Source organism: Canis lupus, chromosome 13, assembly GCF_003254725.2.
Source record: "Canis lupus dingo isolate Sandy chromosome 13, ASM325472v2, whole genome shotgun sequence".
Lineage (NCBI taxonomy): Eukaryota > Metazoa > Chordata > Mammalia > Carnivora > Canidae > Canis > Canis lupus.
In genome coordinates, this window is record NC_064255.1 from 55031776 (window position 1) to 55175954 (window position 144179).

At 34.0% G+C, this 144179-nt stretch overlaps 1 long non-coding RNA gene across 1 annotated transcript; it reads right to left on the reverse strand.

The window, feature by feature from the left end:
* Nucleotides 1-6520: 6520 nt before the first annotated feature.
* LOC125752396 (uncharacterized) lies at nt 6521-88236 on the reverse strand. The gene is made up of 3 exons (XR_007401829.1): nt 87983-88236; nt 77504-77577; nt 6521-6759 (listed from the first exon to the last, which is right to left on the reverse strand). It is a non-coding gene; the product is annotated as an uncharacterized LOC125752396 (long non-coding RNA).
* Between the last annotated feature and the right edge of the window lie 55943 nt (nt 88237-144179).

Sequence of the window (144179 nt, forward strand, 5' to 3'; positions counted from 1 at the left end):
GACATTGCCAGATTAGCTGAGAAGCAATATTCTAGCTTTACATGCCTACCAAAATACACCTTAAGTCTGAAAACACAAATAGATTAAAGTAAAAGATTTACCATGCTAAAACTAACAAAGCTGAACTGGCTAGATTAATATCAGATACAGTAGATTTCAGAGAGAAAACAAAATATCACCAGGGATAAAGAAGCTCATTGAATAATGATGAAGTACTCAACTCATTAAAATGTTATAGTAATTTTACATTTATGTCCATACCAACAAAGCTTCAAAACACTGATAAAATTACAAGGAAAAATCAGCAAACCGAAAATTGTAGTTGGAAATTTTGATAACTTTCTCTTAATAATACATAGAACAAACAAGCAAAAAATCCATAAGTTTATGGAAGACGTAACACTTTTAAACAACTTGGCCTAATTGACATTGCAAGAGATACCAAGAAACAAAAGCAAAAAAAAAAAAAAAAAAAAAATTTCCAAGTGCATGTGGAAGATTACCATATTCTGAAACATAAAATAAGCCTCGATTAATTCGAGAGGATTCAAATCATTCAAATCACTTGGTCACAATGTGATTAAATTAAACATAACGTTAGAAATTAGAAAGAAATCACAGAAATATCACTGAAAAGTTGTCAAGTATAGGGAAACAGAAAAAAAATTTCTAAACAAACTAAATAAACACGCTTTCATCCATGAATCAAAAAGGAAACTAAAGAGATATTAGAAAGAATTTTAAATTTAATTAAATTGAACATATAACATATTAAAATCTGTAGTTTATGCAAACTGGTAAAGTGGACTTCATCAAAAGTAAGACTTCTGGTATTCATGAAGCACTATTAAGTGAATGAAAAGGCACATACATCATCAACTGGAAGAAAGACTGTTTTTAAGACTTAATTTTTTTTTTCCTTTCAAGATAAAATTGTTGAGGACATAATGAGAGACCAAAAAAAATTTGGAATTTAAACACAAACATACACGGCCCTAACGTTTCACATAACACTTACAGTAAATGTCTAATAAACTGAAATTACAGTCATTTATGTTTTCCTTTTTTTTTTTTTTAATTTTTATTTATTTAATGATAGTCACACAGAGAGAGAGAGAGAGAGGCAAAGACACAGGCAGAGGGAGAAGCAGGCTCCATGCACCGGGAGCCCGACGTGGGATTCGATCTCGGGTCTCCAGGATCGCGCCCTGGGCCAAAGGCAGGCGCCAAACCGCTGCGCCACCCAGGGATCCCCTATGTTTTCCTTTTTTATTTTCTGCCTGGAAATTTTAGTACAGAATCTTGATGTTCATAATAAAAATGGAAGGAACCATTTTACTTTCAGCAACAAAATCTGAAGTTCAAATTAAAATTTCTGGTCTTACTTATCTCTTGTTCAATAATAGATCTAATTAATTAGGGGATCCCTGGGTGGCGCAGCGGTTTGGCGCCTGCCTTTGGCCCGGGGCGTGATCCTGGAGACCCGGGATCGAGTCCCACGTCGGGCTCCCGGTGCATGGAGCCTGCTTCTCCCTCTGCCTGTGTCTCTGCCTCTCTCTCTCTCTCTCTCTCTGTGTGACTATCATAAATAAATAAAAATTTAAAAAAAAATAAAAATAAAAAAATAATTAATTAATATGATAAGGAAATCCAAATATATGATACTTTAAAATCCTATACATGTATATGTGTGTTCATATTTTATTTTTACATTATATATATATATATATTTTTTTTTTTTTAATGGAGTTTTCTCTTTCACTTTTTCAGAGTTCCTTTTCTCATCAAACCTGTCTTCCTCTTTTTCTTGTCTGGTAACCTTTCCTCTTTTTCTTGTCTGGTAACCTCTCCACTGTTTTAAATACTTTAAAATCCTATACATGTATATGTGTGTTCATATTTTATTTTTACATTATATATATATATATATATATATATATATTTTTTTTTTTAATGGAGTTTTCTCTTTCACTTTTTCAGTTACTTTTCTCATCAAACCTGTCTTCCTCTTTTTCTTGTCTGGTAACCTTTCCTCTTTTTCTTGCCTGGTAACCTCTCCACTGTTTTAGGTGGAGCTTTCAGTATAACTCCCAGCCATCTTCAGACATAGAGCTAATAGTTTTATACCATTATTCATACAAAATTGTTACAAATTTGACATGTTGGGCAGCCTGGGTGGCTCAGCAGTTTAGCGCCACCTTCAGCCCAGGGCGTGATCCTGGAGACCCAGGATCGAGTCCCACATGGGGCTCCCTGCATGGAGCCTGCTTCATGTCTCTGCCCCACCCCTGTGTGTTTCTCATGAATGAAGAAATAAATAACATTTTAAAAATAAAACAAATTTGACATGTTGAATATTCTTTGAGATTCCACATTCATTATGAATGATATGAATGTAGGCATTAGTGAAGCTCCCTATAGAGCCCTTTAAATCCCTCAGTGTTCGCCACTAGTAACTCTGCTTATATAAAATTAGACATGAGGCTGGCCAAGCTGTGAAAAATATTTAGAGGCTTTAAAACTACCAATTTTTAAAAATATAATTCCTGTCATAAAAGTGGTGCTTATATCACACCCCTCTTAATCAATTAAAGGCTTATATGGTAATCACAAAACAACTAGTGACCAAGATACTTTTACTAACACAAATTCATTCCAAAATGGAAATCCTGACTAACTTGTACTCAATAATTTCCTCACATTGAGAAAATAAGGAACAGAATTTAAAATCTCACATTTCATTTCTGAAAATCAGGCACCCTGACGTGTTAAGACGTAATTTCTTAAAAATCTTTTAGTGTGCAAATAATTGGTAGAGTTCATAGCTCATGGAAATTTTCCAGAATTATAAACAAAACCCATTATCATTAACTACCAATGTTCTAATTACATTAATTTTCTCTTTATTAAAAAAAAAAAAAGTTATTTGGCAGCCTGGGTGGCTCAGCAGTTTAGCACCGCCTTCAGCCCAGGGCCTGATCCTGGAGTCCCGGGATGGAGTCCCACGTTGGGCTCACTGCATGGAGCCTGCTTCTCTCTTTGTCTGTGTCTCTACCTCTCTCTCTCTCTCTCTCTCTCTCTCTCTGTCTCTCTGTGTCTCTCCATGAATGAATAAATAAAATATTTAAAAAAGAAAGTTATAGAAGTTAAATTTTACATGCTGTTTTAGATTGGGCAAGGGGCACATATTTTTATCAGAGAAATAAAACTATAGCACACAGTGTTGCTTCTATGCCTGCCTCATGGAAAAATGCCAGTATGCTTTGCAGATGAAGGAGAAGTTTTGCAAATAAGGCTTATAACTTTCTCAGTATCAGGAGTTGTTAGTCTTTTGAAAATGTTCTCCAGCCTACCCTACAATGATAAATGGCAAAGTGATGATGCATACAATGGCAGGATGATCGGTAGCCTGAAGAAGCATAGGAATGTAGTAGGTCATCATTTCCATTTTTATTAGAATTCTTTTGTTCCCTCAGAGCATCATTCCTTTCAGCATTAGCCAAGTTGCTTTTGAGCTCTAAGTCCTTGAGCAGATATAATTTCCATGTCACCCAGTGCTCCTTTTGTGAACTTTTACAAAACTTAATCCAGTAATATTTTAAAGTGTTACCACATATTATTTTTTTACTAAAATGATCGTATACAAAGAGTAGAATTATAAAGATAATTTCTCTTTAAAATGCGTAATTCATTAGGGTCAGATTCAAATTGAGTGAAACAATGGTATACTTTTTTAAAAAGATTTTATTTATTTATTCATGAGAGATACAGAGAGAGAGAGAGGCAGAGACACAGACAGAGGGAAAAGCAGGCTCCATGCAGGGAGCCCAATGTGGAATTCGATCCCAGGACTCCAGGATCACACCGTGAGCCAAAGGCAGACACTCAATCGCTGAGCCACCCAGGGATCCCAACAATGGTCTACTTTTTAAAACATAACAGAGAAGGTCATTTCATGATTCCTATTCTATCCTAGTTATTTATTTTCATCACTTATTTATTACTCATCCATTCACTCATCCATCCTTCCCTTCGTTCACTAGATGGAAGACATTTAGCATGAAGTAATTATTTTGGAAACAAGAATTTAAAATCTGACATGTAATGAATGGCAATAAGGTAAATGGGATTTGTTTTCGGCCAATCCCTCCATCTAGCAACCAGCGTCATGCTGGTCTCAATCTTGTCAGGAGCTGTCTAGCTTGAGTGAACAAAGACCTGATTCCCAGGTTCTGATTTTCAGTTCCTCTGTGTTAGATTAGACTATCACTTCGATGAGATGCTCCTACTATTCTTCCATCAGCCTTAAAACTTGTAAGAATGTATGAACATATTAGGCCAGGGATTATTTTATTAGCATTGACCCACTGCATATACATAATCCTGGAGTGAATGCAGTTCTATCTTGCTTCACTTCCTCAGTGGGACTAGAAACAAATATGGAGTAACAAAGTCATTAGAACTGGGTTTACATAATAACTCCGTGATTGTGTAGATAAATAATAATTGGCAAGTTTTCTAGACTGCATTTTCTCATTTGTAAAATGTACATTATAAAACCTAATGGCATGAATATTGAAAGCATCAAATAAGATCATGTATGTAAAGTGCCTAGCACATTTTGAATTGCCAAGGAACCCATGAGGCGGTTATTTTCACAGTCACCCCAAGTGCCTCATCTATGAAACTACACTAAAATTGCCTCTCAGGGGTGAGACCTGAATGTGATTGGGTATGGATAGATGATATTCAGACAAAAAATTGCTATATGAATGCCAGTAATTGTTATTCCAAGACATAGCAATGGGGCCTGAATGCTAAAACTGTCAACCTCATTTGTACTTTTATTCAGAGAAATTTCTTGCATTTAAAGTAGGACAATTGCCTCTATGTGATAGCTTTCTATGCTAATTAGAACAAAAAATCAATAATACTGTAAAATACGTGACATGAATTTGTTATTCAACCCATTTTATCTAATGTTTAGGTTTATGAGTAATAGACACCAATATTAGGTTCTAATGATTTTCAAATCATATTGGAATCATTTTGGCTTATTACTTACACTATATAAATGAATTGTCCTACTGTTGCTTAAACTTCACATTTTCACTCTCCTTTGCTATTGTAAGTTCTTTTATAAATGTTTTATGTAGCGGAGACCTTTTGATAGATTTCTTTTTTTTTTTTTAAACATATATGCTCTTTTAATACCTTCATCTACTCAAGTATTGTTGATCTCCAGCATGTCTATAATAAAGGAATGGTGGTACCATCTCTTGCTAACAATGTTCTCAGAATGCTTGGTAAAGCACATCTTTATCAGTGAATTCAATGGATAACAAGATTGTTCTGTAATCATGGGCTTATATTTTTCTAAGAGGATCTAGGATGTACTTGGTTTTGATTGTTTTCTACTACATGTTTCTACCAAATCTAATATACGGTTAGGTTCTAATGAAGCTTTCTACTTTACATAATTTATTTGATATTTTAAAAATATGCCCTGATTTGTTCTCACATTAAAATACTATCTTTTTTAAAAAAAAGATTTTTATTTATTTATTCATGAAAGACACACAGAGAGAGAAACAGAGACCTGGGCAGAGGGAGAAGGAGGCTTCATGCAGGAAGCCCAATGTGGGACTCGATCCTGGGACCCTGGGATCATGCCCTGAGCCAAAGGCAGATGCTCAATGCCTGAGCCACCCAGGCATCCCTCACATTAAAATATTTTCAATAAAGGTTTGAATTAATGATTTTCCTCTTTGATTTTCAAATTTACGTGTTAGGTAAATAGAATGCCAGCAAATAGAAAAAGGAAGAGTTTGTTTGTTCATTTATTTGTTTTCTATGTAAGTAAATGAGACAAGGCATCAGACTGGGATGTCATGAATACAAACATGAAATTTTAAACAAAATGTAAGAAAGATATTTTACAAACAAGAATAATTACCCACAAACCAAAGTATATTGCTACCTAAAGATGAATTACTCAGGATCACGCTTGAACTAGTTGTATCACTCTCTGAATAAGACATAGTACTTTCTGATTCAGATACATTGACTCTATCTGACCTGTATCATTTGTTAAACTCAATGCACCACATAGTAAAATAGCTATATCTCCAATGAACAAGACATGTAATCTATTCAATCAACATTACTTTATACTAGCCCTAATACATCATAAAGAAAAACATACTCTTTTGATAACATTCTAGGATAAAACATTCTGGATCTCATAACAACACAATACTTAAAAAAATACTATTTGTCATCTGAAATCTAAACACACAGCACTTAATTTATGGCTATACTTCTGATTAAACATACAGGCCAATTCTCACAATCAGGTACATTAAGACATAGAAAAAAATAAAGTAATGGAATTTTTCCACATTATTGTTACCTAAATATATGTATAAATATATAACAAAAAATAGTATAAATCCAAAATTTTATGTACCATTTTATCAGACAGATTTCTCCAAAAACTAGTAGAATATTTACAGTGAGATTTATTTGAAGCAATGGACTCGCAGATTTAAGGACTAGCAAGTATGAAATCAATAGGACAGGCCAGCAAGCTAGAATCCTTTAGTAGGGGGATGCCTGTGTGGCTAAGTCGGTTGACATTTCCACCCAGGTCATGATCTCAAGGTTGAGATGAGCCCCACGTTGGGCTACCTGCTCAGCGTGGAGTTTGCTTGAGCTTCTTTCCTTCTCTCTCTCTTTCTCTCCCCACTCATTTTCTCTCTAAAATAAACAAACAAATAAAATATTTAATAAAACTCTCTAGTAAGAGCTAATGCTGTAGTTATTTTTTCTTTCCTTTTGTTGTTGTGGCAAAATATACCACATGCATCTTTATACATAACAATTTATCATCCTAACCATACATACAATTTATGATCCTAACCATTTTTTATAAAGATTTTATCTGTTTATTTATTTGAGAGAGAGAGAGAGAGAAAGCACAAGCATGAGGAGGAGCAGAGAGAGGGGGCAAAGAGACTCCCGCCCTGAGCATAAGCCTGACATGGGGCTGGATCTCAAGATCCTGAGATTATGACCTGAGCCGATATCAAGAGTCCAGCACTTAACTAACTGAGCCACCTGGGTGCCCCTCTCCTTAAGCATTTTTAAGTGTATAGTTCAGTGACGTGACATGCATTCATACTGTTGGGCAGACTTTAATTTCTTACATTAGTGCCTCTTAAAATGGAATTTTCAAAGGTATGCAGATTTCAAGAGATTTATTTTTCCTTCAATAAGGGTTTGTACAGGGATCCCTGGGTGGCACAGCGGTTTGGCGCCTGCCTTTGGCCCAGGGAGCGATCCTGGAGACCCCAGATCGAATCCCACGTCAGGCTCCCGGTGCATGGAGCCTGCTTCTCCCTCTGCCTGTGTCTCTGCCTCTCTCTCTCTCTCTCTATGTGACTATCATAAATAAATAAAATTAAAAAAAATAAGGGTTTGTACATTACTCTAGATTAAGAATCACTATTCTAGGTAACAAATTCCTCTTATAATATAGAATTTTTCTTCATTGATTAATGATTATTATTTCTTTAGATAATGAGAATGATATAGATCATTACCATTTTCCCTCTTTTCTCTCTTTTATCTGGAAATGCAGAACAAAATCAATGTCTAATTGTGGTAACTATTTTCCCTATACCTAATATAATTATTTGCCCATATTTCCTTATATTCCTTTGCTTATAAATTGTCCTTTATTTTTATATTTTATATTGTACCTTGCTTCAAACTCTCTTTAGGAAGCCTCTTTTAGAGACTACTTAAGTTTTAAACGCATGCTGAAAATTTTGGCTCAAAGTAGTAAACTTTAGACTATATAAATTACAACTGAATTTATATAGTCTGAAGCCTGAATATGCAAACTCCTTTTTTCAATTATAACAACTTACATTTTTAAAGTATTTATAATGTGCCAGGGCATTGTGCCAATCAACTTACTGTGAATTATCTAGTAATGTAAGTACTACAATCACCTCCAGTTTATAGAAGTTCAAAGAAATGAAGAATTTTCTCCAATTTCATGACACAATCTTATTAGGACTCAAGTTTGAATGAATCCAAGCTCGGGCTCTCAACCACAGTACATTTGGCATCTCAAACTGCACATTCCACTTTGCATTATTGATAGCTATTTTTTTTTAATATTTCTTTTATTTATTCATGAGACAGAGAGACAGAGAGAGAGAGAGAGAGACAGGTAGAGACACAGGAAGAGGGAGAAGCAGGCTCAATACAGGGAGCCTGACGTGGGACTCAGTCCGGGGACCCCAGGATCACACCTTGAGCCGAAGGCAGAGGCTCAACTGCTGAGCCACCCAGGCATGCTGTGTTTCTGAGATCCTTTATGAGAGAATGTTCACTGCCACACCCAAAGAAGTTGAACCCTGTCTTCTAACATAATTTTTGCTCTTCCGCCAAGCCTACTATGTGTGTTCTCTTTTAGTAGAGTACCAGCCCACTCTCTGACCCTGGCTCCCTACAGACCCTTGTTCCCTCAGATCCTGTCAACTAGCAGAGCCCTCAGATCTTCTTTTTCTGGCAAAGCTGCCATTTTTGTATATAGCAATTCCTCTCAGCAAACCTTTGTTAAGATTTCTTCTTAGAGAGGCACCTGGGTGGCTCAGTGGTTGAGCATCTGCATTTAGCTCAGGTTGTGATTCTGGGATCCTGGGATTGAATCCATCATCAGGTTCCCTGCATGGAGCCTGCTTCTTCAACTGCCGGTGTCTCTGCCTCTCTCTCTCTGTCTCTCATGAATAAATAAAAATAAAATCTTAAAAAAAAACCTTCTTCTTGCAAAAGTGCCATCCTAACCATTAATTGAGGGCACCTCTACCTTTCTTTTTCCCAAACTTCTTCCAGAATTGTGCCAGGCCCTTATCCCTCATCTTCTTTTTCTCCTTCCTATTCACTCTTCTCAACTTCATCCACCATCTTCTGACCTACTTTCTGTTCCAGGATTCCCCATCAAAACTTACCCCAAGCCTTCTCTCAGTGGAGTTGCCAAATGCACCATGCTTTACCTGTCACATGCTGCTTTCTTGGATAGAATTTCTTCTTCCTCTGGAAGCCTTAGTTTTGCCCCTACACCTTTCAGTTGATTGCATGAGCCTTACCCACATATCTAAGTAATTCCTTTTACTTAATATCAACTTATTGTAGATATTAACCACATGTATTAAAACATCAACTTTGTGTATTATAAAAAAAAATATTTTCAAAGCGACTCCTAGATCAATGTTTACCTGAACAACCAGGTGACGATAGCCTGAGCCCAGTTGATACATAAAACCCACCATCCCAAATACTGAGTAAAGGAGTTACTGAATACAGTTATTGACTCATTTAATTAAAAATAAAATTAGAATTTGAACAAAATATTTGTAAACTGTTCTAAAATATGAGAATTCACGAGTTTTAGGTGGCTCAGCTAGGCAAGACAAAGTATTAAAAGGCATAACTCTCCTAAGGTAGTATTTGTATTGGACTTAGGAATAATTTACTTTTTCTTAATATCCCAATTGTCAGTCTGTCTTCTTACCTGAGATGTTAATTTAGCCATCCTAAAGAAATGCTTTAAAACCCTTATAAAGAAAACAAATTTAGTCAGTATTAATGACTGAAATTACCTTATTTAGATTTGCTGTTATGAATTATAGTTGGCCTGTGAGAGACTGGTAATTTCTTCCCAAAATATATTTTCACTATGTTCCTGAATAACAGAATCCTGATTCTTAGCTTGGCATTAGGCTTTTCAAGATCGACACTATATTTTCAAGTCTTCCTTGTACTTATAGCTAGATGTGAGATGTAACCAATTTTTGCCAGTAGGATATAAGCAAAAGTGTCCTATGACAATTCCACAGTCATCTATTCCCTGAAAGGACGGCTTCCTTCCTTCCTTCCTTCCTTCCTTCCTTCCTTCCTTCCTTCCTTCCTTCCTTCCTTCCTTCCCTCCCTCCCTCCCTCCCTTCTTCCTTCCTTCCTTCCTTCCTTCCTTCCTTCCTTCCTTCCTTCCTTCCTCCTCCCTCCCTCCCTCCTTCTTCCTTCCTTCCTTCCTTCCTTCCTTCCTTCCTTCCTTCCTTCCTTCCTCCTCCCTCCCTCCCTCCCTCCCTTCTTCCTTCCTTCCTTCCTTCCTTCCTTCCTTCCTTCCTTCCTTCCTTCCCTCCCTCCCTCCCTCCCTCCTTCCTTCCTTCCTTCCTTCCTTCCTTCCTTCCTTCCTTCCTTCCTCCATCCCTCCCTCCCTGTCTTCCTCCTTCCCTCTCTTCTTCTGTCCCTCCCTTACTCCCTTCCTTATTCCTGTTCTCCGTTTCCCTCTCTTCTATCTACTAGCCTAAAAGCTGACATTTCTGGAAGTAGAAAAGCTTTGTACTATGAATAAAATGCTTGAAAGTCGAGCCAAAAGACAGAAAAACTCTGAATCTCTGAATAGGTTATAGATGAGCTCCCTCTAAAGTTTTAAATCAGAGAGAAAATTCTACCTCCTTTAAGTCAATGCTACTTTAAGTCTGTGCTGCTCACAGTCAAAACTAATATATCCTATACATCAGACTCTACAGTTAATTGAAGCAGAGTCTTGAGAAAAATATATCACTTTATAGGACAAATTTTAATCTCTTAAATCTCTTACTACCTGAAAATTAGAGAAAACAATAATGTGACTAAGGAAAAATGCCCTCTTCTTGGCTGTAATACAGTTTTCCTTTCTTTTCACCTATTTATTTTCCCTCCTTTCTCTCTCTCTATTCCCTTTGTGAATATTGACCTAACATTTATTAAGCACCAGGCGATAGTTTTGGCATTGTTGCTTTTGCATTTAGCTACCGGCCCAGCAGAGCCTTGTTATTAACAGTACAGACTTCTGTACCAACCACAGTCCAAATCCCAGCTCTACATTGGAGAGGTATATGGCCCTGAACACTTGCATCAAAGACTTGCATCAATCAGTTCCCTTACACGAAACCCGAAGATTGTAGTAGAGTTTGAAAGAATGTTTAGTGTTTGACTGGACATCACATTTGCTACACAAGTAGTAAAAACATTATGTATACAACATGATGATGATAGGAACACATTAGACTACTGTTTTTTGAGAAATCAAGAATGAAATACATAATTATAGTTTTGGTGGATCCAAGAGAAAAAAGAAAGACTCCTAAATATCCAAAATGGAGAAGAAAAATTAAAAATATATATATATTATGTGCTTAGAATATTTTTGTAAGTGATTTTGTGTCTGGAATACCCAAGACCACAAAAACAAGAATATCGATGCCAGAAGGAGCCAGACTGACCAAAACAAACAACAAACAAAATCCTAACGCTTTCATTTTCATTTCATATTGTTTTATGTGCTCCATAATTTATAATAATTTTCTGCAAAATTATATCACTGTCTACAATTGTTTAACACAAAGACCTTCAAAAGAGCTGTCCTTGGAATCTATTTATATCAATCTAGCTACCATAAATATTCGAGAAATGGTATAATTTTTAAAAGTCCGGTGACTTTTGTATGTATGCAATTCACAGCATTCTATTTTTTTCTGACCTCTAGTTTAAATTCAAGTTTTTCTTTCCAAAATGTCCTGAGCTTTGCCAATACAAACATTTTAAATTTATAGAACTAGTAATATATTCAGCTTTTAACAGGGCAGAATTCACTTATACCCTCATTTTTTAACTTTTTTTTATTCTCTAACTCTTCATAGTTTAAATTCAGTGATATCACAGTGCTTCATATGTGTTACAATAAAGTAAACTTATTAAAATATATGCTTCCTTATTCTTCTCAGGTTTCTTTATTACCATCATACAATTATCCAAAGATTTAGATAGTAAGATAAATATGTTATATTATACTCACACAGTGACCATTCCCATTGTTCTTCTTTCCCTTTTATATAGTCTGGTTTTCACAAAGTAGCCTTTTTCCTTTGATGGGAAGATTTTCTTTAATATTTGCTATAGTGTGAGTCTTTACAGTTAATTCTTTCAACTTTGCATAATTGAAAAAAAATATCCATTTCAGCTTTACTTTTAAAAGATATTTGTGCCAAGTATTGAATTTCAGTTTGGTAGTTTCCACACTTACCCTTGTATTACTTTAAATATGGTGGTACACTACCTTCCAGCTTTTTAATTTTTTTGGCAAGAAATCTGCCATTTTAATTTTTGTTCTTTTGCAGATAAGGAGTCTTTTTTCTCTGGATGCTTTAAGATTTTTCCTTTGTCACTGATCTTAAGTAATTAGATTATAATGTGCCATGGTATAGTTTTCTTCAGGTTTCTTTTGTTTCAGATTTGCTGAGTTTCATTATCTGAAGATTTTTGTTTTCATCAAATTATTCTTTTCAAATATTTATCATGCCCTCTTTTCTTGGCAAATTCCCATTACACACATATATATTAGGCCTTTAGAAATTGTTCCATAGATCTCTGATGATGTCATTTAAAATTTATTTAAAAAATAAGTCTTTACTCTTGCTTCACTTCAAATAATTTTTGTCTTCTAGATTACATATCTATTCTTCTATGATGTCTAATAAACTTTTGATGCTATTGCTGTATTTTTATCACAGCTACTATAGTTTTCATATATAAAATTTCAGTTTGGGTCTCTTTCACTATCCTACATGCACAATCTTTCATTTAGATTCATACATATTAAATGACAGTTATGGTCTACTGATTCTGGTACCTGTAACATTTTGAGGTTGACTCAATTGATAACATTTCCTCCTCAGTATATACCCTGTCTTCATTCTCCTTTGTTTGTTTCATAAATTTTTATTTTGCAAATTTTACTTTGTTGGGCATGGAATTTTTTTTTTTCATTCCTATCAACATTTTTGAGTTTTGATTTAGGACACAGATAATTTACTTGGAAACTTTTGATTGTGTTGAAGTCTTGTGGATAAGCTTTATTAGGCAGGGCCAGAGCAGCATTTAATTTCAGGCTAATTTTATATCAGCACAGATGCAAAAGCATTCTGAACTCTATCCAATACCCCTATGAATTATGAGGTTTTTCAACTTGACTGGTAGAAAAAGAACTATTCTCTTTACTGTATAATTCGGGTGCATTGTTCTTTGCAGTCTTTTTAGATGACTCCTTCCCGTTTCTCATGTTATGTCCTCTCTTCCATATCATAGGCAGCTAAAGAATCACAGGGGTTCATTTTCAGATCTCCAGTGTTTGTGCACTCTCTCATGTTCTTATATTCTCTTTCCTTCTGCCTGTCTATCTCACTCCCTTTCACCTCACTCATGTTTGATATTCTGTCCATGTGAAACATAGCTTCCTCCTGCCTTCAGACTCCCAGTTCTATTTGTTCACTTCAAGGAAAAATCTGAACTCCACCTGTGTTCTTCGTAAGTTACAGCCTAAGAGCTTTCTCCAGGAGGTAAGCTGGGATAATTGTAGGGTTTGGCTCTTCTGTTTCTCATTTCTCAGGGAATCACTGTTCTCATTAACTGATATCCAATATCCTAAAAGTGTCTGACATAAATTTTGTGTTTCTTCTCTTTAGCTCTTTGAGATAAGAAGATAAATCCATTTCCCATCACTCCATTTTAGTCATATGAACTTACTTCTGGTTTGTAAAGTTTAACATAAAAGTAGTCTATGTGGGATCCCTGGGTGGCGCAGCAGTTTGGCGCCTGCCTTTGGCCCAGGGCATGATCCTGGAGACCCCGGATCGAATCCCACGTCGGGCTCCCGGTGCATGGAGCCTGCTTCTCCCTCTGCCTATGTCTCTGCCTCTCTTCTCTCTCTCTCTGTGTGACTATCAAAAAAAAAAAAAAAAGTAGTCTATGTAACCAATTTAGAAGCTTCAGTATTACATTTCTTTCTGGCATCTAAAACTATTATTCTGGAATGTATAAATGTATATGTGTTAAAGATTCACGTTATCTTTATAGTAATCAATGTTATTTTAATGTGGACTAAACAAAGTACTGTTTTTTGTGTTTTTTTGTTTGTTTTTTTGGTTTTTTTTTACAAAAATGATGATTTTCTAGATAGGTGTCCTACTTTTATTTTTTTTAAATTTTAGTTTTTAAGGACTTTTTATTTACTCATGAGAGCCACAGAGAGAGAGAGAGAGAATGAAAGAGAGTGGTAGAGACATAGGCAGAGGAAGAGGCAGGTTCCCCACAGGGAGCCCGATGTGGAGACTTGATCCCAGGATTTCCAGATCATGACCTGAGTTTGCAAAGGGAGATGCTCAACCACTGAACCACCCAGGTACCCCAGGTGTCCTACTTTTAGAATGAGGCCATTCTTAAATGGTTCAGTTATGGTTTTAAGTTTATCATTACAAACATTAAAAAAGTTTAAAATGTTAAATTGATTTTTTTAAAGATTTTATTTATTATTGCAAAAAGAAAAAGAAAGAGAGAGAGAGCATGAGCACAAGTGGTGGGAGGGGCAGAGGGAGAAGCAGACTCCTCACTGAGCAGGGAGCCAGATGTAGGAGATACAGACCTGAGCCAAAGGCAGATGCCTAACCAACTGAGGCACCCAGGTGCCCCTTAAATTGTTTTTAATATTCAATCTAAAATATTTGTATGCTACTCTAATTATTTATATTTACTTTGTGCTGCATTAACAATACTTGGATTTTAACAATACTTGGGTTTTAATAATACTTGGGTTTTTTATCAGTTGGGTAGTAATAGTCTATATAATTTAGATAACATTCTATAAGTTATATAGCCATAATTTGGAGGAAATTCTCATGAATGGTGTTTAATTAAAAGTAGGTAATTTTGTCTTTGCTGGATATTACACCCTTCAGTATTTATAAATCTTATTCTACTACATATTAATTCATAGTCCTAAAATACAGGATATAAATTAATGTTCTTGATGCATAGAGCATGGAAACATCTATTAGTTATTAACATAATATTTGAATCTGACAAAGTTCAGTTCCAGTTTATAAAGTTTATTATAAAAATTGTGTGATCAATGCAGAAGCTTCAGTACTGCATTCTATTACATGTCTAAAATTATCTTTCCAGAATTTATATATTTTTTCTTTTGGATTTTCAAAGTAGTCTTTTGAATAAATTGGACATTAAAAACTAATCAAGTTATTATAACCATAAACCACTTATCTTGAACACCTATTTTATTCTTATTTCACTTCATTATAAAAATATGATTCCACTTCAAGAACAAGTATTAGAACACTTGTTTCCCAATAACATACTTGGTTACTTTATGTGATTTGGGAAAATTGATTACACCTTGCCCTGTCTGAAGTTACCTTCCTGGTGGAAAACTCTGAACTCTTGTTTACAACTGTGTTTGTGTGCGTGCATGTGTGTGTGTATATATGTATATATTTATTTATTTATTTATAATTTTAAGAATTATATTTATAAATTAAAAATTAAAAACATATATTTATATTTATAATTTTATCAATGTTCAAAGGACATCAATATAATATTCCCAATATTCTAATTTTTTGGAATTTAGAAATAAACATCACATAATTTGAATAAATATGTAAATTTATTTACATTTAAAAATGTAAATATAAGTTACTGTATATCTGGATCAGATTTATTCTTAAGAAGTAAAGCACCTGAGAAAAGCTTTTCTTAGAAATTCTTTCTTCCATTAGTAGTACCCCTGTTGTACCATCTATTATAGGTACTGGACAGTTCTATGTAGTTCTGACCACCCTTATCTTTAGTGGGAATAGAGTGAGGGAAAATATTGATCTCAATATCAGTTTCTTAGGAAATCTTACTATCTTCCTGAAAATTAGCAGCAATGGTATATTATATGATGATATTATATGATGTCACAAGGAAAAGTCAAAGATATATGACAATATTATAAACATTTCAGAAATATTTTAACATTTACAATATTTTGAAGACAAAGTTATACCCACATCTATATGTGACCTGTTATTCATCTGAAAAAAATGAATACGTTTATCTATTATATGTCATTTTTAAGAACAAAGACAAGTACATAATTACTTCATTATCTAACAATAAGATTAAGTATATTTGAGGCTGAAATGCATTAAAATTTTTAAAAAGAAAGAAATTTCTCAAGACTTAGATAAGAAAATACCATTTATTTTTTCTAGGCTGAAATTACCAGACATAAAATTATATAACCAGAAGAAACAAAGTTTTTCAGAAAGCCCAAGGCTTATTTTGCAATAGTATTATCGCTTAAATGAGACACTTAGAGAAGGTTACCCCAATTCTATATCAGGATTTCCCATTTTGGGCCCTCTTCACAATGCTCATCATGCTTCTCCTTTCTTTCATTTGCTGTTTTTGAAAAAGTAGTCTACTATCTTTGTCATAAATTAAAACACTATAATCCCTGCTTTTGAGAAGGTGGAGCAATATGCTTTTCTCTGTTTCTCCTACTAAGTGCAACTAAAAATTCTGGATATTATATATAAAACAGACAGAAGAAGACTCTGAGGAGTAAAAGGGCACCTGGGTGCTCAGTCAGTTAAGCCTCTGCCTTTGGTTCGGGTCATGACCCTGGAGTCCTGGGATTCGACCCATGCATTGGCTCCCTGCTCAGTGCGGAGTCTGCTTCTCCCTCTCTCTCTGATCCTCACTCTGATCATTCTCTCTCTCTCTCTGTCAAGTAAATACATACATACATACATACAATCTTTAAAAAAAAAAAAAAAAAAGAGGAAGAGGTTGAAAAAAAGAAAATTTCAAAGAGTAGAGAAAAGGCAGATGATCTCCTAGGGAAATTGAGACTGATGAATCTCATGGTGGTAAGTTCCATGGGCTTTTCTTTTTGTTTCATTTTTCTAAGACTTGTAGTTGAAGCTACTCGCAACCCAGAAAAGCCAATGGACACAGGCAAAAAGTAGCAACATTGAAAGGTTAAATTCATATCATTTGTATTATTAATTCAAATTATATAACACTGCTGAAATGACAAAATTATAGATGTAGAGAAAAGATTAGTGATTACCAGGGGTTAAGAGAGTAGTGCATGTGGGAGACAAGTGGCTGTGGTTACAAGGCATGATAAGGATCTCTAGTTCTACATATAACCATATCACCATCGATATCACAGCTTGTGATAATGCACTATTGTCTGACAAGATGCTACCATTGAGAAAACTGTGTAAAGAATCAGAAAATCTCTCTTTCAATTTCTTGTAAGTGCAGATTAATTTATAATTATCTCAAATAAAAGGTTTATTTTTTTAAAGCACACAGATCATTGGTCATATCTTAACTTGGATACTGCTTTTCATTTACTTGAGAATATGTAGAAAGTATTCATTTCTCCCTCTTTTAATTCTTCAAAAGAAATATCATCCATTTTGAGCTTTTGTAGTGAACATGAAGGAAAATATCTCCTCAGAAGAGTTGCTTATTTAACAGCCACAAAATATAAAATACTTTTTAACCCATGCCCTCAGATTTAGTAAAGATGGATTAGTATTTGTCCCTATTTAACCTCAGAAAGTCTTTCTCTAAGTCTCAAACTCTTTACTATAGTGTTCATTCCTTTACTCAATCATTCACATATGGACAAACATTCAAAATATGTACCTACTATCGAACTGTTTGTTGAGTTTCAGGCACATAGAAAGAGCCGTGTAATGAATATAAACTAGCTACCAACATCTCAGTATGTTAAAACTAGATTTATGGGAATAATAGAGTATGGTCTCTGAAATCAGTTTGGGTTTACATTCTTGCTCCACCACTAGCTATTATATAACTTTATATATGTTGAATGACCTTCTCGTATTTAAATTCCCTTATCTTTTTTTAAGATTTTATTTATTTATTTGACAGAAAGAGAGAGCACAAGTATGCAGAGTGGCAGGCAGAGGGAAAGAGAGGGAGAAGCAGGCCCTCTGCCAAGCAAAGAGCCTGATGCAGGACTCTATCCCAGGACCCTCAGTCATGACCTGAGCTAAAGTCAGATGCTTAACTGACTGAGCCATCCAAGTACCCCTAAATTTCCTTATCTTTGAAAGAATAAGTTTATTGCTCTCATGTTGGACTTTTGTGGGAACTGAATTGATTAATACTGGTAAGTATCAACACAGAGCCTGACACACAATGGTCAATCAATGTGAATTATTATCATTTGGTATCATGATCATTATTATTATTAGAAGGAGTAGAAGAATCAGTTATCATTATTAAACATGTACCCTACCTTTGTACCTGATCTCAGGATTCTAGGTCCCTAAGCACACACATGTGAACCTCACTCTAGTGTACCCACCTACCAGGGAACATCAGGCCCGTAAAGCCTGTGAGGACAGGGCCTGTTCTTGCCAACCAGGTCATCAGCCTGGGGCCAGCAGTTCCACACAGCATCACTGATGAGGTTGCAAATATGGTTATAGTCAGACCTTATATAGCCTACTGTCTTTAAAGAATTTGGGGCCTGTCTGGCAATCATGGTTCCCAGCTGGTTTCATCCATTGTAGACCTTGTCAGACCTGGACTAGATTTGGAGATCCCAAGAGATCTGGCTTCAAGGAAAGAGGGGTCTCTCTTTCAGAATGGGCTGGAACTTGATGAAGTCCTACCTGTGGCTAAGCCTATTCCTAGACAACCCAGACCCCAGGGACCTATTCCAGGAAGCCTGGATACCAAGTGCTCAGGAAGGTGCATATATAGTTCTCTCCAACACATCTTCCCTCCAGCATCCAGGCCTAATAGGCCTGTGTGGCCATGGCTGTGTCCACCAGGCTGACCATCTTCCTGGAGCTCTAGGTTCCCCATACTACATGCCTGATGCAGAGCCTGTAAAAGTGCTTTACAGCCAAAAACCATATAGAGCCTCCTGTCCAACTAAGTCTCAGGACCTCTTTAGTATTCACTCCACCCAGATTATTAAAACAAACAAAAAGGAGTTATTATTTCTGATCTCCGTAGATGAAGCAATGGTCCATCTGGTGGCCAAGTAACTTGAGCATTAATCTTTATTATCCTTCTCCACTGTGATAGCTAATCAATCTGCCAAATATTGTTGATATTTATGTCTTAATTGATCTGTAATATATTGCCTTCTTTTCATCTAAACTGTACAATATTAATAATATTTAGTTGCAAATAGCAGTAACTAATTCCTGTTTATATGGAAAGGAAACTTACTTGAAGGATACTGCATACATCTCAGATTGGCCAGGGAATCTGAAATGAAGCTTGGAAATAGGAAGTAATTAAGGCATCTCCAGGGTTGAAAAATAGAAACTTCTCAACAGTCTCCTGGGATACTGCCTCTAGAATGAATACACTCTTCCATTATGCATTGGTTCTAATGTAGATAAGTTGTCTTTAGGCAGCTGGCTGACTTCCCTGAGATATGCTATTAGGAGCTGAAATGTAATTGTAATACTGGTAAATTAACTACTCAGCAGCCTTGATAAGGGGAAAGTCCATTTTGCTGATGCCATCATAATCTCCGTTTCTGGCTCTGTGGACAGTGTTTATGATCCCATCTTACAGACTCTAGTGTGGCTAGAGAAAGTGTTCAACTGGCATTCCAGTAAGTATATTACTGTCCTGACCTCCAGATTAGGAAGACCTCTCTAATATTTATACTGGGTAGAACTGTCTCTTATTTTCAGCCTATCTGAGAATATTCAGGCTGCTGTGATAGAATACCATAGATTTAGCAGATTTTAAATCGCAGAAATGTATTTTTCATAGTTCTTGAAGCTATGAAGTCCAAGATCAAGGCACTAGTAGATTTGGTGAGGTGAGAACCCACTTCCTGGTTCACAGAGGCCATCTTCTTAGTGTCCTCATGTGGCGGCAGGGTCAAGGGAGTTCTCTAAGGCCTCATTATAAAGACACTAACCTCATTCATGAGGGTTCTGTCCTCATGCTCTAATCACCTCCCAAAAGCCCCACACATCCAAATACCATCGGAGTAGAGACTAAGTTTAAACATATGGATTTTAGGAAAATTCAGATTATAGCAGAGCCCTTCTGTTGATACTATTTTACTTACTACTTCTCAAAAACTCCTTGTCACCCAAATACCGAATATACTTCTTCCCATTTCCTGCCTAGTACCTATAAGTCTGAATAGATATTGAACTGAAACTGTCTTCTTTTGAATTTGCCACTGAGAAGTTTGCACTTTTCCACTGTCCTTTAGGGCCACCATTGTTTAAGACTATAAAGCAAACAGTAGTATCTGATTTTCTTCCCAAAAACACTAGACAGGGAAATTCTTATACAAACATGATAAGGGGAGGCAATGGCTGCCCTTGAAAGGAATTTGCATAGTATATGCAAAATAGTATATACGCATACACACCACACATACAACCTAATTATGCGTTTGGAACCAACTTTGATGTTATTCAGATACACCATTTTATTCTAATTATGAGATGCTGTTTTAAACTCTATATAGCTAGTTGAAAATCCAGTTGATAATGAGAAGCTTATATCAGGGAATGTCTTTATGTCTCATGGTAAGTTTTTCAGTATTGTCAAAGCCTAACAAGTCAGGAAACTTTCCTGGAAAAAGAGAAAAAGGAGGAGAAGGAGAAGAGAAAGCAGAAGAAATTATTTTACAAATGAAGGATAATTTGTTTCAGTAACATTTGTGGGCCTTCTGATTCCCAACACATGAATTGCCATGGTACAGATGAAATATCTTCATTTGTTATAGATATTTCCTACACTGCTGCATCTCACAAAGAGGAAGAGGTGTTTCCTATGTAGTCAGAAAAGTAAGAATAGCCCTCTTCTGTTGGTTCCCATATGACATTCAATCATTTAGGCTATCTAGGAAATAGTTCAAATAACTAACTGTATTACCCTCAAAATCAAAAGTAAGCTACCACAATCACTTTAGCTTTTCCCTCAGCATGATTAAACTTTAGATAGGTTCTTTCCTAACTCTAGGCTCAGCTTAGTTTTCTTAGAAAATTTACTTTAGAAAACTTACAATTATAAATTATTTCTTTGAGATTTAATTCTTTTTGAGATTTAAATAGTTTTAAAAGATCTCACCAACTTTATGACCTAGGAGCCTACCTTTAGTGGGGGCCAATTCACAAACACAGATGGCCTAATTATAGAGACAAACATTTGCAAACTCAGGAATAACTCAATGTACTCAACAGATCCTATTGACCATCCTCCCTGCAATCAATGTCCTCCTCTGTATTTTTCCACTAGCTCATCTCATGTCTAAAAAGTCCTTCCGACTTTTGTTTTAGCAGGGCTATTATCAGACTGAGCTCTAGCCTCTCTCTTCTCGTAATCACCTTGAGTGAGTCAAGTCTTTCTTAACTTTGTCTAGTGCAATTTTTGCTTTGGCATAAGCCACCAATGATGGGAACTTTTTTATACTTAGTGCTCTATCAACTTATATCCCAGTGGATCATCAGAAATTTCAATCAGATACATATTGATGATAATAATCTCCCATTCTTCATTAAGTTTGTTCTATGCAAGGCATCTAAAGTAACTGCAGGTTTTATCAGGCAGCTCTCCTCAATACAGTGAATCAGCACAATGTCCTGTGGGATTGAGAACTTCTCAAAGTTCATGTAATTAAATTGGAGCACTGGGCAAGAGGATTACTGTTGATATGATATTAGTGTTGATATTTTCATATCACTGCAATATTATGTTTTCTACGTAAAATCATCATTTAAAAATATTTTCTCTTCAAGCAGTGGAGCAAAAGCCTCCCTTGATGCAACATCCATACTGATTTATTCCAACAAGAACCACATCTGCAACAACAGCTGCAGTTTGAAATATGACTTGATTAAACTCTTTAAAATTCACTATCATCCCTCAAATTTCATCTCTTTCCTGATGTACATAAGTTTTAAAAAATAAGTGGGAATATTATAAGAATCACAACAAATGCATATATCAAGTATCTGATAGTGGCAGCAACCTGCACTGTGATTCCAAGGGATATATGATACTGATAGAATTTGATACTGATAGAATATTCTCCAAGGGGAAGTAAGGTAATATTGGCACCAGGAAATCCTGTTAATCGTCCTAACTCCAGGAACATAGACCAGATTATAGAAAACTATATCCCTAGAGCTGAACATTTATAGGAAGACGATGTCTTTCACACACATGTTTCATAGTAGGACCCAATACATTCTTGTCAAATAACTACTAAGTATAATATTCATTATAGTCAAATATTCTCTGGCATTACTCTGACTTCATATCAGTCATTATCTTCTGGTAGTGATACTCTGTATCATAGAATATGTTCTGATATTACATATCACTCAAGTAATCTAATAGTAGCAAAAGTCTGCAACTTCATCAGATTCAAAGCATATCATTTGTAGGTAAAAAATGAAACAAGGAAAATTAGCTCAAATATAATATCCAATTCTCTGTATCATGATGCAAAAAAATCAACCAAAATAAAATACATGCATATGACGCTCTATAACATAATTTATCTTAATTATAATCTAGTCAGTATACATTATTATTTCCAAGTCTACAAGTGTGTTGTATGACATACTTATTTTGCTTTCTCACCAAAGAGAAAAAATAAGCCATTGGAAAGTGAGGTCAAGGATTTCATTATAGATGAAAAAATTATTAGACCTAAGAAGATAAGTGTCATGCTGTGTTTATGCTTTGTTTTCACTAATTTGTTTTCTGAAATGGGTCATATATTCCCTTTAGCTATTTGTAAAATAACCACAATTATACTTCCCTTTGTTCTAAAACTACCATCAAATTAGGCAAATTAAAAGATAATCTTCATTATTGCTTATTTTGAGTGACTCCAAACACTCTTTCACTTTAGTACATTTCATTAAGAAAATAACCAATATTTCATAATTTAAGATAATAGGCATATTGGTTTTAATTTGTTTTATTTTTATATCACTCAATGACATCCAAAAACCAAATCTAGATATGATTTGCAAATAGTTGAAAAAAATATACTTTATGCCCATTATTGGATAACAAGAATTTGAGATTATATAATTTAAAAATAATGCAGAATAGAAAAGATACTAGACTAACAGTAAAATCAATAAGCAGATGACTATCTCAGCTCCTGATCAGAATCAGAGAGTTTATGTTATTTTAATTTCAATCATGTGGACTAGTTTGCCTTAACTTTTGCCCACTAATGTCTAGGTTTTCATCCTGATTGCCAGCTATTCTGATCTATAGAGATATTGGTCTCATACTAATTGCAGATGAAACAGCATTAGATTTTTCTATCAGCTCCTAAAATTGCTTTAAGCTCCAATCCTTACAATAAATTGCTTATGTCATATCATACCTATGTCAATAAATCAATTTTTCTATCATTCATGCTTTTCCCATTTATTTGATCAAACACTAACTGATAAGATATATGGCATAAGTCTTCAATCAATACAATTTTATTTCCTTTTGTATAAGATGCAAATACATAGGAGCAACATTACAAAAATTTTAACTCTCGTCTTCTGGTCTTGCCAATGGAATGATATTGGATATAGATGCAATTTATAAAATGCCATCATAATCATAATTTGCATATTTATTTGTCAACAAAAATTCAGATTAGAAGGGTTCCTCCACATTAAACCATAAGAAGAGTCAATATAATTTAATTGTTAATTAAATTTACAGTAGTAAAAGTGTCTATAATTGAGTAATAAATAGTAAAACATATTGTCTTAGCTAGTAAAAACATTGTAATTACAGACTGATTTATGGTTTACAAATGGTGAATCTTCAAAAGATTCTGTTGGTTTACTCTTATTAATCCAGAACTCCCATTCTCATGCAAGAAATACACTTTTACATTGCTTAAAAATATAGAAAATTCTAATAGTGTAAGACAAAAATATTGAACTATGTATTTATTGCAAAAGTCTTAGAAAAAATTTAAAGGACCAATAAAATAGTTAATGGATGTTTTTTTGAAAATATTAAAATCTAAAAATAACCATAAAAATGCCACCATAAACAGTGTTAAAATATTATTGCCAACAAAACAAAGTAGTAAAAATTTAGAATAAAAATTTTCAAAGATGCATTAAGAAGTTTCAAAGAAAGAATATATTATCTTTTTAAAAACAACTATAATAAAAAGACAAAAAATAATGGTGAATCATCTAATTAACTTACTTTCTAAGACTAGTGTAATCTTAATACCAAAACTTGTCAAGATCAGTGAAAATAAAAATTAAATTAAAAAGTTAAAAATTTAAATTTAAAAATATAAATAAAAACCACTGACATTTGTTGGATATTCTTAACTACCTTAGGGGTTTAGAAGTACTCAGGTCATTGTGATAATTTCTGGTTCAAGCCCTCAGGTTGACTGTTACTTTTGCCAAGGCAATAAGTATTGGCTATTGTCTTCCATCTGTCTCTTAAATCTAGGATACATATCTTAGCCTTCAAGGATACATATCTTAGCCTTCATCAAGTCCATCCCCATGTAACATCTATTGTTTTTTAGGTCAAATGTTTTCTGGCAGTATTTTGGATGATAAAGGAAATGCTGGATTTTGTTTTTACCACATGGGATGCAAAGGCTACTTAGAAAAGCTCCACACATCGATAATTTTCCACTTGAATCTTGATTCTCCAAGTTATTGTGGCAGCAGTCTAAATGGTCATTTTCTTTGAGGAGTCTCAAAAAACACAAAAGTAAACCATGGGCCATAACATTTCCATTAATTTTTTGATACATTCCATTTTCTCTAGAATTTTAGGCTATTGGGATGACACATTTTGTTTCCATTATTCTTGTCTCTTTCTTCCTTTCTAAAATTGAATCCTTTCCATGATTAACTCTCCACAAATCTTTACGAACAAAGCAGAAAATGAAGCATGCCCTTGTACTAAGATAGTCAATAAATGAACTGCCTTCTTAAATATTGATACACAGTTCTAAACCTAAGGAAAAAAAACAAAGAATCCTAAGAGAGAATCATAGGTTATAAAATGGGATTTATTATCTACAGCAACAGTCACTATCAGATAGCAATAGAAAACGTTAAAAAGTTCTGAGAGAAAAAAACCTTATAATGTGACATTTTACAAGCCAGTTTGGTCATGATCTAGGGTAGCTGTCACATCTCTTCAAGAATTCCCAAAATTAGGTAATATAGCATCTTTTATAATTATAAAATGTGTAATCATGTAGAGGAAGATCATGAACCAAAAAAAAAAAAAAAAGCATACAGATCAGAATCCATAATACTGGATTTAAAAACAACTATATTTTATAGTTGCATATTTACCAATATGCAATTAAATATGCAATTATGGAAATACAGCAGGTGATATAATTTATAATATATCCTCAAAGCACTTAAAAATGTAAAAATAGTAAATAGTATTATGTTAAATTATCAGTAGAGCTTACAATCAAGTAATAGAAATCTCTAGAGTGTAAAAATATTACAATCTATAAAACTACTAAGTTAGGGGTGCCTCAGTGGCTCATTTGGTTAAGCATCTGACTGTTGGTTTGGGCTCAAGTCATGATCTCATGGGTCATGAGATCAAGCCCAAGTCAGGCCATGCTCAGTGGGAATCAACTTGAAGATTCTCTCCTACTGCCCATCCCCCAACCTGTGCATGCTTTCTCTCTGTCTCAAGTATATAAATTAGTTTAAAAAAATACAACTATGTTATATGGTTGATGGTGCAACCATAGCTTAAAATGGAAAAATGAAGAAAATGAGAATGGAATAAAATTTGACATAAATGTAGCTGCAAGGACCATCTTATTAACTACTCCTCATAGTATCTTCAGTTCAATGTAATTACCTATTTTCTGTGTCAGTTATCAACTTGATTGTCACAATGTTACATATTGTCTCTTCATTTCCTGTCCAGTGATGGACATTTCTGCCTTGCTCTAAGGACTGCATTCCATTTTACTGATTCAAAGTAGGAAGGGGAATCATTTTTGGCTCCTGTGTGCTGCTGTTTTATTTGTTCTCACTCCTGCTGCACAGCTTTCAGTAGCATATGTGTGAAAATATTCCAATGACGCTCTGTACCAGGCTTAATTGTGCAATCATCTGAAATGTATGAATTATACATCTGTTGGATCAAATATAGTGAACTCTTTTATACTCTCTGCCTCATCCTGGCCCAGTGACCACATAGTAACGGTATTCCCAAGGCATCTACCACATGTCCAAGACTTTTCCCTGCCCTATTGTATAGTAGATGCCTAAAGTTCCAAATCCCTCTGAGTACCTGCCCTCTAGACTCAGCCCAACTACAACTTCGGGGTTGTTTCCTCTGGCCACACAGACCTGGTGAGCAGGTGTCCAATGCCCTGGCTCTCTGTGCAATCTGGGTCCAATAGCCTTGGCTTGTGTGTACCCCAGATGACTGCACTTGGCTGACAACTGTGGATCAGCTCCAGCCTTGTAGCCTAGGAAACTTACATGACATCTAAAGGACCTTAATTCCACCTTCTACAATGAATTAGAGCCTTGGAAATGGGTGCCATTTTATGTTCATCATTTCAAAAGTACTCTTTCTTAGCCCTAAGGCATTTTTTTGAATTTCCTTTCCATATTTATCATCATTCTCTTGTTAGGATTAAAAAGTCCTCATAACAAATATCCTCTGTCCAAATTATTATGCATTCTCTGTTTCCTGACTGAACCATAGATGGTATTTGCTTTTAGTCTGCAAACCCAGTAAGCATAGAGACAGGAGGCAGGTCAGCTCTTTATACCTAGCAACAAAATACAGTACCCAGCATGAAACATTCTCTTTATAAATGCTTGATTGAGTTAAATACAAACATAAGGGGATGCCTGGCTCAGTGGTTGAGCATGTGCCTTCAGCTCAAGTCGTGATCTGGAGTGTTGGGATCGAGTCCCACCTCAGGCTCCCTGCATGGAGCTTGCTTCTCCCTCTGCCTGTGACTCTGCCTCTCTCTCTCTCTCTCTGTGTCTCTCATGAATAAATAAATAAAATCTTTAAAAAACAAGTTTGCATTGCTTTATCTCATGATTCCTCACATTTCTCTAAATGACAGCAAATATTCCCTATACTGGTACCAATTGCCATGTAAGATTTCCATCTATGTTTCAACAAAAATAATGTAAAACATGAAATTTTCATTAGTTATTAGGTAAGGCAAGAGATTGTTTCAAGAAATGGTGTGTAGTCAGCTCTGACAAATGCTGCTGAGACTTAGAAGAAGGAAAAAGTGTCACTTTTTCTAATGCAGAAGAGGTTGCTGATTTAGCAGGATCGATTTCAATAGAGGCATAGAGGCAGAAACCACATCAAACTGGTTGGAATATAAAGAGTAGGTGAAGAAATGAAAACAAGTGTGGGGAACCTAAAAAAATAAATATTGTCCTGTGAAATTGAAGTACATAGCACCTCCTCTTTGTTTTCTCTCCTTACTCTTTCTCTTCATCCCACTTTATAGAAAGCGTAAAATTCTATAAAATATTTTTATTCAGTGAGAAAAGAGCTAGTGGAAAAGATGAAATTAATGATATAAAACAGAAAGCATATAACACTAGAGAAAATGTCTTTGAGAGGGTGAGAGATGGTGGAATTGAAAGCAAATATCTAAGAAATGGCCTATTATATACAGGAGCACAGACACTTGGTACTTTAATGAAAAGTGAAGAAATATATATATATATATATATATATATATATATATATGGCTATAAATGCAATGGTAGGGATAGAAGAGATTTCACATCTCATGGCTTCTAATTTCTTAATAGATAAGAGAGATCCAAAGAAAGAGTAGAAGAATAATATTTCTGCCTAGGGGGAAAAATAGGTAAATATAAGAATTTTATGGCAATGATAGTGGCTATTTAATTTAAGATCACAAAATTTAAATGAAGAAAATCTTTTCTGTTATTTTTTTTTTGATAATGTTCAATTGCTGAAGTGCATAAAAAGTAAAGGTAAATAGTTGAATTTATGCAGGTGAATAGGAGAAAAAGTGGATGGAAATGAAAACACAGTTGAAAGTATTTTCAAGAGAGAGATGCTGAATGATGTGACTTAAGAAGGGTAAGAGGTAAATTGTAAAACGCGACTGATGCTAATGATTAGGTAAATTATTAAAGTACTTTATATATAATATGTATATTATATATGCATTCTCTGTGCTGAAACCGTGTTATAGATTACTAATGTAGAAACATAAAACACTATAGGGAATAGTATCATAAAACACAGACCTCTATGTTACATCTTACATTATAATCTAAACCTTATAAGACCAATCATCCTTCCATTGCTTATATATTAACTCACAAACTTCATCACTTTTTCTGAAATATGTGAATGATACACTTTCTGGATCAAGTATAGTGAACACCATTGTGTCTCCTGCCTCAATAAATCTTTATTATCCATGATAATTGCCTAAAAGCCCTCAAACAGTACAAAGTGAGAAGGACTACACAGTATTTAATATCTAATAGGTGAGGCACCCAGGCTCCCCTCTTTCAGGATTGGGGCACTCATTCCCCAACTGCTGTGAGTAGCTGATAGCTCTCAACTGAGTCCCTTGCTGGGGATTTCCTTCAATGAGGCCACCTGTCCTAAGTTCATATCCTCTTCTAGAAATGTCCAGTGATTTGTTGTTGTGAATATAAGTGGCATAGCCCCTCACCCAATTTAGAGACAAAGCTGAAGGGCTATCCCATCTCCAGAGCTCCCTATCATAAGCTAAAATTTTTTTGCAACTGCATTGTAGGTCATTTTACTCTGCCCATTATTGTACTCTCTTAATGTTTTTTTTTTACCTCAAATCTCTCCAGTAAATTTATTGAGTAGAAATCTGCATCTCAAAGCCTGCTTCAAGAGAAACCAGATATGTGACTATTCTATCTGTTCAAAGTAGGGAGAAAGCAGTTAGAAAACAGACCCTAGAATGTGCTTTTGTAGCTGGTTTATACAATGCCTGGCTGGCAGTAAGGTCATCAGTGGTGATATTTAGAACATGACATTGTGGTGTGTTTGTTAAACTTTCAGAGGAAAATACAGGAGGGGAAAGGAATTCCCCTGAGGGTAAAAGATAGCAAGTGTTTGGGAAATACATAAGATATGTTAATTGTATGGCACCAGATACTTAGGAAGTCAATGCTTTGGGGAAAAGACAAAGATGAAGAATTATTAATCTTCCATTAAAAGTTAAGTTTCAAAGCCAGAATGTCTCCTTGGTAAAATATACAGATTTCAACCTCCTGCATCAGAAAGAAGAAAAGGATGAGGAGAAAGTAAAGGATTAAATCATAAGAGAAGAAACCTAAAGGATGCAGGGATGGTGGGACCCTAGTATATCATCTACTTAATACCCCTGTTTAAAACAAAAAACAAAAAACAAAAATCAAAAATAAAAAAACCTGATAGATCCTAAAGGGCACCAGCAAACTACCACAAAGCAATCAAATTATTTTCCATTGCAGCTGCTGTCTAATTGTTCTGCCTTTGCTAACTCACATCACTATAGCCTCAGTTACGTAAGATACATGTATTAATTTGCACCATGTTAACTTGCCACTGGCTTCTGCTGTAGGATAGTTTAAAGGAATTTGGCATCCGGGCCAATCTGTGGCATATCACCTTGTTGCACTCTATCAATGCTGTCATGTTAATCAGATTGTATAATCAAAAAGTGACAATACAATGGAAGCCTTGGCAATGTAAATGCCTCTGAGAAAGAGGAAAAATTATTATAATGTTTCAGGGGCCCACCACATCAGTGATTTTAGGGGTCCAGCGTTCTGGGGGTTACAGAGACATTGTTAAAAATGTAAAAGATCAGCTATTGCATCTGATTCTTTTCACCGCATTGATGTAATTACAATGCCTGTCAGGCTGTTTTCTGCGGGGGCGGTGGGGGGGAGGTCCTGGCATCAGCATGCTCCATGGTTAGGGATATAAATTTGACTCCTACACTAGGTGAAACAAAATGTTGGTGGAACAAATGTAAGCAGTAAGGTGGCCTAGAGCCCTAGCCCATTTCTCCTGCAATTGTATTGGCACCTGTCTCTCAGCCAGCTCAGACCTATGGTAATATAGATGTCCCTATGAGCAGCATATAGAGAAGGAAAAAATGTAAGCTTTCTTAACGGATAGGCTCACTAAGAATGTGAAAGAAGAAAAAGAAAGGAAGAGGAGGGAAGGAAGGAAGGAAGGAAGGAAGGAAGGAAGGAAGGAAGGAAGGAAGGAAGGAAGGAAAGATAGTTTGCAGCTGCATTACGGGTCCACTTGGAGCTGGCCTAGGCAGAGAACTATAAACAAAAGCAGAAATTTGATGCACCCAATCACCTACTTGTGGAAGGAAAAACAGTTTAAAGTAAGAAACATACAAGGAATGTCAGAGCTTTTCTAATCTCAAGGCAATTTTTGGAACTGTGCCTATGTAAAATAAAATGTCTGTAGGTTTTGCGGGGTGGAAATTAGGTTGAAACCAAATCAAGTACCTAGGCCATCAAAATCATGATTTCACATATCAAAGGCTTGTCATCTCCACTTCCATCTTTCATTCCCATCTCTTTAGAAGTCACTCACATGGATGCCTTATCTCAATTTCCAATAAAATAAAATAAAATAAAATAAAATAAAATAAAATAAAATAATAAAATAAAATAAAATAAAATTTCCTCCTCACAAATTTGCATCATTAACCAGATTAATTTTCCACAGAAGTGTTAATATTTTCTAGATCACAAAGGTTAAAACCTTGCACAAAATAGCTTCTTTGTAAATACTCTGAATTTGTATTTATTAAACATGTTCTTTTTTTTTTTCTTGTTTCTATCAATAGACCCTTAAACTCACTGATCATCAGGAAATCACTTACTGAAACTGAAAGGGTTCAGTCTCTCTTTTCCTGCTGTAAGGAGTATTCATCAATATCTTAAGGCCAACAGTGTTGCCATTTTCCCCACTATTAAGGTTTTCGTCCCATAGTGAAAAAAGAGGGACATCCTTTCATTGCAAAAATTCCCATGAAATAGCATGAGTAAAGAATTTCTTGTCCACATTGCTATTACCTGGCCAAGTCTGCACCAAAATGGACCCCACAATTATAGGGCTTCTTTGTGATCTTTTTCTATCTATCTGGTGGATTCATGGCAAAGAGCCAGTAAGGAGGTACAAACTCTCCAATTCTGCACTCCAGGGATTTCACATTATCTCAGTAGCCCTAGTGCAGGCTTTTCCAATTTGTCTGCCTTTCCAGCTGGACTCTTGTTCTAATATCCTGTTGTAGCGATTACCACAGATGGACATGTGTTCCAATCTCCTCTTTTCCTGAAAATACTGTTTCTCCTTAGATTTTTGAGTCAGGGTTTGCCCTCTCTTACTTCAACTCTATGATGAGTTCAAAGGTAAAAAGCCAAAAATTTGAAATGTACTATGGATTTTCTCCTTGAAAGGAGAAAGAGAAAGAAGCTCCTTCCATCTCTTTACATCCCTGTATAAAAAGTGAAAACTGCCTTCATTTTTGAAGGATAGTTTGTTATACTAGTACCCTAGGAGTCACTTTCCTTCTTTTACCACCTTAAAGAAGCTACTCCTTTGTTTAGTGCCTTATATCTTCTAGATACTAGGAACAAAGGTATGCTTCTATCTATTCACAATAAAATTATCACACTGAAAAAATTTAATAATGAAATGTTAGTATCTAATATACAATCTATATTCAAATATCTCCAATTGTCTAAGTAATGCATGTTATAATATCCTTTATACCAAATTTATTTTTAATTGAGGATGCAATCAAGAATTAAATCATTGTTAGTTTATAATTCTGGAGTCATTCTTTTGCGCCTATTTTGACTTTCATGACATTGATGTTTTAGAGAGTCCTCTACAAAGTAAAGAATAGCATGATTGAAGATAACATGCCTGAAATTGAGGTGACCAAAGGGGTACATTTTTTAGGAATTGCAAGGTCTAAAGCTAAGCTATCCACCATGCTAGTTGCTAGCCACATTGGCTAATTAAATTTAAATGCAGATTAAAATAAAATAAAAATTCAATTCCTCAGTTGCACTGGGCACATTTGAAATGCTCAATAGCCATATGAAGCTAGTAGATGCTGTACCGGATAGCATTGATAGTGAACATTTTTTTTTTTTTTTTACAGCAGAAATTTCTGTAGAACAGCTCTGCTATAGAATATAACAGGAGTGGCTGACTTGAAAGTTCATATGGATTTAGTCAAGATATAAGCTATAGTCTGTAATGAGATGACTTAAAAAATGAAGATTTTTCCCCACTTAAAACTCTGATAAAATAATTCTGATACAACCTCTTTATAATGTTAGAAGCTTAGTTTTTTTTTAAATTAATTTATTTATTTTATGTTATTTCTCTGTATTAGAGAATGGCTTCATCATTCATCTAGGTACAAGATGGTTAATGGCTACGCCATTTCTTACCATCATATCTGCACTGAAATCCAGAAAAAAGTTGAAAAATAAAGGTAACACGCAAGACTTCCACTCATGTTAGTGGAAGTTAGATGGCAAACATCTGGTCATATAGTAACAAGTATCTCCAAGATATGCTAAGAAATGTAGTTTTTAGGTAAGCAGCCATGTGCCCTCTAAAAAACTCAAGAGGTTCTAAAACTCAAGGGGAAAAATGGTGGTGGAGGGAAACTAGTGTTGTCTGATAAAGTACTGGATTAGGAATAATAATTAGAAAAAAAGGAATAATAATTAGAAAAATATTAACCACCTTTTTTATATTTACTCCCTATTGTGTTGAGCTTAGTACACTATTAAATCTATATTCTTAGGAAATAATTATATGAATTATGATATTTAACATACTAATACTCTTTTAAAGGATGTCAAAGTAATTGTTTAATGCATTGTACCTTTTAGAACATTTTCCCACATTTATATCGTGTATTCCTTTGTCAAGAAAAATCAAGAGTTTAGTATGTTCTGGAAACAGTTCAAGGTCTTCAGGATATAGCAGTGAACAAAATAACCAGTGGTTCTGTTACTATGAGCATCTAAACATATAAATCACTTGGTAAGACACTTTCAGGTACAGTTAGTTACAGTGATAAAAATAAAATAGAAAAATATGTCTGGGGCCATTTTAGCTAAGGTGATCAGGTTACATTTCTCTAATTCAAGTTGGATACAGACACACATATCTAGTTTGGACATGACACAGGGTTTATTAAAGTTAGCTAATCTATCTTGAAATAATTAAATCATCATACGATACTTGATACCATTCTTATTTACAGATAAAGACAGAATTTTAGTGAGTTTCTTTTTTTTTTTTTTTTTTACAATCCTCAGGGTCATGTAACTATGAAGAGTGAAACTTTTACTCAGAAAGCTGTGTCTGGTTCCAAACTCCTGTTTGACACTGTTCCTCTTCTTCTGAGACCACACTTTATTTCCAGGAAGAGATGAGGAGAATATTCTGACATCATATATCTTGACACCATTCTCCAATATGCATTTTGTATTTGAAATAGATTTGATACTTCTCCATAAGAATGATGGAGAGACTAAAGTATTGTTGGCAATAATTTTCTAATAAATTGATGTTCTTCTGCAACCATTATGTACAAGCAAGTTAATTTATAAACTTTGGAAGGACGGGGGTTTTATCCATAAAGCTCATTTACAAGAGTTAATTCAATGCCCTTGGGAAATTATTAAACTCAGTTTTCTACTATAAGAGAGACTGATCAAATAATGATTTAGAAATAATTTCATGTTCATTTATAAGTACAGAGCATTAATGATATAAATTGTAAAATACATAATTTCCACATATTAGATGAATAAGCACATTTTCATTTCAAGAATAAGAAGTCTTTTCTTTAGTAGAAATTTTAGTTTAATATATTGCTCTATAATGTAGTATTTTTTCTTTTATTTTCTTTATATTTCTTATCTTTCTAAAAGTTATGCTAGAATTTCCCACATATCTTAGTGACTCTCAAAATTCAGTGGTTGTGGAGCTTTAATTTTAAGTTTCTTGTGAATAAAATCTTATCATCTGAGGCAAAACTGAATGGCCCCCAAAATATAAAAATACATTACCTGATATAATAATCTAGAAGCTTCTGTAAAAGTTGGTCATAATTTTATCAATATTTTTAACTCTCTTGAATATTACCTTTTTATCCATTCTTTTATAATTTATTGGTACATGTATTTATCAAAAATTTATTCATTTAATCCTCAAACACAAATGGTGACTATGACCTGTTTTCTGCCTTCATCTCTTTTGAACTGAATCAGGGCAGCATAAAAGAGCATTATTTTGGAGACATGATATCTTGGACTTAGCTCCTGACTCTTCCACTTATTCTGTGAACTTGACCAAATGATGTAGTCTTCTTAAAATTCAATGTATCAATTGGTAAAAAATAGGAATAATTATCTCTGTAGCAGATTAATTGACATATTACAAAGATATATTTTACTTTACAAGTTTCACATATACTATATGATAGGCATTATCTGTTTTAGAATGCATTGATCTACATTTATGTTTTTTTTTAATCTGCACTTACTTTGAAGCAAAAAAAAAACTATAATTAATTTCTTAAAATAACTGTCTAGAGTCTTATTAAATTATGTCTATATATTGATTCCACTGTTTCCTGTACATCTTTTACTTCAGTCAATGAAAGTGAATCATCTAAAGTTGATAATAAAAAAGACTATTGGCTTTTAAGATTATTAGCTAGTTATATTATAAATGTATATGATAATTAACATATGCTTTGAACTTTTATATATTACAATGGCCAACAAAATTTATGCAGCACAATATGTGGTTGTGTCTGTGAACACATCCATGTAAATACCTTTTTTGTTTTTCTTCTTGTTTAGTTTTATTAATTTAAATAAACTGAGAGTATATTCACTGTATGCATCAAGATTATCATTTGCCAGAGAAATGTATGCTATATTCAGAAGTCAAAGTGAAGCTTCAGTCATAAAGCTCTGAAGGTTGGTAGAAAGCACAAGACTCTAACTTCCTTTATTTGCACAGGGAGCAGCTGGGCCTAAGCTCTTCCGGAACCCATTGTATCTGTTCCTTTAGTTTCTCCTTTAGCTTCTCTTTGTTCTGTGCCATATGTGATATATAGTTTCATGAAAAAGGAAGTCAGGGTTTTTGGAGGGTCGCTCATATTGTTGAGGTTAGAGTTATAATTAAGAGGTTAGAGTTATAATTAAGCTTCAGTTTGACCTCATTTGTTCAAGTTTTCCTTGTAGGATCTAGTTGATCCTCATACCTTCCAATGTCATGTTCAGTTTTCCTTTCTGATTACTATTACTTCTGACTTCAGTGACTTAAGGCTTACAACCTGACAGCGGTAAGATCCTTCTGTGGACATCTTCACATGTTCTCTACAAATGCTGAAGATCTAATTCCTATAATATGCCTTTTATTTGATATCAGTCACATCAGTTCTACTTCCTTGATTGAACACTGATAAATAAATCCCAAGTATATCCTGTTTATATAGCAACATATGAAACAAATTATTTATGAAACTGAATGGGCAATGGTAATAGAAAATGGCAAAGATATAGCAGACAAATGTTAACAATTAAAAGATGGAAACTACAATCCTGACATCAATCAAGCTATACTCAGGTCCCAAAGCCCTTGCACACTAGTAACACAGAATATGCCTTCATCTGAAGTCCACATAGCCTTTTCATGAAATTTGATAAAATATAGATCCATAATCAAAAGTTTAACAAATTTCATAAATTAAAAACAAAACAATAAAAATAAAACACAGACCACAAATGAAATAAATATTGAAATTATTACAAAAGTAAAAAGGGCCTTCCACATTGTGTGTTTGTTTTTTAACACATTGTAATATGGCACTCACGCTAAGAGGAAATTAAAAAAAAAGTGATAGTTTTTAAAAAGTAATAATAATGAATATCTTATTTATAAAAATATAAAAAGATATGGATAAAGAGGTGGAATAAAGTGGTATAAAGTGGTATAAAGAAGTGGAAATAATAATAATAATTTAAAAAGCATACGTTAAAGAATTTTAAGATAATAAAATAGAACTGATCAAACTTTTTTAAAAAAATGAGAAAGAAAGCATAAAAACACAAAATAAAAGTCAAGAGAGAAATAACTGTCAAAGCAAATGAAATTTTGAAAACAGAGACTTATTTGCTCAAAATTAGGCAAATAATTGTGGGTTTTTTCTTTTTTTAAGATTTTATGTATTCATAGGAGACATAGAGAGAGGCAGAGACATAGCCAGAGAGAGAAGTAGGCTCCCTGCGGGGAATCTGATGCCTGACTTGATCCCAGGACCCTGGGACCACAACCTGAGCCATGCAGGTGCCCCTACTCAAATAATTGTTAATCTCTATCAGGGTTAGAAAACTTTTTATGGAAAAGTCCAGATACTATTATTTTCAGCTGTGTGAGTCAATGATGTTTCAACTATTAATTCTACCATCTTATGAAAGTAGCCACAGACGAGGCACAAAGAAATGAGTATGGCCAGGTTTTCCTCTTGGGTGTGTGTGTGGGGGGGACTCTGTTCACTGACCTATCCTATACATGGAAAAATTCCAAAGAAAATGTAATTTATCAAAAATAAGTCTTGCAAAGAAAGGAAGTCTAATTAATTTCCATTAAAGTCAGAAAATATTTCATCTAGCCTTACAATAATGGAGCAAACCTCTATGGTTTCACAGATAAAGTCTACCATAGTGTGAAAGGCCAGATTATAAGGTCCCATGTACTTTGTAACATAGAAAAATAAGTTTGATCAAAATATTATTTTAAAGAAGCAAGTTGGACATCGAGTTATTGATTCAAATATTAGCATATTAACACAAATAATCTAAAAATACTTTAAAATTGTATATATTATAATAAAGTAGAGTTTAATCCCCAAATGCAAAAATTGAGGACACTCAGTAAAATGTTTCACCATTAAATATATCTAAAGAGAAAAATTATGTGGTTATCTGGAGTACGCTCAACAGGAATTCAACAAATATTCTTGATTTTGTCACATCCATCTATGTATTTATTTACTCATGAGAGACAGAGAGAGACGCAGAGACATAAGCAGAGGGAGAAGCAGGCTCTCTGCAGGACCCTGATGTGGCACCCCTGGGATCAGGCCCTGAGTCAAAGGCAGACAGACACTCAACCGCTGAGTCACCCAGGCAACCCTGTCATCCAGTATATTGTGGAGCTATCTAGGAAGCCACTGCCTTACTTGATGAGGTAATGTTAATGTCATCCCTGCTAAAGTAAAAAATAAACCAAAAGTGCTCTCCCTATTCAATATCATTTAAAAATATATATACATATCAGTCAATGCAATTAGAAGAGCAAAAGATACAGTCACAAGAAACAGAAAAAAAATAAATATATTTCTATTTAAAAATAATATACCTGAAATACCAAGAAACCTGGTGATAAAACTGTAATAAAGGCAAAAAGGCATTAAATAATCTAGCAGGATATAAAGTTGGCATACAAAAATAGCCTTTCATATCTAATTGAAATAATCATTTAAAAGGCATAATTGAAGAAAAATACATTAGCAACAAAACAAAGTGTTTAGAAATAAACTTGGCAGAAAGTATGAAAATCTATGAAGAAAACATTTCAAAAGGATAGAATTTGTTAGTATAGATTTGCATAAAATCAAAGACATCTCTTCTAGGGTATGGTCATTTAACATAGTGGAGGTAGTTGAACAAGTAAGAATATGATTTTCTCGTTTCAGAAAAAGAAATATGGACTTTACTGGGAAGTGGAACAGCTTTAGGTGATACTGATAAGAGACTGATTTTGTAGGTGGTGACTGAGATGGGGTGAACTTGGTCATGAGAAATTAATTATTTAGTAAGTGTGATAACAGGGCTAAGGAAGAGGCATCTGAAGGGACACTGGAGCCACTCAGAATGATATCAGGAATATGAATGAAGAAAAATACAGTGAATTAGGTTGTTCAACTTATCAGTACATGAAGGGGAATATTGCCGAATAAGGAGATCTCTTGATGAATATTAACTTGAGAGGATGAAAAAAAAAAAACAAAACAAAACAAAAAAAAAAACTTGAGAGGATGACTTGAGAGCATTATAATTTGTGATCAGATTAGCTGCTCTTTCTTCAGTGTTTCCATAGTATGTTATTTGTTGTTTTAGGAAGGCATATATTTTAATTACCATTGTTTGCTTTTATATTCTCCTTGTCGATGGGAGTACATTAAAATTTGTAGGCACTGATCTTTTTTATAGGTTGATATTCTCTAAAGAATAAAATTATATATTGAACCCAGAAGAACAATTTCCATAAGGATAAGAAGTCTTGTATGTAATTCAAAAAATGCAAATAAGAAAATGAAAATTAGATGCTTTATCCTTATCTTTTTTATGAAAATATAAAAAGTGTTGTTTGGGATGTTATGTTAAGAGATGGAGCTATTGTAATTTTAGGCCTCAGGACTACATGGGCCATCAAATCACAGCAGGATTTGCTTTTGAATTATGTACTTCAAATTTTAACAGGGACGTTGATATTGTAATGTTTATCTTTAAAAAGATTTTATTTATTTATTTGAGAGAGAGAGAGAGTGGAAACAATGAGAGGAAGAAGAAGGCTCCTCACTGAGTAAGGAGCCCAACCTCGGGCTCAAGCCCAGGACCCTGGGATCATGACCTGAGCCAAAGGAGACACTTAATGGACTGAGCCACGTAGGTGCCCCTGAATTGCATTTCTTAAGGAACAATATAGAATGTTCTTTTCTTTAAGAAAACAACTATCTAAAAAAAAAAAAAAAAGAAAGAAAAGAAAGAAAACAACTATCTCAGATGGCTTCTAAGACTTCTTAAAACCCTAATTAATAATTCTACATATTATTTGATACAGTAACAGGAGTGTTAGTACACCACATGAATTAATAACTCATTTCCATATACCAACACGTACTCAAAGAATTTAATTATAATCTCATTAGTCTGGTTAAAAACAATGATTTCATTGATTTTTTGATGTTATCATTAGAAAAAATATGTACTTTGAATTTACTACCCAGAAATAATTCCAGCCAAAAACATAAAAAAAATAAAAAGGCATCATGTCTTGATGTTAAAGTCTGAAAGTAAATTATTTGGTATTTAGAAAATGAGTTTCTTTGTCCTCAGGTTTGTGAGAGAATTAAGTTGGTCTTACTCTATAGCTAAACATTTATAAGTAATGAATTAGAATTTCTATGAAGTTAACAGGAATGTTATAAGTAATAACTCTTAAGATAGAGGGAGAGGAAGACATTACTTATAGTACATATTTCAAAATCCATAAAATTATATGATACCATAAAAGCAGGAAAATAATTATGTAATAATCAGCCATCAAATTCAAGGTCACAATTTCCTGGGAGGGATGGATATTTATTAATATTCACACTTCTTTTATAATTTTAAAATGATGTATTGTAAGTTCACTTAAAACAGTTTTAACAAAAAATATAGAATGTCAAATCTGTCTTGAATGAATTAGGAAATCAATACATATAGGCAGAAAAGATGATACATTTTTAAATAAACCACTACTAAAATTACATCTACATACTTTAGAAGAATTTCCTAGTGAATACATCAGTTTACATCTTCTGAAAAGAAAGGATATGCAATAAATTACTTTACAAATGGATTTTAAAACAACTTCCATTGATGTTTTTCAAATGTTTTGTATCTCTATATTGCTTTCCAAAAGTAATTTATATTTATTTATGCATTATATTAGAATGAGGAAAACTAAGGTCATTCCCAGAAAAAACAGTTGAAATTTGAGATGGAATAAACTTGCTCTTTGAAAATGAAAAAAACAAAGTATATGGAACTAGCTATTTATAGCAAGACCGGCTTTTAAATAAAAATAATATGTTTACAAGTTGCAGTTTGATCATTTCTAGCAATTTGTGGACTGAGTGAAAGTTTGCAAGTTGCAAATCAGTAACAACATTTTTTTATAAAGTAACTACAATTATATGGTTAAGTTTGAGAAAAAAAATGTTTTGTCTGTTTCTTTTATTATAGATAATCTCTGAGATAAGCTGTTGCATTTGATACAAGCATAAGATATTTTTTTAAGTTTTGTGTGTTTTAGATAGTGGTTTTTGTTAACCTTATGCAAAGAATTTTTACTGGTTGTGCTAATATCCACACATTTTGGAAATTATTATTTTTGCTAGTAAATGAAACACAAGGTGATGTGGGAACTAATTTCACAATTGAGTAAAAAATTACTTGAGTTTTATCACACATCAGAAAAATATGTTTTATACAAATTTTACTTCCTGTTAATTTTATTCAAGACTTTTTATTTTATTTTGTTTTGTTTTATTTTATTTTACTTTAGAGAGAAAGCACACCTATAAGTGGGAAGGGGAGCGGCAGAGGGAGAGGGAGAGAGAGAATTTTAAGCAGGTCCATGCCTAGTGCAGAGTCTGACTAGGGGCTAGATCTCAGGACCCTGAGGTCATGACCTGACCTGAAATCAAGAATCTGACTCCTAACTGACTTATTGACCCAGATATCTCTTAAGACCTTTTATTTTTTTCTTAAGATTTTATTTATTTGTCAAGAAAGACGGGGTGGGGGGGGAAGAGACAGTGACTCCCTGCAGAGCAAGAACCCAATGTGGGACTTGATTCCAGGCCCTAGGATCATGAGTTGAGCCAAAGGCAGACACTCAGCCACTAAGCCACCCAGGTGCCCCTACTTTTAAATCAAATCCTATATGTTTTAAAAAAGTATCCACATAGAAATATATAAAAACTCTTTGATCAAAAGGGAAGGAAAATCAACTAATATTAAGTATTGATTTGACTTAAAATTTGTCAAACTTAAATTTTGGTTTACCACAATCTTTTTTTTTTTTTTTAAGATTTTATTTATTTATTCATAGAGACAGAGAGAGGGAGAGGGAGAAGCAGGCATCATAGAGAGCCTGACAAGGGACTGGATTCAGGGTCTCCAGGATCACGCCCTGGGCTGCAGGTGGCGCTAAACCACTGCGCCACGGGGGCTACCTGTTTACCAAAATCTTTAGCCAAGATTAATATCATTCATGTTCTGAATATGACCAGTAATTGATTATTTCTAAATATCATTTCTGTTATGTATGTAATGAAAGTTATATGAATTTTTAAATCTATTCTCAGTATCTAAAAATCTAAGAGATACACATGAATATCATATATATATATATTTCTATAAGATACTAAGAATCAATACAGAATTTTATATAATAGTGAATAGAGGTTAATGGGAATCAAATTCATTTTTTAAAGATATTATTCATTTATTTATTTGAGAGAGAGAACTTAAGAATAGGGGTGGGCCCACAGGAGAGGGACAAGCAGACTCCAAACTGAGGCAAAGTGTAATGTGCAGCTGGATCCCAGGACCCTGAGTTCACAACCTGAGCCAAAACCAAGAAAGAGTCAGATGCTTAAATAACTGACTCACCAAGCACCCCTCAAATTCAGTTTTTTAAAAAAATCTTACTGTATTAACTAACTTAAAATGTGTAAAATGTGAACAAACTAATCAAATACACAAATGAACAAAATCAAATATCTATGAAGAATCTACCACAAAAATCAGATACCCATAGTTTTCTTCAAAAATCAAACAGATACCCATAGTTTTCTTTTAGAATATTATATTTTAAGTTGTTTTTCTGAGAGAATATTTTGGGGCCTCATTGCAATTCAAATTCATTTTATTTTTAATTAAAATCATTTCTGTACATATATATGAAATGATTTAGCTAAGAATAATTATTGAACGTGGCCTCAATGTATATTTTTTTCTGAGCATTTCTAATGCATTTCCTAAAAGAGGTATAAAGTGGTAAAATAGATGGTATGCATTTTAAATTAAAAATTGAAAAACACAGTGTCATATTAACAAAAGAATTGGTGAGTGACATCAGTAAAAGGGTGGCGGAGCAGTTTAGCACTGCCTTCAGCCCAGGGTGTGATCCTGGAGACCCGGGATCGAGTCCCACATTGGGCTCCCTGCATGGAGCCTGCATCTCCCTCTGCCTGTGTCTCTGCTTCTCTCTCTCTCTCTGTGTCTCTCATGAATAAATAAATAAAATCTAAAAAAAAAAAAAGGTGGTGGAGGAATTTCCGTGGGCCAGTCTCCCCATAGAAACATCAATTTAAACAACTATCTTTATGAACAACAAAGATACTTCACAAGAGCCAAGAATTCCAAGCCTCTTTTCACCCAGGTGCTTGCTGATTCCAGTGACCTCAGGCAGCTCCTGTCTCATCAGAGTCCTAAAGGGTTCTCAGGAACCCGAGCCCTCATTACCCCTCTCCAAGCTTGTGCAGCCCCACCCTGAGAAAGACATGCTCCCCTTGGGAGAAGGATAGTAAAGTGAGTGCACAACTTTACTGTGGGCCCCAGAACTGTCCTGCCTCTGCACCAGGTAAGTCTCACAGCTCTATTTGGCTTCCATTAACCCAGGCCCTCCCCATCTTGCTCACTCCAGCACCTACTAGCTTCTAGGTGACTCCAGTGGATTCAAATGACATTCTTGGTACCAAGTTCCTCACCTGCTCTTGTGAATCCAGATCCTGGTTAATCCCTGTGCCTGCCTAATAGAGTGACCCTAGGTAACTTTCATGGCAAATTTCCCTGAAGGCTCCTGGGAATTCAGTCCCCACCCCACCCTGGCACTTGCCTTCTCCAGTGACCCCAAGCACCTCCCACAGGCCCAGTACTTTCTGCAGCAGAGCTCCCTGAAGATGGTTAGGACTCATGCCCCCTTCTCATAATGGCACCTGCCTACTCTTGCAGCATCAGGCACCCCCCGGAAACACACACAGCTCCAGGGAACTTGCATGGAAAGCTCCCTTTAGGTTCCCAGGAGAATTCTGTGTCACGCTGATGCCTGCCAACTTCAGCAGACTCAGACACATCCTGTGACCCAGCAGGTACCTGGGACCCCAGCCCTAGGCCCACTCAGGTGCCTGCCAGCTCCAGCAATCTGACAGTTTCCATAGCTGGGGCTGCTTTATAACCCCAGGCTCTCAGCCCCTGCAAACCCAGGTTCCTGGCCCACCTGGGTGTCAGCCAGCTCAAAACCCCACGTGCCTTCTATAATTCCAGATAGCTTCTTGAGCTCCAGGCTCCCTGAGGATTCCCATGGACTTAGGCCCACAATCCATTCCATGCCTGCCAGCGCTGGACATTACCATGGCCCCAGGCAGCTCCGATGATCCATGCTTCTGTCCCCTGCACCCAGCACTGGCCACCTCCCACTGAACCTAGTTCCTTGCATTCACGTTCCTGAGTCACTCAACACTGGCCACTCCCATTGGCCCAGGGGGCTCCCAGAGGGCTTTAGCAAAGCCAGGCTTCTGGCAATCCCAGCAATCTGGCTTCTGTCCCTACAGCCTGGGTGAGGCTTGTGACCTCAGGATCCCAATGAGTGGCCATAAATCAAGGCTCCAGGGGGGCCAGTTTCAGGCTGGATACCACTGTCCCAGACTTTTGATCCACTTCAGTACTAGGCCCCTCAAGAATTCCAAGCAAGCTCATCCACAGACACAACAGAATGCACACACATAAATGTCTGGACAGGATGACTAGTGAAGGGTTTTGCCTCCTAAAGTCAGTCTGTGAAGATTGGTAGCAGTACCAATATCTTTGTGCAGATACCAACACAAAGCAACAAGAATTATAATTAACCAAGAAAATGTGGTACCATCAAAGGAAATTAAAATTCTAATGACTGACTGCAAAAAAAATGGAGATCTATGAATTGTCTAACAAATAATTCAGAATAACCTTCTAAAAGAAATTCAGTGAACTACAAGAACAACAATGATGGTAAACTGTGGAGAAAAAGGAACCCTTGTGCATTATTATGGGATATATAAATTCATACAGCCATTGTGGAAAATATGAAAAATAGAACTATATAGGACCTAACCATTTCACTTCTGAAGGAAATGAAAATACTGTCTTGAAGGAATATTTGTACCCCCATGTTTATTAAGTGTCTAAGAACGGATGAATGGATAGAGAAGATACGGTACCCATGTGCACTCATACAAAACTGAATATCATTCAGCCATTAAAAAGAAGAAGGAAATCCTGCCTTTTGCAACAACAGAGATGGACTTTGAAGGCGTTATGCAGAGAGAAATATGTCAGACAGAGAAAGACAAATACTGTATGCTCTCGCTTATATGTGGTATCTAAAAAAGCCAAACTTACAGAAATAGAGAGTAGAATGGCAGTTGCTGGGGCTGGTGGGCAGACAGGGCATAGCAGAAAGAGGAGACTTTGGTCAAAAACACAGACTGCCAGCCCTAAGGTAGGTAAGATATTGGGCTGCAATGCACTGCATGGTGACTGCAATTAACAATATTATATACTTGAAAGTTTTAAATCTTTAATTAATTAATTAATTTAGATTTTATATATTTATTCATGAGAGACACAGAAAGAGAGGCAGAGACACAGGCAGAGGGAGAAGCAGGGTCCCCGTGAAGAGCCCAATGTGGGACTCGATCCCAGGATTCCTGATCATGCTCTGAGCCAAAAGCAGGTGCTAAACCTCTGAGCCACTCAAGGATCCTCTGTAAATCTTAAATTTAAATGTCACCACCACACACACACAAATATTAACTATGTATGGATGGAAGTGTTGGAAGTGTTAACTAACCTTATTGTAGCAATCATTTTGTGACATGTATATACATCTAATGATCACATTATACACCTTAGACTTATTATATGCTAATGATACCTCAATAAAACTGAAGAAAAAGACTATCAAATTTTAAAGAAAATCTAGTCTCATGTATAATAATATTATTTGTTGACAGACTATTTTTAATGTCTATCACCCAAATGTATTATAGAAGAGTAAGTAACTTTAAATCACTAATTCTTTTTTTCACTTTAGTATAAAATCCCAATAATGAAGATTATAAAAAGCTAGATTTTATTATATGATTATAGTTAGTAATCCTATAAACCTTTGCATAGATATTAATTCATTTAGTTTACAACATTGACTAGTTAATATTATAGTAATTACTCTTTAATTATAGTAATTACAATTATTACTCACATTTTACAGATGAAGAAACTGAGGTACAGAAAGGCATAAAGTTCTTGTCACATAAATAGTTATAGGTAGACTCAATGCTTAAAACTAGGCATTCTGGCTCCACATCATACATTTCTACCCCTTTGGGGTACAGTGTCTGTTTGCTCATATAAGCTATGCTACCATTTATTGTGATGCAATGACATTTTATTTTTTAATTTAAAACGATTTTCTTTACTTGTCTTCTAAGAATAGAAGTAGTGTCTGAAACAAATAATGCTAAAATATTAGTACATTACTTTTAAGCATAAAACTGGCATCATCATGAAAAAAAGAAATTTGATTTTACAGTCACAGTATTTTGCAAAGTTCTTTTTCATTTTAAGAAAAAGTGAGGGGCTCCTGGGTGGCTCAGTGGTGAGCATCTGGCTTTGGCCCAGGTCATAATCCCTAGGGCCTGGGATGGTATCCCGCATCGGGCTCCCTGCAGGGAGCCCCTTTCTCCCTCTGCCTATGTCTCTATTCTCCCTGTATGTCTCCCATGAATAAATAAAGAAAAAAGAGAGAGTAAAAGTAAACTGAATTCAGAGTCATATGATATTTATCATATTAGACTTTAAGTATCTGTCAAGATATATTAAAGATTAACAGGGGCACCTGGGTGGTTCAATCTGTTCAGTTTCCGACTCTTGATTTCGGCCCAGATCATGATCTCCTATCTTGGGATAGAGCCCTACATCAGACTCCAAGCTGTGTGTGGCATCTGCTTATCTGTCTCCCTCCCCCAGCTTCTCTCTCTCTCTCTTTCTCTCTCTCTCTCTCTCTCTCTAATAAATAAATAAATAAATAAATAAATAAACAAACAAATATCTTTAAAAACAAAGATTAACAATAAAATATATTTAGAATGCTTATTTGTCAAGCATATATAACAGAATCTTCCATGTGAATATTACAGTGGATGATTTAAAGGAGATAAGAATTATTGACAATTAAAAATTAAACACATATTGTAGAGGTTTAAGATTAAATAGGTGGTGCGTTAAATAACAACAGAAAACATATTGAATGTTCTGAGAAAGATGGAGAAGAAAGAAAGTAGAAAATGGAGGATAAATTTATAGAAGTAAAAAAAAAATTTACAAAAAGTATTTGGTTATCAGGTATCTGATAATCAAAAAATTAAAGATCTTTAGAGCTGTATAGGTTGTTAGAGGAAATTTAGAATATCTATATTTTGAATTAGACAATTCCCAAAGATCCATAGCATCCAAAATATTCATACCATTTTTCTCAAGTGATGATTCCAAAAAAGCTTTTACCAGCTGTATTTATGGGACAGTCAGTGTATTTGAATGCAGCCTATTTCATCTTTGTTATTTTGAACTGCTAGATATTCTTCCTTAAATTGATATCTAAATAGCTTTCTTTAGTGATCATACTTTTTGTCCCAGGGATAAAAGTATCAATACTAATGCTTCTTTTGAAGGACACTCTTAAACTGTCATAAGAGATGTAGTCAAGAACAACATTGGATGCATTACAAAACATGTCTCCAAATATCCTTGCCAGCTAACATGAAAGAATGAGACGGGAAAAATAATTTCAACCTGAAGCTGTACATTTAGTCTAATTTAAAGACAGATAATGTCAAATTGCAAAATAGCAGTGAGTAAAAAGTAAAATATCACCAAATTGCTGTGTGTAGCATCTTAGGCTGCCACTCCACCTTACCCCAACTGTGAGGCTTTGAGAAGAGCAAATAAAGACAGAAAATCTATAGGGAAGACAGAACACAGAGACTAGTGAAGGGCCATGAAAATGATTTGGAACAACCATCAAGATTAATCCAGTATAAACCACTGGAAACGTGTCCAGACAGATTGAAGTCTACAGGGAATGGATACAAAGGATCGGCAACTTGAAAAGGCACGATTTAAAGCTACAAGTGTTATTTAAATAGGTCAGTCAAATTTTAAAGGATTGCATAATTTAAAGGGCAGTTGTTGCAACATGGATGCAGTGGGAGAAAAATAAGAAACAGAAAGAAAGAGAAAAGCATCCTCTAGCAACTGGGTGGGGAAAAAGGGGGAGATGTTAGGGTGTTGAAAGACAAAAGTAAACTATCAATTTGGAGTACTCACAATCTCTCACATTCCCATAGCAAACTTTAAAAAACTATATGCTAAAAGTAACTGGACTTTCCTATCCTGACAGAAGAGGGCACCATTCAACTAATAATCTTATGACACACTTCTTTATTATAAAAATCCGTTAAGAAGAAAGTAAAGCCCTTTCACAGCTATTTGAGGAAAATCTAGAAACAAAATTCTAAATATGTAAGCTGATGTGCCATACCTATGAAAAACAGCAATGAACCAGAAGAAAATGTAAGTCAACACTCCAAACAAAATTAAATATATTCATATTTCAAACAAATTTTGAGTAGATGTGTGTGAATCAATATTTAAAAACTAACAACAAAAAATTACAAAAAAAGAGTGACTACTGAAGAAAATTGATTGAAATCAGAAAGAAATGTAAGAAAAACCCAAACTCTCAGAAAGGAAAAGTAAATTGTAAGTCTCCAAGAATACTAAATTCATATGAAAATTTAATAGACTTTGAAGAAAGTAAGAAAAACAACCAAGAAGAAGAACTTGACAAATAGAAAAAAAGTAAAAAGAGATAGTAGAAATGGAAAGATTCAGAAAAAAATTAAAATGCTTCTAAATTTCAAAGTTCCTGAAGATAAAATTAAACAATGTAGAAATTTTTAAAATAAATATAAAAAATGAAAACAAACTCTACAATTCAAGAGACCTTCCAGAAATAGAAAGAAAAACAAAAGAAAAAAGAGAACAAAGCAAAACATGAATCTAAGCTTGTGAAAGTGGTTATTGGATAACTGTAAAAATAATAAATGTCAAATCCAAGTCATATCCTAGTATAAGTACTAGATTTCAAAAACAAAACAAAATAAAATTATCAAGGTCTTCAGGAAAAAGTATCAAACAACTTACAAAAGCAACAGTTTCGGATTCTCATCAGACTTCTCGAAGCAGGCATGTAAAAAGAAGTAATGATTGAGAACATTAATAATAATTATTATTATAATAAATGAAAAAATTAGGCCATGGATATTATATCCAGCTCATCTATCTCTTATATATCAAGGCTTTAGAAACAAAAAACAAAATAGTTTTCAGCATACAGAAACATAAGGATCTCTTCACCTTGTGACCATCTTCTGACAGAATGCAGGAAAACTGATGAACATTTTGTAATATATAAAAATGATGAGAATGGAAAACAGATAATAGAAAAGCTTATTTTTATATAGGCAAACGGTTGGTATTAAGGGATATTCTAGTAAACTCATATACTAACAGGTTAAAGTTCTGAAGATATTGAAAAATATATAATAAAAGATAAAAACTAGACAAAGTACAAACTTTCCTAAATAAACAAATAAATAAGCAAATAGATACAAGAGAAAAGAGCACATATCTTGTAGAGAAGTAAATGTAGCAAATGCAAATACAAAAATGATAAAACATTACCCACTTAGAACAATCTTATCAGTCCTAATAATAAGAGAGCATAGACTTAACTGCTTAAAATAAAACATATTTCTACTTCTAATATATCTAAAAGATAACAGTTAATCATTTAACTATGCATTGGGTGATTATAGCATATGGATAAGTGAAGTGGATGACAGTGATGACAAAAGGGACTGGTGGGAAAATTGAGTAGTCTGTTTTAAGGTACTTTTACTACAGGTGAAGTGGTATAGTGTTGCTTGAGAGGATACTTAAAGTAGATGAAATATGTATTGAAAATGCTAGAAAAATAACTAGACATTTTTAAAAAATATAATCAGCGTGCTAAGTAGATAAAATAGAATCATATGAAATGTTTAATTAAAACAAGTGAAGCAGAGGTACCTGGGTAGCCCACTAAGTTGGGTTTCTGCCTTGGGCTCAGGTCATGATCCTGGGGTTCAGGGATTGAGGGAGGAGCCTGCTTCTACCTCTCCCTCTGCTCTTACACCTCCACTCAAGCTCATTCTCTCACACTCTCTGTCTCAAATAAATAAATACAATATTTTTTTAAAGAAAAGGCATAAAGTGGAGGGATAAAAAAATGCTATGAATAGAAAATAGCTACAAACATGGTATATATTAATCCAACTGTTAGTATCATTTGCAAATCCCACTGGGTTGGAGTATATAATCTTTGTAATATGTTATTCAATTCTATTTGCCAATATGTTGTTAAGGATTCTTGCATGAACATCCTTGGGTGATATGGATCTATGGTTTTACTTCCTTGTAATATTTTTATCTGGTTCTATTCTTAGGGTAATCCTAGCCCCATTAATGAGGTCAGAAGTGTTTCCTCTCCTTGTTTCCTGGAAGTGGTGGTGGAGATTTGGTATAGTTTCTTCTTTAAACGTTTGGTAGAATTCACCAGTAAAGTTAATCCTGATACTTTCTGTCTTGGAGGGTTATTAATTATTTATTATTTTTGAATCGATATAAACTTAGATTATTTCTTCTATGTGATTTTTTAAGTACGTGTCTTTCAATTAATTAGTTTATTATATATAAGTTATCAGACTTGTGGACATACAGTTATTCATAGTATTCCTGTTATCCTTTTAGTGTCCATGGGATTAGGTGTTATAATGCCCCTTTTATTTCTAAATTGATCATTTCTGTCTCTTTTTTTTTTTTTTTTTTTTTTTTTTAGTATAGCTATGGGTTTATCAGTTTTATTGGCCTTTTCAAAGACTAAACGTTGGTTTTATTGGTTATCTGTTTTCCTATTTTTAGTTTCATTTATGATTTAAGCTCTAATTTTTATTAGTTTCTTCCTATGATTTTGGTTTAACTTACTATTTTTGTACTTTATTCCAACAATCTAGGCCTAGAATATAGATTTTAGATTTTTAATTCCCAAAATTATTGGAAATAATCCCATTAGAATTATTTAATTCTATAATTTCTCTCTACACACTCTTGTGTTTGCATCTCATAAATTTTGATAAGTTGTATTTCTGTTTTTCAGCTAGTTCAAAAAATTTTAAAATTAACTTAAAATAGATCATTGACCTAAATGGCAAGCTTTCACATTTTTAGAAGGAAATATAGGAGGAAATCTAGATGACTTTATATTTTATGATGACATTTTAAGACAATATCAAAAGCACAATTCATGGGAAAAAATGACAACCCAAAATTTATTATAATTAAAAACTTCTCAATAAAAGAAATATTAAAAGAGTGAAAATACAAGCCACAGACCAGGAAAAATATTTGCAAAATGTATACCTGATAAATCATTTGAATCCAAAGTATACAAAGGACTCTTAAAACTTAGTAATAAGAAAACAAACAACCCAATGAAATATGGCAAATCTGAATAGAAACTTTGTCAAAGTAGAGATCCAGATGGCAATTAAACATATGAAAGGGGATCAATATTGTTTATCATTACGGAATTTTGAATTCAAAAAACAATGAGCTATTATTATATACCTATTGGAATGAATAAAATTGGGCAGCCCAGGTGGTTCAGCGGTTTAGCGCTGCCTTCAGGCCAGAGCCTGGTCCTGGAGACCCGGGATAGAGTTCCAAGTCAGGCTCCCTGCATGGAGCCTGCTTCTCTCTCTGCCTGTGTTTCTGCACCTCTGTGTGTGTGTGTGTGTGTGTGTGTGTGTGTGTGATAAATAAATAAATAAAATCTTTAAAAAATTACTCTGTATTAAAAAAATAGAATGGATAAAATCCAAAACACTGACAATACCAATGATGATGAGGATGCAAAGCAAAAAACAGCTCAATCATTGATGGAGAGAATGAAAAATAGTACAGATGTGTTGGAGACATGTTGGTAGTTTCTTACTAAGCTAAGTGTATTCTTTCCACATAATCCAACAACTGAATTTATAGATTTGCCCAATTTATTTCAAGATTAGTGTCTACAGAGAAATCTACCTGTGAATGGGTGTAGCCCTTTCATTAATATTTATCAAAAACTTAGAATAAACAAAATTTTCTCCAATAATTGTTAAAGCTAGTATGTGAATGTTTGAAAAATGGTATAAGTTCAAAATTTTGTCCCCAAGATGTTAATCATCATAAAGATAGGGGGAAAATGTAACATGACAGTGGAGAAATCCAGTAGACACAACTGTTATTAATTGGTTGAGTTTAACATTATCTGTAATAAATAATAAGATATACTGACATCATGATGTTATGTACTGAGAAAGACATAGCACTTTTGAGATCGTCTAACCAAAAAGATGTAGTTTTATTCTATTCTTGAGATATATCAGACAATCCTAAATTAAGGGACTTCAAAATAAAAACTGACCAGTGATCATGAAAAGTATCAAGGTAATGAGGGATGCCTGGGTGGGTTAGTCTGTTAAGCATCTGCCTTGGGCTCAGATCATGACCCTGGGGTCCTGGGATGGAACCCCACATTGTGTTATCTGCTCAGCAGGAAGTCTGCTTCTCCTTCTCTTTTTTTTTTTTAATTTTTATTTATTTATGATAGTCACACAGGGAGAGAGAGAGAGAGAGAGAGAGGCAGAGACATAGGCAGAGGGAGAAGCAGGCTCCATGCACCGGGAGCCCAACGTGGGATTCGATCCTGGGTCTCCAGGATCGCGCCCTGGGCCAAAGGCAGGCGCCAAACCGCTGCGCCACCCAGGGATCCCTGCTTCTCCTTCTCCTTCTGCTCCTCCCCTCCAGATCATGCTTGCTCTCTCTCTCTCTCTCTCTCTCTCTCACACACACACACACACTCACATAAATAAATAAAATCTTTAAAGAAAGAAAAGTTTCAAGGTGATGAAAGATAAGGAAAGAATGCAGAAATATCACAAATGTAGTATGAAATATTTGAGTCCTGGATCAGGAAAGAAATAAAGGTCATTATTGAGAAAATACTAATGAAGATCAACAGTGTAACTATAGTATTGTGCCAATATTAATTTCCAGTTTTTTGCTAATTATATTATGGTTATGCACAATGATAATAATAGAGGAGCCTAGGTTAAGAACATACAGAAGCTCTCTATAATATTTTTGCAAATTTTTGTAAGCCTAACATTAGTTCAAAATTAAAAGTTTGAAAAAATACGATAATTATGTCTAACATACTGTTCACTTTCACCAGGCTAAATAAATATCATCAGTCTCACAGAAATTTCAGTATTGTATTGGTTTATATTCCTTCCTTCTCCTGTTCAATATCATACTAAATTGTCCCATTTACTCCTATTTCTTTTGAACTGTGTTAAGAGAACATTTAAAAGACTAGTTTACAGCAGAGACACATTCAAAACACCAGCTAACAGCAAGGTAATAGTGTGTCAAAAACATCTCCCAAATCCCTTTCCTATAGAAATAAAAATGTCATACAAACTAGCTTATTAAAAACAACTTCCAGAACCTAATCAATAAAAACTAGGTAACAAGGTATTCTCATAAGCAACCAACTAGAAGTAGACATAAGAGTTACGATATCTATAGATTTAAAATCTATTTAGAAAGAAGCAATGCTATAATAAAGAAACATTAAATGATCTTGAGACCAATGAAAAATAGATGAAAAATAGAGATCTCTGACAAATTTTCATTACATAAGTGAGTCTTCTTTTAAAATGGAAATTTTCTAAGCCTGCTTGAGAAAAATAGTCAAAAGGAGTTTTGAGTTCTGATTTGTGCTGAGTAAAACATGTACGAGTTGTAGCAAGTAGGAAAATATCTGGTATTGCTGCATACCAGTCCCTAAAAATATTCAACCAGCTGGCCAAAACATCCTGCTAGAACAAACTCTAAAATGAATAGAAATCAGTAAGCATATCAATAGATTTAAGTCAAACATGGTCAGTAGGTGGTAAAGGCAAGACAATTTTTAGATAGTAGAGGGAGAGAGGAACAGAGTGAAAAAACTAAATAAAACAAAACAAAACACTAAAGTCTTGCTCTAAAGATAGTCCCACAAACAGAAAAGATATGTAACCCATAAAAAAAAGAAAATGTTTTTTTTTAAATAATAGTAAATAATAAATGAAGAAAATAAATCAGAATTAGTATAAATGAGAAAAATGAATGAGGACACAAACTAAAAAAGAATGATATCTGAACTCAGGAAAAATAAAAATAAAAGAAAAATAACTTCATAAATAAGAATTAAAATTGACATCAATATAAAAATATATAAATGCATACTACGTGATGGGGAAACAGAGGACTAGTGGAGAACAAAGCATATTGACAAGCCCATGCAGAGGTACCTTCCTCTACAGACTCAACTGCCTCAATGTTCATACTTAGCTAAGGGCAGAAGGCAATCTTAGCCTGACCCCCGGGAGCCTGCAAGTCTGCTTTAACATATAAAAATTCCTTTAGAAATTTCCTTTATCTCTAAACCCCCAAGATACATATCAGCGATCATCCCCCAAGCACATGGCCCACTGATAACACATCTAATGGGTCTCATGACTCAGGTTTTATTAGACGGTAATAAGTGACATTTTCCTAACAATAGCTAGCCCCCTCAAGGTCCTTGGAACCTTGCTTCCAAAATTCCTTAGAGAGCACGCGTTCCTCAAACCAATCCCAATCCCCAGGTATATAATCAGCCACCCCTCACAGGCCTGGGGCAGCCCCTCTCTTTGCCCATGGGTCATGTCCCGGTGCTTTAATAAAACCACCATTTTTCACCAAAGACGTCTCCAGAATTCTTTCTTGATCGTTGTCTCTAGACCTCACCCATAATTCCAAAACTTCATCACTATGGAAAGTGTTCTAAGGAAAACAAGACTTATGATAAAAAAGAAGAAAAGAAAGTCAACAGACATGAGGAAGGGATAAATTATGACATGGTGGATTACGAAGTTTGACAAAATCACATTGTGAAACTACAGTAACTATAAAATGGGTAAAATCATGGAAAATGGCCATTTTAGGAATCTGGAACCTGATCAAAGGAATATAACAAATTTGAAGCTTCTTTTCTTGAAAAATTATTGAGCTTTGGTTCAGAAGAGTAAAAGTCTGTGGCATTCCTCCTTGAGGGTTCTTTCATATGCCCTTCTGGCTTACTTCCAGCAGAAATTGTATTGGGATGGAATAGGTCATGAAGACTATCATCTTCTCTGCCAAAGGAGGCTGATTTCATTTGGAGCAGAAAGCAATAAAAATGCCCAGAAGCTTCTGAAATTGCCATCCTCATTGGGAAAGCAATGAACTGGTAGACCAGTTACAGATTTAACATGTATTATCACACTTGATAAATGTGATTGTGTTTTTCTGTATCAAGAAAGGAATTGTAATTAATACTGTGTGTTACATTTGAAAATCTAGGTTCAGAATTTTTAATGTCACTCTCAATGCTCAATGGCTATAACTCAGTCACAGGGCTTATCCTTGACTGCTTTGAACTTTGATACATAGTGCACCAAGATGCTCAGGAATAAAAAGCACTAGGTAACTTCATTATTCAGCAATATCTGACCCATTAAAATTATAATACTAAATTGGAATCCATTTTTGGTATTTGCATTCAAGTTTTAAGTCCCACCATGGCTGCCTTCTCTCTACTGTACATCTAAGCAAAGTAATTAGACAGTCAAGGTTCTCCTTGATCTTGCATTGGTAGAAAAATCAAACGGTGCAAGCCCTCACCAGTGCAGAACACTCACCCCAGCTCTAGCCATTAATTATTATGAAGTGAAGCAAATCTCCATTCCTTTTCTTGCAAGCCAATCTTGGACCAGCTTGAAAGCTTGTCTTGTTTTTCCCCAAAAACCTCATTATGTAATCCATAAACGTTTTCATACCCTCCTGGTACATGTGTAACATTATCAGACTCAACAAACCAAATTTTAGGGGTGTAGTGGAATACATTCTACTTCTGAGGGGTTACCACAACAGATGTGTAACCATGAACAATAAAGAGTGTAATGGAGGGCACCTGGGTGTCACAGTCAGTTAAGTGTCTGCCTTCAGCTCAGGTTATGATTACAGGGTCCTGGAATAGAGGCCCAAATCCAATGCCCTGTTCAGTGGGGAGCCTGCTTCTCCCTCTCTGTCTGCCTCTCCCCCTGCTTGTGACCTCTCTCTCTGTCAAATAAATAAAATCTTAAGAGAAAAAGAAATGAGAATTTGATAACTGAAAAAGATAAAAATGGTACATTTGAGGCTTTAATATTAGTTGTTTTTCCATTTAATAATAATTATGTATTTGGAAGCATTGCTATGTCTTCAAGTGTACTTTCCCTGGGAGGGAAACTGTTATTAACATAAATATATCAATTATTTTTTTTTAAAGATTTTATTTATTTATTCATGAGAGACATAAAAAGAGAGAGGCAAGACACAGGCAGAGGGAGAAGCAGGCTCCATGCAGGGAGCCCGACGTGGGACTCAATCCCAGGTCTCCAAGATCAGGCCCTGGGCTGAAGGCAGCGCTAAACCACTGAGCAACCCGGGCTGCCCTAAAATATATCAATTAAAAGACAGTTGAATATTTTTCAGGGTTGTCACATTCACCTAGTACATAACGGGCCAATCATAACTAATATATGTAAAACATATTCTTGCCAACTCTTTCACACTTTAAGTATATTCCCAATATGTTTGAGTTTATCATTTGAAAACATTTAGCCTCAATTTTCAGTATTTGTATAAAATTTGAATGCAAAATTTTAATAAGGAAGGTAGGCATCCAATGATGCAAACAGAGTGAAACACTAATAAACTCTGCAGCTGATTAAATTGTTGAAGGAATCAATTTCACCGTCCTTCAGTTGTTTGAATCTGTGAACTTATGTAGAAAAATAGCCAGTGTTGTTGTATTTATTGAAGTAATTACTTCTCTTGAATCAAAAGCTTCTGAAACAATTCCCCTAATCTCACTTCTTAAGTCACTCTTCAATAATGTGTGTTGCTTAGTTTTCACAGCTTCTGAGCACATAATATAATTAATTCAAATGAGCCTCCAAGTCAACAAGTTTTTTTTTTTTTTATTAATATGAAATTAAAGCCTGGAAATGATTGTTGCTGTGTGAATATCTGAGTCCCAGTTATTTTATTGAATCAGTATGCAGACTTTAAGGTATATAAGAAAATCTCTCTTTAAAAGTTAAAATAAAAAATAAGTCTTTAAAAATTTTTAAATGCATGCATAACATGTTATGATTGAATTTGCTAGTGTCTTCTAACACCAAAAATGCATGTAGCTAAGAGAAGTTACAGACCATTATTTTTAACCATTGTGTTTACCTTACCAATGATAGTTGTTTCCCAGTTTATTGTGATAAAGATATAATTAACTATGAATATGAATTTATTATTAAAAATCATAAAAATAATGATACAAACAAAAATATATTGAATTAATATTGTATATTAATTATATGCTGATTACTAGAAGAAATAGAAGTTTTAGGTTGAAACAAAGAAAATTGTCCCAAATCTATTTCTACTTGCTCAGGTGTTCCCAATATAATGAGAAGAGTGAACTAAATTCAGATTTAAGAATATGTGAAATATATTAAACATACAAAGCCTATGAAACATATAACAAAATATATATACAATTTAAGAAGCAACACAAGGCCAACAGAGGACCAGCCCTGTGGACTTCACACAGGATCACATTCTTCAATCTCTCCACATTCCTTCATACCCAGTGGTCACCGCAACCTTAAATTAAAAAAAAAATATATAGGGATCCCTGGGTGGTGCAGCGGTTTGGCGCCTGCCTTTGGCCCAGGGCGCGATCCTGGAGACCCGGGATCGAATCCCACATCGGGCTCCCGGTGCATGGAGCCTGCTTCTCCCTCTGCCTGTGTCTCTGCCTCTCTCTCTCTCTCTCTGTGACTATCATAAATAAATAAAAATTAAAAAAAATAGATTAAAAAAAATATATATATATAATTTCCATGCATAACTACATATTTGCATATATGTATATACAGTGCATATGTATATACAATTACAAACAATATGTCAGATTAATGGCTTAGTTGAATTTTTTTTTTTTTACTTGAAACTTTACAGGAGTGGCACCTTACACTGCTTTATTTTATGAATCTTAAAATGGTTTTCTCTTGCTTACAGTTGGGTTCTCTTTACATATCAGGACACAAATTCCCTTAATTACTTTGCTATGCTATCATCAATATAGGCTTTATTTATTTCATTGCTGGTCAAATTGAGTAATATTTTATATGTTTATGGTATACCAGGATTTTCTGTTCTGTTAATTGTCTTTCTGAGCTTTAACTCTTAAGGACAAGTTTTCAATAGTTGATGGAATGAGAAATAATATTTTCCAATGTTGCAATATATATAAGTTCGAGGCCTAAAGGAGGAGAATTATGGGAAGGTCAGCAAAATTTGTATTTATTATTTCAAAAAGTTAGCAAATATTCTTTTAAATTAATAAAATTATCTGGTGATACTAATGAGTTATTTAAAGAGATGGAATGAGCCATCACAAGTGGAAGCTTATACATTAAAAGAGTTTGCTTCTTGAGAGTAAGACTGGTGATTGGTAAGGGAAGTTTCTTTCAACAATTACACATATGCAGACAAAATATGTATATACATACACACACAAACACACACAGTTATATACACATTCAATATCTTCATAAGAAGAATCATGAGATGAACAATTACAATGACCAGTAGAAAGAGGAACGCTGAGGGAGTGGGTAAGAAAGGATTATTTTTCACAACATACCATTTTTTTCTTTTCATTTTTTCCTTGTAAATATATTATTCTTTAAAAAATAAATAAAATATAATTTTTTAAAAAATTGAGTGTACCAAACTGTAATCAAATATGTTTTAAGTATTTCTGGACAATAGTAGCTGCTCAAATAGATTGAACAAAATCTTTAGAGCAGAGAGAGAAAAAGGAAGTGATGCATAATATCTACATTTAATGAGTTATGAATTTCTGTATATTTAGAATGCAGGGAAGTAGTAGCTTATCTGTCATAAAGAATATCCATACTGGTAATAGCTTTACAAAGACCCTCACATTTTCTGGCAAATATACTTTATATTTGTTGCATTGGCAATAATGTCTTAAGGGAAACTGCCCATTTATTAACTTCAAAATCCTATTTTACAGGTTACAAAGTTTGAGGTCATTCATCTTTCTTAACATAGACTCTCCACTTATCACTTTATAGAACATGGTGACATTGGCAATTGAGGAATTTACTACTAGTCTTTTTACGTGTATTTTACATTTCATATTCACATCAGGAGAATCTAATTGTAGGATTTCATCTCCTTTCTTTCTTCCCTTCTGTCACCCTGTGATTTCCAGCCCTTCCTCAAATTTGCATACATTGACATTTTCAACATTTCAAAAATTAGACAGTTTTATTTTGCTAAGCTGGAATATGAAAGCATCTAGCAATTATGTCTCATTGATATTCAATCCTAGTAAGTGTACTTCTCAAATAAGGGCTAGCATTTGTTATTTTCAGAACTGTCTCCTGGTGTGCTTTGTTGTGATACATCCTTAATTTCCATATCTATATCTAATATCTATATCTTTTACAAAGTTGTGAAGTATTATGATACTGTGGGAACCACTTCTATGGCTTCCACACAATAGGTGTAAAACTTAAATTAACAGATTTTTCTGACTTTCATTTTGAATTAGTTTAAGAAGGAAGACAATGATATGTTTTACATGTTGTTTAATAATAAGCCAAACATATTTGCAAGATTTTTGATATGCGCCTTGTTACTTACTGGATGCTGCTGCTTTAATATTGTCCAAATTTAGCACCTTCAAGCAATACCCATTTATTACCTCACGGTTTCTGTAGATCTGAAATCTGGGGATAACTTAGTATCTCACAGGGCTAAAATAACTTTGTCTGTCAGGCAGCCATTTAATCTAGAAGTTTCAGTAGGAAAGATTCTGTTTCAGGCTCATGAAGGATCTTGAAGGAAGTAATATCTTTGAGGTTATATGAACAAAAACGCTGTTTTTATCACTGTCAGCTGATGAGCCCTCTCAGCCTCTAGAAAACATTCTTAGTTTCTCACCATTTGGCCCTCTCATCTCAAATATTGCAATTTGCTTTTATAAGGCCATCAAAAAGTTACATATCATTAGATTAAGTTTCTGATTTAAACAGAACCATTAGTGAAGTGATTATAAGTAGATTTGTCATGAAATATTAGACAACAGAATGGATTCCACATATTAAAATATTTTTAGCACAGTAGAATGGCAAGCATGATGTGGATATGGCAACATTTATATATTTAAGCATCCCCCTAAGGGAAGGAATCACAACATTTTAAAAATTAAATCAAATTTAGATCTGAAAATTTCAGAGAAAGATGGCAGTCTCTGGGAGATAGACTGATTCCAAGTGCTCACAATTACCATTGGTCACCCTTTGTTTGTTTTGACCAGACTTTACTCAGGCTTCTCTCCTTCCTATTGGTCCCTGAAATCTGTTTGCCTCCAAGAGTGTGCAAGCACTAAGAAGTAGGTGGGTATCCTTACCACTCTACCTGAGAATAGGCTGATCACAGGAATTCACTTTTCTTGTCAGAACCTATTGATCATTTCAACTAACTTACTCAGCTTCCCCTTACTTACTTCCTATCCCTTCTTATAAATGAAATGTCTTTCTGTTTGTTTTGAGATTTGCTGATTTAACTTTGATTCATTCTCCCAACTGCAATAATCTTTCTAATGAACACATCCCTATCTAACTCCAGATTTGTTTTTATTTGGAAGTGGCTATTTTATTAAACATGATCAAGGTAATATGTTCTGAAAAAGTAGTGATGATAACCATGTTAATTTTAGACCAGATGGAAAGTGAGATACCATATACTCAATATTCTCATTTTGGAAATTAAGAATCTCATTTTATTTTTTATTTTATTTTATTTTATTTTATTTATTTTTAAAGTTTTATTTTTATTTATTTATTTATTTATTTATTTATTTATTTATTTATTTATTTATGATAGAGAGAGAGAGAAGCAGAGACACAGAAGGAGAAGCAGGCTCCATGTAGGGAGCCTGATGTGGGACTCGATCTCAGGACTCCAGGATCACGCCCTGGGCTGAAAGCAGATGCTCAACCGCTGAGCTACCCAGGGATCCCAAAGAATCTCATTTTAGAGAAACCAAAAGAGTTTAGAGGTTTACTTAAACTGACCAAATTTGATAATGTCATAGCTCAATGAAACTATCCTAATAATACAGTGTTACCTACTATCAATATAAGCAAAACTTAAATTTGCCCGGAGTCAGCGTCATTAATTCTTCATTTTCTCAAAGTTATTTCTAAAATATGGATATTTATCATTTTCTTTTCTTTGCTCAACCATATTTTCTATTAATGTATTAATAATTCAAGGATAAATAGGTGTGAAAGGTAAAAGAAGCAAAAATGTATATGGATGTGTGTGTATATTTTAAGTGTATGTGCATATATGTACATATCTACCTGTCTGTCTATCTATATTGAGAAACAGAGACATACTATATCCTACATTTGGACCCCAAATCTCTCATCTAAAAATGTGAAAACAAAAATCTTCTGACAAAATTTTTTGATTTTATTACAGATTTGTTACAAAGTCTTATTTGACTTGTACTTAATGTATTTATAATCTACCTATTATGAATATTCACACACTTCTTTGAGGAAATAGATAGTTGATGGAAAGGAGAAGTCCTAAATTTGGAAGTGGTATCCTACAATATAAGATACGTATACCTATTACTTTCATTTCTGAAATCCAAAAACATTCTGAATTACAAATTATAATACACTTAACAGTTTTAGAATTAGGCTTTGTAGATACAATATGTATATTGTACAGGAACAAAGAATATTATATTTATTAAGTTTCTTTTTACAGGTGATTGAATATTGGAACACCTGGATGGCTCAGTGGTTAAAGTCGGTCTTTGGCTCAGGGAGTGCTCTGGAGTCCAGGGATTGAGTCCTGCATCGGGCTCCCTGCATGCTTATCCCTCTGTCTGTGTCTCTGCTTATCCCTCTGTCTGTGTCTCTGCTTCTCTCTCTGTGTGTCTCTCATGGATAAATAAATAAAATCTTTTAAAAAATTAAAAAAATAAAGGTGAATGAATATAGTGAAAGTACCTAATTGTTTCTTGTGACATTACTTCACCAACTAGTAGGAACATTTTGTATTTTGAAACAACATTTGTATTTTGTAAAACTCTTAGAATAAAATAGCCTTACAAGAACTGAATGCCTAGAATTTCCCCTTTTCTTGTAAAAAATTATGGTAGATTTTCACAGTAGTTAATGAGCTCTCGGAATCTGAAGTTTAAATAAAAGAAGCAATTCACCATAAGACTTGTTTGAAATTTTCACATTCTTTCCTTTTAATTTGTACAAGCATTTAAGTATGTTTGTGTTCCACAGTTTTTAGCATTTTCTTGTTGTTGTTACTTGATTTAATTGTTTTAAGCATTATTTCTTGGTGTTGTCTCTCACTTGTTTTGAGAAACAGAACATCTTTCTGCAGATACATGTTCCCCAATAATGTTCTCCTCATATTATCTTTATTTACTAATATAAAACTGACAAAACTATTTCAAAAATGTTCTTCGATACCTGGTCTCTTTTGAGAACTGTGGTGTTGTAAAATCTCTACTGCTTCATTCTTTAGTTATATGTACTTATTCATCCAGTCACAGACTGTATCACCACCTATCTCATCAGGAATCTCCTGTCTTCTCCAAGTATATCAGAGAAAGAACTAAATACAACTTTTCCCAGAAGGATGACCCCCAAAACAGCTTCCTCATTTCTATTTCCCATCCAACATGTTCTTTTGCAATGTAAATTTACCTAATAAGTAAGTTTCTCTGGAATCTGGGCATACTTCTGACTATAGTATGATAAAAGCAACACTTTATGGCTTTCAAGATTAGGAAGTAAAAGGTCATGTGGCTTCAACCTGGTTATCTTTGGACATTCAGTCTGGGAAAATCCATGCGAGCAACCCTCATGCAGAAAATGCTATGGATTATTCAATGACACTAGTCAATGGCACTAGCTGAATTTCTAGCCTACAGAAAGCCATGTGAGCAAGCCATCATGATTGCCCAGCCTCCTTGTGTTCAGATGATTATAGCTCCAGCTAACATCTAACTGAAACAATATCAGACATTCCAAATGAAAGTTGTGCATCAGAGTCCTGCCCCAACTCCTAAACCACAGAGTCCAAGAGCATAATAGAATGGTCACTGATTTACATCACTAAATTGGACTGATAGAGTAGTCATAGCAATTTGGAAAAATATTTTAATCACATAATATTTATAATGACATTATTTATTAATAAGATTCATTATGTTCTTTAATTCAAGAAAAATCACAAATATGCATGATGATGAAAATATATGTATATGGAGTGGCAAGTAATATTTATTTTTTTGTATCAAAGTTTTCAGTGTATGAAATTTTATTAGATTTGTTTTTTAATTGTTAACATTTACTGAAGTATCCTATTAAACCAGAACTTTATTAATCAGTTTTTATTAATTATCTTATTAGATATTTGCAAGAACTCTGAATTAAGTGTTATTTTGCTGATGCAGAAATGCGTATTTGAGAGGATAAATATCTTTTAAAAGACAGCACACCTGGCAAATGACAGATCTAAAACATCTTACCAACCTTTAGTTTTCAAACTATGATGTGTTTGGAAAAGAAAGTCGTCATAATGGTTTAATGTTGCAATGGATATACTATGTTAGATGTTTTACAAAATCACATAGCTTTCCCTTCTAAGTACATTCTTTCATTTTTTTGCTCCTATTTCTCATTAGAGTATATATTTAATATTTTCTCCAAAAATATGCTTTCTTTATGTGCTTGTTTACTTTACACAAATGAATGACTTTTGAATTTGTGCTGAACAGGTGGCATTAGCCAATCAGTTATGGTTTGGGATATTAAAGAGGTCCAGCTGTCAGACAGTGGGAGAAGTATGAAAATGTTGCCTGTGGTAAGATTACTTATTTATCTTTGCTGCATATTTAGAAACCAAGGGTTATTTAAATAATTTGTGTTCTGCGAACCTTGACAAATGTGGCAATATATTGTGGCTCACATACGCAAGGGTACATTTAAAGACATTTGCAAAATGAAATTTATATCTTATTTTGAATACAATTTTCTTAGTATATATAATTTTGAAAAACATAAATGCAAGATATCTTGGTGGTATGAACAGAATAAATATTTCAGACTTAGACTATATTAAATGTGAAAAGGTATTACTTGTTATAAACATCCTAAAAGAACACTTTAGTAAGAATAATATTTCTATTTGCAGATCCATCTGTGTGGTTGCAGACCACATTAATATGGTCTTTAATGACTAGGTAAAAATAAAAAATAAGCTACTTAGAAAATGGGTTTATTGTTTTGAAATGTGCCATAGAATCAGTCTTGTTTTGACGTAGATTGTAATTTTTAAATTTTTCATTTAACTTGGTTTCTAGACAACAGAGCAAAAATCTTCAGGATAAGTCTTTATCCTGAAGACTTTTCTGAGAACAGGTTTTCTTCCAGACACAGCAGTAAAGTGCAATAGGAAAGACATTTACTGCATATTCCAGAAGATGAAAATTTGCAATCAACAATTGTCCTATCTCCATTTTCCCTAAAATTCTTAGAAGTTGATGTATTAGTAAATCAAAAGGTGATTTTTTAAACTATGTTTCATCTACTCATCATTTCTTTTGAAAATAGCTCCTTGATTCCTCATTGCTGCAAAGACCACTTTTTTACCAAGTTTTTTTCTCCCTGATTTCCATTGTTTTGTTCACATGATAAAAACATTATGCTATTCCAATGCCACAGTAGAGTGAGTAAAAACCTGTTTCCATCTTATGGTTTATATAGATGTGTCATATACTTATTTTTTTGGAGGGGGGAAAGTGATACTCCTTTAGAATATTATTAGAGGAATAAAACACACTCTCACTTGCTTTTCTTTTTTTATTTTTTAATTTATTTTTCTCCTGTGTCCTCACATGGTAAAATGGGCAAACAAGCTTCCTGGAGGCTTAATACACTCCATGGAGGTTCTGTTCTCACAACCTTATCACCACCCACAGGCCCCACCTCCTAATACGATTACTTCAACATATAAATTTGGTGGGGGACACATACATTTAGAAAATAGAAATGGAGATAGTCTAAGTGTTCACTGGAATGCTTCACTTTTTCTTAAACATAAAATGAGAATTTGGTGACCAATCAGTAGACATCTGATGTCCAAGCTCTCAATCTCCTCAAATCCCACTCAAAAGTCTGGATGGTTTTGATTTTTTTTCCTATTTTTGGCTAAGTTTTTTTCTATATTTCAGCAATTAGCAATTAACATTTTACTTGTTTTTTCTTTTTCTTTCAGAGAAAGAGAGAGAGAGAGAGAAGGGGCAGAGTGAGAGGGAAAGAAGAATCTTAAGCAGGCTCCAAGCCCAGTGCAGAACTCAACATGGCTCAATCTCACAATCTTGAGATCATGACCTGATCTGAAATCAGAAGTTGAACCCCTAATTGACTGAGCCACTCAGCTACCCCATCAATTGGGTTTTAAATTAAACACACAATACTCTTCACAATAGCACCACAAAAGGAAATTTCTAGATATAAATCCAACAAAATATATACAGATTCCATGTGTAGAAAACTATAAAACTCTGACACAGGAAACCCAGTAACAACCATAAATATGAATATTTATTCATAATTATGGACTGGAAAGCAATATATTGTGAAGATATCAATTCTTCCTAACTTGATCTACAGATTAGACACAATCTCAAAGAAAATTCCCAGAAGTTATTTTATGGATGTTGAAAAACTGCTTTTAACTTTATACTCAGAGGGAAAAGATCCAAAGGAACCAAAAGAACACTAAAGAACTAAGATAGACAACAGACATTCCTGAAATTCAACTCTTACCAATTAAAAATCGGCAGCATGCCTTCACAGATTTCTCATCAAAGAACATAGGCAGGTGGTAAATAAATATGAATGATGCTCATCATCATTTGTCATCATGGAATTGCAAATTAAAACAACAATGAGGTCTCTCTGCACACTAATTAGAATGGCTACAATGCCAAATGCTTGTGAGAATGTAGAGCAACAGGAACTCTCATTCATTGTTTGTGGGAATGCAAAATGATGTATGCATCTTGGAAGATAGTTTGTCAGTCTCTTACAAGCTAAATAGCTTTACCATTTGATCCATCAGTTGTACTCTGAGATATTTATCCAACTGATTGAAAACTTGTAGTCACACAGAATCCTGCATGGTCATATTTGTAGTAGCTTTATTTATGATCAGCCAAAACTAGATGCCACCAAGATATTGCTCAAAAAGCAAAGGGTTAAATAGACTGCAGTCCATTTGTACCATGGAATATTCTTGAACAATAAAAATAAATGAACTATAAAGCAATAAAAAGGCATGAAGGGAACTTATATTCATATTGGTAGGTGAAAGAAGCCAGTGAAAAGCTACGTACTGCATATTCTCAACTTTGTATCATTTTAGAAAAGGCAAAATTATTGAGACACTAAAATGGTTACCACTAGTAGAATTTGTGGTGAAAGATGAATAAGCAGAATGCAGAAGCTTTTTAAGGCAGTAAATTTATTTTATAGAATACCACAATAGTGGATAAAGGACATTATGCACTTGCTGAAATCCACAGAAATTTATGGCAAAAACAAGAAAATTAATAAGTGTAAATACACAAAATGTCATCCTGGAATCCCTGACACCTGATACAAGAGAATCTAGCTGTATGGGAAATGTAGGAAATAATCTCACTGAAGGTCATAGGGGCAGAGATGATGACCAAAGCAACTCTAGAATGAGTGGAGTCTGTAAGGAACTGCACACAAGCACTACACACTGGTTGATAAAGTAGTTAAGAGAATTTGGATTGGTAATGCTTAGAGTGCTAAACATTTTTATGGGAATGGAATAATTATGTAAAAGGATGGCAGAAGGTGGAAGCCTTGTTTGTCACTGTGGGATTAGGAATGTACAGATATGCAAGGTGAGGGAATTTAGATTGATCCATGTAGAATATATTTCTTTGAGTCATAAGGAAGACAGCAGTCCATTATATCTATCCCTCAGTATCTTTGTACATTCAAATGTTGAGTATGATTATTTGTTGTTTTGGCAGAAAAAGAAGGGATGAAGGAGAAAAGGGGGAAAGGAAGGAAGAAAGGAGAGAAGAAAGAAGAAAGAAAGAAAGAAAAGAAAGAAAGAAAGAAAGAAAGAAAGAAAGAAAGAAAGAAAGAAAGAAAGAAGAAAGAAAGAAAGGAAGGAAGGAAGGAAGGAAGGAAGGAAGAAGGAAGGAAGGAAGGAAGAAGAAGAAAGAAGAGAAAGAAAGAAAGAAGAAAGAAAGAAAGAAAGAAAGAAAGAAAGAAAGAAAGAAAGAAAGAAAGAAAGAAAGAAAGGTGCCAGACATGTAAGTTAAACATAATTTCTGGGTGTCTGTGAGGGTATTTCTGGATGAAATTTGCATTTGGATTGGCACTGAGGAAAGCAGATTGCTCTCCCCAATGTTTGTGGCCACCATCCAACCTGAGAAGGTCTGAATAGAACAAGAAGGTAGGGATCCCTGGGTGGCGCAGCGGTTTGGCGCCTGCCTTTGGCCCAGGGCGCGATCCTGGAGACCCGGGATCGAATCCCACGTCGGGCTCCCGGTGCATGGAGCCTGCTTCTCCCTCTGCCTGTGTCTCTGCCTCTCTCTCTCTCTCTGTGTGACTGTCATAAATAAATAAATAAATAAATAAATAATAAATAAATAAATATATAAAAAAACAAGAAGGTAGAGAAAAGGAGAAGTTGCTTTCTCTGTCTGACAGTTTGAGCTGGATATTGGTCTTCTGAACTTATATCATCATTCTCCTAGTTTTCAAGCTTTTGGACCCTGTCTAGAACTATACCACCAGATATCCCAACTCCTTTTAATAAAATCTGATGGTTCTGTTTTTTTAAAACACTAATAAAATGGATTGTCCCCCAAAATTTAACCTTTTGCAGAATGTTATATTCTTCCATAGTATCTTCATATCAAAGGAGAAAACAGGAGTATTGTCCTATATATCAAACATTTCTAAGTGCTTCATGAGATATTAGTACTTTCAAACTCCCTCTTAATGAGTTTTATTCATATATCCTATTTAAATTTTTTACTTATTTATTATCACAGCAGTGAGCTAAGAAATATTCTGTGATGCAAGAAGGGTTCAGTCATTAAGATGTACCAGTTTATTCTTAATTGCTCTTTAAAAATATGGACATTTATCTTAGCATTTAGAAAAATCAAATGCATATAGAATGTAATTTAGAGTGAGAATATGATATTTTCATTGAAAGTAGGTGATCTCTTTGTGTCAATAAAATGATTTACATATTCAAGTATTTTTTATAATATCATCCTATAAAAATCTAAGTTAAGCGTATTGTAAAAATAAATAGGAGTTATAATATTGTTCCATGTGGTAGTGTGGAGCTTATACCATTTACTTTAGATCAGGAGATTTACCACTAGCCTGAGAGGTTTTGAAATTGGTTTATTCATCAGCTTTATTTTCTGTCAAATTGCAATCATTACCCTTTTTTTTTCCTGATGGTAATTCCAAAAGAGTATTGACTGTCTTAGCTATTGAATGTACAGAAAATTTCCCACTCTCTCACTGACTGAAAGATTTTTAAAGAATATGGATTCCTTGGGAAACATTGCATTGCACACAGGATTTTATACAATTTCTTTATATACTATACTCCCTGTCTTTGAGATCTTTTCATTTGCCATTTTATAGGCAGGTGAGGACTTTGTCCATTTTCCTCATTTTTATAGTGCTATATGTCACATTTGTGGGTATGGTTGTCAACTTAAAAGCGGGGTGGGGAGTTAATATTTACATTTATTTTTTTAAAAAGCTCTGATACTAACATATCAGGACTGTAACTGAACAAAAAAATGAAGGTTTGGAAATCATGAGTGAAATAAATTTTGGGGCGCCCAACTGGACCAGAAGCAAAGAAAAAAGTTACAGCCAAAATTTTGATGTATAAATAATCTGATTGGAATATGGTAGCTATTGGTAACTACTGAAAATGGCCCTTCGCTGGCACTGAGTCTTAGATACTTACTGTAATACTTCCAGACTCTGTGATTCCAGAATGCTCCCAGACATGATACTGTAACTGAGTCATTTTGCTAATACTTAATGTTACAATTTACAACTATTTATTTTAAAAATCTTGACTAGGCAAAAAAAAATTTAAAAAAAAAGAAGACAAAGGGATAATCCTTGCTCTGGGTCCTATTCAAAGCTTAGCAGAGTTTGGAATTAGTTTAACAATGTATAAAAGCTAAATATCTCATCGCTGCACATCATGTTTCTGGAATCCAGAGAGATTTGTTAAACAAGTGTAAAAAGTTAATGAGTAAAAATATGTAGAACTTCCTGTCCTACATTTATTTGGCATCTAACATTTAATTCAACACACTAGTGGTACTATATGATTAAATAAAATATTGAACCAGTGGATATGGGAAAAGGATTGTATTAAATGAATTTTTCCCTTTATTTTGGAAACACGTTTTTACTGTGCAAGGATTTATCTATATGTAGCATTATAAAACTCTTGATTATAGAAGATAATTAATGTACAAATCAGAATTATAGCACATTTCTTAAAACATCTTTAACAGCATGTAATGGTTAGTTTTATATGTCAACTTGACTAGGGTATAGTACCCAGTTACTTAAACAAACATAAATCTAGGTGTAGTGTGTAGGCATTTTGTAGATGTGGTTAACATTTACAATCAGTGGACTTTAAGCAAAGAAGATCACCTTCAATAATGTGAGTGAACCTCATCCAAGTAGTTAAAAGGTCCTAAGGGTAAAACATAAGTTTCTTGTTTTTCTTTTCTTAAGATTTTATTTAGTTATTTATGAGAGACAGAGAGAGGCAGGGACATAGACAGAGGGAGAAACAGGCTCCCTGTGGGGAGCCTGATGTGGTACTTGATCCCAGGACCCCAGAATCACAACCTGAGCCAAAGGCAGACGCTCAACCACTGAGTCACCCAGACATCCCAAACATGAAGTTTCTATGGAGGACCCTAACTGATACACACAGGTAATTTTATCTTTGTGTGTGTGTGTGTGTGTGTGTGTGTGTGTGTGTGTGAAATTATTTAATTATGAAATATTATTGAATTTTGAAATAAGTTTTCAATATTTTAAATGTCTGTTATTAGAGATACATAGTCATGCACTTCTGTAAAATTAATTGAGAATTTCTTTTACTTGGTGAAAATATATCAACTCTTTTATGGTTGTTACAACAGATGTCCTGTCTTTCTCAGCTGTGATCATTAGTCCAAAAACTTTTATGTGGGTCTGTGCCTAAAAGTTTTATTTTTCTTTAATCTATTATATCTAGCAAACCCCTTAAGAATGTGCCACTTTTTGAAAGACAAGGCATATTAATCTATTTATCCCTTAAGATACTTTGTTCTCCACAAATAAGGACAGTATATTGTAATAGTTAGGAGCAATTTTTCCAGAGGTAAAACAAACACAGTATTCATCTGAAATTTCTTGAGAAATTTAATTAAGTTATTTTCCAGAGGTAAAACAAACAGTATTCATCTTGAGTTTTTTTTGAGAAATTTAATTAAGCTCTAACTAAGCTTTGGTTACCTTAAGTGTAATAGTGATAATAAGAGTGTTTAATACCAAGGCTAAATAGGTACCCTACGGACTGGAGAGGGTGAATTTCCTGCCAGCTGATGTTGTTAAACTATTAGATCTGTTCACATAATACATTAGCTGGAGTGATGTCAAAATAGATGTCAAAATAAACCCTTTCAGAAAATCTTTCTATGCCATGATATGATTCATTTATCTCCCGAATGTGAGAACCAAAGAAGCTAAGGAGTTGGGAGTGCTGAAGTATCTTAACTGAACAACAAAGCTATTTGCTGGCCATTTCTGAAAAGCTCATCTATTTGCACTTTCTTTGGATCTTTGGATAGTATGGTAAGGGATTAGGGTAGTGACCCTACAAATAAGTGCTGTGTATTTCATGTGTGTATTAGTCATATCAGTTTGTTTTCATTGCATTTCTATTTCTCATTCTTCACAGACCATGCAATTTCTGTTTATGGACATACATATATTCTGTATTTCTGGGGAAAAATCAAAGGCCATCCTTTTTAATGGCCAGATAGATAACTATGAAACTGTCTCAATTACAAAATGCATAATGTAAAGTGATTGTGGTCACTTTTGCATTTTCTATCCTCTACTTTTACAATAATCAAAATGTATGAAAATACAAGGGCTAAAACTGTTTCTCTATGCATTTTAACTTAGATATATGCTAATTATTACAGAAAAATCCAAATTATTGGAAGTTATACTTAACAGAAAACTAACATATGTAAATCTGAATATAAAAATTTCAATTCTGGGGTGCCTGGATGGCTGTCAGCTAAGCGTCTGCCTTTGGCTCAGGTCATTATCCCAAAGTCCTGAGATTGAGCCCCACATGGGCCTCCCTACTTAGTCAACTTCTCCCTCTTCCTCTCCCCTGCCCCCTTGCTTGTTCTCTCCCTCTCATAAATACATACATACATACATACATATATAAAATCTTTTCAAAAAAGAATTCTACTTATCTAGGATGATTGCTTAAGGAAATGTTGACATAATTCTGTGTCAAGGTCTTATTTTAATTTCTTATATGAATATTCTCCCTCAATAATAACTTTTGGTAATATCTGGGGATCCCAAATACCATGCTTGTCTGCTTTCAATCATAAACTGAACTTTTCAGTTTTCCAGTTGACTCCTATGACAGAGACTTCTATTACTTTATGGGAATTTGGGGAATCTAGAAAACCCAGAACTCCCTTAAAAATAGATAGCTTAAAAAAAAAAAAAAAGCCCTTATAACACCTGAATTCAGATCTACTATAAAGTTTCTGTAATTAAGTAGTGTGACACTAGTCCATGATTCAATACATAGCTTAATGGAACACTCCATAATAGACCTACAATTTTACTCATTTGATTGTTTTACTGTGTTGATATTAATAAGGGCTTCCCTCTTAATGAAACTCATTTATCTTGCATACCTGAAACTATACCCATTGAATAGACATTCCCCACTTCCTTCTTTTCCCTAATACTCACTGGATTTTTCATAAAAGCACTAAATGAATTCAATTTGAAAGAGAAGATATTTTAAACAAATGGTTTTGATAGATACCAGTTTTGAGATGGATCCGAAACCTAAAGAAATAGCTAAAACCGTGAACCTTTTTAGGAGGCTATACTAGGAGAATATCTTTTGGATCTAATAATACACAAACTTTCTTAAGTAATTCAGAAATTATAGTTCAGTGGCAGTGAAGCTTTGCCTGTGACAGCCATATGTAAGGGAGTTTCCTGCTGCTTTATGCTAATGTCAGAATTGGCTTCCTGTCTCCCTGGACCAGAAGGATTTTTTCCTTATTTCCTCAGCTGTCTATTGCTTTTTCCCAGGTCAGGAATTTTCTTTCTTCTTTTTTGTTTGTTAACTTCTTTTTCCATAGGCTTTGCCTCTATCATAGCAATAGATCTTTGCCTAGACCCTGTGCTGCTTTACCTACAGTGGCTCAAAGCTTTTATTTCCCCTAAAAAAAGGATTTGGGGAGCAGACAGTGTCCATGTGCCACACTGATCTCCATATCTACCTAAAATCTTTATCAAAGTATCCACAGAGACCGACCATGGAAGAGAGCTTGTCAGTGATTTCAGGCTTTTCCTGTTTGATGTTCCCAGGACACTAAACTAAGTGACAGTTTACATTCAGCATCTAAAATATTCTAGGGAAGGAAAATAAAATAAATAAAATAAAATATTCTAGGGATGCATGGGTGGCTCAGCGTTTGAGTGTCTGCCTTCTGCTCAGGGCATGATGCCAGGATCTGGGATCAAGTCCTACATCGGGCTCCCCTGCATGGAGCCTGCTTCTCCCTCTGCCTGTGTCTCTGCCTCTCTCTCTCTCTCTCTCTGTGTGTGTGTGTGTGTGTGTGTGTGTCTCATAAATAAATAAATAAAATCTTTTAAAAAATATCATAAAATTTTAATCTGTTTCTACCTACCTCTATGGTGTCACCATAGTCACCTCTATGGTGACTGTGTTTTCTTTCAACGATTTATTAAAGATAAAAGAAAGAGTTCAAGTTCTGTCTCAACTCTGCAGGAATTATCCCCCTTTGAAATTCAATTGACATTGATATGGTTGGGCCAACACTCCCTAGTCACAACTGACTTACTCAAGGAAAGTCATGATTTGTAGATTTGGAGCTTTCTCACATTGATATGGTTGGGCCAACACTCCCTTGTATCTTTTTAACATCATACTTAGAATTGAAATTATTTTTTTATTATTTTTTAAGATTTTATTTATTTATTCATGAGAGACAGAGAGAGAGAGAGAGAGAGGCAGAGACACAGGCAGAGGGAGAAGCAGGCCCCATGCAGGGAGCCTGACATGGGACTCTGATCCTGGGTCTCCAGGATCATGCCCTGGGCTGAAGGTGGCACTAAACCACTGAGCCACCCAGGCTGCCCTAGAGTTGAAATTCTAATATTATTTAAAATTATTGTTTTGTATTGTTCTGTTTAGTTTTACTAAATGTCTTTTGAAAAATTTACAGTATAATATACACTATAATATTCATATTTTTGTTGGAAATTTCTGTAAGTTTTAAAAATATATAAAGTTTCATGACCTCCAACATGAACAAACTATAGAACTCAATTGCCCCTTCAAAAATTCCCTCATACTTGGGGATCTCTGGGTGGCTCAGCAGTTTGGTGCCTGCCTACACACCCAGGGCGTGATCCTGGAGTCCTGGGATCGAGTCCCATATTGGGCTTCCTGCATCGAGCCTTCTTCTCCCTCTGCCTGTGTCCCTGCCTCTCTCTCTCTCTCTCTCTCTCTCTCTCATGAATAAATAAATAAAATCTTTTAAAAAAATCCCTCATGCCCATTTGTAACAAATCCTTCCATTTACTCTCAACCCTTAGCAAGTATTTAACTGACTTTTGTCTTTAGGCTTTTGCCTTTTACAAAATGCCCTACAATGGTATCATAGAATGTGGCCTTTTGAATCCATTTTCACCTAACATAGGCTCTGAAAAGTATCCATCATGTTTTTAGATGCTTATTAGTCATTCATATTAGCCCATTTTAAATTGTATCATATGTCTTCCTAGTAATGAAAGCTTTAGATATTCTTTATATGGTCTGAGATAAGCTGTTTAAAAGTGTCACTTGAAAAAACTAAGAGTTAAAAATAGAACCACCCTATCACCCAGTAATTGCACTACTGGTTATTTACTCAAAAGATACAAAAAATACTGATTCAAAGGACATGCAACTGATGTTTTTTAACAGCATTATTCACAATAGCCAAATTACGGAAAGACCTAAACCCAAATGTCCATCTACTGATGAATGGGTAAAGAATATGTGTTTGCATATTTGTGTATATATACACATATGTATACATATGTATGAATACACATAATGGACTATATTACTCAACCATCAAAAAATGAAATCTTGCCATTTGCAATGACAGGGATAGAGTTCACATGTATCACGACAAGCATAATAAGTATAGTAAGTTAGTCAGAGAAAAACAAATACCATATGATATCACTCATATGTTTAATGAACATTTGAAAAAGAAAAAACAAAGAGAGAAGGGTGCCTGGGTGGCTCAGTTCGTTAGGCCTCTGCTTTCCGCACTAGTCATGATTTCAGGGTCCTGGAACCAAGCCCCACATCAGGCTTCCTGCTCAGTTGGGAGCCTACTTCTTCTTCTCCCTCTGCCATTCCTGTGGCTTGTGTTCTCTGACTCTAGCTCTCTATCAAATAAATAAAATATTTTTTTTAAAAAAAGAAAAGAAAACAGAGAAAAACAAACTATAAAATAGACTGTTGACTGTAGAGAATAAACTGAGGGTTGCTAGAGGGAAAGAGGGTGGATGGATGGGCTAAATGTATGATGAGCTTTAAGGAGGGCACTTATTGCGTTGAGCACTGTGTGTTATACACAAGTGATGAATCACTAAATTGTACTCCTATAACCAATATTACACTCTTAGTTAACTAACTAGAATTTAAATAAAAACTTGAAACAAACAAAAAAAAAAGAAAAATATTTTCTTCCAGTCTGTGGCTTATCTTTTCATTATTTTAATGGTATTTTATACATTTAATTGGCTTAAATATGTCATTGCAAATGCAATAATTTACTTCATTTCAAGTTGTGATTGTTTGTTGCTACTGTATAAAAATATGACTGTTATTTGTATAATGAACTGTGTACTGTGTCCTTGCTAAATGTGTGTTTTTTTTTTAGTTTTTATTTATTTATTTATTCATGAGAGACAGAGGGAGAGGCAGAGACAGAGGCAGAGGGAGAAGCAGGCTCCATGCAGAGAGCCTGGTACAGGACTTGATCCCAGGACCACAGGATCACACGCCCTGGGCCGAAGTTAGATGCTCAACCGCTGAGCCATCCATGCATCCCTACATGTGTTTATTATAGTTATTTTGGGGTATTCCTTGTAATTTCTTACATGCAAGATAATATCTTCTGGAAGTTAGTAGAGTTTTAGTTTTTTTTTTTTTCTTTCCAAACTAGCTGCCTTTAAATTATTTTGTTGTTCTTTGTCTTGATGTCTTAATGTGCTAGCTAGAGTAATGCATATTACAATGTTGAATAGAAATGGCAAACGTAAACATCCTTGCCTTGTTCATTATATTTAGAGAAAGCCTTCAGTTTTCAACATTAAATATGATGTTAGCAAAGGGATTTGCATAGATGCACTTTACCAAGTGGAGAAAAATCCCATTTATTCCCAGTTCATTGATTAGGTATATTATTTTTCACATGATTGTTCATCTCTTGTCTGATCATGTGGTTATTGTTCTTTATAATGTCGTATGTTACATTAATTATTTTCAGATGTTAAATCAACCAACCATTCGAGATCAATCTTAGCTGTTGAGAGCGTATAATACCATTGTCATGAATGTTATTTGCCATAAGTCACATTGTTAGCATAAACTATCTCATATTGCATAAGTCCTCAGTTATATAAAGGCTTTCTTTTTTTATTTGACTATAGTTGACACACAATATTAGATTATTTTCAGGTGTACAAAATAGTGATTTAACAATGTTTTACCTTTTACTGTGCTTACCATAAGTAAAACTTCCCTCTGTCACCATACAATACTATTCAAATACTATTGACTATATTCCCTAAGCTGTAGCTTTATTTCCATGACTTATTTATTCCATAACTGGAAGCCTATATTTCCTTCTCCCCTTCACACATTTTGCACATACCTCCACCACCCTCCCTTCTGGCAACCATCAGTTTATTCTCAGAATTTGTAGGTCTGATTTTGTTTTTTTGTTTGTTTACTCATTTGTTTTGCTTTTTAGGTTCCACATATAAGTGAAACTGTGTGGTATTTGTTTTTCACACACTCATATATATCAATCACACGTATATCCTATAGTTAACATATCTGTATTTATATATCTTATCTTTATTCATTCATCTATGAATGGATATTTGAGTTGCTTCCATACCTTGGCTATTTTAAATAATATAGCAATAAACATAGGTGTGCATATATCTTTTTGAACAGTGTTTTCATTTTCTTTAGGTAAATACTCAGTAGCGCAACTATTGGATCATATGGTGCTTCTATTTTAATTTAATTTTTGAGAAACCCCCATACTGTTTTCCACAGTAGCTATAGCATACGAAGATATTCTTATCAACCAGGGCACCCTGTGGGTTCAGAGGTTATCTTCCAGGAGCTAGTCAATAACCATTCTTAAAGAAATTTAGAATGCTAGAACGTGTGGGTTTAGGCAGCCCAGAATTATTGAGTTAACCCTTTAATGCACAATTTCCAAGTAGTTCAGTGATAAAATATTTTTTAATAAAAAGAAGTTACAACTCATGTGTTTTAACTTAAAGCTCTGAGGGGATATTAAATCAACTTTTATAGAGCCAGTTTCTTACAAAATGTCAACTGTTGTTGCATTGTCATGTAATAAAAGACCTAGTATTAAAAATCATATTGAGTGACAGAAGAGAATGTTCTATAAATGATTTGAGTGATTTTTAAAAATATTTGACATGCATAAACATTTGTTTTTGTATTTATATATAAAAACTTTCTACATTCTAAAAAGATTCAAAATGTGGAGTGTATGCTTAGTGCATTATTTGCAAGCTTTATCATCATATTATTTCCATTATAAAAAGCAGTAGAAAAATAAAAATATGTTCTTTTAAATTTATGTGCAATATAGTGAATCAGCTGGCATATTGTAATTAAGAGTAGGGTCAAATATACATGTAATAAAGTGGTAAAAAAGTACCATTCTTACATAAAGTTTTATAATGACATTTATGATTTATAGTAAATCTAGTTCATAATAATATATTAAAGATATATCATTTTTCATTGTATAGTTCTAATCGTTTACACATTTATGTCTCTTATAAAAGTGACAAAAACATTGGCATTTTTGCCTACAGTGGATACTTACTCAAAATGAGGTTCACATTTATGTCATATAATAATTATTTGTTAAATTTCTCATTTTTATAGTTTGATGAAATTTATTTTCTTTTTTTTTAAGATTTTATTTATTTATTCATAGAGACAGAGAGAGAGAGAGAGAGGCAGAGACACAGGCAGAGGGAGAAGCAGGCTCCATGCAGGGAGCCCCACGTGGGACTCCATCCAAGGTCTCCAGGATCACGCCCCAGGCTGCAGGCGGCGCAAAACCGCTGCGCCACCGGGGTTGCCTGAAATTTATTTTCTTAAGAAAAATGTTTTCAATTTTATATGTTCAAGTAATACACAAGTTTAAATGTCATCACTTATTCAGTAGTATAGAATCAAAGGCTATGACAAAGCTATTTTCAGTATATATTTCACGTGTTTGTCCACAATAAAATTATGCATGTTTTTTTTTAGCTATTCATGCTACATTCAGTAGCTCTAATACATATGAATTTATTTGCAATCTAAATGCCATCTACTTCAAAGTAGGATTTTAGTTGACAATATGTAATTATTTAGAACTCTATTGAATTACTAACATGTTTGAAGATTTCTAGGTGTGCAGACAAAATTTTCCTGTTTTGTTACGTCAGTTTCACTAGTCTTCAAGGCTCTAGGATGAGAAAAAAAGGAAAACAAAGTTTTTAGGTCATTCTTACCCCTGGGACACTATTTGGACACTCTCAAACAGATTTGATGGTGATCATTTTATTAATTATGCTATCTAGGACTGAAAGAGATTCAAAGTAGTTTAACATGGTTGGAGCATGGAATGTGACACGCTGATGGGAAAAGCGGAAGGAAATAAGCCAGGAGAAATAAGAGGTAATGTATTTATGGAAGTCCTTCTAACCTACCTGATCTGTTATGCTCTTTTTCCTCTGAGGGCATTAGGAATTCACGGAATATTATGATTGGCAGATATTACTAACATATTAGTGGAAAGGGTTAATGTACTTTAAATTGGGGGGGCATATTTGACTTTGATGAAAACAGTGGATATACAGTATTTGTTAAATACAGATCTAAAAAAAATACAGATCTAAAAATAAGAGTAGGTAAGTAGATGATATTTCTTTAGAAATGTATGATATACCTCACGTATATACAAGTGGTATACAGTATTTTTTAAATATAGATCTAAACATAGGAGTAGGCAAGTGGAAGATTTAACGTTTTTTTTTTTCCAACCATAGATCCGTGCAATCAAAACCCACTTGGCTGGTGACATACAATGTAAACTCCATGAGACCTGAAATTTCATTTTTTATTGTTAAAGTAATTAAACAAAGAGGCCATCAGACTGAGGTGGAATCAATGCATTGACAGTCTATGTAAGCAAACTGAAATGTAACCCAGAGTTAATTCCTATAAATGCTTCAAGGTTAAGAAATTAAAACCTAAGAACAACCAATCACAAACAGCCAACTAGACTTTCCCAAATTAAGCAATCATTTAAGCTTTACTTCTGTGTCTACTCTACAAGAATCTTTCCCTTAGATTCTGTTGGCTAAGTGCTCCTAATCATTTTCATTTTGGCACTGCCAGATTCAACTCCATGTTTGATCAAACAAATTCTTCAAAATTTTAATGTACAATTTGTCTTGTAACACTATTCTCTTTATTATCAACCTCCATAGTACCCAATACATAGTTATCCAATAAAATTTTGAATGAAGTAATGAAAATGGTGATTGCTCAAAGTTGCATAATACTGTAATATCTAAAGTTTAATTCTTAAGGAAATATCAGTGAAGAAAACAGATTGAAAAGAAGATGGTTGATATTAACACACTTACTTAAATGTTAAATAGATTTTAATGAACACAAAGTAGAATATGCCAAATAAAGGAGAATATTGATAAGAATATAAATACCATTGCATCTTTAATAGAGTGATTCTCATTTGCAAATGAACACATGACAAGTAATTGGAGAGCATAAAAGTAAGTCCTGGAAACCCATGGCCAGGTTGGGTAAATGAATTATGCTTAGAATACTCAACATAGAATGTTGAATTTGGTTATGAACATTTTTAGTAATTCATAATTTCTAGTATACTACAGTTAACACAGAATATCCTAAAGAAAGATTTCATGCATTTGTATCTTCTCTATTTCCATAGTTCATTTTTATCCATTTTCATTTTCAGTTACTTTTATTGCTAGTGCAGTAAATATAGCAGTTGTAGAAATTTAAAATTATTAGAAAGAACTGGACTTTTTGCTCTGACCTAGAATGACATTCACATTTACAATCATCCATTGGATCTTAGCCAAAGGCCAAGAAGTGATTCACATTTACAATCCTTAACGTGTATTTCAGACCTTGAAGGAATTATGTTACCGTATTTGGAACCTAACTAATTTTTTCCATAAAAAATATTTAAAATATGACTTTTTAATAGTAGGATACTAATAGAAATGACATTTAAGGATATTAAGTTTCCAAAGATTAAGACAGACTATGCTTTTGATACAATTGGACCATTTGAATGGATACTATCACCAAAATTGACCATATTTGTAAAATGCTTTCACTTTTTCTCATTGAACAAGATTCAAATCTTATGGTCATGTTGATGTAAACTATTTTGTGACAGTGACTTTTAGGTCCTGGGTATCTTTAATCTAAAATTAACATGTGCCAATTTGCCTAGGCAATCTTAGTTTATGCTTATTACCCAAAAGTAATGATTAACAGTGATCCACTTAATTTCCAAATCTTTCAATTTCAACTGTAACTTTAAAAAATATATTGCCACCCAATCTTCAATCTAATACAAAGAATTTTCCTGAGATGCTTTAATTTTGAGGTCTGGGGGGGAGAAAGAGGGAGAGAGAAAGAGAGAAAAGACAACGTGTATATGAGGGAATTAATTTAAAGTGGACTAAATCAGTAATGAAACAGTATTTTACTGGGTTACTGAGTTAGAAATAATATTGCATCATTAAATTCTACATTTAAACACTGAGACGATTTCATTATTATGGAATAATCAAAATAGTGCTAAATAGTGATTGAGTTAGATCAACAAATCAGATGTATGATGACAATTCCAATATTCTATACTCTGTCTCACTAAGGCATCTAGGTTCCACTGTAATTAGATTTTGAAAACTTGATATAATATTTTTATTCTATGTTTCCTTCTTTGTAAATAAGCTCCTGAACCACATGATTTCCAGTTACCCTGAAGTATATTTTAGGAAGAAAACACACGCACACCGAGTTATAATATAAGTTCATTTCTTTAGTTATTGTAAATGCTATTTATTTAATTCTTTTTCTATGTCTTATTTGTTGATCTTATTTATTATATTTGGTTTAATAAATAATAAATAGTCACCAGTAATTGCTATTATATGATCCACTGGATATTTCTTTAGAAATGTATGATATGCCTTGTGTATTATGCATGCTTTTATATCCCCAGCTAGATTATGAGTTTCTATAATTTGAGGTACTGTGGTTATTCAGATTTCTATCCCCTGATGTTTATAAGAACATGCACTATTTAATAAGAATACAAAAATAAAAAAAAAAGAATACAAAAATATATATTATCCCAGTAGCCATATTCACAGAAATACTATTATTTCATTAGGTAAAATACATGGACTTTTTTTCCCTTAAAAATTATCTTTGTTCTTTGAGAATTGATTATTTAGAATTTTTATAATATTCTTGTTTATTTTATTTGCAGGTGTTTCTAACACCAGTAATTCTATCTTTTCCTTTTCCTGTAAAAACAGAGTCAATCTGTATGAAGGATTCTATAATTTTGTGTTTAAGGATAATGCTGTCTTATTTTGGATATATTAAAATTCAATCACATACAAATATTTTAGCACATCATGTTTTTATTTGAGGTGTGAATATTTAGAAACCTGCCACAAAGTAACATGAAACATTTGTAAGTCAGCTGGTATATATTCAAGCTTTTTCATCTGTCAGATTTTTTATTCTTGTTAATTCTGGCACAGCTAAAGCAAAATTAATAGGTTTATAACTCAGCCAAATAGAATCTAATGAACCAGATTTTACAATCAATAGTTTCATAAAAGTAATTCAATCATATTCATACATAATAAGAAAGAAATGGTTTGTGGTTAATCAATTGAGTTCAAAATGAATTATTTCTACATTTATATTCTTGTTACCTATTTAGACTTTGTGTTGCTTTTTGGTTACTTCTCATCCTAATGTATAATGTTATTAGTTATACTGAAGGTCATTTATATTTTCCCACTGAAATGGAAGGAAGTTGGAAGGAAAGGAAAGAGAAGAAAAATTAAATAGGAGAGAAAGAAAGTCTTGAAATTGGTGAGGTTATCAATGAGAAGGATAAAGAAAAAAAAACACAAAGGGAAGAAAAATTATTACTCATTTGCTTAAATGTCCTTTATTATAATGGCTGATGATGAGTAAAAGTAACTTAATAAAACAAGTGTGCTCCAAATGCCAGCCATGAGGTATAAACATGAAATGCACAAAGTGAGTCTTTCAAAATCAGAGGCAAAACATTGTTTCTTCTTCTCCTCCTCTTCTTCCTCCTTCCTGCTCTCCCTTTTTCCAGTTTCTGATACTCAGAAACTATTTGTTACTTAAATGATCATCTCATTTAACTCCAAAAGCAATCTTATGAATTTATAACTGTTCTTTCTCTATCAAAAATAAAGAAAATTGGGCTTAAGGGGAAAAAAATACTAAACTAATGTATATGATGTGCGCAACTAAAAAGCTAAAGAGACATCTATTTGATTCTAAAATATTGTGTTTTTGTTTATTTATTTATTTATTTTTTTCATATGTTATGCTTCTTTTTTGAGGCAGAAAGTCTGGAGTAGTACAGAATTAAAACCCATCCGTAGCTTTTCAGGCATTTCCTGCACATATGAGTGGGCTCAGCTGAAAGGGTAAGGGTCTGTTTATGAGGATGCTGCTCAAGGAACACTCATCAGGAAATGTGGATGTCTCAGCACAGCTCTTTTTTTTTTTTTTTTTTTTTAAGATTTATTTATTTTAGAAAGAGAAAGAGAGCACACATGTATGTGAGCAGGGAGGGGCTGAGGGAGATGGAGAGGAAACGAATTTCACACAGACTCTCCGCTAAGCTAGGGCCAGACAAGGGGCTCAGTCTCACAACCCTGAGATCATGACCTAAGTGAAATCAAGAGTCAGAAGCTAAAGGACTAAACCACCGAGGTGCTCCTCAGGGCAGCTCTTTAAGCTACACTAAAGAAATGCTAAACATGGAAAAATCATTTTTTCTAACTCTGGTATGTCTTAGTTATTATTCAAAGATTCTTCTACTTGCCTCATGCATCAGAGTGATTTGAGGTTACTTTTAAAAATTTAGATTACTCTGAGTTCTATGGAAGAAGCAATTTTTTCAGGGATGTTTCAGCAACACCATATACCACATCCTCCTGCTAGATGGATGCCCACAGCAACCTGAAACTTGCCTTTCCCTTAAGAAAACTCTAAAGTCATCACAACCTGTGCACTTATTTTAAAGTCATTATGTATTTAAAATGTGCTTGTGCTTAGATTACTACAGTCCCTTTGCCATTTAGGCTGTTTTTAAGTCAATTATTTGCAACTTGCTTGTAGACTGTATTGCTCTGACAGGAATTTATATTATTTTACCTAACTCTTAAAATTTTTGGTAGTTCCATTCTCTAGTTAATTATCATTTTCCACTGACATCACTGGTTTCAAAATATAAATTTCATATATTTTCTATTTTTCATTAGGGCCTACATATGTTTATGTTTAACTACTATTTATTATTGTTAATACTATTATTTTTAATTTCAAAATTGCTATGATAGCAAGAAGAGTAAAAGCCTATTTCCAAAGAGTTGGAAAGTGTCAGCAGCACATTTAACAAATAAAATTACATGAAATATTCAAAGTTTTATTATAAAATAGATTTTGTATTCAAGGATTTGGGCTAATGTAAGTGTCTTCAGCAAGTTTAAGATAGGAAAGTTTAGGCTATGATGTTTAGCTAGGTACGTTTTAAATGCATTTTTTACATATAATATTTTCAATTTACAATAGGATTATCAGATGTAACCTCATCCCAAATTGGGGAAGAGCGGAGTTCAGATTTTGTTTTGTTGTTAGCTTGAAAGTTATTGTTTTTGTGTATTTCTGTATTCATATTTCTTCCTTAAAAATGATGCCACGACAAAAACCTTTTAATATTTATTTTGTAAGTTTGAATTCTAAAACCATGACTTGATTTCAGGTGGCCTGATTTACCACTGAGTATGTGTGCCCAGTTCAAAGACTATTTACTAACATTATATGTATCTTAATTTGTTTCAGCTTGCTAATTCAGTGAAATTTAGCATTTCATTTTAACTTTGAGTCATGTGTTTGAATAATTGCTTTTTCAGGGCTAACTTCTCCATCAAACTTTTCTCCTGATATCTGGCTTTTTTTATTACTGAAATTATTTCTAGTCTTATTTGGTCAGTTTTACTTTATTTTTCAACAGATTTTGTTATTCTGTGATCTTCTTTTTTGTTCTGAGAGAAAGGAGGAGAATAAAACCACTCTTTGGAAACATAGTTCTAACCATAAAACAAAATCTTAAGTTTTGATTATATAAAATCAGAGATATCAAATAGATATTAAAATTTATATACTCAAATCTTCTGGATAGAAAAGGCTGCAAAACTGAAAGTCCTATGTAAAGTTGATGTTTCATGAATAATATTTTTGACAGAAAAACACCAGAAAATTTTGGTTAAAAAGATACTGAAATTGTGCAGAAACACATGAGATACAAATGGGAATAAAGAATGATAAAAATTCTGTCCTTAATATATTTTAATTCAATGAAAAAAATATTTTTATTTTTCCATTTTATTTTTCATCTCAGGCAAAACTAGAGAATCAAAAGAAATGTAGATGGAAGAAAGTATTTCAAATACTCTTGAAGTCAAGTGAGACACGCAGACATCTGTTCATGTTTCTGAGCTGCTTAAACTTCATCAGTCGGTTAAAATATTGAAATGATTTTTTAAAATATGAATGGATTCTTAAAGAATGCCATGTAAAGAGGAGGAAATGAAAATACACGACACCATCATTTTATTAAAATATGTGCTTTACCTCATGTTACCTTTCTGAAAAGAGCGCCTTCTTTAAAAGAACTTCATGCTTTATTTAATGATAAAGGGGCAATGACTTAATTACTCAAGAGCACCAGGTCACTCTCTCTGGGCTCTCATTAAGCACTAAGCACCTATTCAGTGGGGAATTCATTATGGCCCTTATCAGAAATTAGTGCAATTTTATATAACAAATCTATCCCCTTTTAAATTATTTGTTAAGTGCTTTAACTTGGTTTCCTTTTTTTAGGCTTTATCTTTTTTTTTTTTTTCATTTAGTATCCCTGAGAGTGAATTTGAAAAATGCCTTTATGATTATAATTAAACATTTCAATATATAAAAATGCAATAATCACCAATACAGAATTTCTAAATTATATTAAGCTGCTCTTTTTCAGGGAATATGTGAGTTCAACAATGCTCCAAAATACAAAGTACTTAGCTAAGAAACATATCTCTAGTCTTAAATAACCTGAAAATTTTAGTCTATATAAAATAGGACAATATGTTTTCTCCATTATCTATTAATATGTGATTTATAAATTTTGTTGTGTGAACCATTATCACAAATTATATATACATAGTCTACATTATATATATGGGCAGCTATGGTAAAAAATAAAAGTTTGCATTCTACTTTAAATAATCCAAAGAAAGATTATAGATAGATAGATACTTATATGATGTCACTTTAAATATAAATATGTGAATATATGGTAATATATATAGTTATATATATATATATAGCATCTTTCTTTGGATTATTTAAAGTAGAACACAACACTTTTCTTTCTATAGTTGCTCAAGTAACTGTTTAATCTTGATTTGAATACTTATAATCTATATTAATTCTTTTTCAAAAATACCAACATTTTAAAAAAATCACATGAGGATTTATTACAGTTTTAGTTTATATCATTTTATAATTTCATTTAAGAAGCATATTTCTTCTGGAAGACAAGTGCATGTTTGTATTTCATTAACTCTATGCGATATACCAATTTTTAAATAATGGAAAAGTAATCAAACTTCAGCTAATAAGCAACACTGTTATATGTTTTGATAAAAGTAGAATAGAAAAAATAATTTTTAAGTGAGTAATTGCATCATGCTTTTATTTTGCTTTAATACAGTGCTCATAAAAATATATTTTGTGGAACTCTGTTCTCTAAAAATGCTTTAAAAGAATGAATGAGAGAGGGACTTAAAATGGAAGAAATAGAGGGAGGCAGTGAGTGAGCTAGTAAGAAGGAGAAAGCTTTATTTTTAAATCATTTTAAAATTATGTATAACATGTCTTTCTTTTCTTTTTAATTTTACTTATTTATTAATGAGAGACATAGAGAGAGAGAGGAAGAGACACAGGAAGAGGGAGAAGCAGGCTCCATGCAGGGAGCTTGACATGGGACTCGAATCCGGGTGTCCAGGATCAGGCTCTGGGCTGAAGGTGGTGCTAAACTGCTGAGCCACCCGGGCTGCCCTGTCTTTATTTTCAAGCTCACAATAGACCCTTTCATTTTAAAAGCTCTAAATAATATAAGACAACTGTGGTATTTTTCAATATCCTTCTAGTATAGATTACTACAATTGTTTTATTTTCTTTAGCCATACTACCAAAATTATTTGGCTATTGATATAAGCCAAAATAAAAAGGGATAATTCAATATAAAGGCTAAGAATGATGACTTGGTTTAGGTTTATAGTTGTTTTCACTTCTATTCATCTGAAGATGGCAATAGCCATGTAAAACCTGACTAACAAGGAAAGGTGAAATGGGAAGGCTGCTAACCTAAAATGTCGCATTGATTTTGAGACCAACTGTGGGTGATGAGGAGACTGGTATAGGAAGGTGACTTGCTATATAGGTAGTAAAGAAAAATTAATTCAACTGTATCCTGCAAAAACATGGGAAATAGAAGGTACAGTTAACTGATCTTACAGGTTCGGTAAAATGGTTCCCAAACAGAATGTTGATTGTTGAAATTTGTTTCCTAGGGAAAAAAAAAAAAAAAAAGGAGCTCACAAAAGAACTGGTTAAATTGCAAGAAAATTTACACACACACAGTCACACAAACACACACACACCAGGAATTCTAGATCAGATGGATCTGGAAACTGAAATGTTTTCTTAACCATCTAGAGATGCAGTCATTAAGGCCAGCTTCAGGCCAATGATTATTAAGAGTTAGGAAAGAATTGTGTGGCTATCATTAATTTCTTTCAGCTGAGGAAATGACCCTAAAAAAGAGACCAAGGGTGTGGTCATATGAACAGATGATAAACTCAAAATGGCTGTAATTTAATCTAGCTGTAGGGGTATGGGTCATAATTAATTCATCATAAATTTGGAGACAAACCACTATTTCTTGCTTACAATATTACTGAACGGTAGATGAATGTCAATCTAATTCTTCCTTGTAGGTGATTTGTCTTATTTTCTAATGTGTGAGAGTCATTTCTGTCTTAGATAAACTGAAGTTCACTAACAGATTCAGATATTCAGATGAGTAAGTTATGTTATTTGTATATTACCCTCTCGTTTTAAATCATGATCTGAAAAAAAAAAATAAATCATGATCTGTATGTCTCATCTTTTTTTATCTGGAGACAACTCTATTTCTTCAGTTGTTGAAAACAATGACAACTATACACAAATAAACAAAGACATACTTTACTGTATTCAAGAAACAATTGGTCAAGATTTTGCAAAATCCCTGATTCTCAGTTTCTGTAATTCTAGAATGAGGAAGAATTCTAGATTTTGTTATAGACAACATCTGGGAGTAGGTTAGAAAGGTATATTTTTAGGTTTCACCTCATATTTAGTGTATCAAAATCAATAAAGTTTGAGAGGCTTTGTGTTAGAGAGCTCCTAAAAGATTTTTCACTTTTGATCAAAGTGATCCCGAGGTGGACACTTTGGTGTATATGGGGTTTATTTCTTTTTCAGAAATATGTCAGTTTTCTAATGCCACATGGAAGCCACCCCAAAATTTAATGACTTAACACACATTTATAAATTTGTATGACTTATAAATGTATACACTTGTATAGATTTTATCATTTATAAATAAAACATTTGTAATAATTTATTTAATAATTGTCATCTCATGTGAAGAGCAGTTCTGATCTGATTGGATCTACTCATGCTTTCCAGTCAGCTGGTGGCCTAACTGGACTTGGCCATTTTGCCATGGTCTTGTGTGATATAGCAAGTATGTCTCAGGATTTCTTCATAGTCTCTCATCCAACAGCATACTACCAAAGCTTTTTTGCATGTTGAGAGTTACAGTATTCCCAAGTTCAGCAGAGAGGGAAAACTCAATGTGCAAAGTTATTCAAGACTTCACCAAGCATGGATTCACTGTGGGAGGGGATACAGAGAGGTAGGGGTAGGTACAGGAGGCACAAAATAATGGGGACAGATTCTATAATAATCTACTTCATTGGGATCCCTGGGTGGCGCAGCGGTTTGGCGCCTGCCTTTGGCCCAGGGCGCGATCCTGGAGACCCGGGATCGAATCCCACGTCGGGCTCCTGGTGCATGGAGCCTGCTTCTCCCTCTGCCTGTGTCTCTGCCTCTCTCTCTCTCTCTGTGTGACTATCATAAATAAATAAAAATTTAAAAATAAAATCTTTAAAAAAAATCTACTTCATTAATATCATTCGGAAATTTAAAAAATTCAAATAAGGTAAGGGTAGGAAGAAAATGTGTCCCAACCATTCCTCCCTTGTAATGTCTGTTATCTCCCTTATTGTCTCTGTTTAGAAAATTAAAGGAAAGCTAAGTTACCTCATTATATCTACAACACCTGAAGCTGCCGTGTACCTCAACTTTATGTTATGAAATTCAAGGGATGATAGCCGCCCGAATGTAGACTCCAGTACCTGTAATGCTGTCCTTCCCATTTACTTCCACATCTATTTACAGACTGCTAGCAGCAGCCTTGCTGCTCTTTGAATAAAGATTCCATTGCTCACACTGGGTCCTATGATAGGCTTCCTAAGAGCTGGTTTTTATCAACCTTAATATGTTGAAAAATTATGAAATTGATAAACATTACAGCTTTCTGTTTTGTACGTTAACCACATAGCTGGTGGTCAACAAACACAAGTGCAGCCAATATCTGAATAGGAAGCAATATCATTAGACACAGCAACTTCAAAATCTATAGTCACAGAGTGAACCATTGTGACTTATAAATGGCCAAATTCTATTTCTTTTACTATGGTTGCTATTTATTCCATTAGGTTCCTCTCTTTCTCTCTCTCTCTCTCTCACACACACACTCACACACAACCCCTTTGTTATTCTCTTATGACTGTATCAGCAACCACATCAATAGAAACGAAGAATATAATAGGGAAAAATATGAATCCATTTAGTTCCAGGTCTAAGGTGCACATAAGTAGTCCCCTGGGCCTACAAGGTCATAATAATGAGCTGGCACAATGCCTGCCCATGCCATCTGCTGTTCTCCAAGGCTGCTGTCTTTATCTATTGCAGAGTATCCCATAAGCAGACTAGACTCAGTATTGTCTCCTTTACTTACAGAAGACTTCTCAGTCTAGGAACAAGGAGACACCCAATAATACTCAGCTAAAAGCCACCTGCTATAGAGAATGCTGAGGCACAGATTTAAAAAAAGAAAGAGAGAGAGAGAGAGAGAGAGAGAGAGAGAGAGAGAGAAAGGAAAAAACACCGAGATGATAATAGCTATTTTTACATTATTAGTATTTTTCAAGGTCTTTTATGACATCTGATGTCCATTCTGTTGGTCTCTCTCTCTCCCATTTTAAATGAAGTCGTTAAGCTTTGGAGCAGCAGTTGTCAAGCTATCTTTATTAAATATTAAAAACTACATTTGATAAGATTTTATAATGTTACTTAACTAATACAATGAAACTAATTTATCTAACCAAGACTGCAAAAAAGTCTTAATTATATATGATCCTCCATGCTTTTTTTCTCTTGTCTTTCCGTAATGCATTAATAGATTTCTATGTCAGTGTATGTATGTGTTTTTACTTCCCCTTAACTACAGGGATTTGAAAAGCAATCTTATGAAAACACAGGTTAAAGTAAACCAGAAATGGCCTACTTTGCTTTCTTTAGCGTTTGGTCCAAATAGCTTGTCTCCAAATACTTAAATATGAAGATTCAAAGTAAATCAGTTAGAGCATAATAAAATATCAGCATGTAGATTAAATTTTTCTTACTATTGGATTTTATTTTCCACTTTTTGAATTTTTAGATAAATAGCTCTCAGCTTTGAGCTGGTTAAAATGGCGTGCACTATTTCAGCTGTTAGGGATGTCCCTGAGACCAAGCTCTTTTTGTCATGAAAGTTTATGCTAATGAACCACACAGCCATATTCCTAACCAAGAGGTAAAAGATCTATACTCTGAAAACTCTAAAATCCTGAAGAAAGAAATTGAAGATGACACAAAGAAATGGAAAAACATTTCATCCGCATAGATGAGAAGAACAAATATTGTTAAAATATCTGTATTACCTAAAGCAATCCACATTTAATACAATCCCTATCAAACAAAATACTATAGCATTTTTTACAGAGCTAGAACAAACAATCCTAAAATTTTCATGGAATCACAAAAGACCCCAGGTAGCCAAAGCAACCTTGAAAAAGAAAAGCAAAGCTGGAGGTAACACAATTCAGAACTCCAAGTTTTGTTACAAAGTTGTAATAATTAAGACAGTCTGGAACTGACATAAAAGTAGACATATAGATCAATAGAACAGAAAATAAAACCCAAAATGGAACCCACTACTACATGGTCAATTAATTTTTGACAAAGAAGGAAAGACTATCCAATTAGAAAAAGGCAGGCTTTTCAACAATTGGTGTTGGGGAAACTGGACAGCAAAATGCAAATGAATGGAACTGGACCACTTTCTTACACCATTCACACACACACACACACACACACACACACACACAAATCAAAAAGGAAGAAAGTCCTAAATGTGAGACAAGAAACCATTAAAATCCTAGAAGAGAACACACCGGTAGTAACCTCTGTGACATCAGCCACAGCAACTTCTTTCTAATTATGTCTCCTGAGGCAAGGGAAACAAAGGCAAAAATAAACTATTAGGGTTTATCAAGATAAAAGACTTCTGTACAGTGAAGGAAACAAACAGAACTAAAGGGAAAACTATGGATTGGGAGAAGACATTTGCAAATGATATATCTGAGAAACAGTATCCAAAATACATAAAGAAATTATCAGTTTAACACCCTCCAAAATGATCCAATTAAGAAATGGACAGAAGACATGAATAGACAATTTTCCAAGAAGACATCCAGATGGCCAACATATGCACTTAAAGATATTCAACATCAGGGAAATACATGTCAAAACTACAAGGAGATATCACCTCACACCAGTCAGAATGGCTAAAATTAACAACAACACAGGAAACAACAGATGCTGGGGAGGACACAGACAAAGAGAATCTAGGGATGCAAACTGGTGCAGCCACCCTGGAAATAACTAACTAACTAACTAAATATATATATATATATATATATATATATATATATATATATATACACACACACATATAAACATGGTGTTATTTTTAACTTTTTGAGGAATCTTTGTACTATTTTTCAGGGTGGCTGCACCAGTTTGCATTCCTATTATATATTTCTATTATATATATATACTGTCTATCCATTTGCCACTTGGTCACTCAAATACCCACATGCACTTTCTTCTCACACTTTTGTCATTTTCAGCATCCAGTCTAGAAATATCACTGGGTCACATTCCAGGATATCAGAAAACAAAGTAGTCCTCTAGGAAACAATTGTGATGATTTCATTTACTAGAAAATGCCTTGGTTAACACATTTGGCTGTCCTCACAGGGAGATGCACACTTGTCAATCGTCCACTGTGAGCATGGGTGCTGCTTTCCTGGTCTCGCATCCTCCTTGGCCACATATGAGGACTCCACTGGCAAGACTGCCCATCAACAAGTCTGTCCAGCTTTGGTAGCCCACATGCTGCTTGACATAGGTTTGTAGGTCCAGGAAATTGCTTTAGGATTGGAAGAATTACAGGTTTTTGTAGGTCAAGACTGTGTTTCTCTGCCAATATCATTATTTCAAAAACACTAAATGAATGATCAATTTCCTCCTTGTCAGTTCATGTACAGTTAAACCACAAGATTTCATCTAATCATTTTTTAGGCTGAATGATTTTGTTCTTTTACTTTCTTTTACCCCTGGGCCCCATCTCCCATCTCCTCCTCCAAACTGACACTGAATTCCTTGATACTATGCAAAATAGGAAACTTGAATTGAACAGGGAAGAAAATATCTTAATTCTAATCTTTGCTAAGGAATTATTCTCATTATTTCACAACGCACTTCAAGAGAAAACCACTGGCGTGACAAATCACGCCAGTGTCAGGGTGTCATACTGAAGCTACTGATATTCAATCCAACAATGTACCAAGGCTCTTACCATTCATTAAATTAGGTCTAACCACAGTCTAAACCACCTCCCTGACCAGATTTCTTTTCCTTTCCATGTCTTTTAAGATACTGACAAACAATAGCATGAGTTCATCAATTACTGTCAATAAGTCTATATTTCACGTAATCATTTTTCCTATATAACAATTCCAAATATCAAATCCAGTATTAATTATTAGTCTTAAAAATGAGTGACACAAAACCCTGTTTCCTGTTTCCAAAAATACCTTTATTATTATTTCTTTAGCAATAATCAGATAATTCTCTAAATAGTCAATTAGGATCAGTGGTGATAACAGGTGGTAATTTTATTTCCTCACCTCCAGGGCTTATTTATCAATGTGTTGAAACATTTTTGATTGTCACAATCTTTGGGAAGTGCTACCAGCATCTAATGGGCAGAGGTCAAGAATGATGCTACATATCCTACAGTGCAAGGACAGCCTCCTCCCTTCCCCAACAAATAATTATGTAGCCTAAAATATTAATAGTGCTGAAGTTTAAAAAAAAAAAAGAGACACGGAGCAGTTTTTACTTTTCAGTCTTTCTAATAACTACCATTTCTCCTCCTTCTCTTTCTCCTTCTCCTCCCCCCCTCCCCCTCCCCCTCCCATCCCCCTCCCCCTCCCCTCCCCCTCCCCTCCCCCTCCCCCTCCCCTCCCCCTCCCCCCTCGCCTCCCCCCTCCCTTCCCCCTCCCCTCCCCTCCCCCCTCCCCTCCCCTCCCCCTCCCCTCCCCCTTCCCCTCCCCCTCCCCCCTTCTTATTCATATTCCTATTCATATTCGTATTCTTCCTCTGCTTTGCTTCTGCTTCTGCTTCCTCTTCTCTCTCAACTCCAATTTCCCTCCCTGTTCCAAACTTATATTCAGATGTGCCTTTTAGAAAATTTCACTCCTATAGCCTAAGGAATTAGCATTGTTGTTTACAGCCAGCACACATAGAATTATTAAATGCTAGTTACTAACATTACAAAAATGCCAAATGTAAAATAATACTCTTCTCATTGAGGATGATTTTTAGAGGTATTGTTCATATACATGTGCAAATTACATGTCATGTTTACATTTATAAAATCCAGTTTCTTTAGGGAGACAATAGTAATAATTTTAAGAAAATTTGGGTACAGATTTCACTTTGGTTCAAGTGAGCTAGCTGGAGTCCTTAGAAATCATTTATTCCACCCCTTCGATTTACATATGAGAAAATAAAGCTTCAATCTTGAATATAGATTAAACATGTACACTTTATATTCTACTGATAGCCATTTTACAATACCATTTTTGTCGTCCTTATCTCTTTCTCTTTTACACCGAGATATGGTGTTATGTAATAGGTACTTTGTCTACCACCTAGATATTCAACACTAATATATAATTATTTTATGAAGTTACAATATATAATTATTTTTATGAAGTTACATTTTTTAAAGATGTATTTTATTTATTTTAGAGGGAGAGAGAGTAAACAGAGGGAGAGAGACAAGCACATTCCCTGTTGAGTGGGGAGCTTGACCAGGGCTCTATCCCAGGAGCCTGAGATCTTGATCTTGTTGTGCCCAAGATTGCGAATCGAGAAACCACCAAGGAGCCGACATCGATGCAAACACACGAGGGTTTATTTACAAGCTCGAGCTTGGGTCCAAGTATACCCCATGCAGTGGAGCAGGGACTTGGACCCGGAGGTGGGTTTCAGCTTAGTTTTAAGGGCTGGTCTAGGGGATCTTCAGAAGGGGTGGAGGAATTTCTCAAGTTCTGTCTACATTCTGATATGGGGCCTTCAAGGGCATTGAGCTCTGTTATTCTAATAGGGGTTTCCTGCCCTTGGCTTGGGCTCTGTTCTCATTCTAATAGGGGCTTCCTGCCCTTGGCTTGGGCTCTGTTTTTATTCTAATATGGGGCTTTCTAGGACATTAAGCTGCAAGCTGTTTTCTTCCTGTAAGTGAAGTAAGGTAAAGTTCAGCTCTTATTCACAGGGGCCTGGGAGGGCTGTACTTGTGCTAGCGCTGAACTTAAGGTGGAATGGCCTTAATTTTCTCCGCCTCCACAATCTGAGCCAAAATCAAGAGCTCAATATTTAGCCAACTTAGGCACCCAAGTGCCCCTGAAGTTTCACTTTTTAATACACGTTCAAAGCAACATGTTTTAATATGGTTTATGCCATTAAACTTCAAAAAATAAAGTATAGGGCAATTCACAGAAACGATACGATATTAAACATAAAATGAGAAGAATGGAGGAAATAAAATGAGGGCTATGGAAGCTAGAGGGGTTAACTTAGTCAAGGAGTTGCTTTTCACTGAAATGTTCATAAACATTATATATATATGTATATATATATATATATATATATATATATATATATTTATGATAGTCACACAGAGAGAGAGAGAGAGAGGTGCAGAGACATAGGCAGAGGGAGAAGCAGGCTCCATGCACCGGGAGCCCAACGTGGGATTCCATCCCAGGTCTCCAGGCCAAAGGCAGGCGCTAAACCGCTGTGCCACCCAGGGATCCCGATAAACATATTTTTTAAAGTAGGAAACACACACACAGAGAGAAAAAAAATAAAAAAAAAACATTTACGAGTGTCTCTAACATCTCTGAGAGAGAGAGAGAGTGTGTGTGTGTGTGTGTGTGTGTGTGTGTGTATTTCTCAGTGTTAGTGTTCAATGACACTGCCTTTGTTGAACTGGAAAGCAGATATTATCATGAAAAGGAGGATAAATGAATAAAAACCTCATGCATTTCCCCCAGGGAAGAAATTAATTGATCCAAAAAAAAATCCATCTATCAATTGAACAGGAGAACACGCAAGCCATAAAAGAGAAAAAACAGATTTTAATGAATAAAATGATCTTAAAGATAAAAAGAGTAAACGGGATAATGAAAGATTTAATTCAAAGGGATTTTTATAGCAAATATCTCCAAGCACATGGACTAAGATCTATAATTTGTACTGCCTATATAGCCTTTATATATTCTATAACACAAATATATGTATTATATACTTGCAGATATAACTTGTAGAGAGCATATAAACACACACTTATGCATGTGTATATATAATACTTTTTATGTATAATAAAATTAAAGGGAGAATTTAATAAATCCACAGGAAGTATAGGATATTTATGTCACCAATCCTTCCTTAAGGGATTAATAAGACAAACAAAACTGAGTGAGTTTTGGAAGATTTGAAGAAAAAATAATGGATAATTTTGAATTTATGGACATATAGAAATGTAGGAGTTTGTGAGATTTGGGAATTGATCAAAGAGAAAAATATAACCACTAGAGGCAGTAACACACATGAGTTTTGGTGGGTGGCACTTGGAGGAGATATTTTTTGGAAATATAGGGAGTTTCATGAGGTGAAATTCCTCACAGCATGAGACCATCCTGAGACTTACAGCATAGGGGCCACCATCTAGAAGGGAGGAAGAGTAAGGGAATTCTCAGGAAAGAAGAAGGTCTACGAGGGGGCTGACATGTTTAGGTGATGTTGCCAGGCACCATAGTGGGGAGTCCCTGGGTTAGAAAATTTGAAGGGTCATAATAATTTGGGTCTTATAATAACAAGTCTATCTTATCAATGGGTGACAGCTATTGGATGAAGTTTTGCAGCATATACCAACCAAGTAGGCTCTAAGTGGCTAGAAACTTATTATTTGAGCTATTATTAAAGTAATTGATGTGTAAAAATTTGAATTTGGTTTCTGTGGACTTTTAAGGTAATTAGCATCAGCTGGTAGAGTAGAAGTAGGAATCAATATACAGGGATAATCTTTGGCACATTTCTTTAACAATAAAAAACTGCATCCAACATTAAAGAAAATATATTCTCAGCATATGCAGGGTTTTTCACTAACTGATCCCATTTTCAAATTGCAAAAGATCAGTAGTAGCAAGCAGAACATATTTTCTCCACAAAATAATAGTGTGAAGTCAGCAGTAAGAGTATCACTATCCCCACACATTTTTACAACTTGGAAACATTTTTTAAAAGGAACTTTGCATCAAAAAGAAGACTAAAATATTTGGAATTCAATGATATAATTCCATATTTTTAAAATATTTTATTTATTTATTTGAGAGAGAGAGAGAGAGAATGAACAGCAGCAGGGGGAGAGGGAGAAGCAAACTCCCCACTGAGCAGGAAGCCTAATGAGGGGCTCATCCCAGGACCCTGGGATCATGACCTGAACCAAAACCAAGAGTCTGACACTTAATCTACTAAGGCAGCCAAGCACCTCTCAGTGCATTTTATTTAATCCCATTGATTCTATTCTTCTTCCTCAGTAATCCATTTTTTGTAGCTTTTGTAGCTTGCAAGATGTACATAAAACAATGTGGCAAAATTTCATAATTTTGTATACAAGAAATGCCAATCCAAATTCCATAATAACTATTAAAATACTCCAGAGACTTTTGGGAACTATACTCACCTCATATCTATATCTAAATTGTTAGTCTATTTTATATTAATTTTTTGTTCATCATGTCTGGTACACTACCACAGTTTCCTTCAATATAAAATAATGATAACTATGGTACTTGTTTCCTGGACTTATGGTGAGATGTATATGTGATCATTTGTAAGTATCCTTAAACTCTACCTGACACAAAGCAATTACTCAATATTTTTATATCGTTATCAATATTATATGTTTATTTATATCTGTTTAAAAGTATAGATTTACTAAGTATTATTAAGTATTAAGTATTATTAAGTATTGAAGTTGCTGAATCAAATACTTGTACATTAAAGATTGAACAATTTTCATCTTAACAAATATACAGGAACGCCTGGATGGCTCAGTGGTTGAGCATCTGCCTTCGGCTCAGGGCATGATCCTGTGGTCCTGGGATCAAGTCCTCCATTGGGCTCCTCTTGTGGGGAGCGTGCTTCTCCCTCCTCCTGTGTCTCTCTCTGGGTCTCTCATGAATAAATAAATAAAATCTTTAAACAAAACAAAACAAAACAAAAACCTCAAAGATATAATACATTGGAGCACGAATTCGGAGGGGAAGATTACTTTCATTTAAGATATTCATTCTTGTGTTGGTGTCACTATAAAGATTATAGTACCAGTTTTAGTTAAGATAATATTGGATCAGCAGCTGAAATCTGACAAAGTGATTTCTGCCAGCACCAAATCTGATTTTTTTTAAAACATATTGTCACATAAAACTTTCTTCACTCTACTTTGCCTGCATTTAATGATATATTTTAAGTATCAATGACAGCAGCAGGAAAGCACTTTTCTTGTTTCTTGCAATGCTCAACCATAAATCATATCCAGTTGAGCTCATCTATTGTTATCCAACTGTTCTAGCTCATTATATACCATCCTCATATTTACATTAAAGAATTCCAGTTTATGTTTAAATTAATGGTTCATGCTTATGTATAACCAATTACAAATCTGAATTGAGCAGTTCATCACTGAGAATTCACAATATAATATAAATACAAGATATACGTATATAGAGGTCAATATATACAATTAAAAAAGAAATAACTCAAGAGAACACATGATTAACTACAAAGACCAATACCTATGAAAATCAATAGGGCTTTATTGATAAAATAAATATGATCTATGTGTCATGTATTGATTCAATATTCATTTTTACATATATATTGATAACTCAATATACTATATAGTGTTGATTTTAAAAGTATGATTTTGATTTTTATTGTATTATAATCTACTGTGATGTACATATGGGCATGTATTGCGGTTAACTTACATTACCTTTTGTTTTAATTTATTTTGTTTTGTTTTTTACTGCTTCCCCTAAACTATAAGGTCTGTAACCCTAAAATGCTGCAAACCTGACATAGAAACTTCACTTCCCAAAGCCTCTTGCTAAAAGAGTTTTGATTTAATGAGTATTCTTTAAAAATTAGGATTAGAAAAGTGGATTTTATTCTCATCATTTTATTCTCAGTGAAATGAGAAATAATTATATAATTTTAATAAAAGATGGTATAACTGAATTTACATTTGAAAAGATTTCTGGCTGCAAAGAAGATAAATTATTCTGAATTAAGTGCAGAAGGAGGGGGAGCTATTAGTAAGTTTGTACTGTTGCAGATAATATATAATATTGGCTTGGACTATGGTGATAGAAGTGAACTAAGAAATGACAGGCTTTTGTATATATTCTAGGCTAAATCAGTTAGTGTAGACCCTCATGATATCACTGGCTTAGCATGTGAAACATACTTTTCACATCAGTGTTCAAAGCTATATAAGTATAAACTGACGTAGTCACCAAAAGATTAAAGTTCTGGGTCTTTTTAAAATATTTAATGTATTTATTTATTCATTATTATCATTTATTCATGAGAGACACACACAGAAAGAGGTAGAGACTCAGGCAGAGGGAGAAGCAGGCTCCCCGCAAGAAGTCAGACCACAGGATCATGCCCTGAGCTGAAGGCAGACACTCAACCACTGAGCCATCCAAGTGTACCTAAAGTTTTGTTTTGAATGGGACTCTATAGCCTTTCAAGATCTTGTCTTCTTTTTAATTAAATAGAACATAGTGAAAGAAAACATGAAGAGTCTCATTGTAGATTGGCTTTTTTATTAATGGACTTTTGTGGGAAGTAGTTTATTTTCATTTATGCTCACTTTTCATTGCCTAGAACTTAGTTACTTTATTCCATATACTTATAAAGAAGACTGGAAGATATAATTAATCTGAATTCCTGAGAGGAAATGGAAATTGTCTCATAAACAATTATATAGTTTCTGCCAAAAGAAGAGAATAAATACATTCAGCTTTGAAGATATTGAATTATTGGTAGCAAAATAGCCAGTAGTCAGTGAATATTTCGTTAGAGAGTCATTTTTAATTCACAGAGAAACTTGGATTAGAATTAGAGTTTGTAGAAATTTAGAAAAGAGTTCATGAGGGAGATAAAAATCAAAGTGGATTTATTTAAAGCTAGGAAGACATTAAAGACATATTTTTGAAGGTCAAGATATTCCACATTATATGAACATTATAAAAAGTAAATATAAAATGGTAGAAGAATGTAAGATGCATGTAAGGAATAATGACTTTTTATAATTTGGTTAAACAATAAAATATAATCGAGTTTGGAAAGTCAGACTTTAAAAATATGTGCATCATATCACAGATTTCCTTGAATGCCAAATTGAGGTGTGTGAACTTTATCTCATCAACAATTGGGATATATCAAAAAGCTTTTGTGAAGTAGTATGATAAGATTACAATGATGTTTTGAGCAGGTTACTATGGAAACATAGGACAAATTTCATTGAAGTTAAAAGTCTGCTTTTAGGGAGTCATTCAAATATAATGGAAGTAAATGACAATGTGTATTTTAGGATAGTGAGGAACCCTTACAAGGAACATGAAGGAAATACAAAGTGAAAAATTGGAAGGAAACAACCCACAGTAGAACTAGGATAAGAAAACAGTAAAAATAAATAAATACAGACATACATACATACACAATACACAAACAAATAAATAATTTGATCACCTAAGTAATGATACCAATGTCAGAAAATAAACCATATGTGAATATCAAAGTTAAAATAATAGTAGATCCACAAAAAATTAATTTTCAACTATCTGAGGATAGGTATGCAAAATACACATGTACAAATATAATTTCCAAGTTTATCAGAAATTCAATAGATTAAAAAGTATACATCTTTTGGTCATAATAAATAATATAGATGCTTCGGCACACTATTATGAAAAACTTACCCTCAAGTCTTTGCAAATGTCTAATTTTTAAGTTTTAGTGTCTGTGTAAGATGTGTTGCACACTTTTACTCATCATTAAACCTTGACAAAACCACCTCCCAGGTGGTGGAGATTTTCCACATTCCATAAAATAGTGAATGGAATTATTTGGCTAAAATAGAGAACAGTGGTTTCTCTTGCATTCTCTGTGAACTCCTTAACCATATGTGGAACACTTTTCCCTTGCTTTCCCTCTGTGACATGATATGCTCACTGGGATTAGATTTATCTTTATGTGCTGTGGAAAAAGGCTACTTTGTTTCCAATTGCTCCATTCATGGAGGAGAGAGAAGAGATTCCTATTTTAGATTTTGGTCCAACTTCTAAACTTAAATTCAGTTTTATCGAGTACATGTTGATGCTTAATTTCTCTCTGGCCCATTGTGCCTAGAATAAATCTGTCTCAGAATTTGTAGGGGCTGTGGATGATTTACTGGCAATATATTTTCTTCATCCATTCCATACACACTACATGGAGACCCACAGTGTCCTCCAGCACATGAAGAAGTAGCTTGGAGACCTTAAACCTTAGAAGTAAGAAGTTAGAAGTAAGAAGTTATATTTGATATATATGGACTTTTTATCTCTGCATATTACAATGGCTATTGTCCTCAGATGTATCTCTAGGTTAAACCAGTTCTAACTATGGGGATAGGGGATAAGTGTTAATAGTCTTTTTGATCACTAGACCATGGCTAGATTGAGCAAGATAAGAGAGGAAGTTTAGTAATTAAGACAAGCTTAACTGGGATTTCAAGCTTAAGAAGCTAAAGTGGGTACATAAAAGCTTGCTTCAAATTTGTCTACTTAGAGTGGAAAAATGACTTCCTATGTTTTGGAAATTCAGTCATACATGGAGACCTTGTAAAGATCAGTACAAATTTATGTGAAAACAGACAAAATGTAAATATACTGATGGGGTTCATGACATAATACCTTAAATTAAAAAAAAAATTCAAAAAAATACCTTAAATTCTAGTACTGTAGCCTATTAAATATCTTAAGCTGAAAATATTTGTTAAAAAATGGTAGAAGGAGGAAGGACATTCTGACCTTGCTCCCTTGTCTCTTCCTTGAATTCAGTCATAAAAGTCCTGTATGAATAGTACCCTGGTTGTACCAGGAGAGAAAATATTCTTGCCACTAGAGATGGGAAATTTAAGACCAAGAAATCTGTAGAAACAAACATTATTAAACTCTTATCTTCCTAGTTACTTCTTCACCATTTACTATTCCTGGTACAAACCACTTTGTCTCATCAATTCTTTACAAGCTTATTATTTCTTTTTGGAAAACATAAAAAAAAATTCTCTGGTCACTTCTTCAGGTATTTATTCCCTTGTAAAGACTGTCATGTAAATATTTTAAAAAATCAATAAAATGTTTATGCTTTTCTCCTGTTAATCTGTCGTTGTCAGTTTAATTCTCAGACTGAGCTAGAGACCCTAAGAGAGTCAGAACAAACTTTTTCTTTTCTTACAGTACAAGTTTTATGAACATGGGTAAGTGGATCTTTCTTAGTGTATCTTAGTGTATACATTACAAAGGCAAAAGAGGAAACCTTATAGAGAATAGGTCAATCAGAAGAAGAAGAGGAGGAGGAGGAAGAGAGGAAGGGGGAGAAAGCAGAAGGAGAAGAAAGGGAAGGAGGAGGAGGAGGAGGAAAATCACCCAATGGGACTATCCCAACAACAAATATTTTGAAGAGTCAAGTTTGCAAAGAGATACAGTGAAGGAAGGGATGAAAACAACGTGAAAGTCATTCTTACCTTACTCTAAACATAAGAAGAATGAAATAAAGGGGGCGGGGGAGATAGCAGATTGAAGGAGTTGTAGGGAGGGGAGTGTTTAAGGGAAGATCTGTGGAAGTGAAAGACACATATCTGACCAGTCTTATTAGAATGAATTAAGAAAGAAGCTGGAATTTTTGTTGCTCTTTAATTGGAAAAGGTAATTGGAATTCAAAGAGTCTTGGAAAGCTATGAGAAAGATCTTAAAAGGACAAACTGAAAGTTGTAGAGAAACTTCAGATATAAGATTATTGAGAAAATGTCTTTCAAAAGAGGAGATAATCAAAATTAGGGGGAGAAGTGGCTCTATCTGTTGAAGGCATTATCAATAAGAATTGACTGTACACTTGGCCAGTTAATAGTAAACAGTCCTAAGAGCTGCCATTGGGTAATATTGTTGTTATCACTTAAATAGTTTTTAGACAGAAATACTGTGGTACTCAGTAATAACATCCCATATATTTTTTAGGTGTGTTTCAGGTAGATACAGTTGTTGAAGGTTGAGGCAGGTAACTCTAGTCAAAAGAAAAGTGCCAAAACCTTGTAATTTTTTTCCCCCACTGTGGAGAAAAATGTGGCTGGAGTAGAGAAGTTATTTTCTAAAAGTTTCTCTTTTCTCTAGGCTGCCCCTTCCATGCATGTTGGTTAGAGAAAGTAGCCTTTTCTTGACATTTTTTTTTTTTCTTTCTGTCATCTGTGCATCTGGACATTTTCAGCTTCTCCAGCACCCAGTCTGGGATAATCAAATATAAACAAGGAAACTCAACCTTGTGTCAATTCTGGGTCTAAACTCCCTAGGCAGCTAAACTTCTTTGCTTTACTTTTAAGTCTCTTTGTGTTAGTTATATGTATAATGTCCAGGGTGTTTTTTTTTTTTTTTTTTTTTTTTTTTTTTTTAATGTCCAGGGTGTTTTAACTGAACTTGCAGAAGGGATAGGGAAAAACATATCTACTCTATCTTCCATGAAGTAGAAATCCTACCAAACTGTATCTTAAAAACAAACAAACAAACAAAATTTTAACGAAATCCTGAAGGTTTCAAATCTCGAACCAATAAATGAAATAATAAACCTAAATAAGGTAGAAAATAGGGTTTTACAAAAATGATAGTGGAGTTAATTAAATATAAATATGAAACAGTAGAGCTAAGGAAGCCATAATTTAAATTCCTAGTACATAAGATCAAAATAAAAAAAAAAAGAGAGAGAGAGAATTTATAAATAAAAAATGTTGGGCAGCCCGGTAGCTCAAAAGTTTAGTGCCGCCTTCAGCCCAAGGCATGATCCTGGAGACCCTGGATCAAGTCCCACATTAGGCTCCCTGCATGGAACCTGCTTCTCCCTCTGCCTGTATCTCTGCCATTCTCTCTCTCTCTCTCTCTCTCTCGTAAATAAATTAAAAAATCTTTTTTAAAAAATCTATAATTATAAATACAAAAGAGATGAAAGAGAAAAACATATGCTATGTACTTGAATATCTAAGTATTATATATATTTTCTACAAATTATAATTTACCAAGACATCCTAAATATTTAAAATTAGCAGACAAAAAAAAAAAAAAATCCAGGTATTCAACCACCATTCTTTTTCCACAAATAAGAAAAGCACAAGGTGGGGATTGTTGTTTAGTCAGTTGAGCATCCAACTCTTGATTTTGGCTCAGGTCATGATCTCAGTACTATTTATTCCAGAAGTATACTTAATATTTAAGATATGCTAACAGATAACTGTATTTTATCACATTAATAAGTTCAAGGAGAAATTCAGTATGATCACTTCAATAGCTGCTCTAAAATAATCTGAATAAATTAAAACTTTCATAACTGAATAGAATGGATATACTTACCCATTATTAATAAAACAATATTCCTTTAACTCAAAACTTCTACATTACAAAAATATTGAACAATTATTAAACATAGACATTGAAATTAGCTTTAAAATATGACTCCATATAAAAACAAAAAAAAATAAAAAAAATATGAGTCCATAAGTTTGTCTTTCACAAAGTCTTTTCCATATGTGGAGGCTATCAAGCAAAATGAGTGAGAGATACAAGATAAAGAAAGATAAAATAATATCTATTGAAAAAATGGATCTAAACAAGAAATGCAATAAAGGAAAGTTCATAGAAGATGTAGATATAAAACAGGCAGAGATCAGAAGAGGAAGTATGTTTGCAAAAGTGCCCGTGTTTTTTTAAAAAAGTCTTAAAAAAGTCTTACATTTGTAACTGTTAGTGTGACTGCCAAGATTGAAAACACTTGGGTATATCTGATTTCTATTATTGTTACTCTTAAAATGAACAAATTTTCAAAATCTGCATCTGCAAGGAAAAACAAACAAAAAAGTAGAGAAATTTATTTAAGAAAAAAATAGGGATCCCTGGGTGGCGCAGCGGTTTGGCGCTTGCCTTTGGCCCAGGGTGCGATCCTGGAGATCCAGGATCGAATCCCACATCGGGCTCCCTGCATGGAGCCTGCTTCTCCCTCTGCCTGTGTCTCTGCCTTTCTCTCTCTCTCTCTGTGACTATCATTAAAAAAAAAAAAAAAGAAAAGAAAAAGATGGGTCCTATTATATTAAAAAAATAAAGAAAAAAATAAAGAAAAAAATAAAGTCTAAATATAATCAAAATGAAACGCTAAATGAGTTTTGAAATCAATGGTTTGTAAGAAGAAATACATTAGTTTACCTGAATGGGAATATAATCAATCAAATGAATTTTGCATTTTATCACTGGGTATTTTGGCAAAGAAACATTATTTAAAGCACATTCATTAGTACTGCAATGAAAAATAATTCTGTCATTTTAATATAAATGTTACTACTTTTTAATTCTTTAAATCAGACTATAGATAAAATCTGAAAAGTCTAATTAAGGTTGGAGAAACTATGTGTAAATGCATATTTACATTTTTTAGAAGGTGGAATTGGGAGAAGGGGAAGAGATAACAATATCTTCTTAGAGATATTTAGTCATTAAGAAAATTTGATAAAAATAGGTTTATAAAAATTTACAACACATTGATAGGTCCAATAACAAAATTAAAATTCCATACTAAATTTGCCAAATATTTTCAGAAGGGTAGGGATAATTAGAGCTGGTAGGGTTTGTTAAATTCTCATTTTTCATAGAAAGATTCTTAGATATTGTGAGGAGCTGATAAATCTAGAATTAGAGACAAGAGAATATTGTTTATCCTACTGGATTAAATTATTAGAACCCCAAATAGAAAAGGTTTGGAAATGAGTGCCTTTGGAAATGTAATTAAGGGCATGTTACAGTGTTGTTTTTAAATCTTTACTTGTATTTATTTACTATACTATGGAATAAGTATATAATAAAATTAAATAAAAGAAAGCATTAACCAGGTGCGTACGTGTGTGTGCACATGCTCGTGTGCATACACACCCACGCACACATGCACACATGCACAATACATTCTATTCCATCCCATAAACATAGTCAATGCATAGGAATTGTTTATTTCTTCCCACTGAAACTCAGTAAGTTAATCCAAAATAGAATATTGTATTTATTTACTAATAGTGCTTTGAAATGCTGTTATAGATGAGGACAAAAAATTTTTCTTTCACTGGTATGTAAACATGATCTGAATATAATCTTTCTCTCTGTGTGGGTCGCTCTTTCTCACAGACACACACACACACACACACACATGCACGCACACACACCAGCTATTTTTTTCCTACAGGATAAAATAGTTGCTTATACCACTATTCAAGATCATCTCTTGTATGCCCTAATAATCTACTACTGTTTTTTTTTTCTTTCATTTTATCCCAGAAAATATATGCCTGAAGTTTTCTCTTTGACAGCATTCATTGTCTTTACTATAATTTTCACATATCAAAATTTTACAAATATTTTAAGATATCCAAGACAAGATTCCACCACATTCAGGAAAACTCTCAGTTACCCATTAGTAATATTTTTTCCACTGACCTCATTTATCTTTTTTTTTTTTAAGATTTTATTTATTTATTCATGAGAGACCCAGAGAGAGAGAGAGAAAGAGAGAGAGAGAGAGAGAGAGGCAGAGACATAGGCAGAGGGAGAAGCAGGCTCCATGAAAGGAGCCCAATATGACTCTATCCCAGGTCTCCGGGATCACACCCCCGGCCGAAGGCGGCACTAAACTGCTGAGCCATTCGGGCTGCCCTGACCTCATTTATCTTTAGTGATTTTGTGAAGTCCACTTCCTTCTATTATTATTTAATGGAGAATATAAGATGTGGTCATGAACTCCTGATAAACCAGTGACTTTTCTGTGTCTTGCAGACAGTACTATTCTTCCTATAATAGTACTATTCCTCCTTTACTAGTACTATTCCTCTAGTACTATCAGTAGTTGCTGATTGGCATTTGTCCAAAATTTGATTGTTTTCTCTATAAATATTTAAAAACCCAAAAAATGATACTGATATATTTCAATAATTGAAATGCACTGAATTTTGATTTAGAATAGAAATATTTATTTCTTTTTCAAAAATCTTTAAGTCACAGAAGTAATTGAAATATTTTCAATTTTTTTGTTTTACTATTTGAAGGGAGTAAGCCATGTGTCTAGTCCAAAGTATAAGAATACAATTGCACAAAATTTGCTTATCCTCTATTAAAAGTTACATTAGAAAAACATGTGTTAGCTAGATTATTACTATATTGAACTAAAATATATTTTAAAATTTATAATTTTTATCAGAGTTGCACTGTAAGATTCTCTTTAGATCAAATATCTTGATGTAAATATCTAGTATGTGAACTTCCATATCATTAAACTTTTACTCTGAAATATTTCTGTAGCATGTTTAATTTTTATTGTCATGAGTATTTTCTTTCAGAAAGAATTTGACTTCACCTTTTTTGGATAGAAGTGTTAAAATTATTCCCTGTTATGAACTTTACATTCCCTCAGAATTCATATGTTGAAGCTGTACCCTCAATATAATATTTGTAAGGGGTCCTTTGGGAGGTAACTAGGATTGGGTGAGGCCATTAGGGTAGAGTTTCTATAATGGGATTAGTGACCTTATATAAAAGGGGAGAGATATCAGAACTGGAAATTTCTCCACCACCAGTGAGAACATCAAGAAGGTAATTTTCTTCAAGCCAGGAAAAGTGTTCTAACAAGGAACTGAATCAGCTGGCACTTTGATCTTGGACTTCCCAGCCTCCAGAACTGTTAAAAATAACAGTGGCTAACAAAATGGCATAATTCTGCAGTTGATTTGCCAAAACTGTCAAAGGTTATTTTAAGATTTACAATGACTTATGTTGCTTCCTTTATAAAATTTCTTCATTGAGAACTTCCATTCCCCAAATCTTCAATGATGCATAACTAAAGAAAATATTATTTTTATGTTTTTGTTTGTGTTTGGTGTGTGTGTGTGTGTGTGTGTAATATTGGTGAATATTTTTTAAAAGAGTGTTATCTACTTGATTCAATGTGATGAAGCTAAGAGGTGTTACATATAGAACATCAAGACAGTCCATAAACTAAACTATTAAAGAGAAACAGAAATCATTGGCTAGAGGAGACTAAGAAAATCATAAGTCATCATCTGCCATCCTTTTCTTACAATCTTCAGAAATACTGTTCAGGTGCAACTTCCAGTGGATATGCCAGGAATAAAGACAAATTATTAGGAATCTCAAAGGACAGAATTATTCTATCATACTATCTTAATTTTTTAAGCCAATCTCCAATAATAAAACACATATGCTAATTTTCTAGTTTCTAAGTTTTTAGTTTCTAGTGAGCTAAGTAAATTGAAAAGTAAATGTATCACAAAGTAACGCTGACTGGTTCCAAATCCATGTTCTGGTTCACATATTTAAAAGAGTGAAACTTAGTGATATTGATAATCATTCTATCAAGGCAATTTCCAAACAAAAAGTTTCCCACTATTTTATGTAAGTGGAAGAAATGTGGACTAATAGAATCATTTCTAACATTTCTATCAGAAAAAGTTCCTAGTGTGTTTAGTTTGCAACTTAAATTTGTATGTAATTGTGTCAATCGCATTATGGTTTCTTGTTATTACAAATTGATTTTGTCTGTCTTAAATATCCCAACTGTTGCCTATAATATATACACATTTAAGTAGATAATGATGTAAGATTTAAGTTTAGTTTTGCTTGACATTTAGAGAATCCATTTTAATATCCAAACCCTTAGATCACTAAATCATTTGCCACTTATCCAAAAGATAAAATTTTATTGCCATCAAAATCTGTGATTCCTAAAGAATCGTGTTTGTTGCCCTTTAAAACCTTTAAGCTGTATTCATGTTAGAAACATATGGGCTTTATAAAAAATAATTTTCTTAATTTTTGTAAGAAATTGCCAATTACTTTACGATTACAGAATGTTAAAAAGGAATTGCCACAAAGGAATATCCAGATGGCCATAAAAAGTAACTAGTGATAGATGAAGTTTGAAAAGTATGGTTCTTCATCTGTTCTTGATGGAGGTGTGACTCCAAATTATTTTGGTGATGTAATTTTCTAATTTTCATGCAGAAACATGTTGTGGGTACAAATGGGTTACAAATTTTGTCATGCATGAAATATGACTTTATTTTTTTATAATAACAATTTTTACATTTAAATAACAAATTCTCTGGGTGACTGAAAATAAGTCTCAATCATCAAGGATTCCTTCTGGTAGTAGAAACTATTAGCTATGCTATAATTAGTTGTTCTTTCTCTTTTTGTATAACGTTATAACTTAGGAACATGGCTGTACAGTCAAAGATTACATTTTCTTTTTTTTTTTTTTTTTTTTAAAGATTACATTTTCTTTGTGCCTTTTTCACAGTCAGGTATGGCCACATAACCTAATTCTGCCAAGTAGAAGTTAGAAAAGGTGGTGTGAGCAAAATTTGAGAAAGCTTTTATATTTATATAGAGAGGAACCAACTTCCCTCTTTTCTTCTTTTCTATAGTTTTAAATGTAGACATGATGACTAGACCTAGAGTTGCCATCTTGGACCATCAGATAACTTCAGGACCATTGTCATGAATGTAGAGCAACAAGAGAGAAGCCTGAAATTCCAACACCATGCATCAGAAAATCACATAGCCCTAAACAACATTTCTTTGGAAGTTGTTAACATGAAAGACTTATATCTTCCATCTTGATGAATCTATCATTATTTGGAGATGAACTTCCCTAGCAGCTAATCAAATCTTATCTAGTTTAAAGCTTAGCCACTTTACTTTACCCTGTCCTGGGGCTTCCATCATGTCCCTGTATTGGTAAGGAATAGCCAGTCTTCGCTTATGGCTGCTGCACACAGTCCTCTACTGCAAGGCATTTCTTCTCTCTGGTCCCCAGTTGTATCAGGAGGTATGTTATCAGCTTTAGAAGAAAAAAAATTTATAAAATTTTCTCAAAGATTGCTCTTTCTCTTCCTTACTAACCAATGAATAGTTATTTTTCTCTAGAACAGAAAAAAAAAATCATTTAAAAAATTCAGGGTTCATGTCTCTGGTCCTACAGATTTCAGAGCTTAAAATTTTGCAGCTCACAACCACTGAGTCTCATAGGCCTAAAGGTCTGGCTTCTAAATGCGAAATATTTCCTGTTTTTATGCTATACCATAAGAACCTCTCTCCGACTGTGAAATGACAATAGCATAAAAAGTGTGGAGAAAGAAAACTTCCATTTTTATCTCAAAATACTATTCTACCACAAATATAATGAATATTCTGTAAATGTGGTGCTTGTAGGTTGATGTATTTGTGTGTTGTCTATCTTTAAGTACATTTTATCCTCTTCTCCCCTTGAAATTAATTACAAGGATTTCACTTTTTAAGAAAACTCAATAGTTTTACTTGAGCTCTAAAGATCCCTAAAGGATTAGTATTACAAAAACATTCTTCCATAGCACGCAGGTCTTAACTTTGGATGCATAATAGTTTTATTAATTGTAAATCTAATTGCATTTTGTAGAATTCACATTTTTTGTCATGTAAATTATGCTATGGCTTAGTATATGCCACTAATGGTCAATTTAGCTTCCTCATACTTGTAAAGAAAGCAGCTTTTGGACTTAGGGAGACGTTATTTTAAATTTTAAATTACAGATTTGCTACATATCAATAGTATGTTTTTGGCAAAACTGTTTATCTTGTTAGTACCATGCTTCCCCATGCATATAGTCAGAACACTGAATATAAAGTAATTATGATGTGGATAACATTAAAGCTTTTACATAAATTAAATAAAAATGACTGCACATATTGGGCTCCCAATAAATGTTATATTCTTTCCCTCTTCATTTTTATTATAGCCCCAATGTAACATTATAGGGATAAGCTTGAGTATTATTTATTCAAAACTCTTGGGTGCTTAATTGAAGATTAAAGGAGAGTGTACTTGTCAATGAAGCTTGGTCTAGAATGGGAGAAGAGTCATGTTTCAAAATGGTATGTCAATTCCATTTAAAAGTACATTATTTGAGAATAAAAGCTGAAAATCCAATATCCGTCTTCTTTACTAATTTCTGTGCCTTCCACTGCTGCTAGGAATTATCAGATTGTTCATTTGCTATTTTGCATTTAAGAATGATTATAATAGTATTAATTATTTTTTTAGATATTATTTATTTACTTGAGAGAGAGAGAGAGAGAGAGCATGCAGGAGCAGGGGAAGGGGGGAGGAGCAAAGGGAGGGAAAAGCAGACTCCCTGCTGAGCTGGGAGCCCTATACCCCTACACTGGGCTTGATTCCAGGACCCCAGGATCATGACTTGAGCCAGAGGCAGACACTTAACTGACTGAACCACCCTGTGCCCAATGATTTTTCTATGATAGCTGAGATTTAATACTTCCTATAGACCAGACATCATGGGGAATACTTCATATGCATTATTCGGTTTCACATATTTCGGACCCATGTTTATATTGTAGCTGTTGCCAGACCAACCAGATGCACACCGATTACAGTATGAAAGGGGCTACCCCAGAAGTATCTTGGGGAAAAAATCTGGGAAAAATCTTAAAATGCTTCTAGGGTAGCTCCATTAAACTTGCAATAAGATGGCCTAAAGTCAGTGAGACCGGAATGCCTGGACTTCCTTAGCAGAGTTTGGAATAAGGAGTCAGATAGTTCTGGACTAAGGTTAATATGAATCTATTATAGGCATCCCAGAACTTACCATTTGACTGTATTCCCTAGGAAGACTTAGAGGACACTCTTCAACAAAGGAAGAAAAATAAAGGAAAGCACTTTCTTCAGTAAGAAATGAAAAGGTGAAGGGCATTGGCATGAGAGAGAGGTCATTACCTTAATGAGCAAGAAGACTAGAAAGGAAACTTGGATGCCTTTATCTGCATGAATTGCTAATAATGCTAAAAGATCGTAGGGGGCAAGTTACTTTTGCAGCTAACCAAGCTAGTTCTTGTCTTATCTGTGGGGAAACAAAAACTTCTTGAGAGGTGAAAGCAAAATGCTGATATCAACTGCTACAACTAGATTCCTTACCAGTTTCTAAATCCAAGCCAAATCTTAAACCCAGAGTCATAGAGGAGACATATTCTTTTGAACCAAAATTCTGAAATGTTTCAATAAATATATGAGGCATACATATACATTTGTTTGATAAGAAATTGTCCAATCCTTCCCTCCAGGGATTTATTACCATTAATTAAAGGAGTAGGGAAAAATAAATACCTAGACCATCCAGGGATATTGTTGTTAGGTTCTGAGCTCAAAATAGTACCAGAGGACCCCACACACCACAACTGTCCACCATGTTGAGGGGAATTTAAGGAATTCAAGTCAGAAATGGAATCACGGTCCATGTCTATGTCCAGCAGTTTTCTGTGGATCCATCGTCATTGATGTTCCCATCCCAACACCTCATTTCAGTTACAATTTATTGTACAGGTTTCTCATTTTCTGCCCTTGAGTCATCATGGTGGTTACTGAATGATTTCCTGCAGGAAGCTATTCTGGTACATATCTAAACATGAAAGTTACAGTTATTTGTTATACTGTACTGATTACTATACTGTACTGATTACTAATTATAGTTCCAACATAAAAAAATGATCCCCCTTTAGTGGAAATAACATAACAAAATATGTAGATAGATTTCTCTATTATATAGCTGTGAGTAATTAAGAAAATATCTCATTTCTACTAAAACTTCATTTTTATCAGGAGTTGTGAATCAAAGCAAATGCATTTATTAAGAGTTTATCCTGAGCATTGGATAATATGCTAAACATATTTTTATAAGACAAAATTCCTTAAATTTAAGTACGATGGAAATAAAATCTTCTGAAAAGGAAAGAAAACAATCAACAAAACTAAAAGGCAACCTATGGAATAGGAGAAGATATTTGCAAATGACATATATAATACCAGGTTAGTATCCAAAATATATAAAGAACTTATAAAACACCCCCAAAATGGATAATCCAAGTGAAAAATGGGCAGAAAACATGAATAGACATTTCTCCCAAGAAGACATCCAGATGGCCAATAGACACATGAAAAGATGCTCAACTTCACTGATCCTCAGGGAAATACAAATCAAAACTATAAGGAGATATCACCTCACTCATCTGTCACAATGGATGAAATCAACAACACAAGATATAATTATTTTGATCTATAGAATTTGTTTTTTCATTAATATTGCTTTATCACCCTATTTAAATTAAAATCACACAATATTTCTAATTTTATGAAAAAATACAGTAAAATAGCTCTCATTGATGCATTCATTTAGGACATATAAATGACATGAATGTATGTGCCAAGCTATAGTGAAGTGATACATGACTTGATAACGTAGGAGTGGAATGCATGGAAACAGAAAGCTTTTTGTTCCTCAGTGCAGCTATTAGGAGTAGAGCAATAAAAGATTATGAGATCCTTTTAACTGCCTGAGTGGATAGAGTTGAACTCCTGAGAGGTGCCCTTGGGTGGAGTTATAGATTTTTAGGCTTCATTATGAGCTCCAGATTTCGACCTGTGGAGAACTGTATTAATTATCTGTCTAGGGTTCCTTAAACAAATGATATAATAGTGTTTAGGATTGTTACTCTAACTTACCATGTCATTTTAAAGAGAGTAGATGAGGCAATTAGCCATAGAGAGCAGAATGATACCAGCCGTACATGAGTCAAAAGTGTTAGTCTAAGCATGTTAGCCAGTGATATGCTAAAAACACTCTGGAAGGCAAAACAGGGTGAGTTTACACTGCCAAAATATGAATTAAGCTCTACCTTAAAACTTCACTTGGTATTTACAACTTATTTTAGTTTTCTTTGCATTAAAATTTAGGATGAGAGTTTCTAATTATTTTTATTTCTTTTTTCTTAAAAACAAAAAGTTGAAGAACACATTTTAGGATAGAAAGTATACACTATTAAAAAAAAAGAAAGTATACACTATTTTAAAGATGATTAAAGTAAAGCTAAAATGATTGCTAAAATTGCAGATATTGAGCTTTTTTTAAGTGGTACTCCCCATAACTTTCATGGTGAGACAAAACTCAACAATTGTAAATCCATGTTTGATATTATATACCTGGTTAGAGTAGGAGTCATTAAACTCACTTTGATTTTAAATCCAGCGATCAGTCCACTAAATTGCACTGCCTTTCATGGAGCATAGAAAACTAAAGAACGTCACAAATGAAATAGTCTACTAATAGGTATCAGTCTCTCTCTCTTTTGAGTAAATCAATTTTTAAAATTTTGCTTATATTTCATGTTCTTATTAGTGTAAAGAGGCAGAATTTTGATTGTGACAAGGAGTGGAGAGAGACTTATAAGAATGAATGAGAGGGGCATCTAGGAGGCTCAGTTGGCTAAGCATCCACCTTTGGCTCAGGTCAAGGCCCCATCCCTATGTCCTGGGATCCAGCTGACATCAGGCTTCCTGCTAGTGGGGAGCCTGCTTCCCTTGCCTTCTGCCCCTTCACCCTGCTCCTGTTCTTCTTCTCTCTTTCAAATAAATAAATAAATAAATAAATAAATAAATAAATAAATAACATACATACATATATACATAAATCTTTTAAAAAATGATTGAAGGAGAACAAACCTTGAGATAAAGACTGAAGATTTTTATGTTAGATAATACCAAGTAAATTTTGAAGTGTATCATTTATGAGCCTTTGTTCTTGACCTATAAAATTATAGTACTAATGAGTCGTCCTAATAATTTCAATAGGCTGAGAAAACAGCCTCTGTAATTCTTTACATTGCCATTTTTTTTTTAAGAATTTATTTATTTATTCTTGAGATACAGAAAGACAGAGAGAGAGAGAGACAGAGAGACAGGCAGAGGGAGAAGCAGGCTCCATGCAGGGAGCCTGACGTGGGACTCCAGGGATCATGCTCTGGGACAAGGGCAGGTGCCAAACCGCTGAGCCACCCTGGCTGCCTTGCCACACTGTTAACTGTGTTAGTGTTAGTACTACATGTATTTAAAACACACAATCACTCATTTACGGTGTATTCTTAATATAGAGATTCTATGATGAAAATTACATTATGAAATTGCTTCCTGTGATCATGTTTCTGGAAAATAATTCACACAATTACAGCAAGGTAAATATAAGAGAGAGAGAAAAAGTCACGTGGTTGTGGAGGCAGTAGTGGTTGTATAGATGTGTGTGTGTATCTCCCAAATTGTACAAATATGAATGTGTTTTACAGTATATAAGATGAGGAGGGGGACATATTAACCTAACCACGGGCAGCCTGGGTGGCTCAGCAATTTAGCACCACCTTCAGTCCAGGGTGTGATCCTGGAGACCCAGGATCAAGTCCCACATCAGGCTCCCCACATGGAGCCTGCTTCTCCCTCTGCCTGGGTCCCTGCCTCTCTCTCTCTCTGTCTCTCGTGAATAAATAAATAAGATCTTAAAAAAAAAAAAAAAGAGAACCTAACCAAAATATATAATAAGAAATAAAACAAAACTTTGTGGAAATAACTGCAGTCTGATTACTCTCACCCTTGGATCTTACTTCATTTGGTGGTGTAAATAGCCCTTACAGTGAGTTCTTTTCCCTTGATCGACTCTTCCTTGTGTCATATCAATTTTTCTGAGTATTACTTCAGAATACCTGCTTTGGGCTGCCTTGATCATCATTCTGCTTTTCATTCTTGAATATTTACTGCATGAAGACATAACACACATTTGATAAGGCTGATTTGACTAATAGTTAAAAGACAAAGGAGAAGGCACTAGACCTCATTCTAGTAATGTATGTTTAAGTTCACTCTTTGTTGACACAGTGAATATTTTGTCAATTTAATTCAGCAGGAAAGCAAGTGATTGGTTTATTTTAGGATGACGGGGATGGATGGAAAGTAAAAATAGTTGCTTAAACCAATGCTTGGTTAGATCTGATTTACTCTGCTATCTCTCTTTCACTAGTGAGTGATATGTATGTAGGTATGGGAGGGGTTGCATATGATGGTAATTCACATCCTAAAGCAAAACTCACTAGCACTTTATTTTTTTTTCAAAGAATATTGTCTCTGCTCTCCCTCCCCCACACAACTTGATTCTGCCTTTAAAGTCTGTTTTGTGTTATAGACTTCAGCATTTGAAATAGACTTTTAAGCTTCTTTGTAGATTTCCTGGTTCTTACATATGATCTGTGTAGGATATGTGTCATTGGTCATGAATGCTTGGCTTTCAAAGATCTAGTCATAAGTTTCAACTAAATAAAAGTAAATTTACTAAAGCTCAAAAAGAGAAACCAGATTGATACTGTTTGTCCTATACATCATCCAGAAAATAAAAATACATTGCACTTCTCCAACTGAGAAATCATATTTACTTTTTCTAGTAATAAATAGTACTTCTCGTTATAACATGAAACAATAGTTCCTTAAATGCTTAACTGAGTAATTACATGCAATTTATTTTAATCAGATTACTCTAGAACAATTTAGTTTATTTCTGTTGAAAAAATGTTGAGTGAACCATTCTACTTAATTTTATAACTAAAATCAGGTAGTGATTGCTAGGATATTCTAAAGTCGTAACCATTTTGAGACCTCCCAGAAGAACCAATCATAGCAGAAAGGAATATATGAATTTTGATGTTATTTACAAATTTAACTTTACAAGTACAGGATATTGTTTCTTTAAAAAAGACTTGTGCTTGTTCATATGCATTTTTCTACTTGAATTTGACATTAAACTTCGTCAAATTTATAAAGTATTATGAAAAGGCTATTGATGACATAAGCAAGACTGATACACCTAGAACTTTTCAAGATATGTATAGATATTGGGACACCTGGGTGGCTCTGGGACAGAGTCCCACATTAGGCTCCCTGCGGGGAACCTGCTTCTACCTCTGCCTATGTCTCTGCCTCTCTCTGTCTCTCTCATGAATAAATAAACAAAATCTTTAAAAAATATATGTATTGATATGAAAAGATATGGACCACTTCAAATTTTGAGGAGGTGGATGTAATTTTCCTAAATGAAAAATGTTAGGCACATCCTTTCAGTAAAAAAAAAATATATATATACACACAAAAACATTTAAAACATGCTAAATAAAACCAATACTTTAAATGCACCAAATAAATTTCTTACAAAAACAAATATTAGGTGGAAACTCAGTGGCATTTTCTTTTGTACAAAAGATTAAACCATGTATATTACATTGACACGACAGTTTACATCCTGACCTGCTATGCTTTACTATTTACATAAGTTCAATTCAGTGAAAGTGATGCTTCTTTGCAGCTTAGTCCTGAATTGTAACGAAGTTGAATATGTCTTTGAAGCAATGCTAGATTATTACCAGAACTGGTTAGAACCATTCATGCATGGGAGACCTTTAGTCTTTTGGATATCTAAGAATTTCTAATTTTAAAAAAATGAAGTTCTCCCATTTCAAAAGCATTTTAAAACTTCTGACTCAGAATGGAGGTAGGCAAACCTTTAAATTACTGATCTTCTTTTACTTTAATGATAAAGATTTCTAGAATCTCAAAGGTCAGATTGTTTCTAATGTGTAGATTCCATCTAAAGCATCCCTGGCATGTATTACTATTGTCCCGTGAACTAGTGGATGAAAGTAAATATGGTCTTATCATACAGAATATTAATGTTGGCCATTTAAGTCAGAAATTGGAACATATTCAAGAATTATCCCAGCACTTTTTTGATAGTCTTGAGAAAACAGACCCTGTCTTGTATTTAAATAGGCCCTCAGTTGCATTTAGAATAAAATGATACAACACCTATGGAATAAAACTTGGTGATATCTGACACATGTGGCTGTATTTACATTATATATATAAATTATGTATGTATACATATTTAAATAAATATATTGTATGTATATCACATATTGTGTATATACATAATGTGCATAATAAATAGTGACTATAATATTTATATACATATATATTATAATTGCTATTTGACTTCCAACTTCAAGAAGTGTATTATAAATAAATAAAGCAACAGGGCACCTGGGTGGCTCAGTTGGTTGAACAACTGACTCTTGATTTCAGCTCAGGTCCTAATCTCAGGGTAATCAGATCAAGCACCCTGTTGCCTCCATGCTCAACACGGAGTCAGCTTCTCCCAATTCTTCCCTCTCTGTCCCTACACTCTCTCTCTCTCTCTCTCTAAAATAAATAAATTTTTAAAATCTTTAAAAAATATATACTATAAATAATATAGCTATATATAAGTAGTACTACTTGTATTGATAAAAGACTGAAAACTAAAATAACTATTAATAGGAAATTGAAAAAAATGAAAAAAATAAAAAATAAAAAATAAAAAAATAGGAAATTGACTTAATATACTAGAGAATGAAGAAATATACAACTGAAAAAGAAAATAGACATATTAATTTTATACATATTAATTCTATAAATAGTTACAAACTGTTCGCTTAGAGATCAGATCTCAGATTTAAATTAGCATTGCCTATGTCCAATAACAGGACTCAAGTGTTCTTAGATAAATTTTTTATTCTAGTTCTGGTGTAGAGAAACAGGGTAGTGCATGCTTTCAAGAAGTGCCTTGAGACATCCTCCTTGAAAAAGAATAGGGGAACTAACAATAAAGGGGCACTAAGTGGACAGATTTGGAATGTTAAAAACACAAATGATGATTGTAATGGATTATGAAGAAATGAATTTTAAAAATCCTTGATAAGAATTTAAAAAGTAAGAATTAATAAAACTCTTCTTTACACAATACCACCAAGTAACTAATGAGAAAAAAAGAATAATGTAATCAGAAACATCACTGTTTTATAATCCCTAATACAATAAATGATTTATAGAAGGAATATCAGTGTGAGCCGGAATCACTGAATGATTGACTTGGAAAATAAGATATTACTGGCACCTAAAAGCATCTCCCCACAGATTATTTATCTAGTTACAAAAGGAAATGTATACCTGTATAATGGAAAGATTTGGCAGTTATCACCTTGATTAACTGTTCAAAGATATTTTTTTAATGTCAGTATAACAATCATCACGTGCTTTCTAATGGAAAAGATTCATAATCATCTGATTAGTCTGAGTCTATTCATCTTCTGACATTTTTATATAAAATACAGATGGTATTAAATTAAATGACAACATAAGGAAACAATGAGATATAACCTATAGGTAAACTTTTTGAAGGACAATTCAAGAAAAATAAAATGGGGTTATTGTCCCTGATTTTAAATTGCCAAAAAAAAAAAAAAAATCTAACAAATAAATACAATTCATAAGTCTTGATTAAATCTTTTAAAAAGCATTTTGGGCAAGAAGGAGAAATTTGAATTTGTACAAGAGAGTAGATTATAAATTGTGATGATTGCTAGTTTCTTTAGATAGATATTATGATGTTGTGCTTATGTAAACCAGTGTCTTTACACTTACAAATTTCATGATAAGTTATTCAAGTGTGAAGTGTCATTGATGCCTTCAAATCCCTTTCAAGTCACTCAGACTTTCTGCAAGTATTTATTTTTTTAAATTAAATTTTGAGGAAAATAGGAAAGTTGGAACCATTTTAACTCTATAAGTAATTGAAATTGTATCTTAAATTAGCATATAATATCTCTCTTTTGGACTTTGAAATTATGTGTCATTTATGATCAACATCATGTCTTTGGTCAAATGAAGGAATCCATTCCTTGCAATATTAGTCTCTTCTGCATATATTGGAATTAGTTTTATTTCCTCTATTTTAATCAGTTTGTCATAATACTTAAGGCTTTTTTTATCAATTAATAAAATTGTTATTCAATATTATGCTTGTATAAATGATGACATATATACTTTTCATTTATTTCATTGAACTTTCTAGGAATTATTCTTTTTTATTATTATTGCAAAGAAAAAAATCTGCAATTGTATAAAATACAATATTTACCTATCTCTCTTTATTTACATATGTATCCCTATTCTTCAGCTTTTACATTCTGATGAATGGTTTAACTCTTGGTTCAGATCTGAGATGTGTGCATGTGTATTATATATATGAGAATATATTATATTTATAAAGCAATTATGAACATATTAAGATTATGAATTATCCATCATATCAACAGACTGAAGAAGAATTGTAGACCAAAAAAAAAAAAAACAGACTGAAAAAAAAAGCTGGAAAAATGATAAAAAGCATTTTATAAAATCTAACACCCATTCTGAAAGAAAGAAACAGAAAGTGAAGAGAGAAAAGGAAAGAAAAAAGAAAGAAAGAAAGAAAAAGAAAGAAAGAAAGAAAGAAAGAAAGAAAGAAAGAAAGAAAGAAAGAAAAAGAAGAAGAAGAAGAAGAAAGAAAGAAGAAAGAAAGAAAGAAGAAAGAAAGAAAGAAAGAAAGAAAGAAAGAAAGAAAGAAAGAAAGAAAGGAAAAGAAAGAAAGAGAAAGAAAGAAAAAGGAAGAAGGACTCTTCCAGTTCAGTAGGAATAGAGGGGATTTTTTTCAACTTGATAAAGACTATCTAAAATACTTAATGGTGAGGAACTAGTCACTAAACTGGTCTAACATTTAATGGTGAAAAACTTGAAGCTTTCCTACTAAGCTCAGGAAGAAGTCAAAGATGACTTTGAACGTTATATTGAAAATCCTAGCTAATGCAATAAGATAAGGAAAAGAAATGAAAGATATATACAGATACAAGGAAAGAAATGTCTGTGTTCACAGATGAAATGATTATGTAGAAAATCAAAAGAATTGACAAAAAAAACAAGACAAAGCAAAACAAAATGCTCTATTAAACAATTATGTTAAAGTTGCAGGAAACAAGTTGATGTAAAAAAGTCGATCAATGTCCTATACATCTGCAATGAAAAAGTAGAATTTGAAATTAGAAATGCAATAAAATTTACATTAGCACCCCAAAAAGCCAATGTTTATGTATACATCTACTAAAATACGTAACTATAAAACTGTATGAGGAAAACTATAAAATTCTAATGAAAGAATTCAAGGAAAAACAAAATATTCTATGCCCAAGGATAAGAAGACCAAATATCATCAAGGTGTTAGTTCTTCCCATCTAGATTTCTAGCTTTTAGCATATTCCCAATCAAAATTTCAGCAAGCTATTTTATAGATATCTATAATTGATTCTAATGTTAAGTGGAAAAGCAAAAGATCTACGATAACCAACACAATTTTGAAAAAGAGTATCAAAGTCACAGAACTGATGTGACCTTATTTCAAAATTTACTATAGAACTGCAATAATCAAACACATATGGTGTTGGCAAAATAATAGATATACAGAGTACAGAGCTCTTAAATAGATCCACACAAATAAAATCAAGTGTTATTTTTTAAAGATTTTTATTTATTTATTCATGAGAGACACAGAGAGAGAGGCAGAAACACAGGCAGAGGGAGAAGCAGGCTCCATGCAGAGAGCCTGATGTGGGACTCGATCCTGGGTCTTCAGGATCATAACCAGGGCCAAAGGCAGGCGCTAAACTGCTGAGCACCCAGGCAATCCCTATCAAAATACCATGGACTTTCTTCAGAGAGTTAGAACAAATTATTTTAAGATTTGTGTGGAATCAGAAAAGACCCCGAATAGCCAGGGGAATTTTAAAAAAGAAAACCATATCTGGGGGCATCACAATGCCAGATTTCAGGTTGTACTACAAAGCTGTGGTCATCAAGACAGTGTGGTACTGGCACAAAAACACACACATAGATCAGTGGAACAGAATAGAGAATCCAGAAGTGGACCCTGAACTTTATGGGCAACTAATATTCGATAAAGGAGGAAAGACTATCCATTGGAAGAAAGACAGTCTCTTCAATAAATGGTGCTGGGAAAATTGGACATCCACATGCAGGAGAATGAAACTAGACCACTCTCTTTCACCATACACAAAGATAAACCCAATCAAGTGATTTTTAATGAAGGAGTAAGTCTAGCAAAGCTAGACTTTTTAACAAATTGTTCTAGAACATCAGGGCATCAACAGCAAAAAAGAAAAACAAAAGAATTTAAGCACAGATGTATACCCTTCCCAAAAATTATTTCTTATACCTAAATATAAGACAAAAAATATAAAACTTCTAGAAAATAACATAGGAGAAAATTTTGGTGACCATGAGATGTTAAAACTTTTTAAACTATAACACTATATGCATGATTTATGAAAGAAATACGGATAAACTGGACTTCATTAAAGTTAAAAACTTCTATACATTCAAGAGAATGAGAAGACAAGCCACAGACTGGGAGAAAATCTTTTCAAAGACATGTGACAAAAGACTGTTATTCAAAATATACAAAGAACTATCAAAACTCAACAATAAGAAAATGAACAACTTGGTTAAAAATAACCAATGACTTAAGCGGGTATCTTACTCAAGAAGATAAACTGATAGCAAATAAACATGTGTAAAGATATTCCATATCAGATTTCATCAAGGAAGTGCAAATTAGAGCAACAATGAAATTTCACTACACGTCTATAAAATGGCCAAAATTTAGTACAGTAACAATACCAAATGCTGGCAGGGATATGGAGCAGTAGAAATATCATTGTTGGTGAGAATGCAAAATGGTACAGCCACTTTAGGAGATATTTTGTCAATTTTTTACAAAACTAAGCATACTCTTACTGTACAATTCAGCAATTGCACTCCTTAATATTTACTTAAATTAACTGAAAACTTGTGTATATACAAAACCTGCATATGGGTGTTTATAATTGCTCTTTTCATAACTGCCAAACCTTTGAAGCAACCAAGATGTTCTTCAGTAGGTGAATGGATAAATAAACTGGTATATTCAGAAATGGAGTATTATTCAATGCTTAAAACAAATGAGCTATCCAGGCATGAAAAGACTTATTATGCGTATTATGAAGTGAAAGAAGCTAATCTGAAAAGGCTACATACTATATAATTGCAACTATATATCATATTAGGAAAGACCAAAGCATGCAGTATTAGAAATATCCATGGTTGCCAGAGTTGAGGGAAAAGGGATGGATGAATTGGTGGAACACAGAGATTTTTGAGGCAGTGAAACTATTCTGTTTAGAAAAAAATTAAATAAAACCAGAAATCATGGAGTAATGTTCTAAAATTATGTAAGAAAGAAAATTTAAAGATAATTAATTTTATTTTTAAGATGGCTGTTTTGTAACAGGCTCTGTTTTCAACCATTTTAAATTTATTTTAAATATTTTATTTATTTATTCTTGAGAGACACAGAGAGAGAGAAAGGCAGAGACATAGGCAGGGGGAGAAGCAGGCTCCCTGCAAGAGAACTGATGTGGGACTCAATCCCAGGACCCCAGGATCACACCCAGAGTCGAAGGCAGATGTTTAACCACTGAGCCACCCAGATGCCTGTTTTCAACATTTAATGATGATTGTCTCATCACTCTTGTAATGATCAAGAGAGTCAAGGACTCTTCAAGAGGATTGCGGTGATTAGTATCTTTCCACCACATGGTGATTTAGGGTCTTACTGTCCTCCTATCTTTTGATTACAACATATGTGGGTTCTTGTTAATTTTTCAGGTAAGGGGAATATGACAAAAAGGCTCATTAACTGTCTAAATGCCATAAACCAGAGAGTGACATCCTCCTACTAGTTATATTCATTGGCAAGTAACAGTCACACGACAACCTTAGGGTTGAGGGAAACTTGGAAATACAGTATTTGGCTTTTCAGTCTTTTCCTACTGGTAATTATATAGTAAGTAAGAGGACTTACATTTTTGTGGATGGTTATCTGATCTACCTCATAGATTCTGGAAAGCTGTCATTGAATCTATGCTTGGTTTCTTTGCTAATATTATTCCATTCTACCCAAATTGTGGAAGGGCACAACCCACTGTGAGTGCTCCTCAGAATACCTGCTAATATCTTTATCTTTCAAGAAGTTTTTGGAGAGTTAAAATTGAGATGAGTCCTCATTAACTCTGAGCTTACTTATAAAGCCCATACAACTCAGAGGGTTCTTCCTTAGGAGAAAGTAGATAGGTATAGATTATATAGATAGATTAGATAGAGATAGAGATAGATAGAGATGATACAGATGATATAGATATAGATACAGATATAGATATATAGATATATACTCCCATTAGTTTTTAAAAGGTAAACATATATCTAAAATAGAGAATTACAATGCCATTTCAATTTTAAAAATCCAATAACCACAAATATTTTAAATAAGTCAGTTGGAGAAAGATAAATATCATATATTTCACTTATATGTGGAATTTAAGAAATAAAACCAACAAAGGTGGGAAAAAAGCCAGAGAGGGGCAAACCCAAGAAGAAACAGACTCTTAACTATAGAAAACAAATTGATGGTTACCAGAGGGGAAGTGGGTGAGAGAATGGGTTAAGTAGGTGATAGGGATTGAGGGCACTTGTGATGAGTACTAGGTGTTACATAGAAGTGTTGAATTCATTGTACACTTGAAACTAATATTACATTGTACATTAACCAACTAGAATTTATTTATTTTTTAAAAATATTTTGTCCATTTATTTGAGAAAGAGGAAGAGAGGGAGAGACAGCACAGAAGGAGAGGGAGAGGGAGAATCAGACTCCTTGTTATGCAGAGAGCCCAACACAGGGCTTAATCCCAGGATCCTGAGATCACGACCTGATCTGAAGGCAGACGCTTAACTGACCAAGCCACCCAGGCACCCCAACTAACTGGAATTTAAATTAAAACATTTTTAAAAAGAAATACTTGACATTTTACATAGCATAGAAATACCAAGTCATTACAAAAATATAAATAAATCAATTAGTTAGTAGTACAACGTATCTCTGTAAGTCTATTTCCTATACTTGATGTTTTTATCCTTATGGTATATAGAGTGGAAAGGGAGCAAGACGTGTTCCAAATATAGATATATTTGAAAGTGCAATCATCATTGCTATAGACTGATTGGAGTTGAGAATTACTGGGAGGGAAGATCCAGGAACAATGGACAACACAGTAAATTGTCCTACTATTTACAGAGAGGACTCCATGGAGTCCATAGGGCTCCATGGAGAAAGACCAGAGTTGATAGAGCTAGTGATATTAGAAGTAAATCAAAATTTTAGTTTGGGAAATTTTAATCTTCATTTGCTCGAAAGATTTTCAATACACAAATATAAGAACTGAGAGCTTTGCACAGAGGCCAGGGCTGGAGAGAAAGCATCACCACTTATTTAAATGGACTTAGTATCCCTATCAACTATTTCTACAAAAAATGTGAGTAGATCCAATATTTGCTTTCAGTTTTGAATGACAGTATCTGGAATGTGTCACAGTAACTTGTTCTTGTCAAATCAGCCTTGAATACAATGATGACAATATTGTAATCTTAACCTCTCAGATTCTCTGTCATTTATTATATATTCTAGCACATAAACCCTACTTATGCTACAGGATGTAATACAAAGAATTGAAAAATTATCTCCCCTTCTTTGATTTCATTTCCATCATAGGAAAAAATACATATGCTGGAGCATCATGAGCACATACACTGAAAACAGAAGACAATTATCCTTTCTAACACTTCATGGAAGATTTAACCATCTCTACAAGATTGTCTAAGTTGCACATTATAATGGATGATATATTATAGAAGAATACTCTCCATTATTCAAGAGTCTTTATGCTCTATTAAAAAATATGAATCATAACCATATTGTTATTTTATCAGTCCATCCTTATTAAAATCACCCTTTCATCATAATGATTATAGACTATAATTAAACTGTTCTCTGTTAAGTTCTGCTGTTCTCTAAAAAGATCAGATCGCATATTATTTAGAATATAAATCACTGCTTATAGAGTCATAATGCATGTTTTTGTTTATTCAGTAGATAAGGTAAACGTTTGACATTTCATTAATCAAGTAATCAAACTTCTTTATTCCTTTATTCCTTCATAGAAAAACATAACCTGTCCAAATTTGAAATTTCCAAGACATTAAAATTGGATTATTTACTTTGCTTCTGCAAATCATTCTGAGATATTAAACCAAATGAATGCAAGGCATGCATACCATCAATCATTATTAAGGTCCTTTTGAGAGTTACCTAAATATGCCTCTATTTTAATTTTGTTGTAGAGTGAAAATCTCCAGAGCTAAAGTATTTGCTTTGGCTCATTTTGGTGACCTTGTGATGTGACAACTTGGCCGAGGTGGACTATCTTTTCAAGAATTCCCATTTTTATATGTCCCTGTTTGGAGTGGGTCATGAGAATGTTTTTTTGTGAAAGATTTGAGAGGTGGTCGTGAAGCTACAACCATTTAATGGTTCATACCCATTGTCACTGACCTAGTGACTTGCTTGGTGAGCATCACACAGTTGCTGTGCGTCTACTGCTCTTCCTTCCATGAGACCCTCCTTTAATTTTTCTTACTATTGGGTCAGGTTTGTATGTGTTTAGTTCTGGAACTAAGGACCCTAATTTCTGAAAGATGCCTACATCACAAAGGCCAGAACCCATAAACACATAGATTCCAGTCTATCTTGTGGCTTGTATTTGTATTTATAGGTCCCAGCTTGTTCTTACTTTCTCCAATTTTTGCTGCATATCTTCCCTATTCAGCTTAGGCTTCAGATATGAAAACAACAGCCTCACAGAGCCTGCTTAAAAATCCCTGTGTAAGGTCAAATTCCTGTAACAAATAACTTTATCATCTATACAAGGGAACATAATTAACAGCTCTAATTTTAATAAAATTATTTCTGAGCATCATTCCTGATATTTAACACTTTTTGTAATTAGTGAGATGATAGAAAATATTTCAATTAATCTGAAAAATTAAATAAGATTCACAAGGGCATCTCTTTTATAATGAAATGATAATCGATAAATTTTGATGTAAGGAGCACTTCCAACACCAATTTACACATGCAGGAAGGAGGACAAATTATTACTCAATCCCTGTTGTATGATTGAGGGAAGAGGCAATATAGTAAAACAAAAACAAAAACAAAAGGGAGTGAGTGCTAAATAATAATTGGAGCAGTGAATATAGATGTCATACCAGGGCAGAGAAAAAAGTGTAATTTCACATAAACCATCCTTTGCCACCGAAGAGAATAAGAAAATAGAGTGAAGGAAAATGTGATAATACCTGGTTTTGAAAGTCCAGCTCATTTTAGCAAAATCCATGAAATGGGTAGGGAAACCAATTAGGAAATAAATCAACTTTACATGTCTTATCTCTGAGGAGGTGGGGAAAAGGAGCAGTAGTTATTACTTGAAAATAATATATTAACATAAAAGGTTTTAAATATGGTTTTTACATACAAAAAATTACACATAAGACAATATTAGATTTTCTAAACCACAAGGAGGAAAAAAATTAAAAAAAATAAACCACAAGGAGGAAAAATACATTAAAAATGCAAATAGTAAGGCAATAATTTATCATTTGGGAAATAAGAAATTATAGTGAAAGATTAATGCAGGGATGACTGGGTGGCTCAGCGGTTCAGCATCTGTGTGATCCCGGAGTCTCAGGATCGAGTCCCACATAAGGCTTCCTGCGTGGACCTGCTTCTCCCTCTGCCTGTGTCTCCCTCCATGCAGGGAGCCTAATGTGGGACTAGATCCCAGGACTCCAGGATCACTCCCTGAGCCAAAGGCAGATGCTCAACCGTTGAGCCACCCAGGCATCCCTAAAGACTTTATTTATTTAGAGAGAGAGCATGAGCCGGAAGAGGGACAGAGCGGGGGATGTAGAGAGAAGCAGATTCCAGGTGAGCACAGAGCCTGATGCAGGGCTGGATCTAATGACCCTGAGATCATGACCTGAGCCAAATCAAGAATAAGATTTTTAACCAACTAACAACCCAGGTGCCCCCCAATCTCTTAATATTATTGACAAAAACTATACCATAGGAATATGAGGAAATAACACTAATGTCAGTCTTATTTAAAGTTGGCTTTTAATTTCAATTGATCAGGTGTGCATTTTTATGTGCTATATTGTATTTTATTTTACTTATATATTCAGTGCTCTTGCATTCATATTTTATATTTTTTTACATTTGATTTTTTTGCATCTAATTTTACTGCAAGAGCAATGGGTTTGATGTAAGATCTATACTTCCTATATGGTAAGCATCTTAATCATGGAAATCAGCTGCTATGCACCAAGACTAAAGTATTAGAACTCTACTGAGTATAATGCATTATTATAGTTCTAATAATGTTTAAGAATATTATGAGCAGGCCTTATATAGATATTTTTCCTCAAACCACTTGAAATTATCGAGTTCATATATTTTATCAGTGTGTAAATTCTTTCATGAAATTGAATATGAAGTTCTACAGCCAGATGAGGTTCTCAGTTAAAAATGGAGAATATCAATTGAAGAGCAGAGAGAGGATGCTATACATAGCACCATGGCTACATGGCTGATGGCTGCCATTAGGAAGGACAAGAAATAGGGAAACTAGTCACATTTTCTTCTGTAATTTTATGTACATATTTGTATACACTAGTCAGTTTCCTCTTCCTGGATATATTAACCTATAATTCAAGATTTTTATAATGTGATACGTACAAAGCTAGAGTAACACTGATTGTCACCCACAAATGGATGAACTTTTATGAGCTTTACCTACTCTTTTAGGAGAAAGCATAAATCTGGGGCACCTGGATGGTTCAGTCGGTTAAGTGTCTGCCTTTGGCTCGGGTCATGATCTCAGGGTCCTGGAATCCAGCCCCACCTTGGGCTCCCTGCTCAGCACAAAGTCTGCTTCTCTGTCTCCCTCTGTCCCTCCCTACCCCAACCCCTGCTTGTGCTCTCTCTCTCTCTCAAGTAAATAAATAAATACAATCTTTTTTTTTTTTTTTAAACAGATTTCTGTTTTCTATTGTGCAAGAGATAGTTGAACTTCCACCCAGTGGAAGCACAGGGTGTTCTGCAGTGTTGTTGCTTCAGAGAGCTGGGGGCAGCTCAAAGGATATCTAGGTGCTGTGCGCTGACTGGGCTGCATAGCTGCAGCACTGTGCAGTTGCAGACATCGTAGACGGAGAGCTGGAGATGTGCTCAGGATCCATTTCTCCACATGGATTGCACTTAAAGAGTTCTCAATGGAATTGGAAGAAAAAAGAAGAGAAAACTCCTTCCATGGAGGAAGGTGCAGGTAAAACAAGCAGAGAGAAATCTTTGGAAATCAACAGCATGGGTGTAGTAGACATCTAAAACACAATTCAATTGCTGAGATTTCCTGAAGATTTGAAGAAAGTTACTGAAAAAAAAAATCTCTAGTATTTTTAGCTTCTAATAACATGGCCGAGATTCACTGTGGCTTCCAAACGATCTCCTGTGAATCAGCCATTTCTGACATCTTGCTATGATTCTAGTTTCTGCCTGACTTACCAATAGTTGCTTCTGTTACTTTCTTAGGATAAATCTCTTTCCAGGTTATACCTAGAGCATCTTCTGCTTTTCTGACCATATCTTCACTGATTAAATGACTCACTCATATTATGTTCTTAAGTAGTATTATTTTAAATGAATTTGGCATATCATTTTTTAAATATATCTATTAAGGAAATACAAGTTAAATCACAAGATACCATTGCAACTCAAGTCTGGCATTACTAAGCGTCAAGGAGTATTCTAAAGAAAGGGAATCTCATGCGTTGATAATTGGAGCATAAACTGATAAAAAATACATTGGAAAATGTGGAGTAATTATCTAGGAAACTTGAAAAGATGTGTTTTCTGATCCAGCAACTTCGTTTCTGATTAAATTCAGTAGAAAAATGCCTGCACCCCTCTTATCAGATTATACAAAACAGTTCATAGCAGAAATTTCCGTTGTTTTGAAAAACTACTTGCAATCAAAATATCTACCAGAAAAAGGATGGATGAGCAAATAACTACGGTATATTAACACATAAACCATACAATAATGAAAATAATAAACTGTAGATACCAGTAGAAGAAGAATGAATAAAAAATAAACTAAAATTAAGGAAAATACACAAGACACAAAGAAAAACTGACATCATGAGTACATTAATATAAATTTTTAAAATAGAAAAAATGTTCTGCTTTTAGAGATGCTTATATGGGGCAAAAGTATAAAGAAAATAAAGGAAATGATAATCATGAAACTTTAATTATATTTTCATTAAGGATGGAAGGAGAAAGTTTTGATTAGTTAAGGTAGATGCAGCTTTTGGGGTTGTATAAATATGCTATTCCTTGGGATATGTGTGATTACACTGGTTATGATGTATGATTTTTTTTCTTCGTGTGTTTTGTGTGTGTGTGTGTGTGTGTGTGTGTGCGCATGAGTGTGTTTCTGGCAACCTTCTGTCCATACAAAATATCATATTGTTAATAAAAATTCCCTATTAAAAAAAAAAGCCTCAAACAAACACAAAGAAACAGACAAAACAACAGCAACAACAACTAAAAAAATTTGAATAATAAAAAAACCCCAGCCACATCCAGGCCTAGCAGGATGGCTCAGCCAGCTGGAGGTACTTTTTGTAACCTTAAAACCATAACTAGTCTTTACTGATAATGTTTCCATAGGTCAATTCCTAGAATATATTTATTCTCAAAATGTGATAATAAAGAAATTAAATAGAATGACTTAAAAAATTTTTTTTAAGATTTTATTTGTTTCTCCATGAGAGACACAGAGAGATGCAGAGACACAAGCAGAGGGAGAAGCAGGCTCCATGTAGGGAACCCGATGTGGGACTCGATGCGGGGTCTCCAGGATCAGGCCCTGGACTGAAGGCGGCACTAAACCGCTGAGCCACCCAGAATGCCCAGCAGAATGACTTGATCAGGCAAACTCACAATAATATCAGTTACTCATTTTGGAAATTGTAAGTAGCTTTTTATTTTTAATTTTTTTATTTTTTTGTGAGTAGCTTTTTAAAATCAAAAATACACTTGTGATTTTTACCATTTTAATATATTTACCTACGGAGGGTATAAAATTAGTCATGTCAAATCCCAATTTGCTCTGAAATTCTGCATTCACGACATTCATTCTAGTGTATGAGGCTCAGTTACATGTGGCAGGGAGCTATGTTTTGGTTGGGTTGAGAAATGTTTTCTTAAACTATAGCAGCTCATTATTCTCATATTAGGCAAATTTGACCTTAATCTGTAGTCATCAAATGTGTATTTATTTTGTAACTTGCATTATAATAAAAATTCTACTGTCTTTAGTGAGAATGAGATTTTAATTACAAAGTTATTTTCTCTCCCTCTCTTAATCTTTCTTACTCTCTTTTCAGATATAGTTGGAATGCTGGCTAAAAAAAAAAAAAAAAAAAAATTCTTCAGATCACTTCAAAAAGAAAAGAAAATGCAAAGGAATATATCGGGTTCATCCCTATATTCTGTTTTATAATGGAGTCCGAATTGCTTTAATTGTTAAGCTCAATAATCACCATTTAACATATTTTAGACTCACATTTACTCATTTTTATCTTAGAATCATTTGCAAAAATAATATTTAAAGCTTTTCTGGATTAAAAGACAGCTTAAATATAATTGATTTACTTTTGCTCTAAATAATATTAGAAGCAATTGGCCTTTCAGGAGAGCAGTGACAAAATCTAACTTATGCATTATGATGTATTAAAATTGGAACACATGGGCAGCCCGGGTGGCTCAGTGGTTTAGCACCACCTTCAGCCCAGGGGTGATCCTGGAGATCCAGGATCGAGTCCCACGTCGGACTCCCTGCATGGAGTCTGCTTCTCCCTCTGCCTGTGTCTCTGCCTCGCTTTCTCTGTGTGTGTCTCATTAATAAATAAATAAAATCTGAAAAAATAAAATAAAATAAAATTGGAACACATAAAATCCACATATTGGATCCATCTATTTTTATTTTTTTATAATAAATTTATTTTTTATTGGTGTTCAATTTGCCAACATACAGAATAACACCCAGGGCTCATCCCGTCAAGTGCCTCCCTCAGTGCCCGTCACCCATTCACCCCCACCCCCCGCCCTCCTTCCCTCCCACCACCCCTAGTTCGTTTCCCAGAGTTAGGAGTCTTTCATGTTCTCTCTCCCTTTCTGATAGTTCCCACTCATTTTTTCTCCTTTCCCCTTTATTCCCTTTCACTATTTTTTTATATTCCCCAAATGAATGAGACCATATAATGTTTGTCCTTCTCCAATTGACTTATTTCACTCAGCACAATATCCTCCAGTTCCACCCATGTCGAAGCAAATGGTGGGTATTTGTCGTTTCTAATGGCTGAGTAATATTCCATTGTATACATAGACCACAGCTTCTTTATCCATTCATCTTTCATCCAACTATTTTTAATGCAAATAAACCTTCACTCAATGGAAGATATAATTAAAAGACATCAGAAATCAATAGTGAAAATTTTACTATACAAATGGAAAATTACCAATGGGTGATATGCTATATATTGGCAAATTGAACTCCAATAAAAAATAATAAAATTTAAAAAAACAACATAGAGTTAGGAAGAAATAGGCACATGATTATTATCATTTCTACTCTATAGGTACAATAGACAAAAATAACCTCAAGGGTATAGATAAGAGTAAAAGTTAGTAAAGCATGAAAGGTTTTTTTTTTTTTATTGTATTTATTAATTCATGAGAGAGAGGCAGATACATAGGCAGAGGGAGAAGCAGGATCTATGCAGGGAGCCACGTGAGACACCAGGATCACTCCCTGGGCCAAAGGCAGACACTCAACCACTGAGTTACCTAGGTACCCCAAAAGTTTATGTTTTAAGTTTTTTTTTACCATTACTTTTGTTTTAGTATAATATAAATGTGTGTGTATATATATATATATGTATATATAGTACAATTCATATATTTTACTTCAAAAAACATTTGTATTTAATAGCCTGTGCAAAAATTACTGAGTATTTAATAATAGGCTCTTGTCAGCCTATACAAGTCAGCTCCTGTATAATGTTATATTCATTCATGTTATCTTTTCATATATTTTTCTAATCATTAATGTATGTCTTTGTTCAACCCAGCATCTAACAGCATGGGGAGCCTCTACATTATACCTAGGATTGATTGATTGATTGATTGATTGATTGATTGATTTTTTTTTAAGACTATTTATTTTAGAGAGAGAGATTGAGCATGTGAGGGAAGGGGCAGAGGAAGAGGGAGAAAGAGAATCTCAAGCATACTCCCAGCTGAGCATGGAGCCAGTTGCAGGGTTTGATTTCATGACTCTGAGATCATGACCTGAACCAAAATCAAGAGTCGGATACTTAAATAACTGAGCCACCAGCTTTTAAAATGGATCATTGTGTCTTTTGTAGAAAATCCAAAATTCGAATTACACCATATGGGGAAGCACAGTTGTTTTATGTTCTATGATTTTTTTAATGGAGACAGAGAAATTCTTCATAAATCACTGTCCATAAAGAAGTGTTATCGTATCATATATAAGGTGTTAAAAACATATAATAAGATTTTATATTGTAAATAAGTTTTTTTAAGATTTATTTATTCATGATAGACACACACACACACAGAGAGAGAGAGAGAGAGAGAGAGAGGCAGAGACACAGGCAGATGGAGAAGCAGGCTCCATGCAGGGAGCCTGACGCAGAACTCGATCCCAGGACTCCAGGATCGCACCCCGGGCCAAAGGCAGGCGCTAAACCGCTAAGCCACCCAGGGATCCCCCCATAAATAAGTTTTTAATGTTGCATCATATATTCAACTACCTCCCACAAAACAAAAATAAAATAAAAATTACAAAAATAAAAATTCCTCTAAAGAAAGAATGAAATCCTCTTCTAATTTGGCATAAAATACTACTTGGTTTCTTATGAAATAAGTTGAGAAAGACACCAAGAGATGGAAAAACATTCCATGCTCATGGATGGAATAATAAATATTGTGAAAATGTCAATGATACCAAGGGCAATTTACACATTCAGTGCAATCCCTATCAAAATACCATGGACTTTCTTCACAGAGTTGGAACAAATAATCTTAAGATTTGTATGGAACCAGAGAAGACCTCGAATAGCCAGCAGTGTGTTGAAAAAAAACCAAAGCTGGCGGCATCAAAATGCCTGACTTCAAGTGATAGACAAAGCTGTGATCATCAAGACGATATGGTACTGGCACAAAGACAGATACATAGATCAATGGAACAGAATAGAGATCCCAGAAATGGACTCTCAATTCTACAGTCAATGCATCTTCAACAAAGCAGGAAAGACTATCCACTGGAAAATAGACAGTCTTTTCAATAAATGGTGGTGGCAAAATTAGACAGCCACGTGCAGAAGAATGAAACTGGACCATTCTCTTACCCCTTACACAAAGATAAACTCAAAATGATTCTGAGAATCCATCAAAATCCTAGAGGAGAGCACAACAACAACTTTTTTTTTTTTTTAACTTGGCCACAGCAACTTCTTGCAAGACACGTCTATGAAGGCAAGGGAAACAAAAGCAAAAATGAACTATTGGGACTTCATCAAGATAAAAAGCTTCTGTACAACAGAGGAAATAGCAAACAAAATTAAAAGACAATTTGCAGAATGGAAGAGGATATTTTCAAATGACATATCAGATAAAGGGCTAGTAGCCAAGATCTATAAAGAACTTATCAAACTCAACACCCAAGAAACAAACAATCCAGTCAAGAAATGGGCAGAAGTCATGAACAAACATTTCTCCAAAGACATACTCATGGCCAACAACTACATGAAAAATGCTCCACATCACTCAACATCAGTGAAATACAAATCAAAACCACAATGAGATACCACCTCATACCAATGAGAATGGCAAAAATTAACAAAACAGGAAACAACAAATGTTGGTGAGGATGTGTAGAAGGGGGAACCCTCTTGCACTGTTGGTGGAAATGCACATTGGTGCAGCCACTCTGGAAAACTGTGGAGGTTCCTCAAGAAGTTAAAAATAGAGCTACCCTACTACCCAGAAATTGCACTACTGGGTATTTATCCCAAAGATACAGATCTAGTAAAATGATGAAACACCTGTACCCCAATGTTCATAGCAGCAATGTCCACAACAGCCAAATTGTGCTATGTGGCCCTTGACAGATGAATGGATAAAGAAGATATGATATCTATATATGATATATATCATTATATACTTATGTATGTATAAATTATATATGTATGTGTATATATATATATATATATATATATATATAATCTTTATATAATGGAATATTACTCAGCCTTCAGAAAGGACAAATACCTACCATATGCTTTGAGGTGGATGGAACTGGAGGGTTTATGCTGAGTGAAATAAGTCAAATGGAGAAAGAAATTTATCATACAGTCTCCCTCATATGTGGAATATAAGAAATAGTGAAAGGAATTATAAGGGAAAGGAGAGACTCTGAGTGGGAAAATATTAGAGATAAAGACAAACCATGAGAGACTCCTAACTCTGGGAAACAACAAAGGGTTCCAGAAGGGGAGAATGGTGGGGGGATGGGGTAACTGGGTGCCAGGCACTAAGGAAGGCACGTGATGAGATGAGCACTGGGCATTATGCTATATGTGGGCAAATTGGGCTTAAATAAAATTAAAAATAACTCCTATGTCACTGGTTTGGGAAGACTGAACAGTGCACTGCACATAAACTGTATACTACTTAAAAAATATACTGCTAGATTAATAACAGACCTTCATGCAGCTTCATGATTTGAATACAGATTTTCTCTGTAAACTAAACAATTTAAATTTATATTTTCTTTAGATCACAGCTACAAAATCTAATGAATAGTTTTTGAATTATTGACCCCACTAACTTTGAAGATGAGTGCATTTCCTTACCAGAAAGCTTATCAATTAGAACATTTTGATAAGCCATTCTTTTTTTTTTTTTTTAGATTTTTTTTTTTATTTATATATTCATGAGAGACACACACAGAGAGAGGCAGAGACACAGGCAGAGGGAGAAACAGGCTCCATGCAGGGAGCCTGATGTGGGACTCGATCCTGGATCTCCAGGATCACGCCCTGGGCTGAAGGCTGAGGTAAACTGCTGAGCCACCAGGGCTGTCCCTGATAAGCCATTCTTATGTGAAAATGCACCTGTCCTGAATCTGCTTTGGTTCCTCATGCAATCTTCAGACTGCCAACATTCATTTCATTCTTTGCTTTTTGAATAAAGGAGTAGTTTGTACTTTTTCAATGTAGAGTTAAATCTTTGTTTCATATGAATAGTTTATTTTTGTTTTAAGATTTTATTTATTTATTCATGAGAGAGACAGGGAGAGAGAGAGAGAGAGAGAGAGGCAGAGGGAGAAGCAGGCTCCATGCAGGGAGCCCGACGTGGGACTTGATCCTGGATCTCCAGGATCACACCCGGGGCTGCAGGCAGTGCTAAACCGCTGAGCCACCTGGGCTGCCATCATATGAATAGTTTAGATTAGAAAAATCCTTTTTAAGTCTTCCATAGTGCCTGGTTGACACTAACATGAATATCAGTTTTCCCCCCAACACTTACAAAAATTATTTTACTCTGTGATCTCATATCATAAATCCAAGAATATGCTTTTTAAATTTCTAAGTACCATTGATATATATGTTTTATGAGCGAGTCAGAACTAATGCTAAATTGGTTCCCTTAAAATGCAGAAAAATGGGAATCATGGTAAATAGATCTTCCTAACGTTTTAAGGGAACTTCCTTTAGGGTCCAGAAATCATAAATACAGAGCTTGATGGTTTTTCATTAAGAGAACACACCTATTTAGAGCAGTACCCAGATCAAGAAATGGCATTGTCAGCACCCAGAAGACCCCATTGTTCTCTCTCCTAGTCACTACACACCATTACAACCTAACCCTGTAAACTGATTGTCTGTTGTACTTTATATAAATAGGATGTATTGTGGGCACATTTTTTGTTACTCTTATTAGCCTTATGTTTGTGAGTGAAATATCCCACATTAGAGATGTCTGTTTACTCCTAAATAGTATTCTGTTGTTGTTTTTGCATGAGGATAAGAATGTTTTACTGAAAGCATATATAGAGGAGTGTATGATTTACTACCTTAGAAAATATTTTGAAGGTTTTAGAAATGGCATAACTTGTTGCCAAGTATACTTTATTTAATCGATAAGAGAACTAATTTATTTTAATAAAACTGAGCTAAGCCTCCTCAGAATATTTTGGCAGTTTAGCCTAAAGTGTTTCTTCCATATTTGGTTTATCAAATTCTTGTTACAGTCAGAATAATACTACTGAATGTAAATTGTTGTTTATGAAAAACGGGGGTCTGAAATTGGAAAACAAACCACTCGGAAGTTCAAGAAGTCTTAAAGAGTGCCATTTAATTTGATATTTATTAAATAAAATTAGCCATCTGTAGGAAATATCGAATAACTACACAATAGCATATATATGTACTGCAAAGTGTGCCACAGTCTTCAAAATACAGGCAGAATTCTTAGAGTAACAAATAAAATATAAGCTTGCGATCTAGATGGAAGTCAAAGCCTACACACTCTCTCTGTCTCCCTCTCTCTTTATTCCTGTTATACTGAATCACTTCAAGAATACTTGATCTAACTCATCAGCTAATTTGTAAACATTGTTCCCATTATTTGGAACACTTTAAATTTAGCCAAATTAGCTTCCCAATTTCCAATAGTACTTCAAAAGAGTTTTAAATCCTATTTATCCCAGGGGAATGCCCTTATCTTACCGAGATGAAATCTATAACCACCTCTGTCCCCTTATAGATTCCCCTGTATATGGCTGCTGGACCACCAACAAATTTTGTTGTGATCATGATTTTATTGAATCTAATTCTCATTATACTTCTTTTTAGCAGGGATAGGTTTTTGATGTTATTATTTTTGGGATTTGTTTTTTTGTTTGTTTGTTTTGTTTTGTTTTCCCCTGCAGCCTCTCAATGATAGTATATAGTAAATTTCCTATAAATATTTATTGGATTAATACATTTTCTTCCATAATAATAATTCAAATAGAAAGAACATAGTATGCATTTTATAACTACTCTTTACCAATTAAAAAAAACACATATTTATCTGATTTTATCCACCTGCCAGTAATCTCTCTAGTATTTTAATTTATAATAGATACTGTGGATTTTATTTTCATCAGTCTCATAGCCATGCTACTCAGTATATGACTTCTTTTTTTATATGACTTAATTATTGACCAACACTTCCAAAATAAATTATCTAGTTTTTTTTTTATAAATTTCAAATCCATTATTTTAGATCACCTAAAAAATGATTTAATGCAAACAACATAGATCCAAAAAAATTGTCTTTGACTTTATTTCCATCTTTTATGATAAAGCACTTTTATTTTTCATATTAGAAATGAAAAAAAAGTTGTACATACCTTAAATTAAAAATGTTCTTCCTATTTGAGAATACACAGTGATAATGATTAGATATATACCTAAAGATGAAGTCACTACCTGGAGATTTCATTGCTTTGCTTCTTAGACTGTATAATTAGAACACATTAATATATACATTCCAAGCTCTTTGAAAGAAGATATAGTCACTTTGGGAGTTAGTTATAATCCTTTGTTTCTCCAGCCCTTAATTTTGTGAGATTAAAATACAGCTTGGATTGTATGTATATTGAGATAGAGAGAAAATATTTTCTGGCATTTATCTGTTCTTCACATAGATGTTTTTGCTATGTATGTATTATTTCGTTTATCTTGAAAGGAAAACAAGAAATAAAAAAAGAAAACAAGAAATAAATATACAACTCCTATACAAAGCCCCCATTTCTAACAAAGTGTCTCATATAAATGGAAGGCAATTGGGATTTATCTGATGAATATATGAATGAAGTCATGCTCAGTTTTTTCTGTTTAGTATCACTGTCTTACTCTTCTTATTTTTTAAAACTCTTCTTATTTTTTAAAACAATAAATAGAACATTAGGTGTTAAATATGTGCATAGCATATATAATTCCACTAATTTACATGATTGCAGCTGAATAAAGATTTGTTATTTAGCAGCTTACCAATTAAGGTGTAATTCAGTTTTACAGATAAAATGTTTGAAGGAGGGCATCCCGGGTAGCTCAGCAGTTTAGAGCCGCCTTCAGCCCAGGGAGTGATCCTGGAGACCTGGGATCCAGTCCCACGTCAGACTCCCTGCATGGAGCCTGCTTCTCCCTCAGCCTGTGTCTCTGCCTCTCTCTCTCCCTCGAATAAATAAATAAAATCTGTAAAAAATGTTTGAAGGAAATATTTCACAGTATTAAATCTTCACCTTTTTAAAAACTGTCACTAAGTGTAATAATGGTATCAAAATGTTAGTGCACTTTAAGAGTCTTCAGAAAAATTTCCCCAAAATGTCAAATAAGAAAAAAACAAAAAAAACAAAAAAAACCCTAGTCTCCAAAAGTCCATTAAAATGACAAATATTTTAGAAACAAAGCTGTTTAAAATGTAGAAAGTCAAAGATGTACTTTAAAAGAAAGGTAGCATCAATTTGAAAGCACTAGGTAAAGATTTTATTTATTTATTTATTTATTTATTTATTTATTTATTTATATTATTTTTTTTTTCTAGGTAAAGGTTTTAAAAGGCAGTGCAAAAATGCAGTTCCCAATTTATCTCTGGGTCCCTCCCTGTATCTCTGAGCCAGAAAAAAAAATTAAAAAGTAGAATGGTTTTTCACATGAGTGGAAAATGATAATTTTCCTAAATTGAAATCATAGAGATAGAATGTTAAATGGAGCTTAAATTTCAGGAACTCATGGGAAAGTCGAATGGTTAGAATTATTTTTATTATATTATTCTATCACTTTCATTTATGGAACAAAGTCCTTTATTATAGTTATTGTATTTGAGTCTCAAAAATATCTTGCTCCAGTCAAGATCCTATATTAATGCATCTTACCCAATTTCTAAAAATAATGTTTTATTTGAAACATACCACATTTCATAAAACTTAGCAAACCTATTTACTATCTGTGATCTAAATCTTCTGCTAACACAGGAGATAAAAAATGACCAGATAAGCCTCTAGTTATGGAAAGAATAAGCCACTGGGATAAAAAGAGGGACATAAAGAATACAGTCAATGATATTAGAGTAGCAATATAATGAGACATACGGTAGCTATACTTGTGGTGAACATAGCATAATGTATAAACTTGTCAAATCACTAAGCTATACACGTGAAATTAATGTAATATTGTGTTAACTATGCTAAAATAAAATAAGTAAATAAATAAGTCACAGAGTTGAAAAGCATAGCATAGGGAATGCAGTCAATAATGTTATAATAATGTGGTATGGTGACAGATGGCGACTACACTTGCTGTGGTGAGCAATGCATACATAACACATGGAATTGTTGAAACACTACGCTGTACATCTGAAACTAATATAACATTGTATGTCAACTATACTTCAACAGTAATTTTTTTTTTAAATTGCATTCTGTACTCTAAGCTATTACAGGTCAGTTGGGGATAAAGATAGCAAAATGTGTTCTAGCGTATGAAATGATAGTGTTATATGTAACCTGCTATTGGAACAGAGAAACTGGCATAGTCATTTACTTTGTCTAATATAACAAGATGGACTTTTGAATATGTTTATATTTGAAACAACATGGTATATAGCAAGTGAAAGAGAATTTCATATTATCTATTAGATTCATTCATTCATTCATTTTTATTTATTTATTTGAGAGAGAGAGAGCCTGAGCAAGGGGAAGGCAGAAGGAGAGAATCTTGAGCAGACTCTGTGCTGAGTGTGGACCCTAATGCAGGGCTCAGTCCAACGACCCTGAGATCATGACCTGAGCCAAAATCAAGAGTCAGACACTTAACCAACTGCGCCACCCAGGCACGCTCCAAATTAAAGTCTTAAATGACATATCATTTGGTCCTGTTAATAATACAATAGAATAAAAAATACTATCATGTACTGCATTTTGTCATGTTGTATAAACCAGCCAATTTGAATAAGCAAAGGTTACATAGTAGATCACTTCTGACTTGGTATTTTAATGGTAATTCAAGGTGAAAAGGAAGTGATGTGTGAGAAATTACAAGTTCACATTCTGGATCATAAAAGGTGAGCCTTCAATTGTCCAAAGTGAAGAGTGAGAACATAGGCAGAGGCCAGTTATTACAGACGCTTCATAAATCATGTTGAGAAACAGAGAATGGTCCCTGGATGCATACTAAATTAAATAGCATGCTTAATTTTATAATTAGGATTTCAATTTGCGTGAAGAGAGAAAGTGGATTTTAGTGGATAGGAGAAGAGAGGACACATTGAAATTACTTTGGGAGTTTTTTTAGTAATACCTATGAAACTATGGCCAAAATCTATGTGTGGTTGATCAAAATGGGCATACAGAGGAGGGTTATATATTAAGGTATAACTGAGATAGTTGTATTTCCAACTGAAAAATTTTACTGCCCTCTTATATAATGTAAACTTGTTGTTTGGTTAAATGGTTAGCCATGGGTACATTTCTTGGACCTTACTGAATCCAGGTAGAATCTGAGGACAGTGAAATGCAAATGGAAGTTATTTTAACACTTTTGCTGGCTGCCAGATGAATATAGAAGACTTCAGCAGCCAACAGTTTCATGAAAAATCAAGTTGGAAAAAGACTGAAAATATGAATCAGCATATATTGAGTGTCATTAGTCAAGCAGATATTTTTGACTGTACAGTTTTCTTTTGCATAAAATACACTATTCTAAGTAATACAAGGTACGAAAGCAGCAGCACTTGAGGACTGATTGGATATGGACGTGTGTGCGTTTGTGTGTGTGTGTGTGTGTGTGTGTGTTTGAGAAACAGAGAGAGAAGAGGTATCAAGGATTCTTCTTAGGTTGAGTTGGGAAAAAAAAAATTTCCCTATTCCTTTCAGTGGCCAGAGTTAGGTATATAAAAATCAATACTGCAATTAGCAAAGGTATTTTCTTTCATCTGTTAATTTTAGAAATAATTATTTCAAATATAATGTTAAGATTTTTTGTTTGTTTATTTGTTTTAGTTTTATTATATTTCTTGAAGATTACTGTTAAGTCCAAAACCATGGCTATGAAGGATCTAATCTTTTTCCTTTCTTAAAAGCTAGAAAGTCAGTCTGCCTCAGTTTCATGGAATATGCTGACAAAAGACACTAGAACCTGAATCAGAGACACAGATGGTTTATAAGGCATAGGAAAGGGAACAGCCAGATACATTTAATACTGGATTTCCAGATGCCCATCCCTATGGTGAGACATGACAAGGTCAGCTGTCTACCTGCACATGCAGTGGGTTTGCATCACAGGAGAGGACCTCCAAATTAAGAAGTGCTAAGTTTTTATGAGTGGCTGACTCATTTGCTCACACCCCCTTCCAGAGAAAGTGATGACTCGTTACCTTGGTATGGAAGCAGCTGTCCATGGGACAGCATGGCGAAGGCTCTATCTTTATTATTAGCCTTGGGATATTTCTGGGGTCTCTCTCTTTAGGAAAACATGTTCTCTAACTTCCAAGGCATGTTTGCTGTTCACACATGCCATTTTCTCAGAAGGCCCAGATGGTTCAGGAACATGAAAAATACAGGGAAAACTGTCTTCAACACTATCATATATATATATATATATATATATACATATATATATATATGATTGTGTTATATCATATATATCATATATATGAATGTGTTATATCATATTTATATGAAATGACATAGATATAGATATAAAAACATATATAAATGTATAGGTATGCTAATAGTTGTTTTTGCCATTAGTGGATGCCATATTTGCAAATTCACCTATTCACTGATTTGCAACCCTCAAACCAATAATCAATACAAGCTGCTCTTTGCCTTAGGATGAAGATCTAGGGGCCAATGTAATGGGGCACAAGCAGCTCTAGCTCTGAGATCAGTTGGATGAGTTTAAATCTCAACTCCAAAAAAAAAAAAAAAAAAAAAAAAAAAATCTCAACTCCAGCACTTTTAAGTGGGGTGACCCTGGGCAAGTCACTTAACACTTTTGAACCTCATTTTGTCTTTGGTAAAACACAAAACATAAAATTTGTATTGTTTTAGCATTTAAGATTATAAGCTATGTGATTCATAAAAATAAAAATATATATACATACATATGTATATATATGCATATATATTTTATATATGCATATAATATATATTTTATAAATACATATATTTTTTATGATTCATAGGTATTATCTATACATATTTTGCATATATATTTTAATGCATTTACATTATATATGTATATACAAATATATATTGTATGCATATGAAAAACAATGTATTAATATACATTATACACATATATGCATTATGTATTTTACATATACATATCATATGCATATATCAAGAGAAAGATCATGATAAGTCCCTTTCTCCTTTGATTCCTTTAGTCTGAAAGTCATTAGGGGAGGCTGAAGAGGACTGAGTAAGGTGTGAGTCTGTGCAGGTTGAGCAGTGACAGCATTAACCTGGTTGGCTGTCAGACCCGAGTGGAGTGACAAGCACATCTATGAATCTTGATGTAGGGTGTCAGGGCCCAGGCCTGATGGAGAAGATGTTAATGTAGAGGGTGAGCTATGGTAAAGGTGGTCCAGGATATCAAAGCACAAGAAATGTGAAGAGTGCAGCCATAAAGAGGGTCATTGGCTTCCATGGTGAAAGGAACTGTTTACTCACAGGAGGATTGATCAAATGAGTAAATATATTGAAGATAATAGCAGCCATTTTTCTCATGGTCAAAGGGTTCTAGTGTCCCATGTATGACCAAATATTATGAAGGATAACACACTACAATGAACCTTGTGCTATTAGACCAAATTTGGTTTTGTTAATGTGCACTTACAGTTTTCAATACATGCAGACATATACAGAAAAATAAGATATACACATCCGTTTATATTTTGTAACCCCAAGTTCTACCCACATACAGGACCTGAGAACAGCAATCTCCAATGGCAGTGAGCATATTTAACACTCAAATCTTGATTTCCAAACATCATTATTAGATTCAAGTTATATATCTTGGCAACAAAATCACAAAAGAATGTCCTGTTCTTCTCATTGCACCTCATAAGGCAGTTCACATTACAGATTTGTCCTACTCCTTGTAATATTAGCTTTGATCACTTGAATAAGGTATTACTTGGAAAAGCATTTCATGGGGTTCTTGAAGGAAGAGCTGATTCCAAGGCCGGCGAAGGGATATCTTTTTGTTTCAGAAAGCTACAGGTTGCTGAAAAAATAATGGAAACATGTCAAGAAGACAAAGAAGGGGCTCTTGTTGGCCAAAACATTAATGCAGATAATAGAAGTAAAAGATTATAACTTGCTGAATAAATGAGCAATTCACATGTTCTTACTGATATAAATAAACTAAATGAAGACATGAATAAATAGGGGGACCAGAGAGATATTTTCTATGGGATAATGCCAACTAATCATTTTGAAGAAATTAGAAAATTACTTTGCCACCATCATACTTAAATTTAATTCAGCAAGAAATAGCAAGAGCTGCTAATAAGACAACATAATATATCAATAAGGATTAATAATTACATAGTCTCAGAGTATGGTCCCATTAAATATTATTAATGACAAAGGTAAAAAGGAATTACACTGAAGTAGTGAGATAGATCCTTATTTAAGTGACCAAAGTTAATATCACAGGAAGTGGGACAGGTATTTCCTGGGTACACTTCCTGGGATGCTGTGAGAAGAGCAGAATATTCTTCTGTGATATTCTTTTTTTTTTTAAGATTTTATTTATTTATTCATGAGAGACCCACAGAGATAGAGAGGCAGAGACACGGGCAGAGGGAGAAGCAGGCTCCACACAAGGAGCTCGATGTGGGACTCGATCCCGGACCCCAGGACCAAGCCCTGGGCCGAAGGCAGGGCCTGCTGAAGGCAGGTGCTAAACCGCTAAGCCATCCAGGGATCCCCTTTCTGTGATATTCTTGGCAAGACAATATAACCTGAATCTAATGATATAAAACTATCAGATACACCAAATGGAGGGGTAAATTACAAAATACCTGGCCTGTAATCATTAAAAGTGTCAAGGATGGGGATCCCTGGGTGACTCAGCGGTTTAGCACCTGCCTTCAGCTCAGGGCGTGGTCCTGGAGCTGGGGATCGAGTCCCACAACGGGCTCCCTGCATGGAACCTGCTTGTCCCTCTGCCTGTGTCTCTGCCTCTCTCTCTCTCTGAGTGATCCTGGATTTGATCTTTTTTCTGTAAAGGATATTATTGAGATAATGGTCAAAATTTGAATGGGGGCTGAGAATTACATTGTATTAATATATCATTGTTGATTTTCTGATTTTTTTATGGTTACCTGATGGTAAAATGGGAATGTCTTTATTTGTAGTTAATACATACTGTAATATGATTGCCTCGTTTCCATTGAATTAAATAACATAGAATATTTCAAAATATATTGTTTTACATTTAGCATTACACCATTTTGCATAA